This window comes from Primulina tabacum, chromosome 7 (genome assembly GCF_025594145.1).
Source record: "Primulina tabacum isolate GXHZ01 chromosome 7, ASM2559414v2, whole genome shotgun sequence".
Taxonomy (NCBI): Eukaryota; Viridiplantae; Streptophyta; class Magnoliopsida; order Lamiales; family Gesneriaceae; genus Primulina; species Primulina tabacum.
This window is the reverse complement of record NC_134556.1, coordinates 42,464,196-42,608,374: the sequence shown is the minus strand read 5'-3', so window position 1 is coordinate 42,608,374 and position 144,179 is coordinate 42,464,196. Positions and strand designations below refer to the sequence as shown.

General features: G+C 36.0%; 10 protein-coding genes and 4 long non-coding RNA genes across 36 annotated transcripts; 8 read left to right on the top strand and 6 right to left on the bottom strand.

The window, feature by feature from the left end:
• Positions 1–7,741: 7,741 nt before the first annotated feature.
• LOC142552376 (sister chromatid cohesion protein PDS5 homolog C-like) lies at positions 7,742–15,545 on the bottom strand. Of its 2 annotated transcripts, none has more exons than XM_075662153.1 (13): positions 15,293–15,545; positions 14,528–14,731; positions 14,266–14,447; positions 13,173–13,299; positions 12,903–13,100; positions 10,506–11,375; positions 10,282–10,392; positions 9,982–10,055; positions 9,846–9,897; positions 9,668–9,754; positions 9,551–9,594; positions 8,514–8,588; positions 7,742–8,430 (listed from the first exon to the last, which is right to left on the bottom strand). In XM_075662153.1, the coding sequence occupies exons 1-13, from the start codon at positions 15,395–15,397 to the stop codon at positions 7,950–7,952; spliced, it is 2,610 nt and encodes an 869-aa protein (XP_075518268.1). In that variant the 5' UTR covers positions 15,398–15,545; the 3' UTR covers positions 7,742–7,949. The 2 variants fall into 2 exon arrangements, with proteins under 2 accessions (XP_075518268.1, XP_075518269.1); XM_075662154.1 differs by having other exon boundaries at positions 8,514–8,582.
• A 14,217-nt stretch (positions 15,546–29,762) lies between these two features.
• LOC142552375 (protein PHOX1) lies at positions 29,763–33,774 on the top strand. Its single transcript, XM_075662152.1, has 4 exons — positions 29,763–30,099; positions 30,379–32,423; positions 32,497–32,731; positions 33,435–33,774. Exons 2-3 carry the CDS (start codon positions 30,461–30,463, stop codon positions 32,637–32,639), a joined length of 2,106 nt encoding a protein of 701 aa, XP_075518267.1. The 5' UTR covers positions 29,763–30,099; positions 30,379–30,460; the 3' UTR covers positions 32,640–32,731; positions 33,435–33,774.
• A 6,831-nt stretch (positions 33,775–40,605) lies between these two features.
• LOC142552374 (UDP-N-acetylglucosamine transporter UGNT1-like) lies at positions 40,606–45,139 on the top strand. Of its 3 annotated transcripts, XM_075662150.1 has the most exons (10): positions 40,608–40,910; positions 41,613–41,689; positions 42,448–42,609; positions 42,718–42,851; positions 43,139–43,269; positions 43,348–43,392; positions 43,503–43,600; positions 44,428–44,535; positions 44,737–44,793; positions 44,871–45,136. In XM_075662150.1, exons 1-10 carry the CDS (start codon positions 40,769–40,771, stop codon positions 44,943–44,945), a joined length of 1,029 nt encoding a protein of 342 aa, XP_075518265.1. In that variant the 5' UTR covers positions 40,608–40,768; the 3' UTR covers positions 44,946–45,136. The 3 variants fall into 3 exon arrangements, with proteins under 3 accessions (XP_075518264.1, XP_075518266.1, XP_075518265.1); XM_075662149.1 differs by having other exon boundaries at positions 40,606–40,910; positions 43,139–43,392; positions 44,871–45,139; XM_075662151.1 differs by lacking the exon at positions 43,139–43,269 and having other exon boundaries at positions 40,607–40,910; positions 43,358–43,392; positions 44,871–45,138.
• A 777-nt stretch (positions 45,140–45,916) lies between these two features.
• Positions 45,917–48,756, top strand: LOC142551063 (uncharacterized). Of its 4 annotated transcripts, none has more exons than XM_075660106.1 (5): positions 45,917–46,230; positions 46,351–46,450; positions 47,086–47,185; positions 47,652–47,737; positions 48,523–48,756. In XM_075660106.1, exons 1-5 carry the CDS (start codon positions 46,047–46,049, stop codon positions 48,587–48,589), a joined length of 537 nt encoding a protein of 178 aa, XP_075516221.1. In that variant the 5' UTR covers positions 45,917–46,046; the 3' UTR covers positions 48,590–48,756. The 4 variants fall into 4 exon arrangements, with proteins under 4 accessions (XP_075516221.1, XP_075516222.1, XP_075516220.1 ...); XM_075660107.1 differs by lacking the exon at positions 48,523–48,756 and adding an exon at positions 47,997–48,278 and having other exon boundaries at positions 45,920–46,230; positions 47,652–47,741; XM_075660105.1 differs by lacking the exon at positions 48,523–48,756 and adding an exon at positions 47,997–48,498 and having other exon boundaries at positions 45,922–46,230; positions 46,372–46,450.
• A 4,325-nt stretch (positions 48,757–53,081) lies between these two features.
• Positions 53,082–58,382, bottom strand: LOC142552372 (vesicle-associated membrane protein 711-like). The gene is made up of 4 exons (XM_075662148.1): positions 58,079–58,382; positions 56,790–56,980; positions 53,651–53,814; positions 53,082–53,445 (listed from the first exon to the last, which is right to left on the bottom strand). The coding sequence occupies exons 1-4, from the start codon at positions 58,293–58,295 to the stop codon at positions 53,355–53,357; spliced, it is 663 nt and encodes a 220-aa protein (XP_075518263.1). The 5' UTR covers positions 58,296–58,382; the 3' UTR covers positions 53,082–53,354.
• A 14,042-nt stretch (positions 58,383–72,424) lies between these two features.
• LOC142552370 (cysteine--tRNA ligase, chloroplastic/mitochondrial) lies at positions 72,425–77,773 on the top strand. Of its 4 annotated transcripts, none has more exons than XM_075662138.1 (9): positions 72,425–72,860; positions 73,825–73,888; positions 74,118–74,279; positions 74,465–74,635; positions 75,143–75,424; positions 75,556–75,681; positions 76,185–76,388; positions 76,654–76,755; positions 77,276–77,773. In XM_075662138.1, exons 1-9 carry the CDS (start codon positions 72,496–72,498, stop codon positions 77,507–77,509), a joined length of 1,710 nt encoding a protein of 569 aa, XP_075518253.1. In that variant the 5' UTR covers positions 72,425–72,495; the 3' UTR covers positions 77,510–77,773. The 4 variants fall into 4 exon arrangements, with proteins under 4 accessions (XP_075518253.1, XP_075518254.1, XP_075518256.1 ...); XM_075662139.1 differs by having other exon boundaries at positions 72,634–72,860; positions 73,821–73,888; XM_075662141.1 differs by having other exon boundaries at positions 72,634–72,860; positions 73,821–73,888; positions 74,086–74,279.
• A 629-nt stretch (positions 77,774–78,402) lies between these two features.
• LOC142551062 (uncharacterized) lies at positions 78,403–79,085 on the top strand. Its single transcript, XR_012821469.1, has 3 exons — positions 78,403–78,559; positions 78,651–78,735; positions 78,821–79,085. It is a non-coding gene; the product is annotated as an uncharacterized LOC142551062 (long non-coding RNA).
• A 2,420-nt stretch (positions 79,086–81,505) lies between these two features.
• Positions 81,506–86,464, top strand: LOC142552369 (guanine nucleotide-binding protein alpha-1 subunit). 4 transcript variants are annotated; one of them, XM_075662136.1, is made up of 15 exons: positions 81,506–81,700; positions 82,056–82,223; positions 82,340–82,412; positions 82,919–82,956; positions 83,063–83,152; positions 83,323–83,400; positions 83,538–83,645; positions 83,763–83,864; positions 84,477–84,532; positions 84,942–85,076; positions 85,308–85,401; positions 85,531–85,590; positions 85,666–85,745; positions 85,946–86,177; positions 86,271–86,464. In XM_075662136.1, exons 2-14 carry the CDS (start codon positions 82,131–82,133, stop codon positions 86,121–86,123), a joined length of 1,185 nt encoding a protein of 394 aa, XP_075518251.1. In that variant the 5' UTR covers positions 81,506–81,700; positions 82,056–82,130; the 3' UTR covers positions 86,124–86,177; positions 86,271–86,464. The 4 variants fall into 4 exon arrangements, with proteins under 4 accessions (XP_075518251.1, XP_075518252.1, XP_075518250.1 ...); XM_075662137.1 differs by having other exon boundaries at positions 81,521–81,700; positions 81,871–82,223; XM_075662135.1 differs by having other exon boundaries at positions 81,521–81,936.
• Positions 86,465–89,012: 2,548 nt separating this feature from the next.
• LOC142551065 (uncharacterized) lies at positions 89,013–89,562 on the bottom strand. Its single transcript, XR_012821470.1, has 4 exons — positions 89,496–89,562; positions 89,336–89,403; positions 89,163–89,231; positions 89,013–89,102 (listed from the first exon to the last, which is right to left on the bottom strand). It is a non-coding gene; the product is annotated as an uncharacterized LOC142551065 (long non-coding RNA).
• Positions 89,563–98,154: 8,592 nt separating this feature from the next.
• LOC142552371 (uncharacterized) lies at positions 98,155–102,153 on the bottom strand. Of its 11 annotated transcripts, none has more exons than XR_012821740.1 (2): positions 101,143–102,153; positions 98,155–98,442 (listed from the first exon to the last, which is right to left on the bottom strand). XR_012821740.1 is itself a non-coding variant. In XM_075662145.1 (2 exons), exons 1-2 carry the CDS (start codon positions 101,753–101,755, stop codon positions 98,416–98,418), a joined length of 525 nt encoding a protein of 174 aa, XP_075518260.1. In that variant the 5' UTR covers positions 101,756–102,047; the 3' UTR covers positions 98,401–98,415. The 11 variants fall into 11 exon arrangements, 5 of the variants coding, with proteins under 5 accessions (XP_075518260.1, XP_075518258.1, XP_075518262.1 ...); XR_012821742.1 differs by having other exon boundaries at positions 101,157–102,153; XM_075662145.1 differs by having other exon boundaries at positions 98,401–98,442; positions 101,258–102,047.
• Positions 102,154–102,512: 359 nt separating this feature from the next.
• Positions 102,513–103,904, bottom strand: LOC142551061 (protein BIG GRAIN 1-like A). The gene has a single exon (XM_075660102.1). It carries the CDS (start codon positions 103,769–103,771, stop codon positions 102,617–102,619), a length of 1,155 nt encoding a protein of 384 aa, XP_075516217.1. The 5' UTR covers positions 103,772–103,904; the 3' UTR covers positions 102,513–102,616.
• A 4,666-nt stretch (positions 103,905–108,570) lies between these two features.
• On the top strand, positions 108,571–109,360 carry LOC142551060 (uncharacterized). The gene is made up of 3 exons (XR_012821468.1): positions 108,571–108,730; positions 108,812–108,990; positions 109,074–109,360. It is a non-coding gene; the product is annotated as an uncharacterized LOC142551060 (long non-coding RNA).
• Positions 109,361–121,681: 12,321 nt separating this feature from the next.
• LOC142552368 (uncharacterized) lies at positions 121,682–123,543 on the bottom strand. Its single transcript, XM_075662133.1, has one exon. It carries the CDS (start codon positions 123,047–123,049, stop codon positions 122,006–122,008), a length of 1,044 nt encoding a protein of 347 aa, XP_075518248.1. The 5' UTR covers positions 123,050–123,543; the 3' UTR covers positions 121,682–122,005.
• A 6,021-nt stretch (positions 123,544–129,564) lies between these two features.
• LOC142552367 (uncharacterized) lies at positions 129,565–140,886 on the top strand. The gene is made up of 3 exons (XR_012821738.1): positions 129,565–129,707; positions 140,708–140,758; positions 140,837–140,886. It is a non-coding gene; the product is annotated as an uncharacterized LOC142552367 (long non-coding RNA).
• The last annotated feature ends 3,293 nt before the right edge of the window (positions 140,887–144,179 follow it).

Here is a 144,179-nt window from a genome sequence, read left to right as displayed (position 1 = left end):
CATTGTTGATTCATTCTTCAACCGTCTCGCATTTTACTCTTCAAAGGCACGCGTTGTACTTGTCTTTTCTGCATCATACACGTTTATTATGTTGGTAATCATATATGTACATGAAAAACGCGATCTAACCTTGTACATGAGAATTTTCTCGGTTTCCATGGGATTATAGTGTTTTCTTGTCCAACTCTCACGTTTTCATGATTTGTTGCAAGGGGGCTGCCGAGTTAGGTTTCTAATGGTGTGTTAAGGTCGACGATCATGCTGTTCAGAAGCTAGAGACGGGGTGGAGCTCGGGTTGATAGCTTAGATCGAAGGTTGCTTCTTGGGTGGCCGAGGGTTAAGGATGGCAGGATCGGGAGATTCGAACGAGCCAGCGGTGCGAGGACCCTTCCTAACCTTGGACCAGACCCTGGTGGGGCTGAGACATGGCTTGGGATGGTTCGGACTCAGCTGGGCGTGACTAGAAACTAGATCGTGCAAGAGGGGAGGCTTCGGGTGTTTGGTGATCTCAAGTGGTGTGTTTTCGAGGCTAGGGGCTGTATGCCCGGTGCAGCTGTCGTGGGGCTGTAGGTTCGTGTCTATGGAGTCTAGCAGGGTCCTAGGGTGGTCTATGGAAGGTCGAGCCATGGCTGGTCCTCGATGATTCGGTCTAAGAACGTTTAAACACGAAATTGGCGCAATAGGGTCAAGGTGGGAAGCTTGCTGGAATTTTCCAGCAACCATTCAGGACTTTATTCAAGTGTATAAGGGCTGAATTTGAGATCTTTAGGACCTTTTAGATGTTCACTAAGGGTGGTAAAAAGTTGGAGAAATTTTGGTTAAGTTTCGGGGTCTTGGTTTTAACCCCAATCGAATAAGTTGTAAAATGGGCTTGAGTTTACGTCTAGGAATACTTATAAATATGTTTTGGGATATTTTAAGGAGTTTGGTAAGCTTCGGGTCAATTTTACAGGTCGAGGAGTAAAACGGTAATTTTTGGATGTCCAGGGGCAAAATGATCATTTTGCACGCGGGGTGAGATTTTGGTCATGGCAACGCCCTGAGCACAAATTTATGATATTTTAAATGTTTATGCATCACGTTTATAATTTTTATTATAATTACGGTGCATCCTTGGTTTAAAGGAAAAATTATGTATATGCATCTTTTTATTCAAGTGATGAATATGATAATACGTTTTTGAAGGAAGTGATTTAGTTGTGACTAACACAATGACACGATGACATGTAAGGTCGGGACTCAGTGGGCGGGTAATGTTGTCGCTGATGATCCTCGCCGTCGGGTACCGCGGTTACACGTAGATGGATTTATCGACTAACATGATGATACGAAAGTCACAGCTAATGAACGGAATTCAAATTAAGAAAATGAACACGTATATGCAGATACGATGATACATGCTATGATTATTATCATATTTTGACTGGTCACGATTATGTGCTACGATTCTTATCATGCTTGACAGGTTTTAAGATATGCATACGCCTTTTCACGATCATGAAAATATATGTTGAATATGCTATTTTTCACTGCTGTGTGCTTTGTATATGTATTTGTTATCACGGTTCAGGTCTGTTAAGTCATCAGACTCACTAGGCGTGTGTGATGCAGGTGATCATGATTTTGAGGGGCTGAACTCTGAGCAGACAGACCTGGATGTGTGCACGACCCGAGGACCACACTTTTCTGCACATCAAGATTTTAGGAGAGTTGAGATGACAAGGATATTTTTTAAAGCTGGTTTCGATATACTTATGATTTCTAGTACTTTTACTTGTTCGTGAATCGATTGAGATGATCGATTATTTTAAACGGTATCATTTATTTTAAATGTCAAAAGTTTACGATTATTTTTAAAAGGTATTTCTTTAATAGGGTTGTATGCATGCAAATTATTTAAGTGTTTATTTCCAAAATATTAGCTTTAAAAAAAATATTTCCGCACTTTTAAAATGAGTAGACGTTACACTTATCAACTGGCTTCAGTTGTTCTTTCTTATGAGTCAGGCTGGAGAATTCAATAAACTTTTATTGATACCCTTATCCCACATCTTAAAAATGAAAGAGTTAAATTGAGTTTATAATAGTTTACAATGGACTTCTATAGCAACTTGAGTTAATCATTTTCGTAAAAGCGATGACGAATACGAAGTAGCTGCTATAGGGGCCTATTGTGCAGTCACGCAGGTGCGGACCCAGGCTCGGGGCGTGACAGAATGGTATCAGAGCCGGTCATGGGCATGGAACACCGGAAAATAAGTGCTATGCGGGGCAAAGTGCTACGTGCATGGGACCCACCTCTTGAACCTACGGGACAAAGTGCTACATCACAGGAGCCACCTCTTGAACATGTAGGAGACACCTCTAGATTCTCGGCGCTGGTGGATCGATAGGTCAAGCCGCGACGAGAACGTCGCATTCTGAAGGAGGGGTGATTGTGATACCCTTGTCCCACATCTTAAAAATGAAAGATTTAAAATGAGTTTATAATGGCTTACAATGGACTTCTATAGCAACGGACCATTCCCTAAGAGTCCAAGCACATTAGTGTGGCTGAGATATCCGAACACAAGGACAGTTAGGAATATTAAGACATCTTCGTCAATAAATAAAAGCCTCGATAAATATGAGATTTGATCAAATCTCAGATCTCATTGAGACAAGAGTCTCAACCGCCATTAAGAGTACTAGCGAAGGGCGCAGTCGTAGAATGGGGCTCCACAGTGGTGGATGAGGCAAAGAGCAGCGGAGCGTAGCATTGGGCAAAGGCGTTCGACTTTCTTACCAACCTCATAGCACTCGAACTTGAAAGATTTGGATTCTTTAACCGCTTCGGAAATCTGGTTCGACAAAATGATTGGAAATGGTGGTGATACCCTCGGAAGAGCCCGAATCGGGCAGGTGAATGCCCGAGACATCTTCACCCCGAACTACCATAAATCTGAGCTTTCAGACATGCTCCCGGGTGATTCTACCCGGGCCACCTCGAAAGCATCACCTCACTTGAGTGCACCAGTATGAGATATCTTATGATTGACAATCATTACTGTCATAATCACAAGGGTGGCGTATCAGAAAAGTTGTCAGAAGTAGGATATGGCAGCCATCTTGCCCTAATTAATAATTGGACACTGAAAACAAGGTAATCATTGATTTATTTTCTATAAAGAGCAGGTTTGAACTCTATTCAGAGGATTTTTTTCCGCGTAGTCACATATTCATGTATACTCATACACCAACACACACAGTCGTTTTCATCATCTTCATCTACTGACTTAAGCATCGAAGTGGCCATGCTGGATACTCCTCCGGCATACATAGATATATATATATATATATATATATATATCTTCGTCTCAAGATATATTTTCTTGCTCATTTTTCCTTAACAACAATCTTATCTGATTCGGTGGATTGCCCTGACCCAACTCACCAAATTCACTCGGATCACATCATTGGCGTCGTCTGTGGAAAATCTCGAGACGTTGATCATGGTTTCCGCAAGAAAAACCACAAGGAGGGATAATGCCTCTGACTCGGAGGTCCCTCGGAAAGGTCGTCTCAACCGACCTTTGTATTAAACCAGGAGCAACTTACTCAAATCATAGCGGTAGCCGTCCATAAAGTTGTAGTGGAAAAGTTACCTCCTGGTGACAACCTGGAAAAACACCAGGAGGGGACGGAAGAGAAGTCTTCCCCTCCAGGAAAAGACGAAGAGGCAGAAAGTTCGGCAGAGTGCTCTAGGGCCCCAACTATGGCCCCCCAGGAGCTAGAATATTTGAGGAAAAAGGTTAAAAAGCTTGAAGGGTAAGCTGGATCTTCATGTGTTCCCCGGGCCCAGCCAAGAGGATGCCATTTCTCTGCTCACATTATTGATAAGTCCTTGCCTGGCCATTTCAAGTCGGCAAGCATCGTGGATTATGATGGTAGTTCTAATCCAGAAGAACACTTAACTTGATTTGAAAATATGACCATGCTACATTGCTATGGTGATGAGATCAAATGTAAGACGTTTTTGACTACGTTGTTGGACTCTGCTCAACGATGGTTTGATAGATTGGAGCCCCAGAGCATACAAAATTTTGAGGATTTCAAGAGGGGTCTTTTTGCACCATTTTAGTAGCAGTAAGAGTTACAAGAAGACTGCTTTTAGCCTGTTTGAAATCAAACAAGGCCGAGATGAATCATTGTGGGGCTTACATTCACAAATTTAACAAGGCGGCTCTAGAGGTACCATCACGCAGGGATTGCAAGAAGGTGATTTCTTTCGATCACTGGTAAAAAGACTACCCCGAGACTTTGAAGATTTGTTGTCCCGGGTAGAAAAATATATGGAGGAGGTGCAGAAACAAAAGAGGGAGGCGGGGAGAAGAGAAAGAGGCATGGTACCTATTGTATATTCAAAAACTTTATCTAGAGATAAAGCAAATATCGCAATTGGATAAAAACTTAAAATATTATTAAAATAAATATTCTTTTATATAAGAGTCAATGAAGCTCAAGCCATAAGTTGGCTTACAGCGCACCTACTCTAACAATCTCTCACTTGCCTCATAGCCAACTTCCCATTGTTTCATAATGTTTTTCAAACCATGGTCCTCCTAGAAGGGTCTTCATCAGTGGATCTCAACGATATTTGCAGAGGCGGCTCTCTCTACTGATATATCTTCTCTTCCCACAATCTCAAAAATAATGTGGAACTTCCTCGGTATATGTTTTGATCGTTGATGAGACGTCGTTTCCTTTGCTTATGCAACGACACCAATATCGTCGCAATAGACCGGGACTAGATCAACTTTTTGAGGAATGACGCCCAAATCTTGAACGAAATTCCTCATCCAAAAAGTCTCCTTTTGCCGCAGCTTAGTATTCGCCGCAGCTATGTATTCGACCTCAGCGGTTGAATCCGATGTGGTGTCTTGTTTGGAACTCTTCCAATAGACAGCACCACTATTGAGCTTGAATGTAAATCTAAAGGTTGATTTCGAATCATCCACATCTGATTGGAAGCTAGATTCAGTATATCCTTCCAATTTTAATTATCCACTCCCATAAATCAATAACAATTTCTTAGCTTTTCTTAAGTACTTAAAAATGTCCTTCATGGGTTCCAATGAAATAGACTGGGATTCGATTGATATCTTTCTACAACACTCAGTGCAAATGCAATATCAGATTGAGTAGCTATTATATCATACATTATAATGTCTATAGCAAATGCATATGAGATGCGGCTCATGGTTTCTATCTCATCGTCAGTCAGGTCACATAAACTTAAATAGAGTTGGACCATGATGGATCTACTATAGACCATACTTGGTTCGAGTACATGGAGTCCATCTTGGACTACATGGATTCAAGTCATTTGGATGAATTGACATCTGATAATGGTTCTTTGAAATTCATTGGATTACATCTAGGAATAGACTCATCATAGCCCTCTTCAAGAAGTAGGCCCATCCTCTTAGGTGATCTTGAGACCCATTCAGACTTTCTAGGAGCTCGTGTTTCCTCAATTGGTAGTTGGGGTGTGAGTTCTACTATTTCAAAAGTGGGTGGTTTCGAGTACATGGAGTCCATCTTGGTGGATCTACTATAGACCATACTTGGTTCGAGTACATGGAGTCCATCTTGGACTACATGGATTCAAGTCATTTGGATGAATTGACATCTGATAATGCTTCTTTGAAGTTCATTGGATTACATCTAGGAATAGACTCATCATAGCCCTCTTCAAGAAGTAGGCACATCCTCTTAGGTGACCTTGAGACCCATTCAGACTTTCTAGGAGCTCGTGTTTCCTCAATTGGTAGTTGGGGTGTGAGTTCTACTATTTCAAAAGTGGGTGGTTTCCGATAAGGTGTCATTCCTTGAACCAATCACTTCTGTTTCTTTGGGATCATAGAAACAGTATTCAACAAAATTCTTTAGATATTCCACAAAGTAGCACAAATTGATTCTACTATCCAATTTGTCTTCTACTGCCTTCTTCACATAAGTAGGACATCCTCATATTCTTAAGAAATAATATTTATGTGACTTTCCCATTCATATCTCACATGAAGTTTTATTCATTGCATTTGTTTGGACTTGGTTCAACAACACTGCCGTAGTTTCAAGGCGCAAATCTCCAAAGAGATGATGACAATTCAGTGAATCTCATCAAAGATCGAACCAGTCCATCAATGTCCGATTACGACGTTCTAAAACACCATTCAACTGCAGTGTGACTGGTGGGGTCTGCTGTGAGATAATATCATTCTCTTTAAAGTAGTTTTGAAATTTATTATTTAAGTATTCTTCACCTCGATCAGATCAAAGTGTATTAATATTATTTCATAATTGTTTCTCTACTTCAGCTCTGAATTCTTTTAACTTTTCAAAAGCTTCAGACTTTTATTTTATTAAATACATACATACATACCTCGAGAAGTCATCGATCAAAGTAATGAAGTAGGAGTGGTTATACCTCGTGCTAACACTTAGTGGGCCACACACATATGGATGAATCAAATCTAATAGATCATGTGCACATTCTACTTTCCCTTGAAAAGAGCCTTTAGTCATGTTTCCTTTGAGATATGACTCACGTGTTTCAAGAGAGAGAGTTAATATTTGACATGTCAAACATGTCCTATCCTACTAACCTATACATTCTGTTTTGGAAAATATGTCATAGCCTAGTGTGATTGATTTAGACTATCTTGTTCTTTTTTGTCGATATCGTGTTTACTTGGACATTATTAATTGAAACATCTTTTATTTTTAAGTTATAAAGATTGTTTTGTAATTCGCATGTTCCAATTAAACATTCATTCTTGTAAAATATTGTACACACTTTTAACTAATAAACAAGAAAATCCATAATTATCAAGTATAGAAATAGAAACAATGTTTTTAACTAAGTTATGAACATTTAAAAAATTTCTGAAACGAATTTCTACAACTTACAAATATTGTTTTTAAGTATTCTTCACCTCGATCCGAGAGTTAATTGATCCATGTGAGTCATATATGGATCCATGTCCAAAACCTAGGTAAATGCAGTGTTCCAAATCCAATATTACATAAGTTTCAAACATTTTACATGTCTTCGATCTTCAAAACTCTTGAGAATTTGGGTCCACCATATTCAAATATTGATAAACCATTAAATCTAATATTTACAATAAATTTCCATGTGAGATACAAATTTATGGGTAGGAGCGGGAATCCCGGACTACAATATATTGGCTCCTACGTATTTCGAAACTACATTCAATTACGCCACCTGACGACCCTCAATGGAGTCGTTAAACAGATCAAAGTGCATGATAGTACATAGAGCTTCTACGTTGTCCCAGATCAAGGACTAATGGTGAACAACCAAAACCGCATACTATTCCACTCGATAACTGATAACCACTTGGGCAGTCCGAGGGAGGGTTGTTAACTTCATCATCATATGATTTCCATTTTTACGAATGAACATCTTCATGCTCATACCAATGAAATATGACATTTACATCACATATATACTAGTCTCAAACTCAGGCGATCTATATCATTATTTTAGGTGGCTGATTCGACTAAAAACATGTTTTTAGTACAATACATTTTCTAATGAATTTCATAATCTTACGTTGAGAGACAGTCTCACATAGAAATGCACATTATTTGGTCTGTCGTAACTAACTACTAGGAAATCATATCTGCCAAACTTCTTTTTTCTTTTTCCTCCTTGGAACTAAAAAACCAAATATTTCAAGAGGAACGGTCTGCAATATGATATATATTCCTACGTATGGTCTGAGAATAAATGACACGACTTGACGACAAGTATCAATCGCCGAACCAGCTAAAAATGGCATGTCAACTTCAGACTTACAACAATCCGTGCCTAGTTTAATATCAAAACCCACAGAAAATTGCAGGAAAAGTTCAACGTAAAGGAAAACTAATAAGGCACTTCATCTCCTTCGCTTTTTTGCAGCCTTAGTTTCACTTTCTTGAGACTTCGCACTATCTGGTGATTTCCCTCTGATGGATTCTTGTGATTTTGCCAAGTCAGTGGTTTTTCCCTTAATGTGATCAGTTTCTTTCGACTTTGACAAACTAGATTTTGCTGTCCCTGTTCCGTTGACACTACTGGATCTGCCACTTTGTGGAGTATTACCTTTAGAATTGACATTTCGGTGGCGGTCTGGTTTCGAGTGGCTCGAAGTTTTGGCGACATCATCTCCAGATCTACCAGATGTCTTGGCAGAATCATCATGAGATTTGCCCCTGTGTTTCTGAGGGTTTTTATCCTCGACAGGATCTGCTATAGATTTCCCACTGGATTTTGAGTTACTTTTGGACTTCAACTCTGCTTTGCCATCATCCTTAAATTTGCTTCCAGATTTCCCACCAGACTTTACATCTTTCAGCTTACCAGAAGATGTGGACTTGCTACAAGCCATTGATTATTAGTATAATTTGACCTTTAATTTTAAATAAAAATGTACGGAGGAACTGAGAATTACAAGAACAACCTTTTAAGTGAACCGTCTATCTTCCTCCGCTTGCTTGACAATTCAGAAATGGGAAAACCTTTCTTCTTCCTGCGCCTGGTAAAAGAAAGAAATTATCAGTATAAACATTCACAAAATGATTCCAAAAGATAATTTCTCCATAAAAACTCTCCCCACTAAGGAAATTTCCTGGTCAAATTTCACAAATTTTAGCAAGGTTTTCCAGCAAATCTAGGAATATGTTTTGGGATTGGAGAATTTGTTTAAAGATATGCCACTATATGCTTTTGATGGCTTTAAACCATTTCACCTTCTTTCAAGATTTGAAAAGTTCAAGTTAATGGAAAAAGTACTTGAACATTATCAACGGATAGTTGCTAAAGTTCAATGGATAGTTACAACTTGTGAGAAAAGCATGCGTTTTCCCGTTGAGTGAATTCATGTGCCTAAAAAGTAACACATTATCAGATTCATTTGGTTCGTGTTGCAAAGGCCAGATGATAAAATGTTTATCATAGATGGACATACAAAAGTTCATCTTAGTAAAATAATTCCCTTTGCCGAATAGATTCAACAAAAGAGGAAACAATAGGACCAAAATTACTCCCTACAAATCATATTACCATACTATGCATACAAGCAGCCGAGTCCGGCGGGATTTACATTTTAATTCTGACATCCCGTTCTATTTAGTTCCACATTGTTAACATCAATGAAGGGATAAACATAAAATAATAAGAAATAGAAGAAAAATAATAATAATCATCGTCGTCATCATCTATAGACTGACCAAGGAAACTGGTTTCAGGATGGAAACATAATTCTAACGGGGAGATGCAGATGATCAAGGGATCTTCCCATTGCTCCTGCACTAAAAATGTAAATCTCATCCCTTAATCCCAGACAATAGTTCAAGGATGGATACCCAGCTACCATAAATTGACACAGTAGATATAGCTGCAAGCCTTAAACGTTGAAGATAAATACCTTATTTTTCATGAAGGAGTACTAGGAAGTAATAAAACATGGAAGAGGTAGCAACTGAAGAATAAACTTACATGTCTGAGGATGCATCAGGACTTGAATGCTCAATAGATTTGCCCTAGTCACACAAATTGTCAAATATATCAGATATATGAGGTCTTAATAGAAACCAGCAAATTTTTAATTCTAACCATGGTAGCAAATGAATCATCTCCAACCAATTCCCATCGCTCCCTTCCTAGATTTAGTACTTCTTTGTCGCCATCATTATACAACACCTATTTCAGATGGAAGCCAGTTTACACTGAAACAAGTTTTAAATGCAAATCAAAGTAATTAATGAAAGAAAGAAAGATATTTTTTCCTCACCATATGCTTCTTCTTGACAGAATCAAAAGAAGAAATAACACCTTCATAAAACCTGACAGCGAAGAAAGCATCATAAAAAAAGTAATTTTGTTCATAAACACTTTAATGTACAGAGTGGAATGTACGGAGGACTTACATCTGATCTTTTGGCCACCAGACCTTAACTTTTGAGCCAACCAATTCCTCCCCGTACTCTTTAGTCTCGGATGTCTGACACAAAATAACAATAAACTTAACTGAACTGACTTATATTGTTGAAAGTTTGGTTGTGCACTTTCTCTAAATGCCAGTGCAACAAAGCGGTTTTACACGTGTTTCAAAATAATATTTCAAGGGCAAAAACAATACTAATGCATTCGTTTTACAGGTGCAAGAAACATCTGGTTCTATGGTAGGATATGAAAGTCACGATAAAAGAAAAAATGTCATGACGCACTTTCTGTATGCCTGGAGATCGTTTTCTCTTATTACTCATCCTTTTAGTTTCTTCCACACTGTCCTCATTTTTTGATGATTTTAAAGGAATCCTTGGTGAGGCAACCATGTCCTACAGATGAAAAAGAGAAGCATGTGTTGAAACAAAAAAAAATGTTGGTCAGGAAAAGTAACTGAAAAAAAAAATAAAAATAAAAAATAAAAATCAAGAGAAAACATGATTACTTGTCCGTGATCTTCTTTGGAAGAAAATTTCAAACTCTCGGGTTTCTTTTGTGCACCCTTTTTCCCTACTTCTTTCTGTGACAAAGAGGATCCATCATCCACCTTGTTACTAGCATCCCCCAACTTTTCAGTTGGATCCAGTGATCTTGCCTCTGAATCACTGGTACTCATATGATCATTCTTGGATAAAACTTCTTCCGCCAAAACTTTATCCTTGTCAATTGTCTTGTCAGATTTCTTTTTCAATGAGCAACGCTGCTGTTTTGCTTTTAAAATATCTGTTCCTTCAAGTGCCTTCTTAGTCTCTTTTGTACCCAAGTTCTCTTTCCTGTTTGCTCGACCAGCCTTCTTAGATCGACTATCGGCAGGCATGCCAGGGCTTTGAGTTGAAGATGCTAAATTTATATCCTCTTTCTCAAGTGCTTTTAATCGCAGAGGATGAATACTAACATCATTAACATTGTCCAAAGATATGTCAGCTTCAACAGAGAGAATCTCATCAGGTGAACCATCTTTAGCTGCAATGTCTTGGTGACATGGCACTTGCTCATTTTGTTTCTGATCATCAAGAAGATCTGAAGACACTGCTAAATTATTATCAGGTTTAAATTGTCTTCCCTTCCTCTTAGCATCGGTTTCCACTTTAAGCCCCGAGATCTTTGGTTTTCGAGCACCCAAATCATTAGATACATTTTTGGACATTGATTTGTCCTCGACATTTCGGCTAGAATCTGCCATGTTTGAATAATGTGCATCAGGAATTGTTTCTTCAGTCATGATCTCATTGATACTGCTAATTGACTTGGGTGATCTTGTCACAGGGGCATCTTTATCCAGCACAGGGGTCTCAGCTGAACCCTCTTTAGCCACCTGTTCAAAACCAATGAGATCAAACAATCACTTTTAAAGCAAATGGGAATAATGCCTTTCCCAACAGAGAGAGTGGCTGGTGAATATTCATAATCCACCCACTTGATTAGTCGAATGTGATCCTACTGTCCCTTTTGGCGAAAAGAAATTCTGACTAACAAATAAATATATATTCAAATTGAGGCTACCCATGCTCTCTCTGTGTCCAGAATTATCCATCATTCATTTGGTTTCAAGAATTAGTACATTTTTTGGCGAAAGAAAAAGTATGTGTGTAAACACTGGCTAGCAAAGCTCATCATGGTTACCATGAATAATAAGAAACTGAGAATAACATGTCAAGTTATGCTTGCAAGATTTTAACCCTTGTCAGACTTCACAATAACACTCGTGAGAACTTTATCGCAGGAATGGCCCAGGAGAAATAGACAAGGTGGTCTTGAGCAATGAACATATTTTAAATCATAATAGAAAAATAAGAAAAATGAGGGGTTGCATCAGCAAGGAAAAAAAATATATTTACAGTCACTTGCAACCTAATGAGAGTTTTTGCCCATAATAATTCTTGGCTTTCAAAGCTGGTGCAAAAAGCAAAAATATATAAATATAGTCACTAGTATCCCAAAATATATGAAAGAATCAACTTCTTCTTTTAAAATTTTAACATATTATTTGACTTGGACATTTACAAAAACAGAAGAGTAAAAGGGTGAGAACTAGATGGGGAAATTATTTCAAAGTGATGATTGCAAGACAGAATTGACAAATATAACGAACCCGTTTGGAAAGGCGTATATAATATAAAAAAGAACATTTAAGCGGGTTTACTTTTTACAACGTAAAACAATGACAAAATTATAAATGTCAAAAGTGAAGTGTGAAAATTTTTGAAGCGTATCTATGTTCTCGCTCCGCAATCAACTCAGTCTTATGTAACGCACATTGCATCGATATTCATATAACGAATGAATGAACGTGACATATCTTCCATAGAGTATCACATAGAAATGCACATTATTTGATCTGTTGTAACTAATAACTAGGAAATTATATTCTGCAAACTTGTTTTTTTTCCTTTTGAACTGTTATAACTAGGAAATGCACATTATTTTCTTTTTGGAATTAAAAACCAAATATTCCAATCAACTAGCTTATCTGCTAATAGAGGCAAAGCATGTAACTTTATAAAAAAATAGAGGCAAGACAAGCAAGTTTTTTGAAAAATAAAGGCAATACATGTATTAAAAGGAGGCTGAAAAACAGAATCTGACAAATCAATTAACTAAAATGCCTGAGCACCATTCCTCAAAAGTAAGGTATGCCAAGACTTAATAGCAAAGATCTCAAACTAAATCCTTAATAACAAAACCACAAAAATGTAACAACATGACATTTATATATAGTACTTCCCTAAATGTTTGAATTTGGAAGAAAGTAAAACTGACATCACAAGTAGACTCTGGGATTACCAAACCAGAAAGCAAGAACTCATAGGTAAGATGATTTGCGATAGAACAGAAACTGTACCTTCTGGTATTTGGAGATGTTTTCATTACTGTGCCCAACAGTACTAGCATTTGGCTCGCATGTGGAAGCTACAACTCCGCTATAATCATCAAAATTAGTATCTGAAGTTTTTAATGCTTGTGTTAAATAAGGTCTAAGCTTCTGTGCACAATTCTGAATAACTTTCTCAGCTAATTTCTTTGCGATTGGAAGAACCTCCTGTCAAACATCTATTACTTAGCAAAGAAATAAAGGAGGGTTCAAAGTTTGGATAAAAGTCTAAAAATTAACCTTATTGTTCCTTTTCAAGGTATCTAAAATGGGATTGAGTAGGTCTGAAGAGATATCTTCACTTTCTTCTATGACCAGTGTCATAATGGTCTCCATGGATGCAAAAATGATTTCTGAATGATGAACTCTGGAAGTATCACATTAACAATACTTAAGCAGTTCAGACTGAACACTGTCATAAAATAGCATAGCTTTCATGGTTAATCGTTATACAATCCAAAATCCAACAAGTATTAATTGCCATCCCTTTTCAAATATGATGCAGTATAGTGTGCAGTTGTGTAGATTTCCCACCTAAAACTCCGAACTTTGAAGGCAAACTAGATATTCCTAAAGATTCTCAAAATTCATTTTCTAGTTAATTCTTTCAATAAGTCCAACATCAAGTTCCCTTCATCAATACATTGCGTAATTATTAATCTTAGTTTCATCTCTTCAATTGAAATTTTCATCAATTTAATAGTGTATCTCATGATTAATGATGCCTGATGTCACCAGAAAAGGACTTAGGCTCGAGGTACAAACCACAAGGCATGGGCAACAAAAACTCATCAGTACGCCATTTCTAAGAAAGGCGCCTAAAAAATACTATTTAAAGTTAGGTAGGTAAAAGTCAACACGAAGTGCAAAGAAAAATGATAAATATTTCTGTGAATATCAACTAATTATCAATTTTCTGTTTTTGAATAATTGAAAAAGAAAAATTTTGCAAATTTCAAAATTGCCTAGTTTCACATGTACTTACTTCAGTACTTCACTTTATCCTTCACGTGTTGCCAAAGCTCTTACTCAAATACCTCTATTGTTTCTTTTCTAGATAGTTTCTATAGCTTTACTGAATTTTGTAAGATTTTGATCAAGTTTTTGAAATATTTATCAAAAGATTTCATATACAGTACTTCACTTCATCCTTCACGTGTTACCAAAGATTTCATATACTAACAGAACTCAAAGTTGCACGTACAAGTTACAACAACGAGGAAAAATAAGTAGAAAGTTGGTTAATATGGGCTTGAAGGAATGTTAAGCAAATAAAACCTTGTCAAAGGCTAGACATAAAACAACACTCAATCAATACACGCCCAATATGTACCTTATAGCTTTAAGAAAGTGCTGAAACATCTCAATGATCATCTGATCACATTCTAAATCCAACATGATAACACAAGACCTGACTTTTGCCACAGTTTCAAGAATAGAGGCCCTCTTATGATGAGATCTGCTAGATGTGTCCGATAAATCCTCAAAAGATGATACAATCAAGTGAAAAACATCCTGTATTATGCCCATATGAAAAGTTATGAAAACATTCCAGGGGGAAACACCCATGTAGTGAGAGATGGGGTAAGAATCACCTTCATTTTGTCATCATCATATGGAGCATCTGGGGCAGTAATTCTGGTGATGTCACCGACGCAAGAAGCCACACCTACTTTTACATCAACATCAGAATGCTTTAGAAAATATTCTGTAATCAACGCATCCATTAGCGGTGAAAGGGCAGTTAGCATGGATTTGGCAGGTGACTGCTCCACTTTTGATAGAAGTTCCTCAATTCGCTTAAATCAAATCAAAAGAACAAAAAAAAATAAGAGACTGTATACCAAGATAATTAATTAGCTGGCATAAACAAATTGAAAATGAATTTTTTTCATCTTTATGAATTTAAGGATTGTTACCCCCAATTAAAGCATTTGGTGGCTAATGAATCTTCTTTTTGTATCCCATCAGTAATAATGTAATATGTAGAAGTAGAGTTATATTCTTATCAAAAACATGCATTTCCTCTTTTTTTTAAAAAAAATAATAAGAAGGATATACTCATATAAGTGATAACAGAAACAAGGATCAATTGGCTCCAACAAAAAATATATGTATATAGTTACATGAATAAAAATAATTGATTTCTCGTACAAAATAAAGGTAATTATTAACAAGGCACCTTGTGATGTTAATAATTTTTCTATCACTCAGTTTACAGTGAATCCTTTTAGTAGGTTAAACTACTAGAAATTCCGAACAATGGCTCCAGTAACTGAGTGTCACGCCTTCCAGTAAAAAAATTGCAGATGAAACAACACAATTCAAGATATTAGTTTGGAGGGAGAGAGATAGCTTACATCGAGGAGACGGAGGAGCTCATCGAGAGAAGAGGGGGGCTGAGAAAGAGCGTTCCCAGCTGCTGTGAGCTGTTCTTCCAGCTCCATATCTGAAAGCGTCGGCATAATTTTCTATCAACAGATCGTTCAACACAAATAAACAATTTGCAGCTCGATTCAACAGCACCGAATAACGTGAACTTAGGAACCCTAAGAACGACGGGTAGGGAGAAATTTTAGTTATTTCTTTTGATCCAATATAATACAAAATAAATAATTATCAAAAAATATATAATATTCATATTTTGTATATATTTCATATTTGAAAACCCTAGAATAACCCTAGAAGTATGAAATTACTTATTAAACTATTTCTTGGTAATTGGTCGCACAGTTGAAAACGTTTCATGTTAATTATTTTTTTTCACATCAGTACCTATAATCCGTGCATTAAACCGGACACCCGAAACCCTTGCCAACTATGTTTACGTTACTTACTGGCTAGCCTAACAAGAGAAATACTAGCCAATGGAAGTACTTACTTAGCCTACCAAGCCTATCAATAAAGGAGAAGGAGAAGTAAACAGAGAGCCAGTTAAGCCATATTTATCGAGTAGAATGAATGTATGTAGATTGGACAGCAGATCTGGACGTTAAAATTTTAGGACTCCTACAACTCAATCTTGGAGAAAGGTGAGTAGCAAACTCGAATTCGGCAAGAATCTCATTTTTTGGTAGTACGAAGGGGGAATTGGCCCAAAAATGGGATAGGGGTCAAGGAGCTATTCATTCAAGGCGCGACTCACAAGCGACGAAGGGTCTCTCTCAAAAGTACGCAAAAGTTAGAACAATGTCAAAGTTTTTCGTTATTTCAATTATCAAAATGAAGGGATTACGATATAACATTGTTCTTCAATTAAATCGAAAAAATTTTGTGGGCAACTTTTGAACGCATAATATAATATCAATATATAATAGTAGAAGCGTTACTAAAATTTATTTAAATTCATGGCATATATGTTTTTCTACACAATCATATATGATCACCTTGATTTATCTTTGACTATCTGGTGTACTTGATTCTTGGTAAAATAAATTCCGGACCTAAGCCACGTTGTCCAATGAACTGGAAATTTGGTACAATGACCATTGTTCCGGCTCCATTCAGTCGTTCGTTTTCAATCATATCTATTTATTTTACCAAGAATCAAGTGCACCAGACAGTCAAAGATAAATCAAGGTGATCATATATAGTTCGATTTATTCAATATATTGCATTTTATGGAAAAATTTAATAGTTGAGAGAATTACGGTAAATTCCAAGCCAAATGCCAAACAAGTCATTTTAAATAAAACCGATAATAAACATCACCTTCATATCTTACTCGATTATTTGCTTTGACAATCCAATTGCTTCGATATTCATATATTCATCAATTTTGTGATAATTCATGTGTTAGTAAGATTCATCAATAATTGATTTGACTAAGTTCAAATCTTGATTAAATTTGAGCTTGGACACAACTTTTAAATTACAAGAAAAATCATAATAATTCGAAATTAATTTCAAAAATTCTGAAATTTTCACAATATGTGTATTTTGTAAAGTTTTATAACTTTTGTTTAGAAGGTTTTTTCAAATTCTAGACTTGTTTTATCCAGATCGTGTATTTCATGCTGGTCTACTATGGGTTTTTTCGGCCCGAAAAATGATACTTTTGCTACTATTTCCGGTCATTGACTGAACCTTGAGCATAATTGATATCATGTTCAACATTTTCCTTTCTATAATTAAGTTAAGAAACAATATGCATGATTGAAATCAAGAAGCATCAAAATTGAAGTTAACCATCCCAAAATTTTGAGGAAATTGATTTTGTTTTTCCTCCAAAAATTCATAGAAATTCCTAGACTAGTCCGAAAGTTTTGAAATTTGAAATTATAGTCTAGAAAAAATGGAGAAACCTTCGTACATGAAAATTCCGATCATCGGAGCGAATCGTGTAATGGCGTGTGACGACGATTCCGATGCCACGCACGGCCGATATTTTCCCGCAGACTCCATTCATCAATGGCCGATATTTTTTAGGAAGACTCCTTTCATCAATATCTACAACTTTTGTATACAAAGTTTTCGGAGAAAAACAACATTATTTGCCCAGAATTTGAATTTTTAAACTAGATGGCTAGCAAATTTTCTACTGGAAATAAGCGCTCCCGTTGACTTTCTGACCGATTTACTAAAATGCATGGATTCTAGTCAACACCATGAACAACATCTGCGTTATAACCGAAACCTAAATAGAGAGTTAAGCAAGAGTTTCAAATGCATGAACATGCAACTTAAAAAAAAATATTTCTGGATGTATACATTTGTAGATGCTCATGGTTTTTGATTTTTTTGAAACAATCCATGAAACCGTTTGCTATATCTCTTGCATCAACGTGTTTATGGGTGTGATAGGAAGTTTAGATTAATTTTCCATACTTTTTTGACAAGGTTTACTAATTTTCAAGGATTTTACTCAAATTTTGGCATTTTCTCACCCATTTTCTTTCTCTTTTCTATTGAATTTTTTGTACGAATTTTTATCCTTTTTCTGATGGAATAATGGTATTTATAAGCAAAATTGAGTGAAGATATGATGTCAAGTGTCTAAGATAATTGGCACCTATCATTTATAACCTTTAGGAAAAGCTATATATATTAATAGAAATTATATTATTATTTTAGTTTGGTTGTTACAAACTCCCCTCCTTAAAAAAAATCTAGTTCCCAGATTTCCTCGTTGCTCTTAAATAACTCAGGATATTGTCCTTTTAACATCTTCTTCTTTTTCCCATGAGCCTTTTTCAATATTGTGATTATGCCACAACAATTTTTCGAGTTGAACTTGTTTGTTGCGTAGCTCCTGAGTTTTTTTATCTATTATTTGCATCGATCGTTCCTCAAAGGATAGATCTCCTTCTAATTTGACTTTAGTGTGGTTAATAACTTGATCTGGCAATTTTTGCTTTGGCTTAACTCATCTAAAGATGATCCCGACTTAGCACTTGTGCTAGGGATACTTGAATCTCCTGCTCTAGGTATAAAGCCTTGTACTCGAAAACTTCTATTTAGGAAATCAGTGGCTTCTCAATAGTCTGGAGGATCGCCTTTTGCAATACAGATCATAGCTGAGTATAAGCCTATAAACAACCTGTTATTCGATAAGAGACGGTGCTTTTATCAACTTGTTGTAGTCTACCATCAACTTATGTATTTAAGGAAAGCTTATTGAACTCGATTTGAAGTATTTCAAGGTGTTCCCTCAAATCTCCTGCATTTTCATGATGGCATCGACATTAGCGCTATCCTTCTCTTGTTAACAAATTTTCAAAAATATATTCATGAGATTTAATAATAAAATATTCAAAATATAATTTTGACACAAAGTTTGTTATCTCAATAATCTAGCATTCTCGGGTTGATATTCTATTATATTGTTAAAAAAGTTTTTAACTGTGTTGTCAACTTTTAAGGTAAATTTATTTGCAAGTAAAAATAATGACCATTTTTCAAAACACTTTTTATTGTAAGTCCACTGCAATGCATACATGTTTGTTCTGCATCTAGTGTAAGCTTTATAAGAATCGCTGACCATCAATGATCACTGGTATCTGTATATAATATTAGATTATCTTCATCTTGAAGAATGACAATTTTTGGAAGATTTTGGCAAATCTCTTTTAGCTGGCTAAGTCTCTTTTATGTTCTTCTATCTATATAAATCTTACATTTTTTTTAAGTAATAGATTAAACATTTTCCTTGTTTTGTTAGGTTTTAATGAACATTCCAACAAAGTAAACAAATCCTAAGGAACTTTGAAGTTGTTTATTCTCTCTGAAAAATTCTGCATCTTTTCTGCTTTGTATTTTTGCAGAATTACTTCTGAATAATCTTGTCAGGCCCGAGGCCGAAGAGGGCGAGGGGTGATCGCCGGTGCCATGAGGTTGCACGGACAATGAGCGGCTCCTAGAAGGCTTCTAGGTGGAGGGAACATGAATGAACCGATCCCACACGGGAATGAGAGGGATTCTGAGACTGTTCAATGTAATGGACTGTACAGTTGAAGAGGGCTTAAAAGATTTGATATGTACTACTCATATCACGAAGATGCATCTTCTTTTCGGTAGCTCATCACATAAGAACTCCAAAGTTAAGCGTACTTGACTTGGGGCAATTTTGGGATGGGTGACATCCTGGGAAGTTTCCTAGGGTGCGTGTGATTGAGGCCATAAGCACGCTGGAAAGACTCGTCTTGGTACAGTGAGGACAGTCGCCGAATCTGGGGCGTTACAGTTGGTATCAGAGCCGACCTCTCTTAGTACGGTGTGGTTCGGGGATGAACCAAGCGGAAGCTGGTGGGCATGTCAGGCCCGGGGCCGAAGAGGGCGGGGGGTGATCGTCGGTGCCATGAGGTTGCACGGACAATGAGCGGCTCCTAGAAGGCTTCTAGGTGGAGGGAACATGAATGAACCGATCCCACACGGGAATGAGAGGGATTCTGAGACTGTTCAATGTAATGGACTGTACAGTTGAAGAGGGCTTAAAAGATTTGATATGTACTACTCATATCACGAAGATGCATCTTTTTTTCGGTAGCTCATCACATAAGAACTCCAAAGTTAAGCGTGCTTGACTTGTGCCAATTTTGGGATGGGTGACCTCCTGGGAAGTTTCCTAGGGTGCGTGTGAGTGAGGACATAAGCACGCTGGAAAGACTCGTCTTGGTACAGTGAGAACAGTCGTCGAATCTGGGGCGTTACAAATCTATTTTTGCTCTAAGGAATTAAATATTCCTAGTAGCAATGACTGTCTTCTTTTCGAATAGAACTAGTACTTGTTATTTTTACAAACCTTAGAGAAAATATCTAAATGTTTAATATATTCGTTCATTTTTTTCGATGCCATAAAAATAATAAATATAAACTAGCATAAAATTAATATAATCTTTTAATAGATTATCCATATTTTTTAAAATATCTGGGTGTATTAGCCAAACTCATCCATAATACTTTCCAAATATAATGACCTTGCAGTGTGAAAAAAGCGGTGAATTTCTTGTTTTCTTCCTTCATCTGAATCTGATAAAATATAGATTTACAATCAAACTTGAAGAACATTTTTGCATTACATATATAATTAATTAAATGATCTCTACTAAGTATGAAATATCAATCATATTCCATAATTTTATGAATTCTTGATAATTAATAGTTAATCTGGATTTTTTTTTAAATTTCAGAAATCATGGATTGCTATAAGGTGATATTCATGTTTTAATTAAATCAAGATTTAAATATTCCTTGATAAGAATTTGTATATCCTTTTGATCATTTATATTCATCGAGATATGCTTACATCTGGGATCTTCATTGTAATTTTGTTTGATCATTTTTTAGGGATACTTTTGTTTCGAACTTTACATCATTATGGTTTAAAGCTATTTTGAGGAATTTTATTTCATTTGATTGGAGGTTTTGATCTACTTTTAATTGAAGTGTTGTTTCTCCAAACAGTTTAGAATCATTCATTTTTTGGGTTCAGAAGTTTTTCTTCATCACCACGCTTATTGCGAAACTAACAGAATTTCTACTCATGTAGCATGGAAATTAATCGGTGGTATTTTCACCTTGTACCAAAGTGTTTGTCCAGTACTTTCGATTAATATTTCCGTCATCTTGATTCATTTACATAAAATTACTATTCGCTTGAAAAAATATAGTCCATCAATATGAGGTTTTTTCTTCCAATTATTTTGGAAACACGCCTCTTTTTTATGTACAGATTCCCGCTTCGGAATCAATATAAGGAGCACAATATTCTACTTTATATTATTAATATAACATCCCTACTGAGATGTATATTGTGAATGAGCTCATGGTCATTGAATTTTCCACATTATATCATCTGCCATGAATTCCAATCCATTCTCTAGATGTTTCCAAGGTTTGTGTTTTCGAGAAACTCTAGTCCAATCACTAATTGATCTAGTTATTTTCCTGAGATTCATTTAATATGAACTTCAAATTCACCGATATTGATAATTCTTAGGTAAGTTTATCTCATATATTGTTCCAATAGTATATAATATTACCAAAAAAATTTGATTTCGTTGTTTTGTAATATCAAATAATATTTTGACTTATCTTTATCATTCTGGACATCTAAGCTTTCACATTGTCGAACATATTTTTAATACTTTTTGGGCTTTCTGGACATGTGTTTTTCCTCACTTGTGACTTCTGATTCTATCTACTTGAAAAGATAGTCTTCTTGACTCCAAAATTTAAGACTTTGATTCTTTTGTAAAATCGGTTTTTCTTATATCTGAATATCTATTTCACGTATTAAAAGAAACTCGATTCTTTCTGGATAAATTGTCTGAGTAACTTTTTCAATATTTATGATATTTCAATAAACTCATTTCTAATAAATAATTATGAGTGATGTGTATTAAATAGAGAATATATAATTTGATATGTAATAGAATATATATTCTATTACCATCTTTTATCAGCCTCTTTTCTTCGAAGTTTTGATGTAATGTTAAGGCTCGGCTGAAATCTCGATTTCGAGGTTGTAGGAAATTCTTGGGTAAATTACTCATACAATTTTTCAGGCGCATAGATTTCTTAAAATTTTTCTCAGTATTGATCTTGAAGATTACTAATTCGTTTACCGCATATAGCAATGTCAATAGGTGATTCTTGTTTAACTTCAATGTTCCTAGAATTTCTTCTTGTTTTTCATGGATTTCCTTGATTTTATGTGGTACATAATATAGCTGATTGTCGTAGTTATGTATCGTCTTTTGAATTTTCTTAAGATCTCCGTAGAGTTTAGAGGACTCCATTCTAAGAACCTACTATTTTGAATCATATGTTTACCTTAGGATTCTGATGTGTTCTTTTTTGTTCATGCTGTCTAATATCGGTTAGCTCTTCTTTTAAATATTTCAAAGTATTGGAGTAAGTCGTGTAAATATACAATCTTGAAAACATATGTTTGGATCCATAATTTTGAGAAAAATCTCCTTCCTCAAATATTTAATTACAGAGTAATAATAACATTGTATATTTAAAATAATTTTAACTCGGCATACCATTCCTGACCAAATTATAATATTAAGGATATTTTTTATAATATGTCAAAATTGAGAAGTTCAAATTAAAATTTTAAATCCGATTATCAATTTTAGGTTGAAATTTGTATTGATATTTTATTCTTAATTTATCTTATAATTATAATATACATATAATTATATATTTAAACTCGCGTTTTTTTCCAAATTGCCGGCAATTTTAAGTTGTTTTTTCGGTGTTGCCAGCAATTTTTACATCACATATCATCGTAAAATCCTAAAGCCCGAAGTAGAAATATGTACTATTGGTCTCTCCTCCGTTGATCCACCGATTTCCAACCGCCCAATGCTTTCATACCACCTTGGAGAACAAAACTTGAATTGGGGTATATTGTAATTTGTTTTGTAGCCCCACTAACTCGGAGAGTAGCAATGCTACTTTTAACTTGCTTATCATTTAGGGTAGCACAAGGACCTTCAATTCTCATTTGGAGGTTGAAGGAAGAACCAATAAACGATAATAGCTATCTAGCTATCTTGATTAATTAACTAACTAACTATGTATAAAACTCGCCCTCGAGATGGACTACAAATGTCTTTAAGTGTCATCTTGGACAGCAAATGAAGCAATGTAGCTTTGGGTAAGGGCTTGGTGAAAATGTCCGCTAATTGCATATAAGTGCGAATGGGTAAGAGTTTGATAGAACCATCAGTGACTTTGTCTCGAATGAAGTGGAAGTCAATTTCAATGTGCTTCGTCCTTTCATGGAACATCGAATTAGTCGCAATATGGATAGCTGCTTGGATATCGTAGAACAATAATGCCGGGGTAGGGATGGTGATGGACAGTTCGTATAACAACTGGTGAATCCAGACAATTTCGCTTGTGGTTGCAGCCATTGAACGATATTCAGCTTCGACAGATGAACGAGCAATGGTTGGCTGCTTCTTGGCTTTCCATGAGATAAGGAAATCACCTAGAAAGATGTAGTAACCTGTGGTGGACTTCCTGGAGTCGATACAAGAGCCCCAATCCTCATCGGAGAAGGCGTTTATTTGTAATGAGGAAGTAGAAGAGTAAAATAAACCTTGACTGGATGTCCCTTAAGATTGTGAAGCAAATGATGGATGGCCATTAAGTGTTGGGATCTAGGGAGAGCAACAAACTGACTTAGCTTGTGGACAACATAAGAGATGTCAGGACGAGATATGGTGAGGTATATGAGCCAACGACTAAGCTGGCGATAATAAGAAATGTTAGAAAGTTCTTCCCCGTCGACGGAATTCAGGCAAACTTTGGGATGCATGGGAATATTCGCCGGTTCACAAGCGAGAAAACCATTGTCTTCTAAGAGTTGTAACGTGTAGTTACGTTGAGACAATACGATACCGCTCGCTGAACGAGCTATTTCAAGGCCAAGGAAGTACTTGAGGTGACCAAGATCTTTGAGATTGAATTTTTGGTGCATGATGTGTTTAACGTTGTCAATAGCTTGGACCGAGGGGCCAGTGATGATGATACCGTAACGTAAACAAGTAAAGCAATAAATGATGCGCCCGAGTTTTTAATGAATAGAGAGTGATCAGATTTGAATTGTCGAAAACCAAGTTGAAGGACAAATGTGGAAAACTTGGAGTACCACTATCGTGACGCTTGTTTCAAGCCATACAGGGACTTATGCAGTCAACATACCAGCTTGCCCCGATCTTACTGGTCTCCCCCTGTCGTGGAAAAACAAGTGGAAGATCCATGTAGACCTCCTCAAATATATCACCATGAAGAAAATCATTGTTCACGTCCAGTTGAATAATTTGCCAATTGTGGCTTGCGGCAAGGGCTAAGAGGATTTTGACAGTCACAAGTTTGGAAACCGGAGAGAATGTCTCAATAAAATCAATGCTTTCATGTGATTATAACATATGGCAACTAACCGAGCTTTGTATCGGTCAATGGATCCGGAAGAATTGAACTTGATTTTATATACCCATTAGGAACCAATGGCATGTTTCCTGGGAGGAAGATTTACAATGGACCATGTGTTGTTGGCCTCTAGAAGCTAGAGCTAGAAGTTCATTCTTCATGTCCTGACGGCATTCTTCATGTTGCATGGCCTGGTGATAAAATTGGGGCTCCGAGTGAGTAGAGACATTGAGAACAAAGTGCTTGAAGGCTGGACAAAGTTTCTTGTAGGATACAAAGTTGGATAGTGAATACTTATATTTGGAGGCTATGGGTGACGCACTCGGGATATTGGACAGCAAATTGCAATGGAATTCCTGGAGATATGAAGGTGCTCGAGGAACGCGCGCGGATCGTCTAAGATGCAACTTCGGAGGTGGTTGATCCTGGACATGGAGGAGAGGAGAGCTACTGGTATGCGGTGGAGAAGAACTAAATGGGAGCTCATTATTAGTTTGAGTTCGGGGTAAAACCAGCTCAGGAAATGGCTCAATGATCGATTGACTACGGATGTTGGAGTGAAATGGGAACACAACATCGCTCGAGGTGAAAACTTGATTGCTTTCAAGATCAAGCAATTAATAAGCCTTCATACCATATGGGTAGCCAATAAAGATGTATTGTCTAGCTCGAGGGGCAAACTTAGTGCGATCATGAGACAACGTGGATGCAAATGCCAAGCACCCAAAAACGCGTAGGAAATCATAGTCAACTGGCAGGTTATATAACTTTTCGAAAGGTGATTGGTTGTGTAGGATGTGAGAAGGCGTCCGATTGATCAAGAATGTGGCTGTAAGAACACATAATATCAAGAATATCAAAGGGAGGCGAGCTTGAAAAAATAAAGCTCGCGCCACATTTACAAGGTGCTGGTATTTCCGTTTCACAATAGAGTTTTGTTGCGGACGTTCAACACAAGATAATTGATGTATGATGCCCTTTTTCGTTGAAGAAGTTAGTGAGATTCAGTTCCTTAGCATTATCCGACCAGATGATCTTGATGTGTGCTTGAAATTGAGTGAGCCTCATGCTGTAGAACCGAGGAATAACCTGAATAACATCTGATTTATGCTTGAGTAAGTAGTCCCAAGTGAATCGTGTTGCGTCATCAACAATGGTGAGAAAATATCGGTATCCATTATGAGAAATTGTGGCAAGCGGACCCCAAACATTACAATGTATTAAATCAAAAGCATTTTGAGCCATGTGATTGTGGAAGACAAATGGTAACCTCTTTTGTTTTTCCAACGGACAAATGTAATATGGAGTATGATTAACAAGTTTTGGAGTGTCAATGTGTAAGATTTGTTTGAGTACATCAAGGTTTTGATCAGACAAGTGACCTAATCTGTTGTGCCAAAGATGCACAGAAACTTTACCAATTACAGCACACGTAGTGGGTTGCACAGGGGACTTCAATGAACCACAGTCGAACACATATAAACCATCAACGTAGCTACCCTTGCCAATCATCATCTTGTTGGTGACATCCTGAATTAGGAAATGATCAGGATGAAAGATGACCGTAAGCTGCAGGTTCTTGGTTAGTGCACTGACAGATATGAGATTAAACTGAAACTGTGGAACATAAAGTACATCATGTAGAACCAAATGTGTCCCAATGCAAATATCACCACTAAATGCCACAGCTAAAGATGTCTGGCCCGGGAGCGTAACCAAAGCATTATAGATTGGCCGCATATGGAGGAAAGCCTTAATGTCATAGTAGATGTGCCGTGAGGCACCTGAATCGACTATCCAAGCATGGGAATTAGAGAGAATGGAGTAGGACATAACAGACAAGCATTTACCTGTTTGAAAGCTATGCAAGGTCCCTGTGTATGATGATGATGAATCTGTGGTGGAGTTGAGATGACTAGAAAGGAAAGTCATGAGTTACTGGCACTGATTTTGGTTGAGTGCTTGGAGAAGATTGCCCAGAGTACTAGTAGGAGAGTTGAAAGGAATATCCTGGTGTTGGGGAGTAGACAATTGATTGAAAATGGCAGGGGGCGAGGTATTGCTTGAGGGGCGATAATTCTGTCGATATCCGGGAGGGTAGCCATGTATTTTATAGAATTTGTCCACCGTGTGGCCGGAAATCTGACATTTAGTGCAGAAAGGGCGTTTTTTCCTATGCCCTCATGTGGAGTAAGTCAAGGAATTTTTGGTATTCCCCTTTGTGAATCTCCCTTCCTTGACGGCAAAAGTTGTTGTCTGTGATTCATCGGAATGAATCACTGATGGATATCCAATTTTCTTTTGATGTTCATCTTGTGAGAAAAGGGAAAACACTTTGTTAATCTGAGGGAGGGGATCCATTAACAAAATCTGACTATGGATAGGAGCAAATGATTAATCGAGTCCCATGAGAAATGATAAAACATATTCACGCTGAAAGTATTCATGAAGCTCCTTGATGCCTCCATAGTAGCACTTTCCACAATTACAGCTTGGTCTATAGTTGCTTAATTCATCCCACAATGTTTTTAGTTTTGTGAAATAGACACTGATAGTATCCTGATTTTGGGCAAGATTTATGAGATCACGACGGAGCTGAAATACCCGTGGACTATTACTTTGTTGAAATCGATCACGAAGATCATTCCATATATTTGCAGCAGAGTCAGAAAAAATGATATTCGCAGAAATCTCTTTACATACGGAGTTTAAAATCCAGGAAATTACAACATTATTATTGCGAGTCCAATAAGGAAGAAGATCATGATCGGTACCTTCAGGTTTAGAAATCGATCCATCCACACAGCCGAGTTTGTTTTTGGTGAAGAGCGCGTTGACCATCGCACGGTTCCAAGCTGCGTAATTCTCACTACCGAATTGTCCGCATGATGAATGAAAAATGGATTTAGAGGATCGTCAATGAGGGATTTCTCTACTGACGCAGCGGCACGAATTGGGATGCCTTCCATGGTGAGATTTCAGCTCAGATCGAAAGAAATCAGAGTGAAACAGAATTGAATCAAAATCGGAATCGAAGTTGATGCCGGAGCGTGATTATTTTGCTCTATAACATATTGACCTGATAACAAGAGTGCTGAAGAATTCTCTTCCATTTCTGAATGAATGAATAGTCGGTTAAATCGTTCAGTACACATTTATATTTATACTACAATTAGCTAACTAACTATCTTGATTAATTAACTAACTCCGTATAAAACCCCTGCATCCTGTTTACTTTTCTTTTCTAGTTTTCCCTTGCTCTCGCTTACCTTGTATTCTTCAAATTGACTAAAATTTTATCACAATTATCTCCAACAGGTACTTATTCTTTGTTACGCTTCTCAGTATCCCAGAATCAAGCTTTTCTGTTGCATTCAAAATGTTTGATCTTGACTTCAGTGGGTAGGTACCCGTACCAATTTCGGTTGAAGTTGGATCGGTGGAAAATGGAGTATTATATTTTTGATTTAGCCATATGTACTGAGAATAGTTTGTGAACGTATTCAAGTTACTTATCTTAAATTTAATCGAATGAGTTGATTATTTTGTTCTTCAATCAGTGGTGGATTATATCAGTTGTAGCTCTCTGTTCACTGACAAAGCATGTGTACGAGTTTTTCCAAGAACCAAACTTCCAAAAACTTGATATAAATGTGGAAAATTCGCATGGTTTAATATTGACTTGAATGTTGCGCTTATCCGGCTGATGCCTGTATACTCTTACCTTTTAGTTTGTAAGACTGCTGAGAGCTACAGAAATAGAGCGAGGGGTGAGAGTGTAATTTTGACATTTATGCTGGATGAATTTTTCTCATCTGATGCATGCAAACTGTTACTCCTCAAAGAGAAATGATGATTGTTTGATTAACTAATCAAAATGAGTTACTATTTTTTCCTAATGGGGAAATAGATAGAGAAGAATTCAAGAGGATTATGAATTTGATGCGAGTCATAACAGGCAAAGAGCACTCCACGGCAATGGAATTCGAGCAGGGCACAACTTGGGTGGTTCAGTGGAAAATGGGGATTTGGTGGTATATTTTTTCGGCCCAGATGGCAGGAGAAGTCTCAAACATGATAAATTTATCCAATTCTTGAGAGATTTGCCCGAGTAAGTGTGTCCATGACTCCATATTTCCTCTATTTTCAAAATCCGCATCTAGTTTCGATGAATGTTTTACCTTAAGTTTTACTAGGATTGATGTATTTCCCATCCATTGATTTCAAGTTATACAAAATCAATAATAATAGTGGTGGATTTTAAATCACACTTCCAAATACATTCAAGATAAGTGTCATTTGAAACTAATCCAAGTCAAATCTCATCATCTAAATCAAATCCATCAATTCAAACACAACCTTAGAGTTTTGACGGGTGTTTCAACGTATAAAAGTATGCATTTTGTTCAGAAAAACTCTGAGTGCTCTATACACCTGCTACCTTAATCATTGCAGTAGCATCTTGTAGAATATCTATACAGGCTTTTGCACATGCTTTAGTGATTTGTTGTGCTTTAAATCACTTCCACTTCCAAAGAACTTGAGAACCACAATTATATTAATTTAGTACAGGCCTTGCGGATGTGAAAGTGGGGTTTTTGAACACACGCTTGATTTTTGTATGAAAACAAAGTGCACGTATTCTATAAATCTATTTTCTGATATTATCATTCATTTACTGGATTTGTCCCTTCCTTTTGAGCATGGATGATCATGCTGTATAATTGATCATTCCGATACAATCAACTATCAGATAATTTATTTATTGAGGCTATTGTCGCCAATTAAAATGTTTCATTTAACTGCAAAGTATGATATTAAGGAATTGTGAGATTGCTGAGATTGTCATGCATGTACCTTTTTGTGCTTCTCACATATTCTTCCCTGCAACATGTACCTTTCATGGCAGACATCGGATTGAAATCTTATATCTCCAAGGAAAATACTGGCATTAGAATAACTGTTTATATCTCGAATAGTTTCATCGTGTAGATAAAACATTTCAGCTTCTTTTGAAATGGTAAAACATGCCTATACCTCTGCAGATGGTAAAGTTGGAGTTTGCCCATTATGACTTCAAGTTAAGAGGAACCATCTCTGCTAAGGATTTTGCATTGTCCGTGGTTGCATCAGCTGATATGAAGAACCTGAATAAATTGCTTGATCGTGTTGATGATTAGATAATGAACCACGTCTTGATTATATTCGCATTACACTGTGGAATTTAAGAACTTTTCGGAGTTGCTAAGAAAGTTGCAGCCATTTTGTTCCGGAGTCAACAGTCCAAAGACGATTAATAATAAAACACGTATCGGTTAACCACTCTACTTGTTTTCCTACCACGACAAGTTCAAAAATAAATTGTATTTCGTAAAATTTTATAAGAATTTGTTATACGCGTAATGTGTATTCCATAAAAATAATTCAATCATGTCTTGAAATATCGAATGCGACGCGCCACAAGGGACAACGGACTTGGCGCGTCGGACCCGTTGTCTGGCTAGCCGAAAAAGCACCGGCCCCCAGCAAATATGAGAATAGAAAACCCTATTGATTTCCCCAAACAAGCACGCACGCACGCACCGCCTTATTCCGCTGTTCCCAAAAGTTCTCTCGCTTTCCACCTGCTTTACTTCTGTAGCTATTACGTTCATAATTTCCACCTCATTTTCAGAAGCAAAATTTGGAAATTCCATATTTATCCGCATTTTGTGTTCTGCGTATTGAACTGAGTTGATTGTGAATGATCGATCTTGATTGAGAAATAGCAATCTCGACGGTACGATTTTTTTATATTAAAATTGTTCTTAGCTACTAGTTTTCTTGAACACTCTAAATCAGGAAACTCTAATACTTTTTATTGGTCACTGAATGCCAAGGCGGATTTTATGAAACCCATCAAACTTTCTGATTTTGGGATTAGATTTGAGATTTATTACTTTTAAAGTGGTCTTCAGATCGGTAAATGAAGTCGGTTAAGTAGTTAGACATTGTAGCTTTTGTTTCTGATCTTGATTGATTTTTAGTCTCGTGATTGGGGGTTGAATGTTTTTTCTAGGTGGGTTCTTATTTAAAAGAGCAAACTCAAGGCTTTTTCATATAAAGATTTGGTTTTGTGCTATTTGCTGGTGTATAAAAATATGGGAAAGCCAACCGGGAAGAAGAAAATTTCCCCGGCATCAAAACCCATTGATGGCAATGGGAAGCATACCAAAACATTGGAACGTAACTCCAAGTCATTTGATGAAGACACTGCTATCTTCATCAACATGTCTCAAGAACTGAAGGACGAAGGAAACAAGCTGTTCCAGAAACGTGATCATGAAGGTGCAATGTTGAAGTATGAAAAGGCCCTCAAGTTGCTTCCAGCAAACCATATCGATGTTGCTTATCTGCGTAGTAACATGGCTGCTTGTTACATTCAAATGGGCATAGGCGAGTATCCTCGAGCTATAAATCAATGCAACTTAGCACTTAAAGTAACTCCCAAGTATGGTAAGGCTCTTTTGAAGAGGGCAAGGTGCTATGAGGTCTTGAACAGGCTTGACCTTGCTCTAAGGGATGTCAATAGCGTGTTGAGCATGGAACCCAATAATTTGACTGCATTGGACATTGCTGATACTGTGAAAAGGGCAATTGAGAAAAGGGGTCTGGTGGTTGAAGACCATGAAATAGTTCTGCCCCCAGACTATGTTGAGCCTGCTGATACACCTGTTTCTCGCAAGGTTGTGAAAGAGAAGGGGAAAAAAGGGAAGAGTGGTAAGTTTGACAGGAAGAATATCGAGGAACCCAGGGAGAATAAAATCAATGAAATTAACGAAAAGAAGGCTGATGAAGGTAAAATGGTTGTAGAAGAGAAGAGAAGTGTTAAGGAAGAAAAAGTGATTATGAAGTCTGTGAAACTGGTTCATGGAGAGGATATTAGGTGGGCTCAATTACCTGTAAATTGTAGCTTGCGTTTAGTGAGAGACGTAGTTGTCAACAGATTTCCAAGTTTGAAGGGTGCGCTCATTAAGTATAAGGATCAAGAAGGTGATTTGGTCACCATCACTATGACTGATGAGCTAAGGATTGCTGAAGAATTGGCAGATCCTCATGGATTTTTGAGACTGTACATTGCTGAAGTTAGTCCCGATAAAGAACCACTTTATGAGGGAGTGGGCATTAAAGAGGATCTGCAAAGCTATGAGAAACCAACCATCATTTCAGAGAGCAGTATTGTGGATAAAGTGCCATTTTGTGTTGAGGATTGGATTGTCCAGTTCGCAAGGCTGTTCAAGAATCATGTTGGGTTTGATTGTGATTCGTACTTGGATCTTCATGGAATTGGTATGAAATTATACTCAGAAGCAATGGAAGAAACTGTTACGAGTGAAGATGCACAGAAGCTGTTTGACATCGCTGCAGCCAAGTTCCAAGAGATGGCTGCATTAGCGTTGTTTAATTTGGGAAACGTCCACTTGTCTAAGACAAGAAAGAGGTTGCTTCTTGCTGAAGATAGTTCTACCGAATCCATATCAACCCAGGTCAAAATTGCTTATGGTTGGGCTCAAAATGAATATGTGAAAGCAGGGATCAGATACGAGGAAGCTCTAAAAGTCAAACCAGACTTTTATGAAGGGCTTCTTGCACTAGGTCAGCAGCAATTTGAACAAGCAAAGCTTTCTTGGAGTTATGTTATCGGAAGCAAAGCTGAATTAGATATAGAGGAATCTGCACAGGTATTGGAGTTCTATAATAAGGCTGAGGATAATATGGAGAAAGGTATGCAAATGTGGGAAGAAATGGAAGAAGAACGTCTTAATGGACTCTCTAAATATGAAAAGGATAATTTAGAGTTGCGAAGATATGGGTTGGATGGGCTGTTTAAAGATATATCTGCAGATGAAGCTGCCAAGCAGGCAGCAAATACGAGGTCTCAGATTTACCTCCTTTGGGGTACAATGCTATATGAGCGTTCTGTTGTGGAATATAAGTTAAGTCTGCCAACTTGGGAGGAATGTCTAGAAGTTGCAATTGAAAAGTTTCAACTAGCGGAGGCGCTAGAGACAGATATTGCAGTTATGATAAAGAACCATTGCTCAAATGAAACTGCTCTTGAAGGTAGTGCATTCCCATTTTCATTATTTATTATGGTCTATTCTCTCTTACTGTTTTCTTGCACTTTCATGAATAGGTTTCAAAGTTGATGAGATAGTACAGGCATGGAATGAAATGTATGATGCTGATAGGTGGCGAATTGGTGCTGCATCTTTCCGGTTAGAACCCTTGTTCAGGAGGCGCTCCCCGAAACTTCATTCTCTATTGGAGCATCTTTGAATTATCTACCTGTTAAGGTGGTCTGTCGGAGCAAAAAAGCTTCGGAATTATTTATAAACTGTCAATGGTTGTACACCTCCACATTGTTTCAGGTAAATTACTGTTTAGATTTATTATTGAATTCTTTTGGATTTTGATCAAGATGCTCTCGCCTTTCTCAATATTTTGCATTATGTTTGTGGTGTTTATTTTCCATTAGATATTTACTGTACTCTTTTGTGCACCATAGTAACCTTGTATACAGTAGGTACTTAGTTCTAACCTTCCAGGGTGATCTTTTTACAATGATATGAATTGTCGAGTTTTCTCTTATTTATTCATGGTTACCTTTTCCTATTTATCCTCTTGTTGATTTGGGTTGAAATTGGAAACGGATGAATTATAAATCCAATTTTTAATATTTCGAATTCTAATAAGTTATACCACTGGTTGGAGCTCTTATCAAGTGTAGAAATTTAGAGACTGATTAAGCACATGGGACAACTTATATTTTTTGGTTCCAGTTATAGAATCTTAACTCTCCAGATTATATAATGACATAGGTTTTGTTATTAATTTTAGCATATTTTACATAACATTATACAAGTTGTTTTTTATTAATAATATTATTGCAAAATAAGAAGATAAAATATTACCAAACATAAAAAATATTTAAAAGATTGCGAGACTTTGAAAAAAATAAAAAAGTGAACTCTGCCATTGTTTGCTTGTTATTGTTATATGGATTATACTTCATTTATTCTTCATGTTTATGATTTTTTTTCTGATATCATTTGCCAATGATATCTGCTGCAGGTATTGTGACCATATATTTTGTGAGTTATGCAATATTATGAAGCAACGGCAAGCCTAATTTGGTTAGCTTGTTGGCACGAAAAAGCTGCTTGATTTTCTGTTTGTTGGAAGGAGAAATCAGGTTCTTGTTTTTGTTTTTGGATTCAGATATATGGAGTCAGGGTATTGATGGGTAAAATGTGTGTGTGTGTGTTTTTATTTTTTAAAACAGTACGAGGTGTCAGATTTGCTGGTTTGTTGGTTACGATAGTGGAACCACATGGCCATTTGGTTGACTGATATTTCACACAAGGATATGGACGTCTAGATACTTTTCTTTTTATAACCCATGTTTGATTTACGTGTATTGGGATCATTTGCTGCTTCTGGAACCGTTGACGAACCCAATTCACAGATATATTAAAATTCAAATATGTCATTTTGTGTACTCGGTAGTATAAACGAGGGATGCTGCATTGTTTTGCGTGGAAGATCAGCGTTTTGTTTCATCGACTAATGAACTGATCTGCATTGGCCCGGTTTTGTTAGGTAACTAACATTCACGTGAGTGAAGTTTTAGCATATGAATTTCAGGATGTGAAGAGTTGAACAGTGTGCCACGGAGTTCCCTATTGGTTAGAATATATTTCCCATCAATACACTAATGGGCAGTTTATTTTTAGAGGCAAACCATTCTGGATGAAGATGACAGAAAGGAAGAAGATACAATTTCTGATTTTATTTCGAGGCTCAATCTTTGAATCGGCACTCTCTTTAGCAGCACACACTAATTAGGAATTTAATTTGAAAGTCATATTTCAACCCGAACGTTTTTTTGATACCGCTAATAGCCAAAAAATGGCAAGTACTTTTCCTTATGTGGATTTTGTTTAAATGGAAACTCGATGATTTTATTTAAATGGAAGCTCAACGAGTCGATCCAATTATACGTATTGTTTTTGTTGTTATATATCACTTTTGTAATTTTATCATTTTTCGGATATTTATCTTTAAATTTTATTTTTTTTCCATTTTTGGTGGACAATTTAATTCCATAATCATATCTATTTTTATTATATCATTGCTTTGGAGACTTGGAAGTTTATTGACTTTGTTTATGTTTAAAAAACATTTTTAAATAATATATAGTTTCAATTTATAACTTTAATTTAAATAAATTTTTGTATGCAATGCAATCATCATTATTTTCATTCTCATATGAATGTGTTGAGCTTTTTTGAATCAAATGAGTTAATGTACTTTGATTTCACAAAACAAGGACGAAATCATATTAATATTAATCTAATGTGTATTGCTTTGATTGATTTATGCATATTTAATGAATTACTGATTAGTCAGTTACACTTCTATATATTCTTTTATATAAGCAATTAATTCGAAAAATTAACGAAGAGAAATAAATGTTGGAGAAATTATATCATAGAATACACACACATACACACGCACACGTACACATATATATATAAATGGAAAAATATAAATTATTCGTTAATATTCCATCAATTCCTCATTACCTTGCCCCTCAATAAATTTTTAATTTTTTTTATTACGTTTTCTTCAATAATTTAGGTACACGTCTAACTTGCAAAACAAAATAATCAAAAAGTAAAAGAAGATTATGCACATAGTATTCTAAGCATGTTTGCGCATGTATATATATCACACTAATCCAATAATTCACATAGTGATAAATAAATTTGTTGTATTTCTAAAAAAATTAATTTCAATCCCTAAATTCTTGAATTTGCCTCTTATCCAATATAGTTTGATTTGTTCATACATGTAATTAAAGATAAAAGAATGTGTTGAGCTTTTTTTGAGTCAAATGATTTAATATACTTTCATTTCACAAAACAATTAAAATAGACAAAATCATATTAATGTTAATCTAATGTGTATTGTTTTGATTGATTTTTGTATAATTAATGTGTGTTCTTTAGCTTTTATTCATCTACTTTTTTGGTTGGGTACATAGATTTTTATATTAATAATGATATATTTAACGTTTTTCGTACAAAAATTGAATTAGGATGTTGCATTCATATTCATTATATTTTATTATATTTCTATAAATAATAAATTTTATTCATAATATATATGTCTTCTTGTTATTTTAATATGAGTGTTTTGTTAAAATGTTCATGAACTCGCTCTCTGAAATAGTCCTTTAGATTTGAGTCAATTAAAATATAATGTCATTTAAATTAAAACATATTCAAGGTAAATTATTTATCACGAAATTTTCAGTTACCTTAATTCTCTTATTATAATTATTTATATTACTTCATTCACAATATTTTTAATTAACACACACTTAATTAAAAGTAGATTTTTTTTTTAAAATCATATTTTAATTTTCATTCGGATATAAGATATTTTATCGACAAAAATTTGCTAGGTTTTTTATGCAACTATGATACACGTGTCTTCTTCTTATTAATTTTGTAACGTAGATATATTCGATCATGTTTTTTCTATCTTATACAAATTTCATATGATGATTCAGGTAATTTGAATTCTTAAATGTGATATTGTATTGTTTCTTCACTCCAGAGAATTAAACTTCATATAACATAAGTTCAAATTATTTTCTACCCTAGATCCGATATGTAAAATTGTTTAATTTATTTTTAGTTATCACTTGTTAAGTTGATATTATTTAAAAAAACTACATCCGACTCTTATGGTTTAACTATGTTTTATTTAAAAAATAATAATAAGAGTTTATATTTTTCATTCAAATAGAAACATATGCATAAAAAATTCAAATAAGAGTTTATCTTTTTTCATTCAAATAGAAACATATGCATAATGATTATCCTTTTTTATTATTATTATTATGCAATATACGTTGTAGTTGAATCTTGAATTGTCAATTGATATGTTTTTTAATATCATTGATTCAATGAAAATGTTGAGAAAATTTGATGTATTTCAAAAATTTTTTTATTCTTAGTTCTCTTCATTACTTTCTTTTTCATCTAATTTCATTTTGAATCATAATTGTAAATCAAAGTTCGTACCCATGAATATTTAGACTATGACGTCGAAGTGAATGTCATTTCTTAGAAATAGAAAGTATACAAGTATAAAGTTTAAATTTCTATTTTATATTTGCTATATAAATATGTGTTCATCTTTCTCGTCTTTTATTATTTGTATTTGTATTTAGACATGATAAGATGAAATTTTACCTTCTGATTTTAAATAATTGTTTTTCTGTTTCGTTTATGACAGTTTATTATTTATTAATTGAAATTTTTTATTTTGAGACATAATTATCCAACACCTTATAAATTACTATTATTTGATTTAGAGTGGTACATAACAAAAAAAAATAATAATATAGACCAGTTTTGAGGTTGTAGTATTTGTCATTTTTCTTGTGAAAGAATAATAATTTGGAAATAACAGATTTTTGGTGGAATATTGTTGGGTGCAATAATTATCCTTGCTTGATAGAGCGATCAAATCGTGGTGCTTGAGCTGCCTGTGCGGTTTAAAATATTTGAGTTGCACAATTAGCACCAGCTATAGCTTTTGGTAAAGCGGTAAACATTCGGTCCTACAATTGGTATCAGATCCAAGGTCATGGGTTCGATTCCCATTGATTGCAATGAGTGCAATTATTGAGAGGGTGATTGTTGGGTGCAATAATTGTCCTTGTTTGTTAGAGCGATCGAACCGTGGTGCTTGAGCTGTTGTGCGGTTTAAAATATTTGAGTTGCACCATTACCACAAGCTATAGCTTTTGGTAAAGCGGTAAGCACTCGGTCCTACAAATATATAAAAACGTTGGGGCATAAATCAAATGAGAGTTGCGTGAGCGTAATATTGGACTGAACTTTTTTATGATTGCAAATTGTCTATATGTGTCTATATGAGAGAGTTGAAAACTTAAGTATGAGTTTAGTTCATTTAAAGGGAAAATATACGTCTTAACATAAAGATAACAACTTCAAACAAGAAACATCATAAGTTTCATTTTAAATAGACAAGTTCTCAACGATGGTGAAAGATGCGAAGAAGCCAATTGAAACTTAGAAAATACAAGATAAAATAAAATAGAGTAAAACTCGAAGTGTGAATGAGTCAAATAAACAAAATAAGAAGGTCATAAGAAAAAAAATAAGGCATGTATCAAGGAGATAAATCAACATCAAATCCGATGATGAAAAAGAAACATGAAAATCAAATATAACAATGAGTTGCTGAATTTGATCGAAAAAGAAGAAGGAATAATTAAAAATAGTTAAAAAGATGAAAAATATATTGAATGATTCAAAAATCAAGAAAGAAAAAAATTGAAGAAATTAAACCATAATTGTTTGAAATGATAAATAAACCGTGAAATAATATTTGTTATTTAATATGTTGTGGAAAAATTTACGTGTCTACGTTGATTTGCAAATTTACAATCAATATTTATAGTACAATCTCATCCAATACACGTACTTTGCTATTAATTTTAATAAATATGGATGTTATTCATTCTATTGAGGCTTGAATAGCAAGAAGTTAAGGCAATCAGGGTAACGCACACACATGGTGCTAGAATCACATCATATGAATATCTTCAAAGATATGATAAATATTAGATGTTATTTTATTAAGATTGAGATCTATAACAGTTTTTCACTAGTATAAAGAGAGAATAATTTTTCTTTCAACATCCTATTATTATACTATGTATCATTCTTTATGTGAAAAAAATATATGCCATAAATTGATTTTCTATGACTGAAATAAAGTCATACCAAATTAGATTGATTTTAGGTTATGCTTAGATGACTAAATTTCAAATCTATTGATTTTAATTCTATTTGATTGTTTGGATAAATTTAAGATAGATGTCATTTAGACTTCTATGATTTGCTGATCCATGTTGATATAATGATAGTTATGATAGATGTCATTTCAAATCATTCCTCAAATCATATTTTTCCTTCCAAATTGAACTCTTTTGCAGAACCTTAGTTAACTTTATTACATGTTTAATGGATTTCAAAATCAAATCTAGTTGTGTGATTGTATCCATTGTCGTTGCATTGCATTACCATTTAAAAAGAGTCACACTATACGTAGGGATTATAACTAATTGGGTTTGTCAGGACATGAAAATTTGAAATCTAGAAGAATACGAAGGACCATGAAACCGATATCCATTCCGACCCATTTAAACTTAAAATCAGACATACCTTAACCCATCTTTCAAATGTTGCTTCAATTGAATATTTTCGGATCAAATTTTGTGGATTGCATTTTTCGAACCCTCTGTCTGGCTTGTTGATAAAACAATGCAAATAGTTGGAGAGGCATGTGAAAAAAGTCGGGAATTTCTTTTGTCATAGTAAACTGCCTATTTTCATTTTTGTGAAGACAAATCAATATGCTTTTTAGGTTCACAAATAGGACCAATATAGATACATATAAACATTACAAAACAACAATAATCTGTGCTAGATGATACAAAGAATGCATGTGAAATAATAGAAGAACAATTCAAAATAATAAATAAAGAAATCAAACCAGTAATAATGTAATAGTCTTTTGTTTCAAACAAGAAATACGAGAAAAAGAATTTCACATTTCACCTGAAAAGGAAAGAAAAGGAAAGAAAAGTCCTCCTTTTGTCTGTCATATGACTAATAAACAACTGATTGGTGAATTAATCAAAGATTTATTATAATAAACTATATGGTTGGTAGTAGAAATTAATTAACAATACAGATTAACTGACTGCTCTTGGGCTACTGAAACTACAAGAAATCAGCTACACACACATTGCAGCACAGACACGCATCAAAATTGGAGACTAAAATTTCTCTCGAGTGGAACCAGCTCTACAACGGCACTAAAACAATGCTAAAAGACTTCATTCCAAGTTCTTAGATTAATGGAGAAATAAGCCATTGATTGAGTGTTCGTTATTCAACTTAATTTACAACAATCTTTTACACATCGTGAATACAACTGCAAATATCATATATAGCTTCATAATCAATCATGTCACAAAATTCGTGCTTTCAATCTCCGAAATATTTACAAACAAGAAAAATCACAAAAAATACAACATTGTGAGTATGACTGACTCATTTGCAGAGGCTTAAAATTTGGTTAGAATTGATCCCTCCTCCTCAGTGGCTGTTATCTTTGGACCAACCTATGACAAAAAGGAGTTCGTCACTCTTTTTCACATACACCGACCTGGAAGCTATCAAATTGTCCCCTGGAATAAAAGTCTAAAAATGTCTCCACTCACTACAAAAACTTCATATTAAAAGATAGTCTATATTATCCTAAAAGTGAAGTCGATTCGTCGATTAGATAAACCGACAAGTCGGAAAATCGAAAAGAAAAGTTAGTGGAATGAATTGGAATTCATATTTCAATGAATTACATAGACTCACTTTCAATTTTATTTTCTTAATTGTATTATATAATATAATATATTTAACATTTTTAATATCGACATATCTGTTCGTACCACTAAAACGATAAAATTATCAGAACTCAAAACTTCGATTTTTTAGTTTTCTATTTCATCTCAAGTTTTCAACTCATTTGAACTATATATAACGAAAATATGTCATATTTTATTATTTAAATATCAGTTATTTATTTAGTAATAATACATTATTAAATCAACAAATGATTATATTTACTTCAACACAATGCAATTGCAATTCAGAAAAAAAGGGTCGTGGATAGAAAATGATTGGACATTATATTTAATAATGAAATAAAATTATTATAAGCAAAATAGTATAAATAAATATATTATATAAGTTACAAAATTTTGTGACTTAAACAAAACATAAAACTTTTAGGGGTTTGTTTATTTTATTTGAGCTAAAATATCTATGAATAAATTCTCAATATATAATTGTATTGTTACAATGTCAACTAATAATAGAATATAAACTAAAAATCAAACAATATTTTTCTATATCCAAAAAAAAAAAACACACACACAAAATTAACAAAAGCTATTACATAATTTTTTGTATTAGCATAATCCATTTAGATTTGTTTGGTTTATAATTTTATAACCAATCAAAATAATGATGATTGAAAACCGACCTAAACCATCCATGCCGTTTAACGATCGGTCCTATTTGTAAAACACAAAAACCCCTTATTTTTCTCCGGTTGGAACACCCCTAGTTGAATTGAGGAACGAGGACATCATTTTAATTCCCGGTTTGGCCCTGCCTTTCATATGTTATTACCCAGAATGGAAATCCCGTGACAAATTTGAGAGAGAACCGCGTTTCGAGGCTCAAAATTGCTGGGGTCCAACAACGATAAAAATAAAACAGCGATCAAGATCGATGGCTACGAGTGCCAAGAGCAGTTCGATTCTGCCGTTAGCGGCGGGAGATTCTCCAGTGAGGGCGGAGGAGAAGCTCTTTAAAGGATCCGCCATGACTAAGCGTGGTGCTCAAGCTGCCATCTCGTACATGACTTGTGCCGGTACTTTATTTTATTTTATTATTAAAAGACTTGAATTTGTTGGTGTCGAGAGAGGTTTAGAATTCAATTATTTGCGTTTTCGTTCTAAAGTTTTTTTTTTTTTTTGTTCAAGTTTTTTGTTTCAGTGCCTTGAGGGATGATGTCGTTTGGAGTTGTCGTTTATTTTTTTTTTAAAAAAAATTATTGATATTTAATTTGGGCATTTATCGAAATGGTTTAATGGTGATTCTACGGAATTTTGACGTGGGCATCCAACGATTATGAATTTACCGTTGCCATGTCTACACTCATTTATTTGTGATACATAATATCAGATTGAGAACTACTCCAGTTCCGAAGCCCACTAATCCAATTTCCTAGCTCAACTGCTACGGAAACCATGATTTTTTCAGTTTGGGGTGCAGAAGGATGGTAAAAATCCGAACTTTAATCTTTATTGGCGTACTTTGGGCTGATGCTATCACTATGTGCCTGAAGTTGTATATGCTGAGGGATTAACCTTGGAGCTCTCGTCAAAAAAAAAAAAAAACCTTGGAGCTAATGCGCTTGAATGATTATCATAATCATAAATATGAGATCCTTTAGTTGGAATCCACTTACAGCCTAACGAAAATTTTGTCCCACCTAGTATCTGGGCATCTACTCAACTCTTCAATCTCCTCATCAACAGTTACAAAGACATTTGTTGACTTGGTTTTGCAGTGCTCTTGGTAATGTTCAATAAAGCAGCTCTATCTTCTTATGGCTTTCCGTGTGCCAATGTCATCACCCTTTGTCAGGTATCTGAGCAAACCTGATTTTCATTTGTGCACAGCAATGGCTTGTTTAGTTGTGATCTATGTAGCACATATACTTTTTTTTTTCTGAAGTATCGGACACGGATATGAATCCGATACGCTAATACACGTGTCGGATACGACAAAATCCATGTTGTTGACTTTTTGTAAGTTTGGCCAATATGTCTTGGACACGATTAGGATATGCCATGGACACGATGAACATACACTTCTGGATTTTTTTACTTTTTCTTCTTAAATCACCCATATGTACATTGTATATATCTATATATATATCTCCAATTGTATAATTATATATATATGTAATATTTATATATATTTTCATAATTGGTATTTTAGCCGTATTGTGTCTTATATTTCTAAAATTTGTCATGTCGTTGTATCTGTATCGTATTTGATACGATACCCGTACCCATATCCATGCAACATTGGTTGTTATGGAAATCTTTCTTCATAATTTATCTTGGTGTCAGCTGTGAAAGAAGTATTTTGTAGGTTGACCCTTCCAAAGGCTTGTTTCTTTGGTGTTATGGTATAATCTATGACAATCAGCTATCCTTAACTGTTTCATGATTCTCGGCATGCATTGTGGATTCTTTTCTTGTCAATCTTTCTTTATTGTGTCTTGTATTACTCAGTATTCTGTAAATTATTGGTCATCAAATGTAAATTATTGGTCATAAAAAATTGCCTTATAAGATTTCTCACATTTAATGTGCTCAATAATTTATCTACTGCAGATGATAAGTTCTTGCTGTTTCCTTTATGCACTACGACGCTTAAAGATAATTTCCTTTTTCTCAAACGAATCAGTATCCATCAGTGATAGTTCCAAACCATTGGTACCAATGAAGACATTGTTTGACACTTCCCCTCTCGCTTTAACCTATTTGCTTTACATGGTGATAAGTTTTCTCCTTGCTGAGCTTCCATTACTCGTCTGTCGTAAATAGTAAGATTCTTCCTCATAAAAATGAATGGCTCACATGTTTTCTGGATTCCTCTGAAAGTTAGCCACCATGGAATCTGTCCGAGGTGTAAATGTACCCATGTATACAACCTTAAGGAGGACTACTGTTGTGTTTACGATGATAGTTGAGTATATTCTCGTGAAGCAGAAGTACACCATTCATATCCATGGGAGGTAATTGGCCCTTTTATCCTACTGATACTTTTCACAGGGACCTTATTCTTTCGAATTGTCAGCACCTCTGTTTTGGGTTTAGATTGAAGGCTTTTGCTATTCATTTGAATTTGTCAAATTTAATAACTTGTTTAAATGTGATACATATTTTTTTTAATTCTCTCCTTCCACTTTCTTCTTCATGATCTTTTATGGAACTCTTTGAGCGGAAACGTTAAGTAGAGTACAACAATGCTCGAATTTACTTGTTCTGCACGCCTTTGTTTAACAAATGAGTGATTTTCCAGTGTAGCATTGATCGTCCTGGGTGCTTTTATTGCGGGATCCCGGGATTTGTCATTTGACTTCTATGGCTATCTTCTTGTTTTTGTATCCAACATCACCACTGCCATATACCTGGCAACTATAGCTCGCATTGGTAGTACTTCATTTGCTGTCCACATGTCTGCTTTGCATCTTGCTTCTTTTGCCTCCTTGCTGATATTTTGTATACCAGGAAAATCCAGTGGCCTCAATAGTTTTGGTCTCATGTGGTGCAATGGTGGGTATTTTACCACAATATTTTCCCTTTCAGAAATAATTTCCCTTTCAGAAATATTTAAATGTCCACTCTTTCGTTTGAAATATCATGACACTCTTTTTCCAATATAGGAATTTTGTGTGGACCTGTTTTACTTGTGTGGACTCTTTTTCGAGGTGACTTGGAGATGACAATGAATTTTCCAAATTTGTTTTCTCCTGGTTTCCTGGTAATATTTTGCTGCTGACATGAACTTGATTATAAATCACTCTATTCTACCTTTTTTCTTTATGACTCTTTCTCATTTCATTCATAGACAAATTTATATTTTTCAGTTTTCAATCGTCTGATTAAAACTAAACATTAATAATCGTTCTCTGCTGCCAGGTTTGCAGCCAGTTATGGCTGTTACTTCTTCATAATGTTTCACTTGGCCCTTTCATCATGTATTTACCAACTCACTTTCATTTGATTAATGTCCTGAAAAATTCAGAATAAGAATTTGGTTGAACCAATAGTAGAAATCATATGGGCCAACTAATCAATCTCGCACCAATAACTTCAATCCCATTTTGGCTTCAGATTGAACTTTCCTCGAATTATATTCAAATGCATTTGAAAATTAGAGATTCTATAGAGTTGAACGGACCCCCTGAATTGTTACAAGCTAGAGAAGTTGATGTAGTCAGAGTCAGCATCTCTGATTGATTTAGTAAGGATCCTCTCTTCCATATTTTTAAATTCAAACTGTTCTTGGGAGAGAAACCGTTCCAGCTCATTGTTTTGGATAAGCCTGTAATAATCATCATGAGTATGAATAATGAGAAGTGTATATATATAATATATATATATATATATATTTTATCTTTAATAAGCATATTTATTGTGTTCTTGAAATAAAAAAGGATCATAAAGCTCACTCATTGGTAAATTGTTCACGCTGTCAACCCAATTTTAGTGAAAAGGATTATGGGAGGTTTTGCCCTATCTATGTTTGGTCGCAGTTTTATTCTTAGACTTGTTTCTTAGACATTTTAAGATTATTTCTGATGGCAGGCAGTGTTGTTCTTGTCCTGCATACTGGCTTTCTTCCTGAACTATAGTATATTCCTGAACACCACTCTGAATTCAGCCCTCACACAGACGATCTGCGGTAATTTGAAGGTTCGCTCGTAATAATCAATTAATCTATCTTCCTCTCATTTTTTTCTTTTGGGGTTCTCGGATACTGCTCTGATGAATATCTGTGGTGTAATATCTACCTCATTGCAGCAATGACCTGGAAGGGCTAAATGCATAATAGTGGCATTTAGCTTTCGCGTTTTGTACTCGATTCTAACTTTACCTACTGTACTGTTTGTTCAGGATCTTTTTACGATTTCACTTGGGTGGGTAGTTTTTGGTGGGCTGCCATTTGATTTAGTAAGTGCAGTCTCCATCTTGTCACCTTGTTTTGCCTTTAATTTATGATTTGACGATGATTTTCATTACATTTGCAGTTGAATGTTATTGGGCAACTTCTTGGCTTCATCGGCTCGGGACTGTATGCGTATTATAAGCTCATTGGGAAGTGAAATCCTTGAGCTGAGGAGAGTCGATTCTTTTGTAGTTAGGAAGGAAGCAACTACAGCCTACACTACGCTTAATCTATTGTTTTACTTGTAACAATAATAATCCTGGAAAACACAGAAAGCTTCATTCCCTTCTTTCTTGACAAATATATACTCGTTTATTTTTATTTTTATTTTTATTATTAATTAATATACTTTATTGTTGAAATGGAAAATTTAAAAATAAATCCTTTTTCTTTAATTCCCCAAGCATATGTTATATTGGTGAAGAAGGAATAACTGAGTTTGAATTTTTTACTTCATTTGCAATTCTTTTTAAATTAATCGTATGCTGGTGATCATATATCAATATTTGATTTACAGTCTCGACAGTTCCGCTTATATAGTTAGAAGGCATGTTATTGGACAGGATAAAATTGGTTTTGTACCTGATTAAATCGGCTCTGGATCGTCAAGTGATGAATTTGAATGAATCATCATGTGCGATACCACCGGATTTGACTGGTTTATGATTTATCAGAATGTGAGTATAATCTAATCCAAAATCAAAATCGAATTAAATTGGAACGAAATCGGATTTGATTGGATTAAGATTAAATTGGAATCAATTTTTAAAAAATTATTAAATAAAAAAATTAGATTTAAATATCATGTCAATTATTTATTTATTAATTATATATTTATATGTATGTTGTAGTGAATATATTAAAGACCATATCAGATTCAAACGGATGAGATTAAAATGATTTCAGATTGATGGGCCCTATTATTTATATGATATAAATACAAATTATAAAAAAATATATGGGGCTTAATTGGACGGTTGACGATACACGAGGTAAAAGCTGATAAAAATATTTGACCAAATTGGTTTGTATTTTAAAATATTTATTTTTACCAATCGATGGATTAATGTCGGGTCAATGTCGGCCCGGTTTTCTCGAACAAACTACAAAGTACTCCAACCGAATTAACTAACTGTCTTCTAGAATCTTTCCCGACACAATCAAAACTCTCTAACCCCAAATTCTTCCCAAAGAATCAAAATCAAATTCTTGTAGGAAGCTAATTTCAGGGCACAGGTGATTCCATTTTCTCCCGAAAATGCACACTTGGGGGAAAGGGGACGACTCTTACCAGCGTAGGTTTTCTAATGGATCAATGTGTTTGTTTCTTCCCGTAGTGTCATGCATCGACACCGCCCAACCAAGGAGAAGCCTTTCTTACGATAAGCTTCCTCCAGAGCCCATCAGTCTAACCGTTCTTAAATTGGATGGCTCATCTTTTGGTACATTGCGGTTCCTTTCATGTTTGATCTGTATGACATTCGTATTTTATTCCTGTCTATTTTATGTCAAACGTTTTCATTGTCCAGGATTATATTTTTTTTCTAGTTTTGTGTTTATAGGAATTAAGTTGGCAAAGACAGGGACTGTTGGCGAACTCAAACTTGCTGTGGAAGCGGCATTTGATCATTTGCCAAAGAAGGGGCCGGCTAAAGTTTCATGGTAATTTCGTTTGCATGTGCTTTTTTTTTTGTGGGGGTTCCATGGTTATTTGGTTGTTTGATTAGTATGTAGGAGTGGTGGCGAGTATTGAGAATTTTGATTGGTCCAAAGGATGTATAAAAATCTTAGGCCTTGCGTAGCTCTGAAAAATTAGAGTTAATCAGAAATTTAGAATTTTTATATCATTTGTACTTCTCGAAATATTTTTTTACCATGTAGTTATCTGATAAATGATTTTGATGCCATGTGAAAGGTATCGCACTACGATATGATGTGCATTAACTTGAATTGTAGTGCTGTGAAGATTTGAATTTCATCAGTTGTCTTAAGAAATGTATGGCACCAACTCAATATTTGGAACTTTGGGTCCAATTGTAGTACTGGTTGACTGCAGCAGCTTAAATTGCATAATCGTCTTGCATGGATTTGTTGATGATTTTCCTATTTCGATAGATAGTGTGCAATCTATATCTGGATGTTTCTATGATTACTCACTAAGTAATGTTGCCAATAGTGTAGGACTGGATGTTTTATGGTTCACTAAGTAAATTGTTGTAAAAATGGCTGGTTGCTTATACTGTGTTTATTTTATGTGGTCTATACTTTTACAAATTACATTTGAAAATAATATACAGGGCGCATGTATGGGGGCAATTTTGTCTTTGCCATGATGGCCAGAAGTTATTGATTGATAGTGATTATATAAGAATGTGTGGGATCCAGGATGGTGATCAGGTTGGTTTACTGATTGGAACCGATAGCCATTATCACTAATGCACTTACTTGTTCTTATTGAATAAAGTTTTGTGAACATGATGGATATAGTTCACTTAAACTTCTAGCTGTATGATAAATGTGCTCCAGTGGGATGGAATTCTCAGACATGATTTCATGCTGCCGTAGAATAATCGAGCACTCAAATACCCAAATGCGCTAGCCTTTTTTCCAAAAGTAATAGAAACATTATAAATCATATTAACTGATATTTCTTTCATAAACTATAGCTTTTCTGAAGCAAGTAAAGTTTTTGGCAAAAAAAGCCGCAATAGTTGAATTCCTTCTTTGCTTTGTCAATAAGTGTCTCTCCCTTCTACACTTCTGAAAATCCTTCACAGTATTTGAACTTGGTTTGGAAACTTTGGACTACAATTCACATAATTTGTTCGGTTTAAATACGTTCCTTATCTTTGTGCACTTTCAGCTTCAGTTCGCTCGTCATGCGTCCAATTATGACAATTTAGTCACTGTGTTTGATAAAGAAGACAGTGATTCAGATTATGAACTCAAGTATGTAAGTTGTCTATGCTCATATCTTCTTGGTTCTTATGTAGTCTTTGTGGGGGCTATATTACTTGGCAGCTCCATCATGAGTTATGTGCTGATCTAGTCAATTCCAGTTGGCATGTTAGAACTAGGTTTGATATACTGAAGCCTACTCTCTGGAATTGAAAATCAATTTTCTCTGTGTCTTTCTCTCATCGATAGTTTTGGCTTTTACGCCAAGATTAAATCTCTGTCTGATGTGTCTAGTTGAGTCACTTTGCAGTTCATATGGCTACAAGGGAAGACAACAAAATGGTGAAAAGAATAATGTTAATGGTGGGCAGAATGTCGATAATGTCGAGTTGGAAAATGGCGTTCATTCACAATGTGAGCACAAGATAACTCACATGTTGAGAGGGTGGTTTTCATATAGGAAGCTGCACGGTGCCCCGATGAGGATTGGAGATGGAACTATTTTTTCAAAATTTTCCAATAGAGGACTAGGAAGTTTAAGGAAGGTGATAAGATCATACAACAGCAAGTATGATTCCCAAACATAAACTTGCAAAGTTGAATAAATACCATTGTACTCCACTCGGGTGGATGGATTTAGATTTGACTTGGATTTTAAATGACAAGATATGGAAATTAATGGATCCGAAATGACAAGCTTTGGCGCGAGTTTCAAATATCTCAAACAAAGGAATGTAATATATCTGAATGATGAACTTAAAAAAAATTTAATTTCTTTTGTTTTGCCAAACATACTTGATGATTTGGATGACTGATTATAAATCCATATAACTCAGATGTATCAATCCAAATGCAACTGCGGGAGTTCTTGACCAGATTCACAAGGGAGTCAACTGTGATTGAAATTGTGCTTTTAGTAATAATGCATGGGAGGCTGGGAGTATCTCTGTAAATTCTTGACCGCATTTGAAGTAAAAGAAAGACTTGGTTACTATTAAACGTGTTAGGTGGCAGATTTGGTTACTGGAATTGGATGATCTTTAAGGCTTGCTCCTGTTTCTTAAATTCACTTGTGTGATTGATATTCTTGTGGTAATACTGATACATCATGTTGGAGCTACTTGGGCTCCTTCTTATAATGTAACTGATGTCAAGTCCTCGTTTATTATTCGGATCAGTGCACGCTGGAATCAGATTAAATTGGAAAATTATTGAAATCGTAACACACAGAGGAATATCTACAGCATGAATAGATTATTGTAGTGTGTTTAATTTTTCAAAGTTGTTAAAAATGAATATGAAACTAATAATATACAAAGGAAGGTTCCCTAATGGAAAGAAAACAAGATGAAATATGCCACTTCATATATATTTGGGTTTGGACACTTCCAAATGTTCAAAGTTCTTTACGGACAGCGGAAGTGAGCGCTGTTGGGCTTTGAACATCAAGACGGTGTAAAGTGACAAATTTTTTCAAATTGCCTTATTTTAATAATAACTAATTAATTTTAAATATTGCAGTAAACTGTAAAATTTGTTGAGATATCAGGGAAATAAACGAGGTGACATCGCAGCGGAACATCATAAGTGATATCAACAATGAATAAGATGAACACCAATATTTATAGTGGTTCACCCCAATGTTGAGCTACGTCCACTCTAAACCTCTCAAGGAGATCACTTCTTTATTAATAACAAAGAAGACAAGAGAATTGAGAATACAAAGTATTTCACTCAGAACACTCTGATTTTAACACTCACTTTCTCTGAACTAATCCTATTCCTTCCAAGGATAAACACTCCTTAAGAAATCTCACACTAAATTCTTTGTCTCACTTCTACACTTATGATTGTATATGAAAGATTTTGTGTTTTGGTGTGATTTTGAAATGAAGTATGGATGGGTATTTATAGGTGAAGTTTAGGGAAAAAAAAAACAAAATTAAAACATCATGGCTTACCTCATAATTTTTTACTAATCAACACATGTGTTTATAATTCAAAAACGGTGTTCTTTGAATTCAAATTTAGGTGGCTTTGAATTCAAAGATTGCTTGCTTGATTACATAGCGATTCTCCCCCTCAAGCCCATTTTGTGAATTCGATCAAACCTGCAACAGCTCTACAGTATTCCAACTTCCATTTCGGCAATGTCTTGGTCATCATATCAGATCCATTTTCATCCGTGTGAATCTTCTCAAGTTTCAACAACTTCTTCTCCAATACATCTCGTATCCAATGATAACGAACATCAATATGCTTTGATCTTGAATGCATTGAAGGATTCTTTCCAAGATGAATTGCACTCTGACTGTCACAGAACAACTTGTATTGATCTTGAACAAAACTTAATTCCTCCAAAAGCCCTTTCATCCATAACATTTCCTTGCATGCCTCAGTTGCTGCAATGAACTCCGCTTCAGTGGTTGATAATGCTACACACTTTTGCAACTTTGACTGCCATGACACAGCTCCCCCTGCAAATGTAATCAGGTATCCTGATGTAGATTTCGGGAGTCAACATCTCCTGCCATATCTGCATCTGTGTAGCCTATAAGTTCAAGTCTAGATCCTCCAAAACTCAATATATGTTTAGAGGTTCCCCGTAGATATCTGAATATCCATTTTACTGCAGTCCAATGTTTCTTTCCCGGTTTTGAAAGGAATCTACTCACTACACCTACTGAATGAGCTAAATTCGGCCGAGTACATACCATGGCATACATCATATTTCCAACAGCTGAAGCATATGGAACACCTTTCATTTCTTCTTCCTCATCCTCTGTAATAAGACTCTGTTTTGAGTTCAACTTGAAGTGGTTGGCAAGAGGACATCCAACTGCTTTGGCCTGGTCCATGTTGAATCTCTGAAGTACCTTCTCAATATACTTTTCCTGCGACAACCAGGTCTTCTTGGCATACCTGTCTCGATGGATTTCCATGCCAATAATTCTTTTTGCTGGCCCCAAGTCTTTCATAGAAAAAGTCTTGCTTAGTTGCTTCTTTAGGCCTTTGATTTCAAAAGCATCTTTGCCAACAATCAACATGTCATCTACATAGAGAAGAAGCACCATCAAATCATCATTAGAGGTATCTTTGACAAACACACAATGGTCTGCAGTGGTTTTCTTGAATCCCTGTTGAGTTATCACCGATTCAAACTTCTTGTACCACTGTCTTGGTGCTTGCTTGAGACCGTACAAACTCTTTTTTAATCTGCACATGAGATCCTATTTCCCCTTCTCTGCAAATCCCTCTGGTTGCTCCATGTAGATTTCTTCCTCCAAATCCCCATGAAGGAATGCGGTCTTGACATCCATTTATTCCACCTCCAGATCGAGCTCTGCTGCTAACCCTAGCACAATCCGGATGGATGTCATCTTCACCACAGGTGAAAATATTTCGTCAAAGTCGACCCCATGTTTCTGTCCGAAACCTTTGACGACAATCCTAGCTTTGAATCTTGGTTGACTACAGTGTTCTTCGTGCTTCAATCTGAACACCCACTTATTCTTCAAAGCTTTCTCGCCTTTCGGCAACTTCACTAGCTCAAACGTCTCATTATCATGCAATGATTGCATTTCTTCTTGCATAGCCTCCCCCGTCAGTTAGCATGATATATTCATATATGTCCGTTTTCTCCACAGCGATAACACTTTACGTTGGCATATCTCCCCGAGGACTTGCTTCTTCTTGGCTTCTGATTTGTGTTTTTCTTGATCTTGCTTCTACCCCTTGACTCAGCAGCCAAAACATCTGACTGTGAGGTAGAGGAACCTTGAGATCTCCGCCTCATCTCTTCATTCAAGATGCCACTCTTGATGAAGTCCATACTCACGACTCCTCCTGGTGCTGTGTTCGTGAGTGATACTTTCAGAGTCTCCCAAGACTCTGGCAATGAAGCTAGCACAATCAGAGCTATCACCTCGTCATCAAGTTTTATGCTCATACTTGATAACTGCTCCACGAATTCTTGAATCTCGTTCAGATGATCTGCAACCAAAGTTCCTTTTTTGTATCGAACCTGGACAAGCTTGCTCAAATAGAACAATTTGTTGTTGCCACTTTTGGAGGCATATAGTGTCTCCAACTTTGTCCAAAGCGTACGAGCATGTATCTCGTTAGAGATGTGATTATACACGTTGTCATCGACAAATTGTCGGATGTACCCACAGACTTGTTCGTGCTCGAAGTTCCATTCGGCATCTGATTTATCATCTGGTTTAGACTCGCTGAACACCGGTAGGTGCATCTTGGTGACGAATAGAAGATCTTTCATATTACTTTTCCAAAGTTGATAATTAGAGCCATTAAGGCTAATCATCTTGCTTGTGCGTACCTCCACCTTTTGTGACTGCTACCAACGAATTAATCGTCAAAGCCTGAACACAAAAGAACTATTTCCCTAATATTGTCTAGAAAGCCTTTTCTGATGTGGAAGTTCAGACAAGCTGCAACCACAGAGCATACGAGGACTTCCTATAGTATTTGAGAATCTAGCTCTGATACCAGTTGTTGAGATATCAGGGAAATAAACGAGGTAACATCGCAGCGGAACATCACAAGTGATATCAACTATGAATAAGATGAACGCCAATATTTATAGTGGTTCACCCCAAGATTGAGCTACGTCCACTCTAAACCTCTCAAGGAGATCACTTCTTTATTAATAACAAAGAAGACAAGAGAATTGAGAATACAAAGTATTTCACTCAGAACACTCTGATTTTAACACCCATTTTCTCTCCACTAATCTATTCCTTCCAAGGATAAACACTCCTTAAGAAATCTCACACTAAACCCTTTGTCTCACTTCTACACTTATGATTGTAGATGAGAGGATTTTGTGTTTTGGTGTGATTTTGAAATGAAGAATGGATAGGTATTTATAGGTGAAGTTTAGTGAAAAAAAAAAAACAAAATTAAAATATCATGGCTCACCTCATAATTTTTTACTAATCAACACATGTGTTTATAATTCAAAAATGGTGTTCTTTGAATTCAAATTTAGGTGGCTTTGAATTCAAAGATTGCTTGCTTGATTACATAGCAAAATTACCCTATTTTTTGCGTATTTCCTTTGTTTGGAAAATTTGTTTCATGCTTTTCAAAACCATTTTGGTAACTGGAATGGCCTCTTCTATTTGCTTCAAAGCTCAAGCCACCATGTATATTAATATCATAGTGAAATAATTAAAGCGTCACCATATATCCTGCGAATAAAGAATGTACATGTATTATTTTCTATATTAAAATTATATCACATTTTGGTCTCTATGTTAGCACGTTATTATTTTCAGTCACACAAGTTGAAATTATTTCCCAGGTCAATGGTTATTAATAAAAGGCGTTTCCAATACTTATTATAATACAAATGAGACAAACGAATCCTGGAAAATACAAAACATCTCACAATTTGAATACCCAATTTTCATGCTTTGCCGTCCTGGAATATCAAGCTGCGACGCTAGAGAGCCCCAACAAGAGCTTCACACACAATAACTTCTTTCACCACGGAATCAACAACACACGAACTTAACAAATCAAGTTTTCATCACAAAAGCAACACATCAATGCCAAGACTTCTCTATAAGATAACCCAGGAGATCTAATCAAAAGAATGCAAATATACTCAACATAAAACGAGAACATGGGTGTGCACCAAATCTCACTTCAGACAAGATGGAAGAGTGGGTCCATGGCAAACAAAACCCATAACAACATACACAATTACCAGCAGGAGTATCACCAACGCAACCCTGCAAAAAAACAGTCACATATAACTGGCTTGGAGACAGTAAAAATAACAGGTCATCTTATGACACACTCACAAAGTGAATTCTATATCAAGTGGAAACAGCAGGATATTAAATAAAAAACTTTTACTACATCTATAAGTGCATTTGTTGCAATAAATCGTGTAAATTCTTAAAAAGAGGAAAATGCAAAGTCCATTCAACTTACGTAAGCCAAACATTTCTCCACCAGACAGTCCTTCTGAAACGTCGTGTCTGCTTCCTGAATCTTAAAGTGTTTCCTTGCATAGTGGCAGTCTTATCGACCAGCAGCTCTAACCGATCACCCCTGTCTAAGACTTTATCGATATTTTCTATCATGACATTTCGCACCTGTTATAGGTCACAATTAAAAATTTGACCTTTCACTGCTTCACAGTAATCAGAGACCAAAAGAAGGAATCATAGAGTAAAGCTGTTAAGTCAAACATTTTGCTATATTAGTGTGAAGAAGATAGAGCAGGCTACATTCAAGAATGAACCAGGCCCAAACTAGAACCCGACCATGGTGAATGGTTTGGTTAACCAGGTCCACAAGTTGGCGGTTCCAACCCTCAAACGAGACACCATCCCAAAACTTGACTCCGATCAACAGACAGGTTTAACAAAGTCATTATGTAGGTGGTCCCAACATTTAATCAGCATGCCGTTAGACTGGGCGAAGGATTGGAACTTTCCCAACCCTTAAACCACAGGTTCAATCGAGCAGTTCCTGGACTGCTTGTTTACCCCATGGTTCAGCCCCTTTGTTTGTAGATGGCCACGATTTCATGATAGCTTTTGTAAAAAGCTAATATTAAGTGGTAGTTGGTTAATAGTCATAACCCCGTTGGATTGAGTTGACAAGTCTTACCCAACCGGTTCAGCCAATCTTTTTTCAATAAAGGACCATGTTCACTTGACCATTTTTTATCGATGGCCAACATCAAAAGGCCATTAAAAACCGGCCATGTTCCATTTTTGTAGAAATCTTTTTGATAATTTAACTTATGTTCATGTCTAAAATCTATAAATACCTCATTACTTAATTTTTTGTCACAAACAGCTCTCTAATTCTTTCAACTTTTAAGCCCTTGACTCTTTCAATCCTCTCAACTCAAGTGAAAATTCTCTAAAATCGTTCTGTTCTATTCTCATATCATACTTCATTAATTCGTATTAAATTCTATTATTTATTTTAAAAATCAAATAGAGAGTTCAAGTTCATCCAGCAAAGATGAGGGAAAGTTAGCAATTCATCAACTCAACACCTTCACCTTCACCTCAACCGCAATAACCATATCGATATAACCGATGTTAAGTAACATCATACCTTTCCAACTCAATAAAATATGAGTGATGTCCCAACCCAATGAAATTGAACGTACAGATTATTACAAGATTTTTTGAATATAGAGATGCATTAGGTACGTAGTTTTACACAAAATATAATAGTACAAATGTGTATTAATTTTTCCACCAACAGATATGTTTAGTAGTATTTGTAAAATTCTAAAACTTTTATTGACGTTATTGAACAATTATCTGTAGTTTATTATTCAAGTTCTCTTTTTTTTTTAATTATCCAAGTTCGAACGAATTGTTGTAACATTGCAATAGTTTTAAATGAAGACTCTAATGATGAAATTCAGTCTCATTGTGTTTTAAAAATGAAAGCTGAGTATTATTACCTTCCAGAAATAATTTACTTGATTTTGCTTTAGACCGTAGGCTTAAATTCGATGTTTTGTGAGGAATGTTAACCATATTTATGTTGCTTTAGTTCTGATTAAATATGACTATCTCCTAATCCTTCATTTCTCCTACATAATATTAGAGAACATTTACATGATATTTATAAAAAAATATTGTTTTATGCTTGTAGACGTGTTAGTCTACAAGAAACAATTAAACATACATTACTAGCAGTAGAAGTAGCTTTGCTAAACTTACAAAAACCTCAGTCTGTAAAAGAATTGGACAAAATATCTGAGAGGATTTTCATGTTCTAGTCAAGAATTTGAATATTTATTTTACCACTAACTTTGAGTTAAGTTATACAGAGTGATTTCGCAATAGCGATTGCGATTCTAGTTTGCCTTGTCTCAACAGTCGCTGTGGAACAAGTTTTTAGTTCTGGAGATAACTTATTGGATGAGAAGACATTTAATCATTTCTCTCAACCATTGCTCGATGATTGGACAATAGCCGCAAAACGAATACAAGGAAAGGCACTTCTGATTCTCTGAATGGCAAGCAAGGTGGATTCGACACGAAAGCAGCAATCACAATGGAATGAGAGTGATTGAGTCACGACATTTTTAAGGTAAGAAACTACATGGGCTTTGATTCTTCTACATCTTATGAGAATATGTGAGCAACTTAAATTTAAAGTTCAAGCAATTTTTTCCCTTTAAAATTTACAGAATTAAATTTTAGTTGGTAGTTTTTTTATGATTTAAGTTTCAATCTTTTTTTAATACTTAGGGTGAATTTTATATACATAAATTGTAGCTTAAAAAACACTTAATTGAGTCCAAGTTTTTAAAGTGCTACGGTTTTGGTTATTGGATAAATGTTGAAAATTATTTTTGTTTTTTATTTTTAAATATAAGTAGAAGCATAAACCCAGAAACCATAAATTCTAGCTTTTAAAAAGCATTTTTTAAGTGTTTTTAAAATAGTTTTTGTAACCAAACAATACTTTTAAGAAAAGCATTTTTTTTTAAAAAAAAGTGATTTTAGCCTGTTGATTTCTCCAACCAAACGGGCTCTTACGCTCGAAACTTTGAGTCCTTGAAACCTTTTTTTAGTTTTAAAATTTGAATGGTTAAATATAATTGATAATTATTGTTCCTTAGTTTTAATTTTAAATTAAGAATCAAAGGTCGAAGTGGAACGATAGTTACCCAAAACCACCATTTCAAGGGCGGTTCCTGGAGCCGGCCAATAACCACCATGACGGATTATGATTTAAGGGTTTGGAAATCCCGATCCTTCGACCTGCTAGTTCCAACCAGAAAACCCGCAGGCCAGGACCGCGGCCTAGTCTAAAAGAAGTTGCAAATTATTGGCATGGCAATATGTGTATATAATCTAGTGTCATTTGTTACTTTGCCCATTTAGAGAACTCTCAAATCAAACCATCTACGTATTTCACCACTACATTCAAGTGATTGGAGTTGGAATGATTTAAACAACGAAACTTAAAACATGATAACGTCCTGTAAAACTTTGAGGGGATGAAAACTTGACTAAAACAGAAATCTAAGAAGACATCTCAACAAGAGCATGAATCCCCTGTATATGATTCCAATATCTTTAGTTACCTGACTCATTTCACCTCTTAGCCGGTTTATCCTGTCAGCATTTGGATCATTGGAGTAAAATTCCATTTGCTGGCCGAGGACCCTTGAAAATTCATCATTCATGGCATAAGCTTGTGCCGACAATACAGCTCGGCCATATGTCCTCACAAATTTTTGATGAATGTCTTCCAGAAATTCAAAAGGAATTCTCCCTGCACAGGTGTCAAAGTATAAAAAAAAAAAAGGTTTGCTCAAGCACATAACAAAGGATGCATGACATATAAATCATGAAATTGCCAAATAACTAGAAAAATCTCGTTGTAATTATGCAAGTGTTGGGACTGCAAAGTGCCACCTAATCAGATTAGAATGCAGAACTGAATAGCCATTTGAAGTAATTACCAAAAAAGAATACCATGTAGCAACCAACGCCATCATGCTGCATCAGGCATTGTCCCAATTAATTGCGAAAATACCAAATCCTACGCAAATGCCGAACAAAATATCCAGTGGCTGGTAAAGTACCACAATGATCAGCGGACAACTGCTTTAACTATGGTATATTGCATAATTAATATCATAGGACTACATCCCTCATAAAGTTAATATGAATCTAGTAATCATCCCATCCAAACGCCAGCATTTGGCTTGTATTCGTAAGTATATTTGCATACTCTGCTTCAAGCCTTGAGCTCGTAATATTTACAAAAGATTCCCAATCATGTGTTTTAGACATCACAGTATAATTAATTTACTCACTAAGTAATATGCAAACAAAAGCTTTTACTCCATTTTAATCCATGATTTTGTTAATGTGGAAACACCAACAAGCTAGGAATAATCTTTTTCTCTGTACAATATAGTTTCTCTGACGCTGCAGGCATAACAGAATTACTGACACCTGAATTTATAAAATGAAAACTTGGTAAAACGTTTTCAAAAAAAAAAAAACACCCTCCAGCAATCAAAACAAAACCCAAAGAGAAAAATATCAACGCCCAGAAAATTAGGCATATTGAAAACCTCAACAAAACAAGACAACTTTCAAGATCCATATGTGCAGCCAGAGATGAGAATACATATACAAGGCATTCTCATAAGCATCCATGATCCATCCATACGTTAATCCAGAAACAAAGTAATGAATCGCATTTCAAATTCCACGTTCATGAAACAAAAAAGCCATGATATCCATCTCCAAATTCCGATATGAGGCCATCTTTATGAAGCTAATCTTAAGCATAATAAAATTTAATGAAAAAAATCGAGAAAAACAAAAATGAAGAAAAAGATCAAAACTTTTCTCGTACGTCCAGCTGTGTCGTCCGCCATACAAAGAACGGTAAGTCCATCTGTGCGTTTGACATGGAAAATGTAGCGATCCTGAGAATAAGAAACGTTGGTGTCGTTGTTTCCAGGGATTTTCTCTAGGATTTGGCGCGCAATGGAATTCGCCGTCGTCGACGCGGAGCTGAATTCCGCGAGTACAACGGGCCCACGTGCCACTAGCGCGTACAGAATCGCCATTCCCTCTCTTTCTGGAAGGCTCGCCCTCCTTGGATTCAATTTTGATTAAACTATTTACTGAGAGAAGGGGGCGTCGACCACTTGACTTTTCCTTATTACAGAGTGTTCTTATTTTTATGAAAATTGATTTATATATATATATATATATATATATGATAAAACAGAGAAATATTTTAAATATAACATATAATAATCACTTTAAAGGATCAGAAATCAATAAAATAAATTAGGTGAACCCGGTACACATAAATACCGAATTTTCGGTATACCGAGATTACCGTACCGAAAAAATGCCGAATTTACCGAATTTTCGGTATACTGAAGATTTCGGTACGGTTCGGTAAGAATACCGAAATTTTCGGTACGGTAACGGTAATATTTTAAAACAATAAATTCATAAAAATGTTAAAATGTAATGTTTTTTCGGTATAAAAGGTATATACTGATATCGTATCGAAATCTCGGTATACCGTACAATTTCGGTATAATCGATATGCTAGTTATATTTATCGAATTTCTCGGTATACCGATTTTCAGTACACCGAAACTTTCGGTACGATATACGGTATAGGATTTTCGATACTGTACGGTTCGATATATCGCCCCTACACATATCTATTGCAATGTGGGAGATTTAGGAGTTATGATGTCCAGTATAAATCATTAAAAAATTACAACAACATATAAAAAATTTCAAGCATTCTCGATTTACATAACTCTAATGTCTGAAAATTTTCACACTTGATTTAGACATTTCTATTAAATTTTGTGATGTTTCAACTTAATACTTTACATTAAATATAAATAAAAGGATTTATTTTATTATATTATATCAATATATTAAAATATTTTTTAGTTACTAAGTTGTAATTTTAGTAGTACATATATAGATAAAGATTAAAATATCATTTATTATATATTTATAAATATTTTGAAACTATATTATATCTGACTATATAATTTATTAATTGCTATATCTTTTTGTTAATAGGTAATTTTACCAAATACTTATTTATTATAAAATAAAATGTTTATGCACAATGTTATTAAAAAATATAATAAAAAAATAAATTATGTCTTGCATGCCGAAAAATTTGCATTTCATAGGTCAATAAGATTGTGTAATGTTTGTCTCCAAAATTATTGCAAAAGCCATGACTAATCGACTGAAGCATTTCTTCATTCATATTATTTCAGAGGAACAAAGCGCTATTCAGCTGGGTAGATATATTATTGATAATGTTTTGATAGCTTTTGAATGTTTGCATACTATCCAAAGACGTGAGAGAGGTCTTGTGAACAGAGAGAGATCATGATATGGCATTTTGACAGGAAGGATGAATACTTTCAAATCCGGTTAATTATAAGATTGCTATGAATATAGAAAAAGATGGGAGTAGCGTAGGGTCATATAATTGTGCATCATCTTATCAAAGATTTTGGAACTTGAATCTCCTCCATAATTTAAAATTCATGTGTGACGAGCCATTTTTGAAACACTATCTAACAGGGTACATTTATGTGTGCGAGGGATTGCAAGAAATTAGCGGAAGAATGTTCGCATGCCCTTTGGTTATGTAAAAATGCACAAGAAGTTTGGAAACTTTCTGCATTATGTCCAGTTTTAACTTGTTTTAGTAGTGGACATTTGTTTGATCTTTTTTTATGGGTAATGGAAAAAGGAAATGCTGAAAAATTGGTTGTATTTGTTGTTGGGATACCGTTTTTCTCATGCCCAAACGCAATGAAAGTTTTAAAATTTTATTTTGACATTCAAAATATTTGGACACTTTGTGTGGTTTAAATTGAACATAAAACATTCATAGGGAGTTGGTAATATATTAATTCACTCGACTCCAACTATTCCAGTGTTAGCAGATATAGTTCTTGTTGAAAATTCCTACGAACTTTCTTCAAATCTTCTTCTTTAATCTTCGAATCAGGTCCACGACCAGATTACTTGTTCTTCTTCTAATTTGCAGTGGACCTGATTACTTGTTCTTCTTCTAACTTTTACTAGAAAATTAGAAGATATTTTTCGCTGAGATAGAACACGAAAAATAAATCGAATCAATATTATTATTAGGACAAGCCGAATTTCTCTTGCAACAAGAAAGAAATTTCGAGAGCCGGTACACTTTGGTCTTGGGAAGAGCCGAAAGTACATGTGTAAGAAAAACTTCAGATGTCTTTTGTAAAATAAGAATAAAAAATCCTTATAATTATTTACTAATAATTTCTTTACTTAATTAATCTAATTAATTAAGTTAATTAAAAGATTTCAAAAAAAAATGCATCTCATGTCATGGTCAATCTCGAATAATGCACGTATATTTTGATAATATCATGCATCAATATTATTTTGCTTTATGTACAAATTTTTGAAATTTTGATATCATGAATATTTCCATATTACATAAATCAATATCATATTTTATAAAAACTTAATGGGCTATATTTTAACTCAGTTAAAATATAATTTGATTATTAAAGCCTATTTGAACTTTAATAAATTAGCATGATGGACTTGTACTCTTACAAGCTCATCATCCATGCTCTCATTATATTAATCTCATCATAATCTCGACATGTGATCAAATATTATCGATGTGACAATTTCAACTTATTTGTTATTATGATGTACACTTTAATTTCGAGATCACCAATGTCTAAATAAGACATGTTTACTACTTCTGACTATTTTAGCAGTCATGCTCTCAAAATTTCTATAAGCTTTTATAAAATTTATTTATAAGCTTATCGACTGATCATATCAAATTTATTTCTTATAAATTCAACTCATTGAATTTATTATCTCAACGGAAAAAAGTAAACCGGTGCTTGTTTGACCCTCAATGGTTCAGGGATACAACTAGCCGTTGGTTCACAACTCTTTGTGATTCAGGACAATTTTTTTTATTCGGGTTTACCCTAATTTTCTCACATCCCATTTATCAACATTTGATCATGATAATGTAAGAACCCATTTTCTAATTAAACACATCGAATCATGGTAAGAGCGTTCATGGTAAGAGCGTCTAGTAACATCGCCCCATGATTCCCTAAGTATCACTGATAGTGCCTGCAAGAACCGGTCGGTTATGATTAACGTACAGTACGGTCCCTTCATCTCATATATCCCGATCGAATGTGCAATCATTGGTTCATCGAGGGTTGCATATTAATTCGATAGCTATGTGATACAATCATGCAATATTCATAGTGTCATAGCATGCACAACTAAAGAACTACTTCCCTAATGTACATCCCACACTCTGGTCAGATATTTCATGCACTATTATTTCGTTAGATCACATAGAATATCCACACTCGTAGGTGAGTGGTGAATTCCCGACTACAATGCACTGGCTCCTACACATTTCGCAATTGAACCCAACATCGCCACCTTGTGACCCCCGCGGAGTCGGTAAACGAGTCAAATCACAATTTTAGTATGTAGAACCTCAGTGTTGTCCGAAGTCGTAAGGACTAATCATGTACATTCAAAACCACAGACTTTTTCTCTCGATGAATGATAACCACTTGGAAAGTCCGAGGGAGGGTTGTTCCGTACAATCATCGTATGATTACCTATTTGCATGATTGGACATCTCTATGCCCTTACCATGAAACACGGTACACAACATCACAGATGCTAGTCTCAATCTCAAGCGACATTTATCCTTGTTTTAGGCGGCTGAATCGACTAGGAACGAATTTAGAATATACAATGTTTACAAATGAGTTTCAAGATCGAATTATAATTCATTTGTATTAAAGTTTAATCAAGGACTTTATCTATGCTGATTGAATGAGTATACATATAAAGTAAAATGAAACCATAAAAGTTAAATAATATTAAAATAAAAATTGTTTATTACACTTGAGTCAATAGATTTCCTAGCCAACAGCTGGTTTATAGGACATCTACTCTAACATCTGTGATGCTATGTTGGAGTATATGGTATGGTCATAATAAATGGGATTTTGATATCTGGACAGCACCAATAGAGGCTATGGGTTGCGCGAAAAAAATGTGGGGATCCTTCTTGTTGTGTAACAACACTTTTCCTTCGGTGTGGTTTGATTCAACTCAAAATGTTTCCTGGCAAGCCCCTCGTTCGGGAACCATCAAAATGAACATTGATGCGAGTGTCAAACAAAATTTGGATTATTCCTTGTGGGAATAGTCACTAGGAACAACACTGGAATGATTCTTTTTGCGAGTGCAAGAATTCTTTCTGAACATTTTGAACCTTATCTTTCTTAAGTGTATGATGTGTTGGAAGGTTGCAAAATCGCTTTAAGAGACGCAAGCAAAGATTGACTTGTGGAAACTATTTTAATTGAACAAATACGAGTAACATGCATATCATTACAAGGAATTTCTATTTAACACCACCCATAATCTGCCAATGAAGTAACTTATGTTATGGCTACACATGATCTCACTATTAATCTTAGAGCATCTCCATCAGCCTCCTTAAAAACAAAATTTATCTTAAAATTTATATTTTGTACTAAAAATACTTCTACATCAGCTACTCAATCAGATTCCTATATTCAGATTTTATGAACAGTGAACCAGTAAATTTGGAGAATGAAATTCATTTCCTAAATAATAAAATATTATTTCACTCTCATCAATCTCATTTCTCAATTTTCCCTTTATTTTTCTTGTTTTTTCTTCCCTCTCAAGTCTCAATCCACTTTCTTTTTCTCTCTCAATTTTTTTTTTCTCTATTTTATATATCGGCAAAAAATCAATGGAAGAGCACCTGATGATATAACAGAATTATGGTTCAAGGAAAATATACCGTCAAAATTCCGGTATGAATTGGTCGATTTGGTTTTTTTCTGGTATTTTGGATGCCTATTACATTTTTGTGTGTTATTCATTATACTATTTAGTTTGTCATTTGGCATATGGTTATTGTGGAGAAGATTGAAATGTTTTTATCTTTTTTATTGTTTACAACTTTCTAAATCGTCTTTGCTGGAATCTTGATCACTTATAGTCAATTTGCTGGTAATTTTGTTCTTGCGTTTATTTTTTGTGTGGATATATTTGAATGATGGACATTATTTTAGGTTATGTTTGTATGCTTCCATGGACATTAAATTTCATTTGTCAGTACTATGGATACTCTAGATGGTGACAGATTCTTCACTCAAATTTTACAAGATGAAGATCCAAACCTTCTGAATGATTTGGCGACGGTTATTCCGACTCCTCAAACTACCCCCAAAGGTACTAGTAAATAAACTCGACGAGGTGTGAATTTCACTCGTGAGGAAAAAAAATATTAGTTAGTGGTTGTCTTACTACGAGCTTAGATGCAAATGTGGAGAACAATAAAAAATTCACAACATTTTGGAGTATGATACATCAATACTACCATGAATGCAAGGAGCCTAACTTTCAAGAACAAACTGTTCACTCACTAACAAATTTTTGGAGCTCTATCCAACGTTTAGTTAATAAGTTTTGTGTTAGCTTAGCTCAAATTGAAAACTTGCATCAAAGTGGTCATAGCGAAAATGATAAGGTACATTTTTTTTTGCTCAAATTTTTATGTTTGATATCCAAGCACTTTTGGATTCTTTTATGATAGTGATGTGTATGTACTTTTGAAAAGCATTCTTTTGATCATGATAAATTTGTATTCATTGCAGATTAAGATGGCAAATGCTAGCTATAAAGACAATGAAAAAAACGAATTTACATTTGAGCATTGTAGGGCGATATTAAGATATCAACCAAAATGGATACTACAGAAACAAGAAGTCAAGGAGAAAAAAAAAAGAAAAAAGAAAAGTCACTTGCGCTTCTCCTTCTACCCTAGAGACTATAAATTTGGGAGATGAAGACATCTTTTCAAAGTCACCTCTTTGGGAGAGACCACATGGCACGGAGGCTCAACAAAATCAAGAGAAGAAACAAAAGCACAAAAAAGAAAAAACTATACAACTAGAAGCAGTGGTTGAGAGAATAGCCAATGACAAAAAGCAACTTCATGATGAGAAGATGACCAAAATACATGTTAGAAGAAATTGAAAACGAGAAGATTAAGCTGAAAACAAAATTGAAAAAGAAAAAGAAAAAGTGAATCAAAAAGACCATTTGATCACGATGGTAGAAGAAGAAAAAGATAAAAATTAAGATGATGGATATTAGTGGATTGGTTGCAGAGAAACAAGAGTACATTATGAAACACCAGTTACAAATTCTTCAAAATATGAAGATTTGATATTTCAGATTTTGTACTTTTGGTTTTATTTTTTAAATAAACTAATGGATTCTGGTTTTTGGAACGAAATTTTAATTTTTTTTATGATTTGTAAATATGTTACTTCATTACGCAACATTACATTAAAACCAACTTAAATTCAAATGCAAGAACATTTTAAATAAAATGTAAAACTGTTGACAAATTCAAGCATGTTTTGTATTCAAAATATTTTTCAAAGTTTGGTTCAAAGTTAGACTACCAAACTTTGAAAACACATCCATCATTCACACTTCATCAATCCCAAAATTTTTCCTATAAATACCATACATTTGCATCCATTCAATCCATCCCAAGACAAGCAAAAACACAAGCAATTGAGTCTTGTATAGCCTAGTCATTTAGATAAATTTTAGTATGCTCTGTGGTTGCGGCAATGTCCGATCTTCCACATCAGAAAGAATTTTCTATTTGATTAGAGTTGTGTGAGTTCCACTTTGAAAGTGAGATTGAGTATGTCATCCAAGGATAATTATTCTTGAAGTTCTTGGTGTCCCCTAAGTTGTTCCTGGGAGAGTTGTTGTTATCTCCTATTGTTATAGGAAGGATTTGTACTCATTATTGATATAGTGGAGATTTCTTTTGTTGGACTTCGGTCTCGTGGTTTTTTCCTAATTTGGGTTTTCCACGTAAAAATCCTTGTGTCATTTTCTTCATCATTGTTGATATCGTGAAAATATTTTGATCCGACATTATCGCTAAAGGGAAAAGAATCAACGCTTCCGCTGTACGAAAAGTTATTTAACTTGGCTATCTTTCAGAACAAAAACACATATTTTAGTTTATATTGTTTCACTCTTCAACTAGTAGCATCCGCTGATGTTCAATAATATCAAACTGGAGTTGTGAATGAGATTTTTTGTTTCTAATGCCACGATGGCATTGACCGAAATCCACAAATTGGGTAGTGGGATAATGGGAAATTGGTTCCAGGTTTGTATTATCTTCTCGATCATAATCAAGCTCATACGCTCTATAGCATGAATCTTTCTCATTCCCAAGTATCATGTTATGCAATATTATGCAGGTCGTCATAATAACTTTCAGTATGCATTGAAAAAATATCGTGCCGGTCCACGAACAAATGAAAAGCGTGCTTGAACAACTCCAAAGGCTCACTCAACATCTTTCCTTGTAGATTCTTGAAGGGATGCAAACAATTGTCTTTTACGACCTTGTGGTACTGGAATACTTTTGACACATGTAGACCATGGAGGACAGATTCCATCTACAAGATAGTATCTCATAGTATAATCATGATCATTGATTGAGTAGTTAACCTTAGGAGCAAGACCTTCAGCATTTACGGTTTTCAGCATAATTATCCGAGTATTAGTCCAAATGAAATGAAACCAATTTCATTAAAAAGCTAATACATAGTACTTGAACTTTTATGCTTTGAATTTTGTCCAAATCCATTTGAAAATAGGGGCAAAATCATCCCGAAGTGAAATGAATTTTCAAATGAAAATATAGTTACAGTTGTTTCCAACTCAACATAAGAAAAAAGTAGAGACTTGTAATTATGAATAAAACGTGACATTACAGAAAATTGGTGAAACAAGTTATGTTCGTATTTGTAACGATTATGAGTCATTAGGCTAAACCAACATGGGCCTCTGCCCATACCTATGTACCACTACTGATCATGGGTCGTTAGGATGGTCCAGCATGGGCCTGGAGGGCCTGGGTTCAAGTGTTGGGGGAGGCGAAAGAAACAACATTCCAGGGGTGGGATATTCTACGAGTGACGGTGAATGGACATGGGCTTTGGCCTATGCTGGACCATTCTAACGACCCATGATCAGTAGTGGTGCATGAGTATGGGCCGAGACCCATGTTGGTTCAGCCTAATGGCCCATGATCGTTACAAAAAAGAGGCGTCTTTTTTTGTAACGATCATGAGCCATTAGGCTGAACCAACATGGGCCTCGGCCCATACCCATGCACCGCCACTACTGGTACCAACACTTTAGGGATCTAGGTAGTTATGTCTGGAGGTCCTGTGTTCAAGTGTTGGGGGAGGCGAAATAAACTACTTTCCAGGAGTTAGATATTCTATTAGTGACGGTGTATGGGCATATGCCAAGGCCCATGCTGGACCATCCTAACGACCTATGATCAGTAGTGGTGCATAGGTATGGGCCAAGACCCATGTTGGTTCAGCCTAATAGCCAATGATCGTAACAGTGTTAGCTCAATGATATGGGCAGGTGTTATGACATTTTAGTGTGGTTTTATACTAAAAAATATAGCCGTCGAAGGAAAACGGATGTTGGAGGAACATAGCCTTTGCAAAAATAAAACTATTACAAAGATAATAATAATAAAAATATGGAGAGAAAAATAATAATAATAATAATAAAATATAAATACATGATAAATTATAGGGAAGCTGATGTGCTGTGTGGTGAAAAATAGATATCTAAATTTAATAATGTAGTTGTTTATCATGAAATTTGCGGGCGTGCGAATTTGTGAAATAATCTGACTTCTAATCAGGCGTTGCGAATCTCGATTCGATCGTTTGTTCTAATTCCCTCGAAATAGCTCCAAAAATAAGAACATGAAATGAGGAATATAATGTAATTAAAGGAGAAATTCATAAGCAATATCAATATTTATTATGTCGTTATAAATTCGAACAAAGCTTTCACATGAGAATTGGATGGACATTGCTAAAATCTATAGAAAAAAATTGCTGGAAATGGAAGTAAACAACAGACAAATGAGAGAAATTCTGCAGAGAGTTTGCTATGGATTTTTTGTGAATTTGTCGAGAGCCTTTTCTGATTCTTCCTCTCAGTTTTTGTTCCAATCCACCGAACGATTTGATCATATTCCACGATCGTCCAACGTGGATCGTGGACCAACTCCTCCAAACGTGGTCTTCAACTTACCCCTTTATGGACTTGTCTATTGGGGCTCTCCACATTTTAGGGCTTCTATTATCATTGGGCTTCAAAGATTTTGGCCAAACAACTGCCCCCCTAGCCAATTTGGGCCAATGGCTAATTTGGCCCATTTTGGCTATTTGGCTGCTTTGACCAATTTGGCCCAGTGGGTAAGTTGGTCATGTCTTTAGTTTGTTCGGTCTTTTAGCTATCCAGAGACAACGTATAATCAAATGGTCGAAAGGAATGGTTCTACGGACTTGAAGAAGAATTGACAGCTGAAACACATGTTTCTTCCTCCAACAAAGTGTGCATTCCTTGAACCCCATCCTTATCTCTCTTTTCCTCATTTCCTTCCCCCAAATCTCTATCGGAGGCCACCGATCTTCCCGAAGAAACCGCAGATTACATCGCCTTTGTAATGCCATCCAAGTTTCTGAAAATTGTCATCATCAAATTTCTTTACATCAAGCCACCTCTTCTCAAGATAGGTATGTTTCACCATTTTTCCCAATCCTCTATCACAAAAACACAGTAGAATTTGCCACATTTCATGCTGCTCTCAAGGTGTTTGTGTCTATGTTTGAATGAGTTTTTTGATGAGCAACACCTTGCAACACTTGTGGCAAGGGATTCCCATAGATGTGTCTGAACTCCTTGTAGTGCTTCCTCACATATTCCTCCAATTTTGAGACATCTTGCCTTCTAAAAATATCTCAGAGAGCACCACCGTCAACGTCTTCAATATTTTCCAACATGTTTCTTGAAATCGGCATTTCGTAATTTGCACATTCTTCCTCTTGGGACTTTTCCACTATTTCAGAAGCTTCCAACAATTTCTCCGGACCATCATTAATTATGTCACTCGAGCTCACTACTTGCACCTCAACAGAGCAACTTCCTTGTTGTGCATATTCAGAGCTTGGTCTATAGTTTGTGCAACTTATATAATCTTCCATGTACTTACAAGAAATTCACCAGCACAAGGAATTGTGATGCTCCACCAAATTCACTGAGGATGAGATCCCATTTTTTGGATTTCTTAAAGATCAATGGAGATGAAAAATCCTCATGGTAGTGCCGCCGGCCAATCCAAAAGAAAATTGCCAAGCTTTGATGAATATCTTTTTTGCACTTGTTTACCATTGTTTGGCAAGTGTCTTTTATGATGTGTAGAGTTGGAAAAGTAGCTTGAAAGCCAAATTTTGTTGTTGGAAACATGTTGTTTACCTTATACATGCTGCTTGGGATTTGTTTTCATGTATTTGTATTTCTGGGATGTCACGTTTACAGGGGAAACTCTGCCCGGATTTCTGTAAAATAAATTAAGAACAACGGCTAAATAGCCTGTTTTCTTCAATATTATCACAACATGTTATCACCATTGCTCATTATCACTCATACTTTCCAAACACCATCAAAGTATCGAAATATGTAATAAACGTGCTCTATACGTCATCAATTCGGCTATCAAGACAACACATTATTCTATTAAAATCACATCAGCTGCAAAGGATTTCATGAGCAAATTTTCTTTTTATTTATTCACATATGGTCCATCACTATTTGCAAGCAAGTTCAGCGGGGAATGGCTTAAAAGCCTATTCCTCGCATATTACAGAAACTTTCTACGAGTCAATATCTCAAAATTAGCCAAAGTGGCTATCCAGCCTACTTTGTACAATACTTCTCATCTATTCAATCTTTATAAAACATCTGTCTCCGGCTGTCGATCTTTCATCTGAGCCGGAGCTAAGATTAAATCCTCCATTTGTAACTCTTCTTCCTTGCTACCTCCATATTCCTCCTCAAATATTTTCTTTTCTTTGAATGATTCCTCCACCTTAGATCTGCGCTCAACAGCTTTTTCTCTCAACAAACGTCGTTTTTGGGTTCGAGAAAGAGGTTTTGTAAACTTTGGATGTTCTACCCGCCTCCATACGCCGTCGGGAACTGCTCTAGGAGGAACAACGAAGCGGGACTTCCTCTCATATTTTTTATCAGTATCCAGAAAGGATGGCCTCTGTCTTGTCTTCTGAAATAACTGCCGGTCAGCTCTCCTCTCGCCATTCATCGACCAAGGATGTGGGCCCCTTCTGAGGTACTGGTTCCCTGGCCTTTTGGCCATGGATTCCCTGTCATACCTCATATTCCTCCCAGTATAATGCAGACCGCCTCCACTGTAATAGTGGTCTTTTTCATGAACAGCTTCTGTCTTCTTCTCCTTGACCTCAAATATCATTTTTAGAGGTACCCAACACTTCTTTATGGTAAATCTTGGTTTGATGGACTTGTCCCCGTACCCGTTCCTTCTCCTCTCATTGATCAAGAAACGCAAGTCAGTACTGCCCATGTTCACATTGGCTACCAGGGGAAAAGGATCTTCATCCACTATCATCGCTTCCTTTTTCTCGGGAAATTTCAGGACTCTCTTGTTGATTCTTTCCTGCAAGACATTCTTGAACGCCCAACAAGCATTAGTATTATGGTTGAAGGAATTGTGATACTTACAGTAATCTCTTCCTTTCAACTCCTCCTTCGTGGGTAGCTTGTGATCTGGGGGGAATGTTATGAACTTCTCCTTCACTAAGTGATCGAAGATTTCCTCCGTCTTAGATGCATCGAAAGTATAAGGAGTTTGCACTGGAGGAATGTTTTTCTTGGAAAGTTCTTCACTCTTGCGCTTCAATAAAGGGACAGTGCGTGATCCGGAATTTGCTACTTCTGCCAGTGCAACTTCCTCCACTTCCTGGAAATAAGAGCCCACTGTAGACTTTCTTTTATGACTCTCTTCTCGTAACAATTCATCATACTCTGAAACTTTGGCCGCAAGTTCATAAAAATCATGGAATTCCATCCCTTGGAACTTCTTTCTAAGTTCAAAATCGAGTCCTCGCTGTGCCATCTTCACGTATTCTGATTCAGGGAGGAAATCTCGGCATCTGCTTCTCACCTTCTTGAACTTACAAATGAAATCATTGGCAGATTCTCCCGGTTTTTGGACCACCCTTGACAATTCCGCTATACTAATCTCAGGTACTGTCCGGAAGAATTGTGTATGGAATTGACGTTCCATATCGTGCCAAGTCATAATAGAGTTTCGAGGTAGTGTTGCATACCATGTGAATGCAGTACTGATCAGGGAATTGGGGAACAAACGTAACTTGTAATTAGAAAAGTTCTCCAAATTTGCCAATTCCCCACACTGAATTGTAAACCTGGCCACATGTTCCACGCTGGATTGACCGTCTTCCCCAGAATATAACGTGAAGTCTGGAATGCGGTATCCTTTTGGATAAGGGTTGTCACGATCCACAACATCAGGATACGGTTTATGGAATTCTGGTCGGTTGATTGGCCTCACTCCTGGGCCATACAACTCTTGAATCACATCACGTACCATCTCAAAATCCAACGTTGGAGTTTGTCTTAACTGGTGAGGAGGATAGATTGCCCCCCGAGTGTTATTCCCCAAACCTGGCGCTGAATATCCACGCATTCCCCCATCAACATACATCCCTGGATGTAAGCTAGGAGACGTCACAGAGAACACGTTACCAGCCATTTGTTTATTGTTGCTGCGGTTTTGGAATTTCAACCCCAACTCCTCATCCCTTTTGTGCGGAGGAGTGTATCTCCCTTCCCTGGCAGATTCAAGAATTCGTGCTTCCCCCAAGCGGCGACTTTCACCTGCCTGAGAAACTCCTGATCCTTGGCCTTGATCTTTCAGCAGCTTGACGTCATTCTCTTGAAGTTTATCACTCTCTGGTATAACCACTTCGCCTTTTGCAGACTTTCTCCATTCCTTCATTTCTGCCACAAATTCCATCATGACAGTAGCGAAAGTTTGAGTCATTTCCTTGAGATCGTTGCGGATATTTTTCTCCATGGCCAACATGAAGTTCGGCGAAGACCCATCACCACCAGAAACAACAATTCCTTCCTTCATAGTCTCTTCCTCGAACTGGTGTACGAGCCTTTCAACCGTTCTTCCTTCTGCATCAGTTTCCTGAAACTCTTCTTGTGAGCGATGACCTTTCCCCAGTGATGGAGGAATTCCTTCACTCTTCTCAGTACGCTTTGGAGGTATTGTGTCCCACTGGGCGTGTCAACTTGTTTATCACGAAATTTGCGGGCGTGCGAATTTGTGAAATAATCTGACTTCTAATCAGGCGTTGCGAATCTCGATTCGATCGTTTGTTCTAATTCCCTCGAAATAGCTCCAAAAATAAGAACGTGAAATGAGGAATATAATGAAATTAAAGGAGGAATTCATAAGCAATATCAATATTTATTATGTCGTTATAAATTCGAACAAAGCTTTCACATGAGAATTGGATGAACATTGCTAAAATCTATAGAAAAAGATTGCTGGAAATGGAAGTAAACAACAGACAAATGAGAGAAATTCTGCAGAGAGTTTGCTATGGATTTTTTGTGAATTTGTCGAGAGCTTTTTCTGATTCTTCCTCTCAGTTTTTGTTCCAATCCACCGAACGATTTGATCATTTTCCACGATCGTCCAACGTGGATCGTGGACCAACTCCCCCAAACGTGGTCTTCAACTTACCCCTTTATGGACTTGTCTATTGGGCCTCTCCACATTTTAGGGCTTCTATTATCATTGGGCTTCAAAGATTTTGGCCAAACAGTAATTTTACCTTAAATTATACATTTTGGATAGAGAAGCAGGTGTGGATGATCTTTTAGTTTTGATTCACTCCCTTTGTATCTAATAACTGTACGTGTACACCAGGTTTCATACATTTCAAAAAAAAAAAAAAAGGTCATTTATGAAACAAAAATTAAATATTTTTTGGATCGAGTTCAATATTACCATATTAAAATGGTTCTTGATCGATTTTTAAGCAAATCCAATATTAATGTAATTCAACCGGTTTAAATGGTTCTGGATTGATCCGAATTCGACAAGCATATATTGAGCCACGAAATTGTCTCCTGAAAACCGGAGTACCGACGCCCCAAAAGGACTCTGGATAACGTCTAGCCACTCCAATGGCTTCTCTCTTGAAATACTGCAAACCTTTGCTTCCCCTCGGCCTCCGCAGAGGCTTCGCATCAAAATCCATCCACTCTAAAATCAATTTCCACTCACGCTTCCGTTTTTTTCTCCCAATTAGTTGCTGCAATGCTCGTCATTCATTGGCCACTTCGAGTGGGGAAATTAGTCGTGATTCTAAGAAAGATAATGATTTGCTAATGAAGGAACTGCGGCTGTTCAATACAATGACCAAGCGGAATGAATTGTTTAAGCCTAAAGTTGAGGGTAAAGTCGGGATGTATGTCTGTGGCATCACCGCTTATGATCTCAGTCACATTGGCCACGCGCGTGTTTACGTTGCTTTTGACGTTCTCTACCGGTACATTCTTCTGTTTGGTGTAAATTAAGATTTTTATTTGGATCAATGAAAGTAAATGACGACATGATTACTTGAGATGTTTGGTGCTCGTATTATCGAGCACAGTATGGGGCTCTTCATTATCCATTGGTTATCAGTAGCCCAAAAAATCAGAAGACCTTTTGTTTTTTAATGTCATTTCTGAATTCTAATTGGAAACCTTGTTAAATTAAGCTATGCCAAATATAACTCGTTGCCAGCTATCTACTTAGGCAGACCCAGTGGCTGCGGACCCTGGGCCTGGGCTGGGGGTGCAACAGAGGTCTCTAAGTTCTAATTTTTTATGTAATCCGAGTGTTTGTGTGTGTGAGTGTCAGTGTATATATTTACAGACACACGTGAGAAATACGATAGTTTCTTCCTCTAAAAAAAGCTGAGAGAAATTAGACTTTTGGGACATTATATTGGATAATTGTGATATATATTTGGTTTTATTTTGGGAGAATTAAAGCATTTTCTCAAACATTACCCATTTTGATAAAATTATTCCATTTTAGAGGTGACTCTCCGGTTCATCTCTGCTATCTGCTGAGAACGAATAAAATCTAACATGTACGGAGTTTCTAGAAGATGTCAAATATTTTTTTTATTTGTGACAATAGCGTGGAAATTTTCCTTTGCTTATGAGAATTGATGGGTGGTAGATCTGAGGGACAGTTAAAAAAGTGAAAAAAAAATTAGAAAACAGTTGAAGTCAATATTATTTAGTTATTGATGTTTGTCTGCGAAATGAGTTGCTTTTGTTACAAAGTTTTTTGCGTACTCCAAGCCTACGTCAAAATGGTTTAAGCTCTGCTTCATGATTATTTTTGCACTTGTTGAATTGCTGTTTTGTTGAGTCTTCCTGCTAATTGATGGGTGCATTTGTCAATATTTAGTATTTCGTTAATTTTTTACTCATGTTCTAACTTTCGAAATTAGGCAGATACCTCAAGTATTTGGGTTATGAGATCAACTATGTCCGCAATTTCACTGATGTCGATGATAAGGTATGCTCTGGCATGCTTAGCAAATTGAGCCATGGAGCTATTCATTTCTATATACCTTTTTTACATTTCATGTGCTTGCAAAAACTATTCTTAGGGTAAAATGGTGGTGAAACAATTTTAATTTTTTGTAGCAGGGGGGGAGATAACAAAAGTTGTTTGTTCAGAAATACCAACTGCTTCTTACATATTTATGACAGGATAGCTGAGCCCGCATTTTCAAATTCTGTAGATCATTATCAGAGCAAATGAATTGCGTGAGGATCCTATCAAGTTAAGTAGACGATACTGCGATGAATTTCATCTTGATATGACTTCTCTTAACTGCCTTCCTCCTTCAGTGGAACCTCGTGTCTCTGAACACATTTCGCAAATCATTGGCATGATTGAACAGGTGCTATACTGATATTTATTCGTGTTGATCTTTCTGTTTTGGTCAATGATAATAGTATATCCTAATGCAGTATGGTCACGATAATTTCTGCTTTTCTCTTTATTCTTTCTGATAAATTAAATGTGGATGGGATTTTTGTTGAGCTTTAAGTGGTGACCTAACATGCTTTCATTCTCTTCTTACAGATACTTGAGAATGGGTCTGCATATACTATCGGTGGGGATGTTTACTTTTCTGTTGACAAATTTCCCGAGTATGGACAATTATCAGGGCGTAGGTTGGAAGATAACAGGGCTGGTGAACGGGTAGCGGTAGACTCAAGGAAGAAGAACCCAGCTGACTTTGCTTTGTGGAAAGTAATTCCTTAGCTTTAGAGTTCAAATGCATTTCTACATCTGCACAAAAGCAGCTTCTTTTGACTTGAATTACAATTAAACATCTCATTTCTTTGAAAAAGAGATGTCCCTGTCCATACAAGAGCAGTTTCTAAATTACGCCCTTTAAGTTTATCAGCTTTATCAATTATTTAATGTTAGGGGTGATAATGACAAGTTTTCTGGACATTACAATTTAGGAGACACCATAAAGTTCTAAAAGGCCTTGAGCTTCATATTTTGTGCCAATTATATGTCGACAGTGAATTTACGGATTTACCTCAATGTTCTCACACATATTTGAAGGGATGTCGGTGAGGTCAAATCTGAAGGTGGAAGAGGTTATTATTTAGCGAACTGGTTTTTATTGCATATATGCCATCTAAATGCTAATAGGGAATAAGACCATTGTGTTTTGTGTAATTGGAGAAAATTTGTAGCCTTTAGATTATATTTGGTTTCAAGATGATAATTTTCCTTTTTATGCAGTCAGCAAAGGAGGGTGAACCTTTTTGGGAGAGTCCATGGGGTCCTGGAAGACCTGGATGGCATATAGAATGCAGTGCTATGAGTGCTACTTACTTAGGCTATTCTTTTGACATACATGGTGGTGGAATGGATCTCATTTTTCCCCATCATGAAAATGAGATTGCACAAAGTTGTGCTGCATGCCATCAAAGTAATGTTAGCTATTGGATACACAATGGATTTGTGACCATCGACTCTGAGAAAATGTCAAAGTCTCTTGGGAACTTTTTCACTATCAGACAGGTACAAGTATTAATATATGGTTCCAACTTACTATTGGTGTTCACTTTTGAGAAATGCTAGTTTGTGAGTGTACACAATTGAGTGTCTGCTTATGAATGTAGATAAATTGATTTTTTTGGTTTTAATTTCAGGTCATAGAGCTTTATCATCCACTGGCTTTAAGGCTTTTCTTAATGGGCACTCACTATCGTTCCCCAATCAATTATTCCGACATGCAGCTTGAAAGTGCTTCTGACCGTGTTTTTTATATTTATCAGGTGCAGTAGTCCTCAATACATCATTAGGATTGATGTAGATTCTATTTTTTTGTTCATTTGTGCAATCAACCAGCTCTCCATTTTTCCCATTATAAGCTTTTATCTCCTGCAGTGGTATGGTTTCTGATGTGTTTTCTGGTCTGGTCATTCTGATGTTTTAAGCAGTTTGGTGTGTGCATTGTGCCTTAAAATGTTGAGAAATATTATGTCTGGAAACTCTAGGTTGCCACTAGTGCGACAGAGCATGCCTAGTTCACATATGGTTGTTCTCCATGCAACTGGGGAAGTGTGTTACTTGATCCAAAGAAAATTAAAGCTATAATTTTGCAAAACACGAAGTGTTTTAGAAACTTTTACCAACGTTCACTTACCACTTGTTTTATACTTGATGCAATTACGAAGAAAGTCCACCTTTTACTCATCTCGGATATTAAATTGCTATGAAACTGTGCATTTTTTGTGTGTGTGAGAGATTTTCAACCATGAGTTTGTTCTGACTGCAGACATTGCATGATTGTGAGAATGTCCTCATCCAGCATGACCTAGCTGGTTTGAAGGACTCCATTCCAACAGAAACAATAATTTGCATCAACAAATTCCATGATGAGTATTTTACATCAATGTCAGATGATCTTCACACTCCTGTAGCGTTGGCTGCTATGTCTGAACCATTGAAAACCATCAATGATCTCCTGCATACTCGTAAGGTGCTTTATTCGAATCTGGAAGCAATTTTAATTTTTGATGCAGTTTCACAGGCTCCATGTTTTTACTCAATGCCTTTACCTCCTTGAGTTCAAATATGTCATGCACTTGATATTTGATTAAATATTGGCATCAATAGTAAGATGGTACATATAGCTTGCATTTTTAATAGCTCATTCAGTTTCCTTTTTTACTGTGGCAAAGTCATTTAATACATAATTGGAAATTTGAACCGGACAGTTGTGACCCGTGGGCTTCTTTCTGCAGGGAAAGAAACAAGAGTTAAGAATAGAGTCACTGGTAACTTTAGAAAAGACAATTAGAAGCGTACTTGCTATTTTGGGGCTCTTGCCAGATAGCTACTCTGAGGTAAAATGAGCTTTTTTTCCGCCCTATTCCCACAATCATTCTCATTTTGGCGTGCACACACACAGAGGGGGCAGGGGGAGGATGTACTTGTTTGCAGCTGATGGCGAGTCATGGTTTTCTAAAAAGTATGTACCTGTGGGGCTGTGAGTAAGTTGTACAATTTCATGTTATGCTTGCAAGTAGTCATTGCTCTCAGATCAAGAGTTCCTTGTCGTCCTTTTATATTTTGTGAATACTGGTTGTATGCAGTCTAATTAAGATTCAAGACTAATAGGAATATCTTTCTCAATGGTCTTGGAATTCTGTTTCATGACCTTTTGATATTGAACCACTTCTGCTGCATAAATGATTGGATTTGCTTTCTTAAAGTGATATCAATTCTTAGCATTTTGTTTCTTCACGTTTAGCTATCAATGTGTTTCTCAGTTTCCAGACTTCATGTCATGCTGTCAGATTCATAATTTTCTTTATTGTTGGTGTAAAGGAATGTGATTTTGGTAAGCTTTTATGCATACTCCAGGCATTGCAGCAGCTGAGGAATTATGCTCTGAAGCGATCAAAGTTGACTGAAGATGAAGTTTTGCAGAAGATGGAAGAGAGGAATGATGCCAGAAAAAATAAAGAGTATGAAAAATCAGATGCGATTAGAAAGCATTTGGCAGCTGTGGGCATCACACTGATGGACAGCCCAGAAGGCACGTCATGGAGACCGACCATTCCTCTGGCCTTGCAAGAACAATTTACTGGAAGCTGAGCACCCTTGCGAAATCAGTTTCAGAATTATACTTTGATTGTAATCCACGATGGAGGATACAAATTCACAATTTAAAATATGTACGAGTTTGTGTGGGGCTGTTTCCTAGGAAGAAGTTTACTGCCTTTTCTTCTTAAGCATTGGATTTGCGCTTGATGTGAAAAATCAGGACAAAGAGCAAACCATCAAAAGTTTTAGCTCTCTCTCCAGTTTTGCACATGTATTAATGATACAATTCTTATTAATGTTATTGTTAAATCATCATCATCATTTTTTTTATTACTTTGAATAATTCGTTGTTATTCTTCTTAATAATGTCATTATTTGGAAAATAATCTAATTAGAATCCACTGATCCAGTTGATATGTTGCTGTTATATATATATATATATATATATATATATTAAAAAACATTAGAATGCATATTTATTTTTCTAATAATGTTGCACAAAAATATAAATATAATAATATTATATTGTTTTACCTACATTGCAGTGTCTTGTGAAAATTATCAAAGATGTAATCAATTGGCCGCTTGGCAATATAATTGATTAAATATTTATAACATAAACATTAAATTAAATTATGATTTTTTGGGGGGCAAAAGAACAGTCAACTGCTGGGAGTGATTATCAGTTTGTGCTTGATTGCTCATTCATTCATTCATTCATTAATCTGAATCAACCGCACAGCTGAAGATTGCAGAGGGAAGGGATGAAATTAATGCCTGGCAAGCTTCATGTGATCAAGTTCTTTGATTGATTTTCTTTTTCTTATATATTCTTTATCGAAAAGAAATGAGACTTGGAACCAAATAAAATTGTTCCCATTCATACCCGGATGAGCCTTCATAAATTCCTCTTTTTTTTTTGTGCATGAATTGTCCTTACGTTTCATTTACACTATTGTCGCAGGTCCGCTTTTTCATTATAAGAGTCTAGTTAATCAAGGGAAGTTGCAACACGATCCTTACCAGGAAAAGTTTGCTTTCGAACTGGATAATCTGCTTGGGAGGTTGAGTCGATACGAGAAGGAAATGAAAGAATTCCATGTGGAACTTTTGCCTTGGATGATGCATTACATAAATTCTATATTCATGTACCCCATGCTTTCTTATTTTTGTGCCCTTGCATTTTTCATAGGCAAACCTTGCGAAATGGGAAGAGGACCCGGAAAATACTCAACAGAAGCTTTTGATCGAGGCAGCGAAAGGGAAACAACAGGAAGGTTCGATAATTTCATCTGTTACAAAGCATCGGAATTATTTCATCTGTTATGGACGTCACGGTGAGGCAACTTTTTTATGATGCAGTTGTGCTTGCGTGCTGCTTGCATCGGCGCATGTCGCATGCAACTCACATTCATGGGGATTATCTTTGCAGTAAACAAATATGGAACTTGTAGATTGAGAATCTCACACGTTTCCCAGCATACATATGTTGTACTAAGTCATAAATTTGCGTACCTTTTATTTTGATTTTCTTTGGACTAGTGTATGCTGAGATATGTTGTAAACAGAGGACAAGACAAACATCGTTTGAACGAAAAATTTAATCATCGTCCAGACTAATTTTGAGAATGTCTATTTCATTATCCGAGTTTGGGGTTTGTGTATGAAGATAATAATCTCCCTGATCTGTTGCTTGTGGCAAGAAATACCCGTTAGATGTTTCGGCTCTAGTTACAATCAAATTCATCATGCATCGTGGCATCGATTAAAATTTCAAATACTAGGAGATTTTTGTAGTTTAGTGGATGTTTTGATATAACCTTTTACTTAAATTTAGGAAGAATAGACTATCTTTTGGTTTTGAGTTTTCGTAGTTTTGTGGATGTTTTGATATAATCTTTTATTGAATTTAATTGTTTAGGGTGTATTTAATTTTATTATTGTGAGCTAAATACAGTGGAATATTAATAGTTATCTTTGATCTTGATGCTTGTGACGTATCTATATAATTCAAGAATAATTATTGTTGATGTTTTAAGTCGCAGTCCTATGAGAGCGATGTATTATTGATGTTGTTTGTCTCAGTAGTAGGAGAGTGATGTATTGTTGATGTTGTTTGTTGCAGTAGTAGGAAAACGACATTTGTTGATATTGTTGGCTTGTGATATCAGTCGTTGCCCATAAACAGCAAATGTATTATTCATGTTAAGAAATTTCAATTATATCTAATGTTGTTTGTTTAACTGTTATTTATTACGATGTTGTGTATGCTCAACCTTCGGGGTTATTTTTTGTTGGATATGTTACATGACTAGTGTTAGGATATGATATAGGAGAAAGACTGCAGACTAGGTGTGTCTAATCAAAGAAGTCTTATAGTTAAATAGTAGACAGAGACAATATAGTTTATTGTCGTATTTGAGTTGTGCGTTGTGTGATGATTATATTGTCTCTGATACACTAATGTAAATAGTGTGTTAATTGATTTATTTTGTCATATATGCATTATATTATTATTTAGTCGAAAGATTTTTATGCATATTATGTCACATATTGTATGATTACCTGACAAAGTTTGGGCCGCCACACTACTGCACCATACTCACCTCAATCTAATGGCCTCATAGGAACGAAAAATTGAACATTGAAAAATATGATGAATGTCATGTTGATAAAATTGAGCTTACCTCAAAACTTAAGATATCCTACAAAAAAAATGATAAGACGTCGTACGAATTGTAGAAAGATAATAAACATTCTTAACTTGAAAATGTTAGAACAAACGAAGGTTTTTCAAAGGAAGAAGAACTAGGCGAAGTAAAAAGGCTAGAACCTTGAAGTTCTTTGAACCAGATTTCTAAATACACAATGGATTTTGAATTTATAGTACTAGATAAAGTAGCAGAAGAAGCAGAAGAGCTTTATAATTTTTTTAGAGAATATTCCTTGTTAGACAAGTCCAGTGTCTGAAATAACGATATATTGTAATAGTTAGTCGATAATTACAAGGACACAAAACAATATATACAATGGTAAGTCTTGACAAATTCGTCAAGACATAATACAGTGCAATCTCAAATAGAGTTATCTCTATTGATTATGTCAAATCAAATGATAACTTGGCGAATCCGCTTACAAAAACAATAAATAGAAATCAAGTGCACATCTTGTCCAGGGGAATGAGTTTAAAACCTACAAAATAAAGTTTTCGAATTGGAAGTTCAACTTTGTCGATTGGAGATCCCAAATCTTGGTTCTATATGACAACTAAATTATGAAAACTTGAGTGAACATTCGGAAATAATTCCCTTCTCATTCTTAGGACGGTGATTTTATTTCCTATCAATGTAGTGAGGTTAAGTATCAAACTTTTAATGATTACTTAAGTGATGTCTGTATTAAGTGTAGGGCGCACCCCTACATTGCTGCTCTATTAGGGAAAAGCCGAATAAAATTGGGCAGAAAGGTGCATTTTCAGTGTGCCCACTTTCATCCAGATTTTCCTGGACAGGGCTGTGGAGTGCGGGTGTGCCTGTTGTCCTATTTCACTAACAGGTACACACAAATTCGAGTTTTCTTGACATTATTTCATCCAAATGGAATCTCTTAGATTAAAATCACTTTTATGGACCAAGAGACGCCCATTTTGATGAAAAAATGTCATTTCAGTTTGGAAAGATTGAATAGAACATCAATGATCAATGAAAGATCACTTCTGCATCAAAAATTACTGCACTCATATTGTCTTACTACTTCTTTATAAAAAGAGAGATTTACGAACACTTGCTTGCTTCAATTCATTCTCATCATGGCTGCAAAGTTCATTTGTCATTTTCGAAATTCAACATACCTACCAAATAACATCATCTTATGAGCAATAATTAGGGCTGAAAATCGATGAGTTTTGAAGTATCTATGTAGCTAGTTGAAATTTAAATTAAATCCAATAATTAAGGGTGTGAGTTCGACGTTATGTGTAATTCCAAAACTATTCTCTTATAAAGCTAAATTTCTCATTTTGGTGCAGAAATTAATTATAATATGAAAGGATTATTTATTGATTACATGATAAGATATTTTTATTAGAAGTATTCTATTGTATTCCTTTCCTGGCTGATACTGATATCGAATGACCGAAGAATTCATGACAAGTTCGTTCGTGTTCCCGAGATGAGATCCATCTACCCACCAACGCTCCTTTCTCTCAGTTGAACTCGATTTACTCGCTCTCTTGTTTTTAGGGTTGGATTTTATTTTAATTTTCTTTTGTTTTCCAATCTCGATCCCTTTAAACAATAAGAATGGAACTCAGGGAATTTAGTTTCGTACCATTTTCCTTTTCGATTGATATGATGATGATCTGAATGCTATGTAAATTTCATCTTTCTGGTCGTTGACTTATTTTTAATTAGGCGAGCTTCTGTCTACCAGTGATCTACGTTGATCTAGACTCTAGACTACATTTGATTCTGCTCCTGATCCTGTTTTTCACTTAATGATTTACTTCAATGAAGAAGCTGCATTTTGTATATTTGGTTTGAGCCGTTTCTTCTATTATCGGCCCCCACCCCTTTTTTTTTTTTTTTTTTGTTTTTAGGCAGTGAATAACACTTTGTAGAAGATTGCCAGAAGTGTCAAAATCGATCTTTCACAACAGTTTGACTGACTCTACATGATATTTATGTGGTATACTCTGATTGACACTATGGGGTTAATCTGCAGTAGACAGCAACGTAGTCAAGCTGATTCTGAAGAGCATGAGCAGGTACATCTTCTACATTTACCCAAAACTTTCTTCACGTGCTTATTGTTTTTTTTTTTATTATTATTAGTATCTTTGTTATTTAGGCATTAATACATGTATGTGACATTGATTCCCAGACTGCTGAAATAGAGAGGAGAATCGACCAAGAAACGAAGGCAGAGAAGCATATTCAGAAACTGCTACTGCTTGGTATTCATACGGGAAAACTGCTTATTGATTCTGCCATATGTTCATCGATTTAGATGATCAGACCAAATATACGGACGTACATGTTTTCTCGCTTGTTTTTTTGGGGTTTTATTACTGCCAACACGACCAGCTACAATTTCATTGGCTACTTTTAAAATGTATCTTACTTTTTGTCCAATCCTTGCATACCCTTCTAGGCACAAGCTTTGGCTTTGGATAGAAGATGCTGTGATACTTTATTTCGTGGCATATTATAAAACATCTCTTTTGGCTCGCTCATAGTTTGAGATGTCTTTTTCCGCAATCTGCCTGTATACACAAATTAGTGAAAAATCTGGTAACAGAAATTACAAGGGTGTCAGGTGTCTGCTTAAGGTCTTCCAAGTTTTGTCTAAAATTGTTCTTGTGATATAAGCACACATCGTAACAGTATCTTCTCTTGCCTTTGTATGTATTCTTCCTTTTTCCATTCTTCTTATATATTCACTGGAATGTGCTTGTTTAAGGTGCTGGAGATTCTGGGAAGTCCACTATTTTCAAGCAGGTAAGATGTCCTATTTTTTTTCTCTGTGAACATCACAAATTAGTTTATGCACACATTTCTTTTATTATCAGATGACTCAGGTAGGTGCATGTTAAATGTCGTGCAGATAAAACTTTTGTTTCAGAGTGGGTTTGACGAGGCTGAGCTTAAAGGATACATCCCTGTAATACATGCCAATGTTTATCAGACAATAAAAGTATGAAATACTTGGAAGGTTGTGTTGGTTTATTCCCTTTAGGGATCAAGTACAATTTTTTTCCAGTGTTGATGGCCTGAGAAAATGAAGTTTCCAAACAACATAATGTAGTACTTGAAGTTGTACCTGCATGATACTATCCAGTTTGAATTGATTATTGATGCTCGCAGATTTTACATGATGGATCAAAGGAACTGTCTCAAACCGTATCAGATTCCTCGAAGTTCATCATATCTGATGAAAATAAGGTCTGAATCAGTTTTTCAAGATTTAGCAAAGTTTTTTTGATAGTGATTATTTCAGATGCCCATGTATGAAATTTAAAATTTTCCAAACGTCCGGTTTTCGTGATGGAATTTACTTTCAATGGTATTTCTTGCATTAGCAAATTGGGGAGAAACTCTCAGAAATTGGTAGTAGGTTTGATTGCCCAACTCTTACAAAAGAACTTGCGACTGAGATAGAAGCTCTCTGGAAAGATAGTGCCATAAAGGTCAATTTTCCTTCATCCAAATGGCTAGGTTAATCTTTTGCTAGATTCCGATGTGTTTTTTAATTACCCGAATTCGTTAGAGTTTTATTACAACTAATGTTTGAATGTGCTCTGCAGGAAACATTTTCCCATGGCCACGAACTTCAAGTTCCAGATTGTGCAGATTATTTTATGGAAAATTTGGAAAGATTGTCAGATTCAGACTACATTCCTACAAAGGTGAGTGAAAACTCAAGTTCTCACACGCCTCTTTCTTTCCTTTTAGCTTCAGTAATTTAAGGAAACATCTTCCAGCAGTGTCAACAATAGATTTGTTGCCACAAAAAATGAAATATCCTTTTTAAGTCAAGTTGGTGAAGATATATTTTTATATTTACATATCCTCCATTCTTCCATCCCTTAGAATTTTCAGGAAACCTTCACCCCCTATTTATGAACCTTGCTGCAACCGATCAACAAGGGTAAAATTTTATGTTCTTTGGTAAATCTGGCTGCCTTGTATACCACTCATTTTGTTCTCTGTCTGACCTTCCATGACCATTGTCTTGTGTTTGACTTCTTTTGTTAGAATATAAGAGAAATTCTACGGAATCAGATTCGATATTATTGATAGCGTTGACATAATTGTGACTTAATATTTGATTCCCTACCTTATTTTCTGAAGTGAGGGAATGATAGAGTTTTAGTCCTGTGGACATTGTAGCGTGGATGTAGGTCTTTATGACTAAACCACATAATTTATGTGTTGGCTTTTATACTTTTTATGCTATATTTTCTTATTTAAAATTGAACATGTTCCAGATGTTTAATTTAATTTTTGTCTTGAAATAGGAGGATGTTCTTCATGCTAGGGTTCGGACAACTGGTGTTGTGGAAATCCAGTTCAGGTAATAAGTGGTTCTTTGCCTCGAGATTATGGATGAACCGATTTTCCATATCTATGTGTGAATAAAATGTTCTTTCATTTCCTTGGGTAAAAGCAGCATTATTGTAAAAATGTGTTGAGTTACTCTTTATCTGTAGATTGACCTTTTAAGATGATGAGATAAGTGAAATTTCTTCACATTTCACTTACGACGTACCATTATCAACTGTTTGGTTTAGCATATCAGTTAGCGCTTTGGTGATATGATATAATGCATGCTCTATTTTTAATTATGGCATACGATAGCTTTATAGTTTATTTAAAAAAATTATTTGAATGAAACTTGTGTGTTGAAGAATGAAATGAAGTAGGTAGTTTTAATGATGTAAAAAGGTTTATATCATCGGTGCTAATTGTTTAAACATTTGCAGCCCAGTTGGAGAGAACAAAAAAAGTGGTGAAGTATATCGACTCTTTGATGTCGGAGGCCAGAGAAATGAAAGAAGAAAATGGATTCATCTATTCGAGGGTGTTGCAGCTGTGATATTTTGTGCAGCTATTAGTGAGTACGTTTGATATTCCTCCTCCTCGGTTACCATTCAGAAAGAACATGTTTTTGACATCTTGATGGCTTCCTTGTTGAAGCATTGACATTATTTAGGATTGTGACCTTAATTACCATTCCTCGTTACTTCAATCTTTTACAGCTCTTACTGAGACGTTTGTATTTGTGTAGTTTTCTCATTTGATGTTACGCAAATGTTGTTACTTACACAAGGTGCAATACTTTGTTTCAGTTATGATCAGACTCTCTTTGAGGATGATAACAAGAATAGGATGATGGAGACAAAAGAACTCTTTGAGTGGGTCCTAAAGCAGCCTTGCTTCGAGGTTTTTCCATGACAAGTTACAAGATATTATGTTGTTTTGTTTGCTAAGAGAACTTGTTCCTTTAATATCAATCCAGTTAATGGTATATACTACTGGTCTGCTGGCTAACCCTTTTCCCCTTAAATGCAGAAAACTTCTTTCATGCTATTTCTTAACAAATTTGATTTATTTGAAAAGAAGATTCTGAACGTAAGTGAATGGAGGTCCACAACTTCTGTTGGCTCAGCATCCATGTGATTGTGATCATAATTTTCTTGTATACAGGTCCCATTGAATGTATGTGGGTGGTTCAAGGATTATCAGCCAGTTTCAACTGGAAAACAAGAAATCGAGAACGCATACGAGTAAGTGCATTCTGTAACCCTCTTTGAGACTCGGATGAGGTTTCCAAATGGGCTCTAATCTGAGATTGTCTTTCCCTTAAAGCTTCTTCGATGCCTTTTAAGATCATCATTTGAACTCTGATATACACCAGGATAACACATAAAATTACTCGATCTGTCATAATTTAGCATGCACTCAACTTGTGATGCTTGACATTCAGGTTTGTGAAGAAAAAATTCGAGGAGCTGTATTTCCAGAGCACAGGCCCTGACCGTGTAGATCGGGTCTTTAAGATCTATAGGACAACAGCCCTAGATCAGAAACTTGTGAAGAAGACTTTCAAGCTTGTTGATGAGACGTTGAGACGAAGAAATCTATTTGAAGCAGGTCTATTGTAATGACAAACTCAACTTCAAGATTTCATGTTTCCATACAGTAGAGAGCGATTTAAGGTTGGCCTGCTTGTTTTTGATCTTTAAGTTCTACAGTATGCAATCCAAATTAAGATTTATGTTGATGAATTTTCTTGCTTGAAAACCTTTCAGGTGCTTTTTTGAATAGGAGGATGGATAAAGTGCCACTTTAGAATTTGTAATCTTTAGCATTCATCCTTTGTGTAAATCATATATTTTCATAATTATAATTTGACCGTAGTATAGCTCTTTTTGGATGAGTGCCAGTGGTGAATGGTTTTAAATTTGTCAATGAATAATGAAAACGCGCCTCAGATATATTTTAATACAGACTTTATTTGATTCAAAAGTGTGAGGTGCGTAATATTAAATGCTATGCTAGTGGGAGAAAACAGAGGAAATTGGAGATGTTCAAGGCACTATGCAAATAGGCAATCGGTGGTTGAGATTATTCATTGTTCTATATCGAGAATGTATTTTTACTTAATCGAAAAGGCAAAGCAAGAGTATTTATTTGACTACAAGCAGCAACAAAATTTTAACTTTTAATATTTTCTGAAAAATAATTTTCGATTCACATGATACAGCAAAATCAATTATTAAATAATTGTAAATGATGCGAAGCCAAACCTCTTTTTAACTTCAATCCGATAACTTATTCGTCAAGCAACGAGTTGAATAAGTTAAAAACCAAACGAGGCATTAGAAAACAGATCAAAACCGATGCTTCGGGTTCTTCTATGGTTGGTAGTGATGTAGCTGTCACAGGATTTAAGGGGGATGGAATGCCCTTTGCTAATAATTATTACATACGAATGACTATGGGACCGGACCGTTAAGGAGTCTGTCCGGATGCTATGTATATATGAATAACTATAAATAATGCGAAGCGTTGCACGTGAATTAAAATTTGAAATAGAATTAGTTAAGTCAACAAAAGATAATGATAATAGTATTTTAAATTTTGACAATTCATGTTAATTAGCATATGTAACTAGTTTAGAAAAAAAAACATATTTTTTTTTAATTTTAAAAAAGATTTGGACTACTAAAATTTTTCTCATATCTTTTTTATCATATTGTTTTCTTTTGTTATTTGTCATATTCTCTCAATAATTCATATATTTTATTATAATATTTAATTATTACAATCGTTTTTGACAATCAATGATATGCAATTTTTTATTTACAATGTTGTTTGCTTATTATTCTCTTTCATGTAAATTGACAACAATTTCTACTGTATGCTTTTACTTTTCTAGTCACCTTCCAACAAAATCAAACTAACTAATTCAACAAATACAAAAAATAGCATTTTTTTATGTAAGTTTATTTCTTTAGTTATATTTCAATTTTTATGGGAAAATCATATCGATAGTTTAAAAATTATATTTAATAATTATTGTATGAGTTTATTGGATTTTATTTGATATTTACCATATAATCTTATCTAAATATGTATTTAATTAAATATGTTGATTTATTTATTATTTTAAAATTATATTTAACAAGAAATTAATAATCATCGATGTAGTTTATAAAAGATCGATTCTGATTTAAAATTACTTATCTATGTTATAAAATTCTAAAAATGAAAGGTAAAAAAATTATGTAGGTGTTTAAATATTATTTAAATTGAATATAATGAGTTATATTTTACTATCAATATTATTATTTATTTAGTTTTGATATTGTTTTGATGACTTAATCACGATATTTGAAATTGATAATTATTTATCGTTATTATGCTTAATTTATGTAAATTTTGATTTATGTATTGATAAAGTCCATAATTTTACTGATTTTTAGTTTATTGTGCCTTATACGTGGTGTTTGTATATATATTTTTTAAAAATTTGTTTCAGTTCATTTGGTTATATATATTGTGCTAATTATAATTTATTACATACATAAAATTAACATGTTGAATTTTAATTTGGCAAAAAATTCGAAAGTAAATCATATAAGTTCTTAATTAATTTATTCATCTAATATAACAAGAGATTAAACTCAAATAAAATAATAAAATGATTCAAATTATATTTTTAGAAAATCAAATTTTTAATTTTTATCATATAATTGATATTTACATGCATCGCACGTGCTTCATGCTAGTACCTATAAATATATGAGTTCAATGTGTGAGCTTATTATTATGACCTTTTGTGTTGCATTTTGATTTTTGACATAGTTGATAGGGTTATATTAGTTGTTGTCCATGTTAAGGTTAATAAAATTTAATTCATTTTAGTAGTTATCATTCAATTGTATTTATGTTGGTAGAAATTGATTTCTTATTTTTTGTTCATGTGTTTATTATATTCTTTTGACCTTTAATATTACTTTTTGTGTACTTCATTTAAGTACATTGTGGTTTGGGCATTGGTAAAGTCCATTAATGTATTAATTTATTTTTATTGTTTTTCTTTTATGAATGGTATTTAGATGAAAAAAAATCTTTTCTGGTTTGATAGAGTTGTTATTATGTCATAATCATGTTGATTGAAAAATTTGTCATATGAACAAGTGAACATATATGTTTATGATCATGATGATATTTTATCTATTGTGTTTTTGATCCGTTTAGATTGAAAAATACTCTTGAACATAATATTATTCAATAAACAATATCTAAATTTTGTAATTAAGTTTCGATCGTTAGTCAACCACACGTGCACTTTTCTAGTTTATTTAAATAATGCACACTGTTTCCATACAGACCTCGCTCAACGGGATGAGGCGTGTGGCAAGCAGATTTAAGCCAGTAACCACATAGACCTGGATTTCCTAGGAAGATAAAAGGGAAAGAAAGATACATTGCACAATGGACCTAAAAATGGAGACTTCATACAGATAAAATAGACTGATGAAAAATTCAACAAGATTAAGCATCTGTCGGGCGAAAATCTTGAGAAATTATTGCCTGTTGGTATATATCCAGCAAGGTGATTGTACGATACATTCCTACATAGAATTGGATTAGGCATCAAAAATGACAGAAACATAGTTTGAAGGTGAACCTACAGCACGGTAAGGCTGAGACAGTTAGCCAGCAACATCGCATCCCCTGATATGTTGTTGCACTCAAGCTTCCTGTATAACAAATAATACATGATCATCAAGAGAAAAAGAATTTGCTTCATGTGTGTGTGTGTATGCTTCATGTGTGTGTGTGTGTGGATGCGTATAGTTCTTACAGCAAAAACGAGTTTTGAAGCTGCCCAAGCTCTCGGGGTATTGAACTTGATGGTTATTTGAAAGATCTCTGGAAGGAAAATAATACAATTCCATGTCATGCAAATTCATCAAGAAAGAAAAACAAATCAAGCTTCCAGATCATGAAGTTAGTCTCCATACATCTCCATTATGCTTTTAAGGTTACCAAACTCAGCAGGAATGGCTCTAGTCAAACCATTATTGCTTAGACAAGAAAAAAATATTACAAACAAAATCTGCACATTTGATAACTTACAGTTTCAAGAGATGTTCCAAGTCACCTAGAGAGGGAGGCATATAACCCCTGAATATGTTATTCGAAAGGTCTCAGTTTCAACGGGTGAAAAAATTAATCATGTGTAACAACATGGTATAATAATATTGATCATAAACAACAGCCTCACTTAGTGTCTAAATTCCCTATGCGTGACAACTCAACTGGAATCGGACCCTTGAGATTATTCAAGGATAGATTCCTGAGGAACGGATTTGACAGAACATATACTCAGCTAAAGGCACGTGAACGGGATAATATAACGCAGACTCAGACAGACGAGTTTCTTTGTGATCAAATGGGGGAGGAGCTCACAGATAGATCATGCTTTCAAGCTTTTGAATTTCTGTAGGAATGGTTCCACTCATCCATACCTGTGCGCTGAATGACATGTGAATGATTTTGGAGTATGGTCCTCCATACCTGTGGGCCCAGGATTGACCCTGTTCCGAAGTGCTTGGGCAGTCGATGCGATGATACAGAAAGGGTCCCTGATTCACTAAGTTTCCTTATAATGCTCTGGCTAAGCTGAGAACTCCGGCTTGTTTGTGGTCAGCTTTCCTAGTTGTTGCGAATCCAGAGATGACTTATAAAAGAAAACTTATTTCCCGAGTTGGTTCTTATCCTGACTTTTTTTTTATCTTTTCGACCCATCCCGACCCAAGTTTCAGGATGATCCGATGACCCGGGCACTTTTTAGAGATAACACCAAGTAAAATCCCATTCAAGTAATGTGCGCCATTCGACAATCGGAGTATGGAAATTTTGGTTCTAACAAGCAAGAAAATCCATTCAAGTATTAAATTGATTTAACAGAGTAATTGTTGGATACTTGGCAATCAGAGTATGAAAATTTTGGCTTGGCTTTACCTTTTAATCTCACATGATGGAGCCAATATTGGCAACCTGTTGTGCTACGTTCCTACCAACATATGCAATCAAAAGTCATGAAAGGAGTTCAAGTGTCTCTCTCTTTCTCTAACTGTGACCGTTGGAAGTTTTCTTGCTAAATAACAAAGACATGACACCATGTAATGTGTATTTGCCACTTCCAAGATATTTCTACTCCATTATAAATTAATAAATAATGTTTTGATTGTCTTGTTTAAAACACATTCATTTTTAAACAAAAAACAAACAAGTTTTAGCGATGTCATACGTTATGAGCTTCTGATAGATATAAACAGAAACATTAACCTTGAAGAAAGAGTAATATAGGTTAATCACCAAATCTTTACCTACACAATCAATCTTTCAACAAAGTCCAAAACTATAATAAACATGAGCAGTAAGTAGATTGAAGTAAAGTTGATACTCAAATCCAATTGAAATCAAGCCCAAGTTACCTATCTCTGCTCAAGATAAACTCCGACGACCCCAAAAAGCCATCTTCATACTCCCTCTTTCATCACCAACTTCTAATTTCATCCAAGTTGCCCCATTTTTCAGACAAACTTCGACTTTGAAACCCAATTTCCAGTTATTGTCGGATACTTCGAGTGCTGTCTAGCAAGTCCAAAGATCCATCATTTCTGATAGTTTAAAGATGAAGTAATAAATATATGAAATATGATCTTTGCACAAAATTATGAAAAATGTAGGAAGATATGTTGGAAAAAAAAGCTGAGAACTTCATTTATATTCAACGGAAGCTTTACAATTTATAGACTAATGAATAACAAATTAACTAACAATTTGCCAATAATTTAGAAACGGCCATTTGAATTAATAAAAAATTTAAAAAGAATAACAGAGAACCTTATATAACAAACATGAGGTGGCAGCCTTGATGCAAATAACCAACACTCCTCCTTGCATTAAGGACTGCAAACTCCAAGTCTTTGTCTAAGAAACTCAAATTTGTTTGTTGGAAGAGGTTTTGTGCAAGTTGGTTTTCAGATTTGTATAAATCAGGCTCACTTCTCCTTCCCTTTGCACTTCTCTTAAAAAGAACAACTTGATCTTAAATGTTTGGTTTTTCCATTAAAAATCGGATTATGTGATAATGATGTTGCGGCTTGGTTGTCACAAATACCTCTGTAACTTTTAATTGCTTGAAGTGTAAGTCACACAACAAATTTCTCAACCACAATGCTTGGTTTACTGTTGCTGTAGCAGCAATAAATTCTGCCTCTGCAGTGGATTGCTCCACATTTTCTTGCTTCTTGGAACATCAAGAAAACACATCAGATCCTAGATTAAAACAATACCTAGATGTACTCTTCATATCATCTTTGGATCTACCCCAATCACTATCAGAAAATCCTGTCAACTTGAAGTTTTGACACTTCTTGAATTTTACACCATATTCAACAATCCCTTTGATATATCTAATGACTCTTTTTTCTGCTTGAAGGTACATTTCAGTAGCACAATGCATAAAACGAGATAGAATGCTTACAGCAAAAAGAATATATGGCCTAGTAGCATTTAGGTACATCAAACATCCAACCATACTTCTGAAATAGCTTTCTTCGACTTTGTTTGAACTATCTTCCTTTCTTAAGCTTTCTTTTTTATTCATTGGTGTAGACATTGCTTTGCATTCCTCCATATGAAACTTTTTAAGCATTTCCTTGGCATATTTATTTGACAGATGAAAACTTCTCCATCAGCTTGTTTGATTTCCGTGCCAAGAAAATATGTCATTAGCCCAAGATCTGTCATGTCAAATACCAACATCATATCTTGCTTGAATCCATCAATAAGCTTGGCATTGTTACCTGTCACCAATAAATCATCCACATACAAACACACAATAAGAAAACCATTGTTTTGTTTCTTAAAAATATAGGGTGACTTCCAATAGTGTTGGAATATTTCATGTTTGCAATCTTGATTTTGATGTTAACAAAACTTGTTTATTTGTTTCTAATGAGTTTACCTAAGTGCGCAGAAACTGAAACTGATCAATCTTCGAACTGATCAGTTACCAAGCTTAAACTGAAGCTATCGAGACACAAACTGAAAGTGGCAACTGATTGATCGAACTGAACCAGTACAACTGAAGTATCAAGAGCAGTTCAACTGATTGTCCAGTTGATAGGTGGTTCAGCAGAAGATCTTCAGAAGCCAGGCCAGCTGATGAAGTGTTCAACTAATGTATAGCCCAACTGACCAGTTCAACTAAATCAGTGAAATCAATTCAGCTGACGAGTCAACTGATTTCACCTCACCAGTTCAACTGACAAGTTCAGAACATCAGTTAGGAGCGAACCAGTTTGCATATACGACAAGCTTAATTCAGCTGTGCACAAAGGTACAAAAGCTATTGTATGATCAAGGAACAATAAGAGACGTTAGAGTAGCGCTTAAAGCGAAATGTTCCAGATATCTATTTGGGGAACAAATTCAAGCTGAAACGGATTCATTCACTGAGTCTCACTGTACGTACAACCAAACGCCTATAAATAGAAACCGAAGATAAGTGAAGACGATGATGAGAGTTGACGATTGAAAAGATAAAATACAGAGAGGACACGCATAATGCTTATTAGCTTTGAAGAAGCAATCATCCCAGATGAAACACTTCAAAGTTATATCAACTTAGTTTAGAAGCTTATTTCCCTCAGTGTATGAGAAAAATTTCGGGTTGTTTTTATATATCAGTTTTAACACACGCACACACCACCACTCAAATTCCATCTTGCACAAATATGTAAAACATGTTTATGTAGTCTTTGACACACAGACGTTAAACAAGTGTTGGTTGGAAGGTGATGCCTTCTGTCTAGACTAGGAGTTCAGTTAGACAGTGGATAAGTCCTAAGCTGGGTGGGTTATTACACTATTGTAATTAATCAAATTCTTCTAGTGGATCCTACCCGAGGTGGTAGAAGAAGTGACGTATGAGCAGTTGAAGTATCCGAACATCCATAAACATATATTGTTTTATTTATGTTTAGCTGCTTGTTTTTGTTCTTAACTGATTTGATCAGTTCAACTAATATCAGTTCAGTTTTGTCCATAACTGAACTGATATAAGCCAGAACTGATCCCATGTAACTTTCAGTTATTCAGTTGCACAAGTTATAAAATATATCAGTGTTTTTTAACGAAAGATTATTTCGAGTGTCTTCCGCTTGGTTTGAAACCAAACCCGATTTAATTATCGGTGTATACATTCTTAGAACACGAGCTATTGCAGCTCTTGGAGAATATTGTGTTTGAAGCACCTCAAGGTGCCCAGCACACGATCCTTCAAATAGACTTTTTTCAAAACCCAAGCTCAATAAATGATCAACTATAGGACTATACCAAGCTCGTGGAGCTTGTTTGAAGCCGTAGAGTTCCTTTTTTATTATGCACACTTTGTCTTCATGGCCTTCTTCAATGAACCCTTCTGGTTGATCAACAAAGATCTCCTCCTGCAGCATACCATTTAGGAAGGCTGATTTTACATCTAGCTGGAATATTTTCCACCCATTTGAGCTTCTATAGCTAGGACCAACCGTATAGTGTCTAATCTGGCAATCGGGGCAAATGTGTCGGAGTAATCGACTACAAAAATTTGAGCATATCCCTTAACAACTAGCCTAGATTTGTGCTTATTGATAGACCCGTCAGCATTGAACTTGGTCCAAAACACCCATTTTACTCCAATTATTTTTCTATCCGTTGGCCTATCAACTAGCACCCAAGTCTTGTTCTTTTTTACCATCGATAGCTCCTCCTCCATTGCTTTTTTCCACTTTTGGTCTTTAATGGCTTCTTCTTAACATCCAGGTTCACAAATTGCTACGTTGCATCTTTGATAAATATCATGGAGTGATCTTGTTCCACAGATTGGTGGATCATCTTCCGTTCCGCTTCAATTTATGAAGTTTGGATTGGCAAACTTGATTTTATCTTGCTTGTAGATGCGTCTTTTGTTTGTTCCCAGTTCCACTTATCTTCCTCAAGGAAGAACATATCTATACTAACAATTAACTTCCTTTTTTGAGGTTGATACACCTTTTAGGCTTTAGAGGCAGAACTGTAACCCATAAAGATGCTTGGTTCGGACCTTTTGTCTAGTTTATCCCGCTTGACCTGTTGAACGTTAGAGAAACAAATACAACCAAACACTCTTAGGAATTTGAGTGAAGGTTTATAACCATACCATGCCTCGAATGAAGTTTTATCCTTCAAAGCCTTGGAGGGCAATCTGTTTTGCAAAAAAACTGTTGTACATGCTGCTTCAGCCCAAAACTCTTTGGGTAACTCCTTCTCATGAAGCATACATCTGGTCATCTCCATTATATATTGGCTTCGCCTTTCACTAACTCCATTATGTTGCGGAATATATGGAGCATTTAATTGGTGTTATCTGCCAGCTTTTTCACAGAACAAATTGAATTCATGTGAAGTGTATTCTTTTCCATTATCATATCTTACTGTTTGAATCCTACAGCCAGTCTGATTCTCCACAATTTTCTTGAATTTCCAAAATACTCCAGCAACTTCTGATTTGAATTTTAAGAAGAAAAGCCAGCAAAATCTTGTAAAATCATCTATAAAACTGATGTAATATCGACTACCTGCTAAATCTTTGAGGCCCGAATACATCTGTGTGAATAAGTTGAAGCTTTTGAGTGGCTTTCCAAGTTGACTTTGGGAATGGTCTTCTTCTGTGTTTACCATATTGACAAGTATAACATTTTAACAAGTGATCTTCAAAGTTTGGTAAGCCAATTGTCAGCTTTTTTGCCTGCATGAGCTGCATTTTTTCCAAGGGACAATGACCGAGCCTCTTGTGCCATATTGCAGTGTTGCTGATTTCAGTAGAATATGCAACAACTTCTTCTTTCATGGGATCAAAAGAAAAATTATTACCCTTCATTTTAACCTTGAGAGTTTCCCAACTCATGGAATCAAGAATGCGACAAAAACCATCTTCAAAGATTACTTTAAAGCCTTTTCCCATTAATTGACCAACACTTAACAAATTCTGGTCAATTTCTGGAACATAAAGAATATAAAAGATTTTATTTGTACCAGCAGTACTTTTTATGGCAATTGTTCCTTTTCCATTGACAGAAATATAATCACCATTTCCAATTTTTACCTTAATGATATCAGTTGGCCTGAAATCTATGAAAAGTCCCTTGCCATGAGTCATGTGGTTGGTGCATCCGCTGTCAATCAACCAACTTTCAGATTAGCTAATGCTTGCAAGGCAAGATGGCATAAAAAGCTGATCCTCATCCTCTTGATCTGCAACTTGGGCTTCAATTTCTTGATGATGAGCTTTTTCTTTGCATATCACTGCTTCATGCCCAAGTTGATTACACTTGGAACATTTAGCATCAGGTCTCCTCCAGCATCTAAATGAAGGATGACTCTTCTTTCCACAATGTTGGCAAACTGGATAGGAATCTTTTTTATTTCCATTTTTTTCTTTTGGAAAAATGGATGTACTTGCTTCATTCCGTTCGAAATTTTTCTTCTTCTTTTTTTATTTGGCCAAAATTTGATGTTTGACTGCCAAGGCTCCTTCAGATGTTGTATCCTCACTCATTAGTCTTCTATGCTCTTGTGCTTGCAAAGCATTCAACAATTCAGCAAGAGAAATTTTTGTCAAGTCTTTTGCATTCTCCAAGGTAGTGACAGTCGCCTCATATCTTTCAGGTACTGCAACAAGAAGTTTTTCAACAATTCTTGTGTCGGTAAATTCAGATCCAAGAAGACTTACTCTGTTTGCACTATTGAGAAGCTTGTTTGAGTAATCTTTAATTGTCTATGAGTCTTTCATTCTTTGAAGTTCGAATTCCCTGATCAAGTTTAGAACTTGCATCCCTTTAATTCTTTCATCTCCTGCGTATTCTCCCTTTAGATAGTCCCAAATTGACTTAGTTGTTTTGAGAGACATAACTCTTGTGAAAATCGTTGACGACACCGCTGAAAATAAGCATGCTTTCACCTTTGATTTTCTTGTATTTTTCTCCTTTTGTGTCTTGATATGTGCCATAGTAACATTAGCTGGAAGAGGTTGAACTTCATAATCCTCTTCCACAGCTTCCCATAAATCCAATGAATCCAAGTACGTCTCCATATGCACTGCCCACATTTGATATTTTTCTCCATCGAAGACTGGTGGAGCCATTGATGAAAAATGAGATTCACTTTCCATTTCAAACAGTCAAATGAACTCACAGATCCCTTAAGAAGAGAGCTCTTATACTGCTTTGATAATTTAAAGATGAATGAATAAATATATGAAATATGATCTTTGCACAAAAGTACGAAAAATGTTGGAAGATATGTTGGAAAAGAAAGATGAGAACTTCATTTATATTCAACCGAAGCTTTACAATTTATAAACTAATGAATAACAAATAAACTAGCAATTTTCCTATAATTTAGAAACGGCTATTTGGGTTATTAAACTTGACTAACAAATAAAAAATTAAAAAAGAATAACATAGAACCTTATATAATAAACATGAGGTGGCGGCCTTGATGAAATTAACCAAAAATTTTGAATGTCGACAAATGCATCCACATGCTGCATCATATCAGTTCGCGATATGGGGTACTTGACACTATAATATCCCTTTATTCTCATCTTCAAAGTTCTTTTCTGGTGCTCTCCTTCTCCAATTCTACATTTTACAAAAGACGAGAAATTCCTCTATTTCGTCGTTTGTATGTTCAAAATGTTTTTTTTATTAGCATTTGGGTTTTTCTCGGAGTAGCTCAGGGCACTTTACTAGTATTGTCAAAAGCTCAAAATACAGTTTGCCAATTTTAGAGTTGGGGTGGGGCGGGGCGGGGTGTATTAATGGTTTGCTGCTGTGTAAGGAAAAAAAGATTTTTCGCTTCCTGTTTTGGTGAGCAATTGTGAAGTAAGCTTATGTGTATTTATTTTCTTTTTGTACAACTCTTGCTTCTCTATTTCATTCTTACTGGTTGTATAATTTCAGCCTCGTTAATGTAGAAAAGATTTTTATGGTGTCATCAAAAGGTGCAACATTGGGATAAGACTTGGCAGCGGAATCTCTGTCAAATCTAAAAAACATGGGATTCGTTTCTTTTTCAGCACCATTTGCGTGTAATCATTCCTCAACTTGGAGGGACTTTGGATCTTTCACCTATATTAGCATTTTCTAGTTTTGAATGCTTTCACAAGTACGGCTTCTGCTCTGCCTGCTGAACTTCAGCCCACAGAAGTATCTTCAGCAGACATTACATTGATTCAGACAACGGCATCACAGAAGATATGGATGAGAAAATTGCTGCTAACAAGTCAACAAGATCCAATGGCGAAATTTAAGTTGTTTCACGGCCGATTTTTTATTTGGATTGATGTACCATTTGTCCTACCCTAGATGTAATCTATATCATAACCTTTACATATATGCCATGTTCGTGACTTTCTTTTCGAGTCTAGTAACTTCATTCTAACCTGGGAATTTTGAAAAATTAAATTCTAAGGACTGATACAAGTACTAATAAGAAAAATAATAAAGTTGAGTTGGATTTATATTTTAGGTGCTTAAAAAATTTGATATAACATAAGAAACTCAAAAGATGGAATAAAAAACTAATTTGGAGCAATTAAAAAAATTTAAACATAATCAATTTTTTTAAGAAAATCTACAAAGTATACCCTCAAAAAAAACTCTACACAGTAGAGAAATAACGTCAAATTGTCATCTGACGAATCAACTTCACAAACCAGGAGAGGCGAATAGCATAACACTTCCGCGGGCTCTTTGTTCTCTAGTATTGGTGTCATATTCTATCTGATAATTGATAAATACACTTATGCAGAAACAGCTATGTTCTCCAGTATTGGTGTCATATTCAATCCGATAATTGATAAATACACTTCTGCAGAAACAGAAGATAGGTTGTAATCAAATCAACATCAAGCTGAAATAATTTATAATAGTTTTTGTAAAGTTTGAGACCTATTTTGTTTGACAGTAATGAGTACAAATGTATGTGACAGTAAATTTGTTTTTATCAGAATTAAGTGTTATGCGAAATGTTACGACATTTCAGACAACATGCAGCGGAGTGTAAAAGTTTATAACACAAATTTACTGTAAGTAAATAGATGAACCGGAATAAATTTTGCACAAATACTCTGGGAAAAAATAAACACTAGAAAACCAACGAATTTACACGAAAATCAGCACTAGTGATCTTATTCAAAAATCAATTTTCTCAATACGTTGAGAAATAAAATGCTTTCTAAAACAACCACCAGCATTAAAACACAATTAAGAAAGCAAAAATGTGATGACAAAAACTGGAGCAACAAAAACAAATTTTTGAATTCTCTTATTTATAGCTATATGGTTTATCAACAAGGAAACCTACACAATATGAAAAATAAGAGTTTTATTATAAACATACTCTTTTTTTTTTTATAGGAAACTTTAAGAAACAGACTCTTTTTAAACAAAGATATCATATCACAAAAATCTTAACATAATTATCACATTATCTAGAAAGGCAAAACCATATTTAAATATTCAAAATCATATCAACAAGGAAAAATTAATCTTGGGAAATAAATTTAATACGGAAATTATATTTCCCTTTAATCTCCCCTTTTTTGCATTTCTAGACAAAATGATATCAAACTCAATTTCTCAGTTAAACTCCAGTTAACTCTCCCTTAATATGAGAATTTTTCTCCTCCTGGATAAAATCAAGTTAGCACGGGTGTTGTTAGTTGTGTTAGCAACACATGAGACAACACCTGCAAAATATGATTAACAGTTCATTAAAACAGAAACACATCAGAGAAAGCAGAACCTAACAGAGCATAACATTAAAGAAGAAAGCAAGCAAAACAAGGTTCAAAACATAAAAGGTATCAGATAGATGGTATCATTTGATCCTTCCAATTCACAATCCCTTCATCGACATCTTCCCTTCATCAGCATCTTCACCATCTGCTTAGGTTTGAGTTTGAGTTGCATCTCCTCCCCCGTTTTGTCCAGAATGGACATATACCTCCATAGTCAGTCGATAGTCAGAAACTAAGTTCTCGTAGTAGACCAGATCAGCTTTGGCTCGTAATCACTTTCCAAAATTACTGAGATAAATGCGTCTAAAATCATTTCAAAATAATTTCCAGAATTGAAACCAACATCGATTTAACAACACTGAACCATCAAAAATCACAAATATTGAATTTTTAGCAAAATCTAGATTTTCGCCGAATTTTGTATGTTGAAATACTCATACCATCCTGACTCAACAATATTCACAGTAATATATGTATGCATGTCTTAATTATGCCTAATAACAAAATGTAACAGAATTAGAAACATGAAAACACGTATGAGATATGTTCACACATAAAGTGTTTTTGCAAATATTGAAAACATCTCCTGACAACACGTCCAATTCCAAAAACTTTGATTCTTATGCACACTTGGAGACTTATTAACTTTCTTACCATAGAAGTGGTACCTCCCACACTAGAAGAACAGTCTTCTTTAGGACTCATCTAGGTATCTTTTTCAATTTGTTCTATTTTGCCTTCTGTATTAAATTCAGAAGAGGTAGTTCCCACACTAAAAGTGCAGTCTTCATTGGACTCTTTTAGATAGTTTTTTCCAATTTTTCTTCTGATACAGAGCATATTCATAATTTATTTTTCCTTTTACTCAATCTTCTCAAGTCATCTTTTGTATGGGCCAATGTCATGTAGTACATGATCATCCTTCAACTACTTTGTGATTTAATCAGATTGTTAATCATATCCAAGTATTTTAAATTTAAATAAAACAAGAAATTGTAAGTGCACCAGAAGATTATGCAACGTTATTCCAACACATCATATCACAGTATGAATGAAATGCAGAATGCCTAAGTCATAAAAATAAACATGCATGTTAAGTGTTGTCCGAGATGTTGTAACATCTAAGACGACATCCATGAATGATCAGAAAGGCAGCTACTTGTATCGCAGAAATATTTAAACTTGCTGTCTCACGACCAGGTGGCTACAAGTTTACATATAAAATATACTGAAAAATATTGTAGACACAGATATCCTTGATACAACAAATTTTAATTTTAACAAGAAAAGTGTGAATGAGGACACAACGTACGAGGACATAGCCCATGAGTATAAAATCAATGATATCTTATGAAGCAAGCAAAAGCAAATAAAGCGGCTTGGTCTTGGTGATACTCACATAGTTCTCAAACCTAACTCCCAGACTTTGTAAACAGTTGTTCAATCTCTAAACATAACTCGACAGCCCAACAAAATCTTTAAAATCAACGTGTAAAACTACAGAACAATTAACAGACTTCTATTCCTACATGTCCTCGCCATGCCTGATACAGGGCCAACTAAGAACAACCAATGACATTCATTCTCAATAAGATAATGGCTTCTGAACGTTCAAATCTGCACGTAGAAAGATGGCAAAACCGAGTTATTTATAGAACCTCTATTTAATTGGGACAACAAATTTCATCAGTAGAGGGAGTTTTACAACCTAATATAAAAATGGTCACAAAATTTTATATTAAAAAAACATATAACAAATTAGCAATTACCATGTGCAGACAACCTTTTAAAATATGATCGGAAACATAATACTGTTCAGTATTGAAAGCACAGGCACAGGCACAGGCACAGGCACACGTGTAGCGAGAGGGAGAGAGGTCTCACAGAGCAAAAAATGAAATTTTGGCCGTTTATTTGGCAAATCGCGATCATATTTCTCTCTACATCCACAGCTGAAGATGATGAAGAAGGCGGCTCGCCATTAAACCCTAATTTCATATTAACGTCCACTTGACTTCCGCTGCCACCACTAGCAGTATATCTCAACCCCATATCGTTCACCCACTTAAAAAAATCCTCACCTCTCTCACCGATATCACCATCGAGATGTAACCTGTCATTATCCTCTCTTCCAGTGGCATCGGTCACCCGTAAACCTAGCCCTAACCCCTCCGCCTCATCACCATCTCCGATATTGCGTAAAGGTAGACAAAACCCTAATTCAGAGTCATCGTTCGCCATTTGCTCGTCCCAGTTCTCCTTCATCGGCACTCTCCCATTTTCAACACCAGAAGGGTATATTGCATTCGCAACAGCATCAATTTTATCATCCTCTTTGTCTTCTACTCCAAAGCATTTAAAAAGTAAACACCAAATCTTCATACACCAAAAAAAAAAAAAAAAGACAACTCAAGGTAACAATGTCACGTACGTACAAAGAATCCTAATTTTTACCCAAAAAATAAAAATAAAAAATAACCCAGAAGTCGAAAACATGTCACAAAGAACAAAAAATAGAAATATCACGCCTTCTTTACTCCCAGTCCGTTCAAAATCGTAGGAAAAAAACTAAATTTAGACAGACAGCTGTACGTATACGCGATCGGGTGACCTGGGAGCATTATTGAGCGCTTGTGCTTCGATTAAAGATTGGCGACGGAGATAGTTTGTCTTGCTTTCCTCTTTTCTTTATGGTAAACTTATCGTACGACGTCGTCTAGAGCAACAAGTGAATCGGGTCACGTAGCCTGGGCCCGTTCCTATGTTGAAAGATCGGATCAGGCCCTTTCTTGAAATGGAGAATAACCAAACCCACGCACGAACCATCGTTTTATATTTTATTATTATTTTTCCCGATTTGTATATATAGTAAGGTAGTTAGAGCATTAAAATGATGATCACTTAGATTGCCAAAGGGGTACTTATAAAATTGTCAAATGATAATTACCAAAAATAAATAAGTTTTATTTTATTTTAAAAGTAAATAGAGCAGACAAAATATTATTATGATATTAAAATTATTAAACAACGAGGTATTCACACCGAGTATTTAAGTGATTTCATAATATAATTTATTTAATTATTATTGTTTAAAGATTGCAACATGTTTTTGCTTGCATCAAGTTTCCCGTGGGGGGATGCCAATTCTCTTCTTTTTTTTTATCTGTCTGTCACACCAGTCCATCCCCTCCTTCCTCTTTCAGTCTCTCTCTCTATTCCACTTTTAATTTATACATACAATGACTAGACAAAATATTTCATCGTTTCGTACATGGGAAGTCTACTGTGTCCAAACGACGACAAGTGATCCAGCTCGAACAAATCCGAACTCGAATCACTCATTGGATCCTCATCATCTTCTTCCGATTTTTTTCTGAAACCACACGACATAGCATCGCTCTTCTTATCATTTTTAGCAACCTCTTCAACTGTCCTATTCTTCACTCTTATCCGCCTCAATTTCAAGTCATCCAATTGATTTGTTGCCGTTGAATGTCTTCCAAATCCTTTACAATCCCCGCCAATTATGCTCTTAGGCCTTGATTCTCCATTCAAAATGACGCTCACAGGATCAAATCTGACCGTTCTTTGAATACCATTCCTCGTCTTCTCCCTTGATTTTGGCGACTTCTTGCTCAAACACGACCTAGATGCCGAAGAACAATTTGACGATGATCCCACGGATTTCAAATCTCCATCTTGATTCCCTTTGCTTGAATCAGCATTTTTCAACTTCTTTTCGTTAGCATGATTGAAAACAGAGTTGATAAAACTTGTTAGCTTCCCGCCAGGCGAGATGGGCTGCTTCATTTTTCTCAAACTGGCGTAAATCTTCAGAGCTCTTGACTTGGATTTAAACATATTTTCATCACCCATTTTGTAATCATCCAACTCATCTTGTCTGTTTTTCCATCCGACTCGGACGGGTTTTGGCCTCTCGACCGATGAAAAACAAGAAACTCTCGACTTCGTCGACGAACTGAAGAAGTCAGTGTCCGGTGAAGAGGAAAGGGCACCAGAACTGTCTGAAGAAATCGAATTTGAACTGAAATACAACAAATCTTTGTCTTGGAATGACTTGTTTTCAGATTCTGCCACTAATGAACCCCTTCTCGCCAAACGATTACCATTTTCTTCTTTTAGCATCCATTTTTCAACCAAACAAGCCCTTCTGAAACTAGCCATCTCTTCATCTTCTGCACGGTGGCTGCGGCAATAATTACCATTCCCCCTGAAATTCACCTGACCTTTTACCAATTTGTTATCTCTGTAAAAAAACTTGGAGTCCTCGGTATTATCAGCATTTGCATCAATGGACCGGTAGATTTCATCAAGAAGGGTGGAGGAAAAAGATAGTTCGTTGCGGTGATTTTTTCTTGATTTTTCTCGGCTGTACATTTTATGAAACCGGATCAGGATTATTGATTTCCAAGCCAAAGGGTTCCTGAAAAACAAATAAAAAAATCAGAAGGGAGAGAAAAGATTTGCGATCAAAGAGAGCGAGAAACGAGAAAGAGCTAGCTTGGCTTGGATGAAGGGATAGGAATAGGTAGAGAGAGTATTTATAAAGGACATATCTCCTAATTTGGCATTTTTCCGTACGGTCAAACCTAATTAAATGAGTTTTTATCTCAAAATCCATTATTTAGCAAGAAATATAAAAAGTCGCTAAATGTTTTTTTTCAAAAAAATAATAAAATAAAATAAAATTTGAAGACCATGCCATGCCCATAATATGAATTTGACGACAGTATATATATTTTATAATTCTCAATTGAAATCAGCAATATTACAAAAATATTTACTTTACCTTAGTTATATCCTACTAATTTATTTTATACGTAACAAGATCAGTAAAATCAGAAATACTTGGCATTTGAGAATCTTCTTCGGACAGAGTTTATTCAAATAATTAAAAGACATCCGTCACTGTTACGGCTTGAGAACTTAAAAGGTCATTCTTTTTGTAATGGAAAATATTATATAAAATATAACAATTTCAAATATATAAATATTTATTTGACATATGATCATGGATCGATTATACCATATGTAATAAATAAATAATTTATAGTTGATGATTTCCATTGTTTTAGACAATTTCTAAATCGACCATTTTATAAAACGAAAAAGAAAAAAATCTACCGTGTTGGGACAAAATTATGTTCGGTGTCAACTTAATTTCCTCAAATATTTAAAGCCTTCCAAGAAATTTACTAGAATATTGGCAATCGATGCCAAATATATATTAATGTTTTACTGAAATTAAGGATCAAAATGAAATTTACTTCATTTAAGGAACGGTTAATATCTCATTTATTATATTTAACAAGTCTTACTCCAGCTCGACTCATTAAACAGATTCATTTTCGATCTCGTTTTCTAGCTCTTTGAACATTCTTAGCCAAAAAATTAACTAACATATAGAAATTTGAAGTGCGAGTTTCTCATTTTATAGCATTCACATGTCATCTATTTACTAAAACTTCGATGTGAGACAACAAATAAACAATATATGTTGCTAAATTCACGGCACAATAAACTAGCCGAACTTGAGCCACACAAACGAGCTGGAGCTTGCAAGCTTATGAGCCGAATACTATTAAGCTCGAGCTCAGCTCAATAAATTTAATTTTCACAACTCTATCATAGTAAATAAAATATAATTTTTTGGTATAAGATTATGTTTTCCGACTTTTAAAATAATGTTATTGTGAATTTTTGATATATTGATTGTCTGTAAATTGATATTATTAATATTAATCTTAATTAGGATTTTATTAATTGATATAAATATTTTAATATATCCTAAAAAGAATCAAAAAAAATTAATCTAATAAATGATAAAAAAATTGATTTTTTGAAAAACATTTATTTATTATTTAAATTTTGATAAACAAAATAATATATTATTTTAAATATTTTTATTATTATTTTATTAATAACAGTTACACCGAGACAAGATAAAGAAATTAAATTTAACAACATAAGATTATTATTTTTATTTGAGCAATATCTAAAATGACAAACATTTTTATAATAATATTTATTATTTTAATATATATTTTTAAATATATCAATAGTTTTAAATAATTATTCAAACAATGATACTTACTAATTTTAATTATTAATTACATAAATTAACATAATATGCATCGTACGAGTGAAATATTAATCATATACATAACAATAACAAGATATGAGTGTTTTATCTAGGGATGACAATTTTCTCCACGGGTTTGGAGTCCCACGGGAAAAACCCGAAACGGGGATGGGGATCCCCGATTTTTTCGGGTTCGGGTTCGGGTTCGGAGATTTTTTTAAATCCCCGATATAGTTCGGGACGGTTATGATATCAATAATAAAATAATAGTATTATTATTACTAAGAATATAATAAAAATATTATTTTTTAAAATAACAATAATAATATTATTATTAATATCGATATTAATATTAGTATTAATATTATCACTAATAATAATATATAATAATAAGTTTTGGTTGGAGAAAATTTTTGAATCCGACATCTTCTTGTCATATTAATATTTTTGAAACGGGGATGTGGACGGGAATGAGAAATTGATCTCCGAAGTTTCGGGTTTGGGGATTCCCGAACCCGAAAAAGTAGGGATCGGGGCGGGTACGGGGGTGGGGATAGAATTCGGGGACGGAGATAGGGATGACAAACCCGCCCCCGCCCCGTACCATTGTCATCCCTAGTTTTATCATGTTGTCACGTCTGACTAAATCTAAAATTGAAATGTATTTTTCTCCAAAGTAAATTTTTTCCATTCTACATTTGAAACCTTTCACAATATATAATGTGATGAAAAATTAATTTTTTTTAGATCGATCATCAATATATAATGTGATTTTTTTAATCAATATATATGTATACACACACACAAAGGAATGATTAGATGTTGAAATGCGAGAAGAACTACTTCAGAAGAAGGATATAGTACCAATAAGCTGCTCTAAACAGTTAGAAATCTGCTTTGCCAAACAAATAATATTATATATAATATTATTTGTATTTTTTTTATGAGATGTCTATCATGCAGTCCGGTGAGAGAAATATGGAGACACAATATATGTCTTGGACATTGATTAGTTAATTAATGTGTCAGTATGTCATTCACATAAGATAAGTATTTCTGCCCCCATAAACCTAGTCAAGTTCACATGCTCGTTGGATTATTAATTCAATTTCAGACATAAGAGGTTGATTTCCTAAGATGCATCACTTTCCGTGCGGAATTCTTGTCTGTCCAATATTTAAGATTGTTGATGTTTATGATTCACATGCATGTTCCCTTGGCTATCTATATAAACCATACATACATATTGCTAGCTGTATGTATGCTAGCTAGCTAGGATACTTAAAATAGTTCATGTAATTTGGTGCATGTGAGACAAGAACGGGTCCAATCAGCAGTGGGAATATCTGAAAAATAACTGTTATTTACTATGGAACAAGAGGAAAAAAAATACTACTAGCCAGTAATTAAGACAAGGGCCGGGGGACGTGCAGATCCAAATGACAAGTTATTGCAAATCTGCTTTAGCTTACGTATTATATGCCGACATATTTAGCCTCAGGCGCAGTAATATGCAAAATAGATATATTGTCATAGTCTGACAGCAAAGTTGTTTGCAGTTTAGCATAGGCTGTCACTTTATTCCACGTGCACTTCGAGGTCCCAATTCATGTCATCACGTGCTCATATATACCCCATTAGACCAATAGACATTGACAGAAAATGACTTTGATTAAATTCTTAATACCAAAACGTTCATCTTTATCTAGACTGCAAAAGTTGAGTCCACCAATTAAATTTATCTACGACCAACTTAAAAAACTAATCTAGTTTTTTTTATCTAGTAATAAAAAAAAATACCCAAAAATTTATAATCAATCATAACTAGTAATTCAACGATGGGTGCACAAGGATTTGTTGCCCGACATTTTTAGATTATTACTACGAATGAAGGCTTGCTAATTAAGGTGGCCTCACAAGAAGGTGCATCCTCCATTTCATCTTATGTCAATGTCAAGTATTTTTCAGACTTTTATTATTTTCGGAAAATGGAGTATCAAGAGGCAACTATCCGAGAACAGGCGTTTAAATTCAAATAATGCATGCGGAAGGACACGTGTTTTGACACAGATACACGAGCTTGAACATAGTTTTCTTGCCAATACATGTGGAGAAAATGTGGGCTGAAAGTTTTTTTTTGGGCATGTTCGATTTCTTGACCTGAATTTGCATCCATCATGATGTATATTTCAAGATAAAATATTTACAAGACAATTAGATCAAGTCTTGCTATTCGAAATTTGCACCACTTATTTCACTCATAATTTCGAAAAACGCTACAAGAGTTTAAACAAAACGCTGCAGAATTTCTCTCAAGAAGAAGCACAAGATTTCGAGAATCACCCCTTAATGCTTTACATGTTTTTGAAAAATAATTTGTAAGTGAGCTTACATATATAAAATTTTGCGCAATTGTTTTTGTAAATGAGCTTACTATTTTAAAATTATGTATATGTTTTGAAAAATCCAATCGCGCCGGGTTCCTTGTTCTTTATTTTGTGTACGAAAGAATTATGATCATGGTTATAATTTAAGTTTGACATGGGAAAAAAATTGAAATATGATATGACTCGTATGCGGTAGATATAAAATCATCATATGGCCACTAAACAGTAGGTATAAAACAATTATATGACCCCTACATGGTAGGCATGAAACCGGTGACTCGCCCTCTTAGCGCATTAAGAATTAGATACCGATCAGTAAACCATGAAAAATAAGATGAAATATTAGTGTTATACATTTCTGATTTGTTATGATATGTCTTCTCTTGATATTCGAAAATTATGTACGCATATATATTGTGCATCAATCATCCTTATTTGTTGAGTGTTTTCCTAAACAGTCACCACTTATTTTCTTTCTCCAGATAAGAACGAATAACAAGTAAAGAAAGATGGACAAAATATGTCATGGGGGGCTGACGGCAAAGAATAATTCAAGATTTCACATTTAGTTAATTTTAATATCATTATTTAATGTTCAAGCAGTAAAACGTATTCGTAATTCTATTTTGTTTTTGGAAATATTTATGGTAAAAACAAGTTATTTATGAAATAGACTGATTTGGTTTATATCGTGCTTCGAGACTGGAAATCGAAGGTGGGAATATAACTGCCTGATCTAAGGTCTAGAGACGTGAATGCGGAACCAAAGCATCCACGGTCAGGGCCATGGCCTGGTTTTCTGCTGCGGTATCTTCCGGGATCCCTCTAATTTTCTTGAACATCCAAAACGAACAAATCATCACTTCGGTGTGTATCATTTTTCTTTGTACTCTTCAAATCTTTACATTACTGTCGGCTCTAAGTTTGTTTAAATACTCTTTTTAAAAGGAGAACAATCAGGTGAAAGGCAAGGAGTTGACTCGCAGCAGACAACAAATCATCAATAGCACATTAAACATAGTGCAAGGTATTCGACTTTGGTTTCTCCCTGGTGTGTCAGAGGTTTCACTTGTACTAATCCCAGAACCTGGAGAAACCCGATTCGGAATGGACATGAGACGAACTGAGTAGGTTGATATGTCTCGACTCTTGAACCTCGTGAAATGTTCTTTATTATTTGAATGTGATTTACAAAATGTATGTATAGCAGGGATTCATCTGCGTTTCCTCTGTAGCGAATGGGACAGCAGCAGAATGAGCAGGCATACGACACTTACTCTAACAAGCAGACAACACAAATCACTTGCTCGTGATTTCAAGGCTACAAGGGAAGAGCTTGATGCCTTCAACGGTTGATTTAGAGTCTTTATACACTGTTGTGACAATGCCGAAATCAAGCCAACATTAGTTTTGGCGATGGAAAACGCTGAAAACGTTCAGCTTCATCTTATGTCGTGGCCTAATCAGACTCCAAGGGAACTTGGGGCTCCAACTCTTCGGCCTTCAATTCTAATTAGCACCGCCTGAAACTTTGAAACACTCGTGAAGTTTCTCTACATTTTTTCTTCTTATGTGGAATAAACAAGTTATTTGGATTCGATCAGTGTAGATAGACCCCTGATATCTGTCTTACATTCTCAATAAAATTTCATACAATCTCTCTTCTTCTTCTTCATTTCTAGTTGAGAAAATATTTGTTAGAATTGAGTGTCAAACTCGAGATCGCATAAATTTGTTAGAAGGACTGTAAGTCGAGAAAACTAATTTATATGATCGTATAATGTGTCGTATTTGGTGTATGAGAAAAGAGATGGCAGGGGCCCCTAGCTTAAGTTTTTTGGGCTTTAAGTCGAACTTAATAAGTTATGCATCTCAAATAGTAGGTGCATTTAATTTTGTTTAATTAATCTTAAGTTCTGAAGAACTTTTCCCACATATGGCTCAAAGATATAACGATGATTGATTGACAAAGAAAGTAAAAGTGGCGATCCTTGGGCTCTCTTCACCACTGATTCAGGACTTGAGTTGATCATCTGATGAATGCACTCTTCCGACACGAAAGAGTTGTATATATGAAGAGAGGTTATGAAACTTCTACTACTCGTTTTCTTTAAAATACACTAGAATATTTATTTTTTATATATCCTATCAATTTCGACCGAATGCAATACATATATATAAAATATCTTGACACCATTTTAAATTAAAACATCCAACCATATTTGAAAATCCAAAAAAAATAGTTCAAACACTACAACAAATTTTTAAATCAACAACACCTCTACGACAACGGTTTTAACTAAAACCGTTATTAAAAAGTTTTAACAACGGTTAAAACCGTTGTCGTAGAGCGTTTTTTTAAGAAAAAGACAACGATTTTTATACAACCGTTGTTTTTTGAAGGAAAAAGACAACGGTTTTATAAAAACCGATGTCTTTTGGGGGTCAAAGACAACGGTTTTTAGGGTCAATGACAACGGTTCTATAAAACCGTTGTCTTTGAGCATTTATGACAACGGTTCTGCGAATTGTTGTCTATTAGTGAGTTTTTTTGAAACTGTTGTCATATTTAGCGACGGTTTCAAGAAATCCGTCGCTAAATTTAGCGACAGTTTCTTCAAATTCTTCGCTTTTTCACATTTGCGACGGTTTCAAATATAGCCGTCGCTATTACATTTAGCGACAGGTTAAGTAAAACTGTCGCATGTTTTCATTTCGCGACGGTTTTTCTAAACCCGTCACTAATATTAGCGACAAATAAAGCTTTACCGTTGCTAAATATAGCGATGGTTCAATGACAAACCGTCGCATATTTAAATTTTGAAAAAGCCGCCATATTAGCGACAAATTTTTCAATAACCGTCGCTAATTAACCAATAATCGTCTCACAATTTTCTATAAATACCGCCACTTTGGATCCACTTTCTTACCCCTTCCTCACAACACTTAAAAATTTTTCTCTCTTACACAATTTTACCACTTCACAACACTTAAAATTTTTTCTCTCTTACACGATTTTAGTTTCTATTTAATGTAAATTTTATATCTTTAATTTTTGGTAAATTTTTAAATGTTAATTAAGATCATGAATTATGTTATCACAGTAATATTGTAAGTTTGTTTAGATTTATTAAATTATTAAAAGTAATTTTTTTTATTTTACCGAAAATATTAACCATAATCGTCTTGCGTAGAGGATGTTTCAAAGCAAGTGACTCATACATAATAAACGCCTGATCAGACAAACCACAGTACTGGGCTGACAGGAATGTATCCACTGCCACATACATGAGATCCCCGTTCATAATTTAATGGGCTGGTTGGTCCCCGTTCATAATTTAACGCTTTCCAACCACGATCTAACTCGTTCATAATTTAACGGGGTGGAGAGGTCCTGGGCCACGTTCACCGACTTCCACACCCATTCAATTTGGTCACAAGACATTTAGCATACCTCAAAATCTTAAAATATTTTCTTGCACGTCAACATACTTTCTTGGCGTTGAGGGATTCGTTGGACTTCGACCGGGGTCGTTGCTGCAACATACTACGTGAATTCATAAACTTAACTTGCATAACTTAGACGTAAATATCATACTTACTTACGAGAATTCCTTAGGAAGTTCTAAAATTCCCACGACTCGACTTTGTAAATCATTGTACTAAACCTTGACCTCAAACCTCAAAGCATACTATTAATTTTCCCAAAATATGAAGGACACGGACCCCGTGCCTACCTCCGTGTATGGGTCCGTGTAGGTTCGGGTGAGAAGAACTCGAAAGGAGGGGTGGACACGGACCCCGTGTCAGGGTCCGTCTGAAGGTCCGTCTAGACTCTGTAAAAAGACACCGAAGGGAAACAAAGGCACGGACCCCGTGTCAGGGTCCGGGTAGACATCCGTGTAGGCACTGGAAAAATACCCTAAGTGAAACACAAAGGCACGGACCTCGTGCCCTCATCCGTGTAGGGGTTCGTGTAGCTACTGTGAACGCGTATCTACGAGAATTCAAGTGCTTGTGGCTTCCTCTTCCTATTTTGATCACCCAACCGTGACTCGACACCTCGAGACCCGTCCTAGAGCGTCACGAAATTGTACCAAACCCAAGTAAGCCATTATAATTGTTCCCAAGTGTGACAATCCACAACTAATGACACAACTCGAAGTTCGACACCATTTTCCTCCTCGACTCTTGATTCCACTTGGTGCCTAACGACACGAAAAGAGACACCAAAAATCATCCCAACATCGAACTAAACATACATAGACGCAGCAACGATCACCCGTCGATTCCCAACGAAGCCTGCAACAATTAAACTTCAAGAACACAATTTACGTAAAAGTCGCAGTTTGAGCAGTCCCACGAAAAACGCTATAACTCACTCAATTTTTGTCCAACAATTTCGAATCATATATCAAATCGAAGGTATCGAAAAGATCTACGTTTTTCGTGTTGAAATTTTTCTCAAAATCTCGACCGAAAATTTGCAGTTTTAAGAATAACAGTAAAAACGTGATTTAGATCTAAAAATTTTCCTTCAAAATCGATCCAATCAATTATCCGCTCAAACTATGAACATCATACATGGATTTTATGCATAAAATAACGCAACGCATAATATGACATGATCGACGCAGCAAAAGAGAGATTATACGTGCCTTATGATATCAAACGTTACCGAAACGGCGTCACCGAAGCGGAGATAGAAGCGAGGTTGATCCGGGACGATTGTGGCGCTAAAATTCTTGAAGGGAACACACGAAAATTCGCTGAAAATTAATGGAGAAGGGAGCGGCTGCTTATACTCAAGGAACCCTAGTATTTTCTCTCAAAACAATTCTGAAAAATATAAAACATGTGTGTGTTGTGTGTTTTACGTGTCTAGTGTGTGTTAGTGGTGTGTGTGTGCGTGCGTTAGGTAATTAAGGGGAGATAATTATGATTAATTCAATAATTAACATGCTAATTTAAAAATGCTAATTCTCCCCTAATTAAAGTAAAATACACATTAATTTTAAATAGCTCCTTAATTAAAATAACACTCACACAATAAAAAGTTTAAAAGTTTTAAACTCTTAAAATTACTAAATAAGTGATTTAAGCTTAAAAATGCTAAAACTCAATAAATTATTTAAAACACCCCATTCCTGACTTAAAATAAAATACCGCATAAAATTTCCAAAATCGTCACCGGTCTCTTCCTCGATCCCGCCTCGAATAATCGCCTGAAATATGAAATTTGAAAAACATTCTAACGTGCATCACATAAACATGAATAATTAAAATAATACATTTAAATAAATCATGCAATACTAAGACTCGTTTTAAAATTAATTAAAATGCTTTAATGATTAAACAAATGCATGAGTTATACGTGTACTGAATTTGGGCACTACAGTTCCTCCCCCACTTATAAAAATTTCGTCCTCGAAATTTAGGTCTTACCAAACAACTCCGGGTAGCGAATTCTCATGTCCGCTTCTGACTCCCAAGTGGCCTCTTCGGCCGATTGATTTAGCCACCGGACTTTGACTAGCTTAGTCACTTTGTTCCGGAGTCTGCGCTCCTGTCTGTCCAGGATTTGAGTCGGTCGCTCCTCATAAGACAGGTCTGGAGCCAACTGCAACGGCTCGTAGCTCAGAACATGCGAAGGATTAGCTAGATACTTCCTCAACATAGAAACGTGGAACATATTGTGTACCCCAGTCAGATTCGGCGGAAGGGCTACACGGTAAGCTAATGTCCCAACTCTGTCCAAAATCTCGAACGGCCCAATAAACCTCGGGCTCAGCTTGCCTCTCTTCTCAAATCTCATTACACCCTTCTTAGGTGCTATCTTGACGAACACGTGATCACCAACGGCAAACTCGAGATTTCTCCTCCTCTTATCAGCATAGCTCTTCTGACGGCTTTGGGCAGTCTTCATTCTGTCACGAATCTTAACCACCACATCTGCAGTCTACTGAACTATCTCTGGACCAAGATCTGCTCTCTCACCAACTTCCTCCCAATGAACCGGTGATCTGCACTTTCTTCCATACAAAGCCTCGTAGGGAGCCATACCTATAGATGACTGGAAGCTGTTGTTGTAGGTAAACTTCACTAGAGGTAGCTTAGACTCCCAAGTCCCTTGAAAATCAATCATACAGGCTCTCAGCAAATCCTCTAAAATCTGAATCACTCGCTCAGACTGGCCATCTCTCTGCGGGAAAAAAACTGTACTGAACAGCAACTTTGTCCCCATGGCTGCATGTAAGCTCTTCCAGAAGGACGACGTAAACCTCGGGTTCCTGTCGGACACAATTGAAACTGGGAACCCATGTAAACGGACTATCTCCCTGATATAAAGCTCCGCATACTGCGTCATGGAGAAAGTCGTCTTCACTGACAAAAAGTGCGCTGACTTAGTGAGCCGGTCCACTATAACCCAAATGGCATTAAAGCCTCTGACTGATTTAGGCAATCCAACGACGAAGTCCATCGTGATGTTCTCCCATTTCCACTCTGGGATGGGGAGTGGCTTAACCAATCCTGCTGGCCTCTGATGCTCTGCCTTCACCTGCTGACAAGTAAGGCATTCAGACACAAATCTGCGGATGTCTCTCTTCATCCCTGGCCACCAATATAGAATCAGTAAGTCCTTATACATCTTGGTACCTCTTGGGTGGATAGAATACGGAGATGCATGTGCCTCTGTCAGAATATCCTGTCTGATCGAATCGATACTAGGCACCCATATTCTGCCTCAGTAACTCACAATTCCATCTGACACTGTGTAGAGAACACTGCCCTTGGCTTCGTCTTTCAGTCTCCATTTCTGCAATTGCTCATTTGAAGACTGACCTGCCCGTATACGGTCTAGCAGAGAAGACTGGACCGTCAAATTAGACAGCCTTGGTGCCCTGCCCTCACGGTATACTTCCAAACCAAACCTCTGAATCTCAAACTGAAGAGGTCTCTGCACGGATAGCTGAGCTATGACTGCAACTTTCCTGCTCAAGGCATCTGCCACAACATTAGCTTTTCCCGGATGGTAGCTAATCTCGCAATCATAGTCCTTCACCAGTTCCAACCACCGTCTCTGCCTCATGTTTAGTTCCTTCTGCGTGAAGAAATATTTCAGACTTTTGTGGTCAGTGAAAATCTGACACTTCTCGCCATACAAGTAGTGTCTCCAAATCTTCAACGCGAAGACGACTGCGGCTAATTCTAAATCATGCGTTGGGTAATTCTTCTCATGCACCTTCAACTGCCTGGAAGCATAAGCTATAACCCGACCTTGCTGCATCAACACTACGCCTAATCCGAGCTTAGATGCATCGGTATAAAGCACAAATTTACCCTGCCCTGTCGGCATGGCTAGCACTGGTGCCGAAATAAGAGCTTGCTTCAAAGTATCAAAGCTCTTCTGACATTCATCACTCCACACGAATTTAGCATTCTTCTTGGTCAGTGAAGTGAGTGGCACTGCTATGGATGAAAATCCCCGAATGAACTTACGGTAGTAACCGGCTAAACCCAGAAAACTACGGATCTCTAATGCATTCTTTGGCTCAACCCATTCCTTAACGGCTGCTACCTTTGCTGGATCCACTTCAATGCCACTGCTAGACACTATATGCCCCAAAAACGCTACCTTCTGCAACCAAAACTCGGACTTACTGAATTTCGCAAATAACTTGCGACTCTGCAAAACCTGCAACACTGTCCTTAAATGCTGGCTATGCTCCTCATGGCTCTTCGAGTATATGAGAATATCTTCAATAAATACTATGACGAACTGATCAAGATACGGCTGAAATACTCGGTTCATGAGGTCCATGAAAATTGCTGGAGCATTTGTCAACCCAAATGGCATTACTAAGAACTCGTAATGCCCATACCTGGTCCTGAAGGCCGTCTTGTGAACATCTGCCTCCTTCACCTTCAGCTGGTGATACCCTGATCGAAGATCTATCTTAGAGAACACTGTGGCTCCCTGTAACTGATCAAACAAGTCTTCGATTCTAGGAAGTGGGTACTTATTCTTTATCGTTACCTTGTTCAACTCACGGTAATCGATGCACAGCCTGATACTCCCATCCTTCTTCTTCACAAAAAGTACTGGCGCGCCCCACGGTGAGAAACTAGGGCGAATGAACTCCTTGTAGAGAAGCTCTTGAATCTGTTGTTTGAGCTCTAACATCTCAGCTGGAGCTAATCGGTACGGCGCCTTAGAGATTGACACTGTTCCTGGCATGAGATCAATAGCAAACTCCACCTCTCTCTGTGGTGGAAGGCCTGAAACATCGTCTGGGAATTCACTGACTACTGGCACGATGGATAAAGATGGAGTGGGCACGTCAGGCGCTGAAATAATACTGGCCAAGAAGGCCTGACACCCCTTGGAAATCAGCCTCCTCGCTTGCATGCACGAAATCATGCGAGGGAAGTTTCTCCATCTGGCTGGCTCAAAAATGAACTGTTCCATGCCCAGCGGCCTAACCAATACTGATCTTTTCTGGAAGTCAATCAGAACCCTGTTCTTTGACAACCAGTCCATTCCCAAAATAATGTTGAACTCTGGCATCGGCAGTAGAATCAAATCTGCATATACTAGATGGCCCAGCAATTCCAGATCGATATCCCTGATCACGCTAGTTGCTAACAGCTTTTCCCCGGATGGGACTGTCACCGAAAAATTTATATCTAGTCCAATGGACTTGATGTCCAGATGATTAGCAAAAGTTTTCGAGATAAAGGAGTGAGTGGCTCCTGAATCTATCAGTGCCGTCGTGGCTAATCTCTTAATGAAAATATTCCCAGTCAAAAGGGTAGTGTCTGGATTCGCCTCTTGGGCATGCATGGCGAATACTCTCCCTTGGGTTGGCTGCTTCCGGTGTGTGCACTCCTTCAACATGTGGTCCGTAGCTCCACATTTAAAACATTTCCCGGATCCCCATAAGCACTGACCGGGATGCTGGCGATTACATTTCTGACACACGGGGAAGTTACCGGGCTTCTGAGGCGCCCCCTGCTGCTGTAACGGTCCCTTGCCCTTCGGCGGTCCCTGATAAGGTTTCTTCCCTGGTGGCCCCTGGTACTGCTTCTTTAACTGGGGCCTCTGATGCTGTTGCTGCTGGTGTTGCGATGGTGCCTGATAGGGCCTCTTGTCCTGCCTGTCAGGCTCTATATCCCTCAGGTCCTGCTCTGCTGCCAAAGCTCTAGATACGGCAACAACGTAAGTAGTAGGACCAGCAACTCGGACGTCACGGCGCAAGGTCGGCCGCAATCCATCCATGAAATGTCTCAACTTTGCCTGGGCATCATTTGCAATGAGAGGCACGAAATAACATCCCCTCTCAAACCTCCTAACAAACTCTGCAACACTGCTGTCTCCTTGTCGCAGCGTCATAAATTCCCTAGTCAGCCGGGATCGTACTTCTTCAGTGAAGTACTTGGCGAAGAACACTTCTTTGAATCCATTACAGGACAACGTCGGCAAATTAACTGCCACCGACGCACTGTCCCACCAACGTCTGGCATCGCCTCCTAAAAAGAATATGGCACAGCGGACTCTGTCTGCATCCTGCAGCTCCATGTAGTCAAAGATCACTTCGATGGACTTAATCCATCCCTCTGCTACCATCGGGTCAGTAGATCCTGAAAACTCCTTAGGATTCATCCTCTGGAACCTCTCATACACCGCTTCTGGTCTAGGCCTCTCCCCTACACCTGCCGCTGTAGCCTGGTTCCCCGCAAACTGCGCGAAGAACTGCGTCATACCAGCAAGCATCTGAGCCTGCATGTCTGGAGGTGGAGGTGGAGGATTGGCCCTCTCCTCATTTCGGGCCTCTCTGTCCTCTTCCTTGGCTTCTCGGTCAACTACACGTCTAGGAGGCATTCTGTTCCAGCAATTTACCCAACACGAAAACCCAATATGCATGAACACGATATCAATGGTATATGATGCACGTACTATAACTTTAAAATATGCACGTACTGAAATCAGAACTTAATGCTCACGACATAACATAAATTTGAAACTTTAAAACTTACAGACTTGAGGTGTGACCTCGTGAGCTTCTTGCGACTGGCAGTAGGCATAACCCTTAACAAGAACACCGCTCTGATACCAACTGTGACGGACCGAACTTTTTAATACTTAAAATTTGCGAAAAAATTAAAAATTTTCTTAAATATAAACATCCATACGGTCGTCATCTCATCAATCATAAAAATATCTTTGAAATCATCTATCACCAAATAAATTTGCTAACAAAATACTTGCTCAAACCTCTCTCATCACAACATAAAATCAGAGTATTTTAAACTTGCATAAAAATATTAAAATAACGTGGGCGGTCATCGGGTCTAGCCTCCCGCTCAGTCCAAGCCTGCTCCTTGGTCCCCACCTCCTGTCTTCTCATAGACATCCTCACCTGCATCGATCAAGTCCAGTGAGTCTAAAGACTCAACACGTATAAACTGAGAATAACAAGTAATACATAATAAAATCGCAAGAAACTTTAAATTTTGAAAAAGCCGCCATTATTAGCGAAATTTTTCAATAACCGTCGCTATTAGCGACGGTTTAACCAATAATCGTCTCACAATTTTCTATAAATACCGCCACTTTGGATCCACTTTCTTACCCCTTCCTCACAACACTTAAAATTTTTCTCTCTTACACAATTTTACCACTTCACAACACTTAAAATTTTTTCTCTCTTACACGATTTTAGTTTCTATTTAATGTAAATTTTATATCTTTAATTTTTGGTAAATTTTTAAATGTTAATTAAGATAATGAATTATGTTATCATAGTAATATTGTACATTTGTTTAGATTTATTAAATTATTAAAAGTAATTTTTTTTATTTTACTGAAAATATTAGCGACGGAAGCCATGATACAACCATCGCTAAAATAGCGACGGAATGAATGAACAAATTGTCGCTACTTTTAGCGACGGTGTTTACTTCCGTCGCGATATTTGAAGACGACGGTTTTTTAATTCGTCGCTATTTAGCGACGGATTTTCATAAATCCGTCGCTAATGTTGTAGGCTTCGCAAATGGTAGCTACAACAACGGAAAAAAAACGTTGTCTTTGAGCGCACCCTTTAACAACAGTTTTAAAAGATCTATGACAACGGTTTTTAACATCTCAAAACCACTCAAAAGCATAATAAAAGTCGTAACAATCTTTAACGTAAACTTAAAATCATAAATGCAGAAAACTAGCGCTGGACCTCGGGTTATGTGCACCTTCAGTCCAGCAAGATCAACCATCAAGACCTCCACTAACATCAATATCGTGCTCACCTGTATCGATTATACCTAGTGAGTCTAAAGACTCAGCAAACTATAATCTTGATAACAAATAATACGTATACAATCAAATGCAGCAGTGAAAATACTTTTACGTAAAATAACATTTTCATAATCATGCATAAACAAAAACATTTATCATATCATCATAACATATTCATTTTCATCATATACATATACGTATTCCTTTCGTTGAATTCAGATATTTAATTGTGATTTCCGTAGTAGGGACCGATGGATCCATCTACATCTAACCACAGTACTGGACGGCGGGAACATCAGCGACACTCTCACCCGTCAACTGAGACTTGACCTTACGTATCATCGTATCAGTCACAATTACTTCACTTCCTTCAACATTTCATATTCTCATCACTTTATAAAATTTCACATGCATAAATCGTTTTTCTTTTAAACCAAGCATGCAACATATCTTTTGGCGTTAACGTTTCATCATAAAATTTCATAAACATTTAAAATAATCATATTAACATATTTTACAGGATTCCGGACACTGCCGTGACGTTTAATATTTTTCAGGTGTAAAAAATTATTGTTTTACCCCTAGACGTAAAATTTCACGATTTTGACTTTTCTTATTTCTGTTGACTCTAGACCATCCCAAATAATTATTTAAGCTTAATTTATTTCTCATATTTTTATTTAGCTTAAATCCATGACTTTTTATTTATTTTTTAAATATAAATTCATAATGTGTTTTAATCCCGAATTAAATTTGAACTCTAATATAAAATTCTCAAACTTTAAACATAGACTTTTTATATTTAATTTACCCTCGTGAACCATGATTCGGCCCCCGTTAAACCAAGTTTCAAACCTTAGCCATTTAAACCCTAAGTTCGAACCATAAACCAAACCCCGAACCATCTCCATTTTCTCTCGAGCCGCACCCAAGCCACCCCGAGCCAAGCCCTTCTTAGACCCTCTATGGACCCTATTGGACCAACTGGACCCCTAGGACTCGACCCTAGCCCGAGTCGAAGCCACCTACACCAGAAGCAAGCTGCGGTCGAGAACTCTTGTAGCACTAGGACTCTTGCAACTCGACTGGGACCCTTGCCCTCGAGCCAACCCCGAGCCCCGCCGCTCGTGAACCCTCTCAGGACCCTAGAGACCTAGCCCAGCCTAGCCCTAACCACCCTGGCCGAGCCACAAGCCCAAACGCACAGCTGCAACACGCGATAGGCCTCGTGAAGAGTCCTAGCTTGCTAGGTCTCCTTCCCAGCCACTGTGCTCGAGTCCTAGGGGTCCAGTGGGTCCAGTAGGTTCCATAGAGGGTCTGGGAAGGGCTTGGCTCGGGGTGGCTTGGGTGCAGCTCGAGAGAAAAGGGAGATGGTTCGAGGGTTTGGCTTATGGTTGCGAAGAACGACAACGAGAACATTAGGCTGAATTTTCCTCCACAAAACCGAAGCCTTGCCCTTGAAAATAATCATGTGTGCGTGTGTTTTGATGGTGCTAGGGGTCTTGTGAGGTTAGGGGTGAGGGAGGCGTGAGTTTTTAGATTAATGTGGTGGGGTTTAGGCTTATTTATTTGCTTAATTAATAAGTGTGCAAGCCTAGATCCATTAACATGGTACAATAGGCCCAATAAGCCCAATATTGCATTTACAAATTATTTCGTTTAGGAAAGTTCGTGAAATTATTAGCCGAGTTGTCAAAAGTTCATATTTTTGTTGAAAATCAAATACCGATAAAAATTACGTCTCGACGTATAAAATCACCTCAAAACTCTTTATTTTCAAAAACAACAAAAAGCATCAACCTTATTTTATATAATTAAAAACAATTATTTAATAAAAATATTTTTTTCATTTTTCAGCCATCGATCTTCGTTTCTCGATCGCAACTCGAATAACTTTTAAAAATACATTTTCAAACATTCAAGTAGAAAAATACTTTAAAATCATATCAAACATAATCAATATAGCAATTAAAATTATTTAATTAATTATTTTCAATTTTCCTTAGATTTACATGCAGTTAGATTTCGTTATCTTAATTTTTAGACCTTATCGGTTGACTCCCCGAATCACTTGCAGACATGTGACGCTGCAACTAACTCAAATATAGCCATTTATCCATCCGGTGGCCACTTGCAAAAATCTACGAATTGGCACATGCACATGTACGTAATACCAAACTATTTTATTTTATTATAAATGATTTATCTTTTAATTTTTCATACATATATCTTAAACTTTGAAATTTAAATAAGAAATTCATATTATTTTTCGGTTAGCATTGTAACCAAATCAAAATTATACAATTAATTCCCTCATCTCCTTCATATTTTCGAGGTTTCATTCTTAATTTTCATTCAATCAAACGTCAGTTCTACATTTGTATGTGTATTAAATACAAATAAAATGAAATGACTGCATGAAGCGAAAGCAAGAATGTGGTATTTTAGAAAATCTATGTTCGATCGCACATAAATTATTGGTGTGAAATGTAACAATAATTACATCATGGACTCAAAAGATATTCATGAAAAATCTTGGTAATGTATTTATCATATACGTTCCACTAACAAAAAGAGTGTCATAGAGTGGGAGTAAACCTCAAACCCTAGAAAATTAAAATTTCTTAACCACGAGAACAAATTTATTACAAATCCCGATGACAGCAGAATGTGTGTGATGATAAGAGCCATAAAGAAATTACCATGCATTTCTACATTTTTTACAGAGTTTACATTGGAGATGCTATTAGGAAGATAAAGTAACTAAAACCAGGGATCGAAAATACACAAAACATTTCCTTACCCCTTTCTTTCTCTTCCTTTCCCAAAGCTTCATCGCACACTCACTAAGCAAAGTTCTCTTGAGTTTTGGTTGAAAGCCGCTTAAGAAACTCATAGGTTGTGATCATTGTCGTGGCAGACATTGACATAGATGCCCATCTAGGTCCCAACCCTCTGTAACAAGCACCTAATCCACCTTCCCTCAGTAAGTTCTTCACGGTTTGTAAAATTGTTGGTGACCTACTACGCACACTTTCTTCGCTATCCAGAACCTGCAACCGTGTCTTGATCGTATCGAGTGGCATTGTCACCAATGCCGACACTCCACTTGCCATTGCAGCACTCAGGCCCTGAACTGCCACTACAGTTTTTCCATCCGGCCTATAACCACTTCCACCATTGCCGTTCTCATCTTTCTTACAGATATAACAACTGACACCACCCCAGATCATCCTATGTGCTATAGAGTAAGACGCCCACCACACTGCATTGGAGGGTGCATAAGTCAATATAGATATCCCAAATCCCCTATATAACCCCCGTGCTCCATCCATATGTATGATCTTACTAAACGCATCGATCCCACCACTGTATTTTTTCAAGCCCACCATGCAGGAACTTGTGTTACAACCACCTCCTTGAACCATTAGTCTCTGGCTCACAACATCAACTGGTGTCCAAACTAATTGTGCAGCCATTGCAGCTGTTAGGCCTGCAGCAGCATTAGCAATAGCCGAGGCCGAGGCATCAGAAAATCCAAATTGACCGCTTGCTATGTACCCGACATTACTCTTAGTTACTTCAAGCGCACCCATATACAGGGCTCGTGCAGGGATAGTTCCCATTATAGAAGTCCCAAAACCCCGATAAAATCCCCTGAACCCCTCGCTCCTCATGATGGAACCCGCCATTTTGAAACAAGACATCTCATTCAACATCACTTGCTGCCGTGTTTTCAACATAACGATAGGATAAAGAGTGCCCGAAACACCAGAAAATAAAGCAGCCCCAAGGAAGAAAAACTTGGATTTATCAAGCATCTCCCAATCTATATCAGCAGGAAGATGGATTTCCGTTGCAGAATCATCTTCCGCAACACTTAAACTCATCTTCGCCACTTTTAATTTCTTTATAAGAACAACTCCTTCGCTCAAACACACTCAAACTTTCCCCAAAAAGAAAAACACTAAATCTTAGCTTCTAGCATAACAAAATCCCAAATTTATCTATTTATTAACACACAAAAAACGCGAAAACAATCTAGAAACTCGCAAAAACACCAAACAAAACGAACCCTGGTCCTATTTTATAAAATATTAAAAAGGGTCGAGCTCAAATTACACTAGAACCAACTCTATCTTAGCGACAATTGTAATATTATATTGCAAAACAAACTATTTTTTGCGCTTACGCAAACAGATAAGGGACCGAAAGTGAGTGAGCACAAAAAAAATCCAGCATATCCTCACCAGGAAATCCCAGCAGATCATCTGGATTAAAACAAGATCTGATTCAAGAGAAGAAGTGGAGATCTCTTAACATGTAGCTGAAAAAGTGAAAGGGTTGGCGCAGTGAGTGTGTGCGTGTTATTAATCCCTAATGGATTTTGGGCGAGGGTTTTGCGGATCAGAGGAAGACGGACACGTGTCGGTAGATACTTCGAGAATTTCTCATCTTTTTCCTGCAATACAATACATTCCTACCGACCGGTGTTAAAAAAACGGTTCAACTTGTAAATCGGTTCAATCAGACTATAAATCAATAAATTGTTATATTGTACAAAATAATAATATAATATACTTAAATAATATATTTTAAAATTTAAAAAAATAAATAATAAAAATATATCTATCTATAAAAATTTAAATCTGAACAACATACATATAACTAAATATAATTACATCAATATTAGAAAAAACATAAATAAAAATATAGTGAGGAGATAAAATTTCAAAGTATAAAACATATTTCTTTTAATTAGTGGGAGAGATTATGATGTATTGGGTATATTTAAAAATTCTTTGAAATTGATTTATGGGACATCGATTTTGGGCTGAGATACATCCATACCTGCATAACATATATGGAAAATAATTTTAAACAATTTGTAACAAAATATTAATAAATAGTTCCACAATTTTGGATCTTGAATATGAAACATTTTCAATTGCAGGATCATATTTATGAGTTGGTTGACGTAATGGGTAGAATAACATCAACATCATATACCAATAGATATTTCTTATATTCTAGATTGCTTAGTTCAAATCTTTTTATATAATTCTTTATGTATTATTTTGTTTATTTCATTTAGTACTTAATATGATAGATCATTTTATTGAAGGTTCTTACCATTTATCTTCATACATCTTTTTCCAAACAATATGTTATTTGGCGTGAGGACTGAATTAGAAACACGACAATTTTTGCAACGTCTTTAAAAAGTTTATTTAGCTTATCGATACAACCTATGCTTATATACTATAATAATTGCCTAAACTTCATACAATTTAAAGATGAAATGAAAAGAATAGCTCATAGAGTTCAAGAAAAATATATAAGAGCTTATCAGTTCATGAGCGTCAAGAATATATTCATAAAGTTTTGAAAAATCGTAAGAAAAAAAATTTGTTGATTTTCATCCTACCACATATAAAAAAATGCGCAAACATAATTGTAATGAGTTGCTCGAAGCTTTATGATATCTAGGTATCTACCAATACATTTGTTGTCAAATGTAAAATTTATGTTAAATATAATAATATATTAAAGATTTAATTGTCATTTATCATTTGCCTTTTATTCTTTGTTTATTAGTGTGGTTAGATTTATCAACACATGAGTCGATATTGCTTCAACGACATGAGGTACATCCGATGCATATTTGTTGTTATTGTGGTGCTAAGAATTTCAATATAAGCCTCCAATTTTTTGTTGCGATAATGGCATGGCAAGATAAAACTCGCAGTCACAGATGTGTCAACTGATACGATCAATTTATTCGCTGACTATGAATCAACTGAAGCTATGCAATTTCGGAAAAATGTGTGAGCTTACAATAATATCTTCGCCTTCACTTCAGCGGGCGCTAAGATTGATGAAGAACTAGCTTCTTCGAGTTAAGGGGTTTACACTTTTAGAACCTTAAGCCAAATATTTCACAACCTTCCGTATTTACTGCCTCATGAAGACGGACATTCTCATTTCCATTTATATTTATGGGATATTCAGGGTAAACTAAATAATAGAATGAATATAATGGATAACGCCCAGATTAACGAAAATACTTTAAAAGTCTCGATGAAGTCATGAGAAATAAGTTTATCCGGAATTGTTGCGGAGGATAAATGATTTTTCTTGCGTTGACAATAAATCTACATATTCGTCAGAATGTAGATGTCGATCAACGATATTACTATTCACCAACAGCTAAGATACCACATGATACAATATTGTTTTCATTGACATAATGATGAATATCATAGGATCAAACTTTATTTCAGATTTCATGATCTGTTAAGATTGGAACTTGAACCTAACTCAACCCCAAAAGCTAGATCAAGGGAGGAGGATTGTTCAAGACCATATATACAACTTCCAGTTATTTTATCCAACCGATGTGGGACAACTAACACACCCCCTCATGCCTAGGAATGAACATTTGGAGCATAACGATTACAAATGACCCAATTACGGGCAGAACGGGTGACCAAACTATGGGCAGTCCAACACATAATGGTGGAACCTGAGCTCTGATACCATGTTACGTGAAGATGTGAAGCTCATATGAATCCATTCTCATTGATCGTAATTGAGAAGAAGAGGCCCTACTGTTTACAAGAGTCCTTATATATCTAATATGCTAACTACCAGTTAACTATCATCCAACTAGCTAACTAACTATTAACTTAATATACCTTCTCAAGATGTACAATAAATGTTTTTGATAGACATCTTAGAGAGTAAATTCGAGAGGGTAGTAGATGGTAGGGGCTTAGTGAACATGTCCGCAAGTTGTGAGTTAGAGCGAACGAGTAGCAACTTGATAGAGCCATCTAGGAGTCTTCGCAACAACCATATTGGATCGAGTGGTTGTGTTTCCTCAAGACTTAAAGCCTGGGGGATACCCATGTATTTTATAACAAGTGTACACTGTATGTCCATTGACATTACACTTAGTACAAAATGGTCTTTCTCGGTGAAATCTTGTTGGCCCTCGTACATAAGTTTGTTTTTGTGACTGATCACTCTTCAGTGCAAATGCCATGTTTCCTGGAAAATTATGGGCTGTAACTTGGGATCCAATTTCTTTTTGACGTTCTTCTTGAGCTACCAACGAGAAGACACGATTGATGGGAGGAAGTGGGTCAGGTAACAAAACTTGGCTTCGGATTTGGGCAAAAGAATCATCAAGGCCCATGAGAAAAGTCATGATATAGTCCAACTGAACATGTGAGTCTATCTTCTTAACCCCCTCACAAGTGCATCGACCACAGCTACACATTGGATGAAAATTATTCAATTTTTCCCAAAGACCTTTAAGCTTCGTGAAGTAGATGCTTACAGATTGTTGTTCTTGACGCAAGTTAATTAGATCACGTCGCAATTGAAAAATTCTGGGCCCGTTGCTTTGTTGAAATCGTTCTTTGAGATCTTCCCAAATGCTAGCCGCAGATTCAAAGAAGAGAACGCTTGCGGAAATTTCTTTGGATACATAATTCAGGATCCAAGAAATTACAATGTTGTTGTTTCGAGTTCAAAAATTAAGGAGATTTGAATCTACCTCCGATGGTTTGGCGATCGTTCCATCGACAAAACCGAATTTGTTCTTGACGGGAAGTGCAATTTTCATGGCTCTGCTCCAGGATGAATAATTGTCTCCCGTAAGTGATTGTGATACCAAGGTGAGACCTGGATTATGTGAGTGATGCAAAAATCATGGACTCATAGGATCGCCAATGGCGGACTAACCAATTGGACGAGAAGATTCAGATGAATTTCCAGGATCCATAGATCATTCATCTTAAAATGGCTGAAGAAAAAGGAATAGAGATTGACGTGAAAATATCTGAAATCAATGCGCCGATCTCGATCGACAAATTTTGTGCGGAAGCTTCTGCTTTGATACTATGTTAAGATTGGACATTGGACCTAACTCAACCCCAAAAGCTAGCTCAAGGGGGGAAGATTGTCCAAGACCATATATACAACTCATAGGTATTTTATCCAACCGATGTGGGACAACTAGCATGATCTATTACAATACCCACTTCCTTTTCCAATATGAGAAAATGGTTGTCACCAAAATATTCCAAAGTGCATGCCTGATTCAACCCACTCACAAGCGCAACTCCAGCCTTTTTCCTCAGCACAGGCGTCGCCCGGGAATCCCTCAAGTTCCAAAACACAATTTCAAGCACACAATCTCCATATCCGTAGCCCCTAAACTTCCTAACAATTGCCTCATGATCTGTCTCCCATGGCACATTTTATGCCTGATCAAATTCCTTGTCGCAGAACACAAACAGCCTCTTTACAATTTGATCCACCGTCAGCCCACCTTTCATAGCCACTTGCAGTATCAAATCAAACACTTTCTGAAGATCAATGTCCATTCCCCGTTCCATCTATAAACAAAGACACATGGTGATTACATAATAACAAGTCAAAAATTCACTTTTGACAAAAAATATTATAAACACATTTTTTCATTACTAATATTTCATATTGGTCTTTTCAAACATGTTGAACTCTGATTTTAAAAATCATAATCTCAATTATTTGTTGTTGGATACGAAAATGAAAGTTCTAAAGAAATCATCATCAGATAATTGATCAATGAACACAAAAATTTAACCGAGGTTAGAGAAAAAGTTTACAATTTTTTTCATTTTATTGCACTAATTATTTCTCTCAATTATCCAGAACACTAACTTTATTAATTTTATTTCGTATATCAAATGCATTGATCTTATGTTTTAATGAACTAGAACGCGTACTAATCTTTCAATGGGTATATACTTGAAGTTGAAAATAGATCGACTTGGTACGAAGCTTGTAACAGTTGTTCGAGGGTTGTTATTAAAACAAAAGATGCGAAAACTTGTAGCAATTCGTTCATATACTTGTCGAAGCACTGCCAATGTATAAAATCCGTCAGGAATTTTTTTTATTCATGAAAAATTAGCATAGATTTTTAATTTTTTTTATCATACTACCACATGCACGGATATCGAGTGACGATAAATGCCGAAAAAGACAATGAGAAGGCAAGAATTACAATGTTTGAAAGCGTGACTATTGCTTTTGTCAGTTGTCCTGTTAAAGATTATATTAAGTCAATCGACGAGGTTAGTTCAAACCACATTACTACCAATTACACCTATGGATTAAAACTCTAAAACTAACATGTGTTTTGATTTGTGCATAATGGAAGTACTTCACCATACTATATGGCCCTTGAAATGCCAGAAAATGAATATAAAACTTTCTTTTTAAATTTACCGAAAAGGCGCAGACCAACAATGCAACTTATTCTATTATATTTGACGGATTTCAGAAGCCCTTGAAAATCTCAACAAATCAGGTAATTCAACACAAAACGTCTCAAAAAACATCGATGAAAGTAAGAGTGCAATAAAATATGACAATGCAAATGCACAAACTAAGATTGAAGATGACAATGCAAATGCACAAACTAAGATTGAAGATGACAATGCAAATGCACAAATGCAAATGCAAACGTCTCAAACCTCGGAGCAAGAAAATAATAGAGACTCGAATGGAAATATGAAATATGACAATGCAAATGCACAAATTAAGATTGAAGATGATTTTGTTACTTTTATAAAACGAAAAAAAACATCAAACAAAGCCCTACGTCCAAGTCTCGAAGCCAACAAAACAAATTAACATCACCAAAGGAAGTACACTAATCCTGATTGAAAATGATGACAAGATTTCTTCTTTTACAAAGAGAAATAGATAAGTCAAAACTAGAAATGATACACAAAAGATGTCAACTGTGAATATCAAACAAAAAAACTTTGAACTCGTCATCAATTATTGCAATATGCTTTTTTATTGTTTTTTATTTATGTCCTAAATTACAATTTATGTATTAATAAATGTTCGTTTATATATTTTTTAAACATTTATTATTTTGATTGACTGATTATATATCAGCATCGAAATTATCTTATACATAATTTTTCATTATATGATTTAAGTTAAAGTCTACTACGCATAATTATTTTGCAATCATCGACATGCAAATTACAATGCAAGTGCTATTTCCTAGTTTATATTAAATAGACAAAAATGTCATGGTTATATGGTGCATCAGCCTGTTGTCCTGTTGAATTTCGTGTTGGATTGAATTATATGGCAACAATCGATAAGAATAACATATTAAAAATGCATGCAAGGTACTCCTTTAAAAGTTGAGGATTACTTTTGAATCTATTCTCTCATAAAGTTCACTAATGGCTTCCAGATTGTTCATTGGAGATAAATTTCCAGAAGATACCAAATTAAGTCTCTCATTTGTAGTTTACTCAGTGATGTGGAACATAGGCTTGACTAGCCCAGATAAAGGTATATTTTGCACAAGCTTAGCTTTCGGTATTCTCTTCTTTCTTAACATCACCGATTAATTTGTGTTGGTTCACAGATACTGAATGGGATAAACTCTATGATATGGAAGCTGCATTTAAGCCAGAGGTTAACGGAGAATTGGACACCCAGAATTTTATGAAGTTTGATGAAGTATGCTCAAATTTTTATTTCTATTCTTTTCATGTGTTCAAGCTACTTAAGTGATACCTGTAGATTTGCAATCGTGTTATTGTTAATTAGCTAGTTTTGTATCTTTGTTCCTCGGTATCGTGGCAGCCATGGCTTTCTTAATTTGTGGCATTGGTGTAATAAATAATAATATATTATATATGTTTAACAACATTTCTATCACGCCCCAAAACATGGGTTAGTCGACATCGGCGTTTTCGTCAATCACACAATCGAAAAACAACCAGCCTCGTAGCACAGTATAAACTGAAACCAGTTTATTCCATAAATCTAAAAAATTACCAATGTCTATACAACTGAAATAAATAATGCGGAAACGTCTACAAGAAACAGAAACTACGAAAAATTCGAAATAACAAAACATGGCTACTAATAAATCTCGTGAATCATCATTCTCAAAACTATTCGGACTCCTCATCCTCAACCTGTTCTTCGGATAATTCTGGGGAGGGGAGAGTAAAGGGTGAGTATCTTGGGAAATACTCAGCAAGTGGGGGCGTATCGAGCACAACATAAAAAATATTTACTCCATTTTCGAAAATAACACATAAATACATCATACTTTTCGCAACGTAACATCATATTCATAACATAACTGTATTGCGATTTTTCACCTTCTAATGTTTACTGATATCAGTCCCTAAGTTTTAATCCTCTAAGGGGGCGAGGCCATAAAACGGTTCTATCCCACCGTGAAGGGCCATACGTTGGAATTCCACCCAATTTCAGGGAATCATCACAGTGTCAACACGTAAACATACCAAAATTTAAAAACGTAGAGACAGAACGGCGGTGCTCGATCGAATTTTCAAAAAATAAAAACGAACACATGCATAAACCAAAAATTCAACCACTTAAAACAGCCCACTTATCTTAGATCTTGCTGGAAAAAAAACGTGAAAGAAAGGGGGGTTTCTTGCACTGGAATTTTCGAAATTCCTACTTCGGTGGCTGGACTGCAACAACGCTTCGCTACTCGGCACACTAAGAAAGCAAGCTCTCGAAAATCCTAGGGAGACTAGGGAGAAAGAAACTCGAAAATATGCTGAGTTTTGAGGTGTGATTTTTGAGTTCCAAGGCCTTCCTATCTATAGGGGTTGGCTGCTATCTTGATCGTGTATTATCCGCGCATTTGAACTTGAATCGAATATTCATCTAGAATCATGATCTATCCATGATCTTGGGTGATATCCGAAATCTAAATCTTAATCTAAAGAATATTTCAAAAATTATACACTAAAATATCAATAAATTCGAAATTTATGGGATCACATTATCCTTTGCTTGATTTTATTCCGGTATTTCAATATTATCTCAAATCTTAGACCTTTACCTGCTTACAAATCGAAAATATATACATGATAAAATTATCCACTCAACCTTTAGAAAAATCTTGCAAATTTTACATCTTAAAATGAGATAGATATCCGGCGATTGCGAAAATCCTAGTACCCTTAAGTTACAAAAATATTATCATGATAAAACCAAAATCTTGGATTTTACAATTTCGAGCATAACTTAGGTATGTTTGCTAAGTAGCAACTTGAAGCCATCCACTTTTTATAACTTTGAAGAGTTCCTTGTGTTTTGTTGTCTCTTTGAAATATCATTGTTAATTATTTGAACAGTTGGGATACTTCAACACCAGCAAGATATGTCGGCAATCATTTAAGTTGGGGGGACCAATTAAAAGAATGAAAAAAAAACGTGGGTGATGCAGAAGGAAATTTCGTTTTGTTTTCAGAAGACGCGTTTTTAACGCGTCTTCACACTGACAGAAGACTCTATAAATAGAGCTCCCCCCTTCATTCTGAAATCATCTCTTCTTCGAGTTTTTCTCTCATCTTATAAGCATTTGAGTGCTTAGTTCTATAATATTTGTGAGGTGTTTTGTTCTCCTGTATTAAGAGAGTGTGTGTTCTCTTTGGAAACACAGTGAGTGAGTTGTACACCACAATATATTATAGTGGAATTCTTTTCATCTTGCCCGTGGTTTTTTACCCTAATAATTTTTAGGGGTTTTCCACGTAAATCTCGGTGTCTAGTTTATTCTTTGTTTTCGGGTTTTATTATCTCAAATTCCGCACGTGGGACTAACAAGTGGTATCAGAGCCTTGGTTTAAAATTTCTTTAAATTCTGAGTATGCTCTGTGGTTGCAGCCTAGACTGATCTTCCACATCAGAAAATATTTTTTGAACATTTTTTATTAAGGCGGGATTATTTTGTCCAGTTTACTAAATTGTTGTAGACATAATGGCGGGAAGGTACGAGATAGCAAAGTTCAATGGAAGATATTTTATGCTGTGAAAAATAAAGATACAAGCAGTTTTAAGAAAGGAAAATTGCTTGGCGGCTATTGGAGATAGACCGGTGGAGATTACAGATGATGGAAAGTGGAATGAGATGAATGATAATGCTGTTGCCAATTTACACTTGGCTATAGCAGACGAAGTTTTGTCAAGTATCTCTGAGATAAAAACAGCCAAAGTTATCTGGGATACTCTGACAAAGATGTACGAGGTCAAGTCGCTACACAACATGATTTTCCTAAAGAGAAGGCTTTATACTCTTCGGATGGCGGAATCTTCATCGATGACCGACCATATCAACACACTAAATACTCTATTTGCCCAACTCACTTCCATGGGGCATAAAATAGGGGAAAATGAACGTGCGGAGCTTCTACTTCAAAGTCTGCCAGATTCATATGATCAACTTATCATCAACATTACCAACAACATTCTTATGGGCTTTCTAAGATTCGACGATGTCTTAATTGCGGTTCTCGGAGAAGAAAGCCGGCGCAAGAATAAGGAAGATAGATTGGTAACATCGAAGCAGGCTGTAAGGCCCGAGAATTTTATCCTATTAATCTGAAATGATTTGGGGATAATTGATATGATTAGAGACGGAAAGGATCGGACGGGAAAGACGAGATAATGCATGAAAATGTGCGAGGAACAGTAGCCCTCGCGCATATGCGCGGCATAGATGCGCGCATATACGCGATGTGGGCAGAGGACCTCGCGCATATGCGCGAAGTGAGTCGCGCATATGCGCGAGCCTGTACAAGCGGAAGATCCTTCGGGAGGACAAAACACCTCGCGCATATATATGCGCGAGAAGGGGCGCGCATATGCGCGAGGCAAGTATGTGGGGTGATTGCCGAGACAGTAAGTCTCGCGCATATGCGCGAGACATGACGCGCATATGCACGAGCCAGTGTATTCAGGAATGCCGAGTCCAGAGAGTTGGGCGCATATGCGCGGAAATTTGTCGCGCATATGCGCCAGCAGTTGGGAAGACACGCGTCGAGACTTAACGTCTCGCGCATATGTGCCGGTTGATGTCGCGCATATGCGCGAGACGTGTTGCGTGAAGGATGTGCCATTTGCCTTGCTGCATGCACGAGAGAGAGAGAGAGAGAGAGAGAGAGAGAGAGATATATATATATATATATATATATATATATATAACATTCCTCTTCAAAAATGAGGAGAAAGGAGAAAGAGGCCGAAGAAGCTCCGAAAAATCTCTACGCCGTTTGTGAGAAATCCGCCCGTCCGATTTTGAATCCGACTTCGGTATTGAGTTCTATCGACGTAGGCTACAACTGGACGTAAGTTTTGCTACGTTTTGATATGATTTGAAATTATGGTATTGTCAGAATCTGATATGATTCATATATGATGTTCTTGTCATGTTAGATATCGTATAATCGAAACCGGACTGAGGAACAGATACCATATGAAATTGTTATGATTTTTAGAGTTAAGTTGAGTAAGAATTGATATCAAGATTGAGTGATTATCGAGTATAAGATGTTAGAATTGATATCTGACTGATATGGTATGGCTGGATATATTGAGACTATGACGTTATATTGTTGAAACAGAATTTGATTGAATTCTGATTATATCCAGTATTGATTGAGTGGTGTATTGATACCGTACCCTCGATATTGTTATTGTCAGATTGAGTATTGACAGGCTTTGAGTTCGAGACTTCGACAGAGTCAGAGTATCAGAAAGAAAGGTATAAATTAATGTTGAGTTGGGATTGCACAACTCGAGTGAGGTTTGACTCGAGTCTCCCTAAATCACATACTTAGGTTATTACATTGATATTTGTAATTGATGAGATTGATGTTTGTAGTCTATTGATTTATAGCCACTGCATGTATTGACTACTGATTCGCTAGTCATCGGCTGATTCGCCTAGTTACTGTATGCATGTATTGACTGCTGATTCGCTAGTCATTGGCTGATTCGCCAAGTTACCGGATGATTCGTCTGGCTATCGGCTGATTCGCCTAGTCCCTGACTGATTCGTCTAATTATTGGCTGATTTGTCTAGTTATCGACTGATTCGTCTAAACTTTGGCTGATTCGCTTAATTACTGGCTGATTCGTCTAGTTATTGACTGATTCGCTTAATCCTTGATTGATTCGTCAATTCTGTGGCTGTTTCGCCCAGACACTGGATATATGAATTATATCGATGCCGTTTAGGGTTGATTCATTCCTATCGACTGAGATTCGATATAATTATCAATATCCAGACATTGGGATCCCTAGGTTAGAGTTGAGTCGAGTCTGAGACGACGCGTTGTTTGAGTCAAGTCTGATACGACTAGTTGATTTACAATTTTGATATCATACATGTTTGTTGATTGGCTGCATGTGAATGATATTTGTTATATGCTTTTGTATATGTTTTTATATGATTGCATGTTTACATTGTTTATATTGGGATTTATTCTCACCGGAGTTATCCGGCTGTTGTCTTGTTTTGTATGTGTGCATGACAACAGGTGGGACAGGTTCAGGGTTGAGAAGATGAAGAGAGATCGTGATTAAAGTGGAGGCTCCGGACTTGGATTATAGATAGGGTTAGACACATGATATTAGCTGTTAAACCTTAGTTGAATAAATGTACGTGGTACAGGACTTGTACTTTTATACTGAAATGTATATATGTTTTATTTCACTACGTTCCGCATTTAAAAAAAAAAATTTAGACCCTGGTTTATAATTGATTAATTAGTCCCAATGATGATTAAGAACATGATTAGCGTCCGGGTCCCCACAACAGGTGGTATCAGAGCGATAGATCCTTTAGACTGAGATAAAAGCTAGTGAGCGGGGTAGATTGAGTTTTCTTTTCTTGCTTGTGATTGCTAGCATGCTTTACTGCTTTATATAATACATGTTACTTGACTTATCTGATTTGATTATGTAATATGTATTATTGGGAACGAATTTGAACCGATTCTCGATCAGCAGTAAGATGATCGGAGGAGGGACTGAATTGAAACAGGTTGTTGGATTGGGTTATTAATCATTTGATATTCAGATATGCCTCCTAGAAGAATACCAGAACAGGGTAGCACATCGAATCCTCCAATTGATGTGACAGCAACTCCGATGAAAACGTTATTGAAAAGGTTTCAGTCATTCAAACCACCGACTCTGAAGGGTACTGAGACATCAGTTGAATGTGAGAGTTGGTTAGATAACATTGAGATGCTGTTTGATTCACTGGAGTACAGTGATGAGCGCCGAATTAAATTGATTGGGCACCAATTGCTTGATGTTGCAAAGAACTAGTGGATTACGATGAAGAGGGCCTTGGAGTATCGATGTACGACTATTACTTGGGATGTATTTAAAACCGAGTTTTTTCAAAGATTTTTCCCAGTGTCGTACAGGAAAGACAAGGGGGCGGAGTTTGCTAATTTGAAACAGGGTCAGCTGAACATTGAAGAATATGTGACCAAGTTCTCTACCTTGTTGAAGTTTGCTCCACATGTGGCTGGAAATGACGAAGCCGTTGCTGATCAGTTCATCAATGGCTTGAATCCCGATATATTTACATTGGTGAACACAGGGCGACCGAATAACTTTGCTGAGGCCACGAATAGAGCAAAGGGCGCGGAAGCGGGCCTAATAAGGCAGAGAGGAGCTGCCGATATTCCTCCCGCACCGAGACCACAGCAACCACCTCCCCGATTTGAGAGTGATAGTAGCAGTGGTGGAAAGAAAGATTTTCTGAAGGCTAGAGAAAAGCAGTTTAAGAAGTTTGGCGCCAGTTCTTCTAGCTCCAGTGGTTCCAAACAGAGTTATACTGGAACTTACTGCGGAAATTGTGGAGGGAGCCATTCCACTGAGCAATGCCAAGGAGTACTTGGTAGTTGCCACTTCTGCAAACAACAGGGATATTTTGCCAGAGTGTGTCCACAGAAGGGTTCTCAAAGATCCCAGAGAACCGAATCAATTGGATCAGCGGCACAGTGGAGTAGACGATCAGCTGTTGTTCCTTCATTTCAGCCAGCACCATCTCAGTCACAGCAGACATTGGGATCCCTAGGTTAGAGTTGAGTCGAGTCTGAGACGACGCGTTGTTTGAGTCAAGTCTGATACGACTAGTTGATTTACAGTTTTGATATCATACATGTTTGTTGATTGGATGCATGTGAATGATATTTGTTATATGCTTTTGTATATGTTTTTATATGATTGCATGTTTACATTGTTTATACTGGGATTTATTCTCACCGGAGTTATCCGGCTGTTGTCTTGTTTTGTATGTGTGCATGACAACAGGTGGGACAGGTTCAGGGTTGAGAAGATGAAGAGAGATCGTGATTAGAGTGGAGGCTCCGGACATGGATTAGAGATAGGGTTAGACACATGATATTAGCTGTTAAACCTTAGTTGAATAAATGTACGTGGTACAGGACTTGTACTTTTATACTGAGATGTATATATGTTTTATTTCACTACGTTCCGCATTTAAAAAAAAAATTTAGACCCTGGTTTATAATTGATTAATTAGTCTCAATGATGATTAAGAACATGATTAGCGTCCGGGTCCCCACACAGGCAGAGGCTTTGCAGATGATAAGAGGAAGATTTATGGACCGTGACTCCAGTGGGAGCCAAAGGCGAGGTAGATCAAAGTCGAGAAGTAAGAAGAAAAATATTTATTGCTTTAAATGTGGCGGTAAAGGGCACTTCAAGAAAGAGCGTACGAGTATCGATAAAAGTTCTCAAGGAAATGTGGCCAGTACTTCAGGCAGTGGTGAAATATTATTCAGCGAAGCAACAACTGTTGCAGAAGGCAGGCACAAATTTTGTGATACATGGATTATGGATTCAGGAGCGACTGGCACATGACGTCTCGGAGAGAATGGTTTGATCATTATGAACCAGTCTCGGGAGGATCTGTATTCATGGGAAATGATCATGCCTTGGAAATCGCTGGGGTCGGTACTATCAAAATTAAAATGTTTGATGGCACCATTCGCACCATACAGGAGGTACGACATGTGAAGGGACTGACAAAAAATCTTTTGTCCTTGGGGCAATTGGATGATATCGGGTGCAAAACTCGGATCGAGAACGGGATCATGAAAATTGTGAAGGGAGCGCTTGTGGTTATGAAGGCGGAAAGGGTTGCTGCAAATCTATTGTACTTTTGGAAGAAACACACAAAGAGGCAGAACTAGCTGTTGCATCAATTTGTTCAGGAGAAGAATTAACAGTGTTATGGCATAGAAAGCTCGGGCATATGTCAGAACGAGGATTGAAAATTCTCTCAGAACGGAAGCTGCTGCCGGGACTTACAAAAGTGTCACTACCCTTTTGTGAGCACTGTGTTACCAGTAAACAACACAGATTAAAGTTTGGCACTTCTACTGCCAGGAGCAAAAGCGGATGAACAGAACCTTGTTAGACAGAACAAGAGCTATGTTGAGGACTGCAGGTCTAGAAAAGTCATTTTGGGCAGAAGCAGTCAAAACCACTTGTTATATTATCAATCATTCTCCTTCAGTGGCGATTGATTTGAAGACTCCGATGGAGATGTGGACCGGGAAGCCGACAGATTATTCTCATTTGCATACATTTGGAAGTCCGGTGTACGTTCTGTACAATGAGCAAGAAAGATCAAAGTTGGATTCGAAATCCAGAAAATGTATCTTCTTTGGTTATGCTGATGGAGTAAAGGGGTTTCGCTTGTGGGATCCTACTGTTCACAAGCTTTTCATCAGCAGTGATGTTATCTTTGAGGAAGATAAAGTAAAGGGAGACAAAGGCACACTGAATTCAGAAACTGCTATTTTTCAGTTGAAAAATAAGACGAACGAAGGTCAAGTTTCTTGTGAAACAGTACCAGAGCACGAAGAACAAGAACATGTTGAGTCTGAGGTTTCCAATGTAAGGCACTCAACTCGAGACAGAAGACCACCAGGTTGGCTTTCAGATTATGTCACTGAAAGCAGTATTGCATATTGTCTATTATCAGAGGATGGTGAGCCATCGAGTTTCCACGAGGCTACTCAAAGCTCGGATGTATCCATGTGGATGATAGCAATGCAAGAAGAGTTGGAGGCATTAGAAATGAATAAAACTTGGGATCTTGTTACACTACCACGAGGAAGAAAAGCCATTGGAAACAGATGGGTCTATAAGATCAAGCGTGATGGCAATAACCAAGTGGAGCGGTATCGTGCTAGATTGGTGGTAAAAGGGTATGCTCAGAAAGAAGGCATTGGCTTCAATGAGATATTTTCTCCTGTGGTTCGGCTTACAACAGTCAGAGTGGTGCTTGCATTGTGTGCGGTGTTTGACCTACATCTAGAACAGTTAGATGTGAAAACGGCGTTTCTTCATGGAGATCTTGAAGAAGAAATCTATATGCTCCAGCCAGAAGGTTTTGCGGAAAAAGGAAAAGAGAACTTGGTTTGCAGGTTGAACAAATCTCTGTACGGTCTCAAACAGACGCCGAGATGTTGGTACAAGAGATTTGATTCCTATATCATGAGCATTGGATACAACAGACTGAGTGCAGATCCTTGTACATATTTCAAGAGGTCTGGTGATGATTATATTATTTTGTTGTTGTATGTGGACGACATGTTGGTGGCAGGCCCCAACAAAGATCAAGTCCAAGGATTGAAGGCATACTTGGCTAGGGAATTTGATATGAAGAACTTGGGACCAGCAAACAAGATTCTAGGGATGCAAGTTCACCGAGACAGAAGTAACAGAAAGATTTGGCTTTCCCAGAAAAATTATTTGAAGAAAGTCTTGCAATGCTTCAACATGCAAGATAGTAAGCCAATATCGACCCCTCTTCCTGTTAACTTCAAGTTATCCTCTGAGATGTGTCCTAGTAGTGAAGCATAGAGGATGGAGATGTCTCGAGTACCGTATGCATCAGCAGTGGAAAGTTTGAAGTTCGCCATGATCTGTACAAGACCAGACATTGCTCAAGCAGTGGGAGAAGTTAGTCGGTATATGGCGAATCCTAGACGAGAGCATTGGAGCACTGTTAAGAGGATCCTTAGATACATTAAGGGTACCTCGAATGCTGCATTATGTTATGGAGGATCGGATTTTACACTCAGAGGCTTTGTCGATTCAGATTATGCAGGAGATCCTGATAAGAGGAAATCTACTATTGGTTATGTGTTTACACTTGCAGGGGGAGCAGTAAGCTGGGTTTCAAAACTGCAGACAGTTGTGGCGTTATCTACAACAGAGGCAGAATACATGGCAGCTACTCAAGCTTGCAAGGAGGCAATATGGATTAAAAGGTTATTGGAGGAGATCGGGCACAAACAAGAGAATGTTCCTTTGTTTTGTGACAGTCAGAGTGCCTTGCACATCGCAAGGAATCCAGCCTTTCATTCCAGGACGAAACACATTGGAGTACAATTTCACTTTGTGCGGGAAGTAGTAGAAGAAGGAAGTATGGATATGCAGAAGATCCATACGAAGGACAACACAACTGATTTTCTGACCAAGCCAGTGAACACTGATAAGTTTGAGTGGTGTAGATCCTCAAGTGGTCTAGCGGAAACGTAAGCAGCAGGGAATGGCAAGATTGAAAGGATGTGTGGAGATGTGTTTGATTTTCAATCAAATCTCAGAGTGGGAGAAATGTCGGCAATCATTTAAGTTGGGGGGACCAATTAAAAGAATGAAAAAAAACGTGGGTGATGCAGAAGGAAATTTCGTTTTGTTTTCAGAAGACGCGTTTTTAACGCGTCTTTACACTGACAGAAGGCTCTATAAATAGAGCTCCCCCCTTCATTCTGAAACCATCTCTTCTTCGAGTTTTTCTCTCATCTTATAAGCATTTGAGTGCTTAGTTCTATAATATTTGTGAGGTGTTTTGTTCTTCTGTATTAAGAGAGTGTGTGTTCTCTTTGGAAACACAGTGAGTGAGTTGTACACCACAAAATATTATAGTGGAATTCTTTTCATCTTGCCTGTGGTTTTTTACCCTAATAATTTTTAGGGGTTTTCCACGTAAATCTCGGTGTCTAGTTTATTCTTTATTTTCGGGTTTTATTATCTCAAATTCCGCACGTGGGACCAACAAGATATGGCTTAGGACCCTCACGAAAGGTGTTTCCCTCTTCTTGCATTTTCTTTGATTTGTTACTATTGTACTTGCCGGATACTTGTTGTAGATTATGTGCTTCATATTGATTATGCAAACCGGATATGTGGCCTCCATTACCATAGTTTAGTTATTTTATGTGTAAACATGACTGTGATCTAAGTGAACATCCTTCAGCACTAATATTAAATATGCAAATTTGATGGAACATCTGGCATACCGTTGTTAGTGTCAAAGTACAGTACAATTTGATGAGTGTCTTGAGCTTTGGCCTCTGAATATTTTTATTCATTACGTATTGTAAACCGCCTGAGCTGAATACTGAACATCTAAACTCTTACTCTGGTGGGATTCTAGAGGCTTCTTACTTCCCTGTTTATCTTAAAAAGTAGGTCAGTACATCATTATCATGTTGCTTCGATAAAATATAGAAACCCGCCCGTATATTTTGGAGTTCATGTTTCTGCCAAAGGAGTTAGATTGCTAATTGTATGTGAGAGTAAACCATAACTTTTCATGGTCTCATTTAAGCTGTGAAATACTGCAGATCATACAAGGAGCACATTACCAAGTCGGCCATCGATTGATACCATTTTTGGTGAGGCATTTCTTAGAGACATTCAATTTGACTACACTTTCTTAATTTAGAATCTAATTCAATGCCTATATCTTCTAGGTGATTTTAAGGAAAGCTGAGTGAGAAAAGAAACAACCGAGGAATCTGACTGTGACAGACCGAACTTTTTAATACTTAAAATTTGCGGAAAAATTAAAAATTTTCTTAAATATAAACATCCATACGGTCGTCAGCTCATCAATTATAAAAATATCTTTGAAATCATCCATCATCAAATAAATTTGCTAACAAAATACTTGCTCAAACCTCTCTCATCACAACATAAAATCAGAGTATTTTAAACTTGCATAAAAATATTAAAATAACGTGGGCGGTCATCGGGTCTAGCCTCCCGCTCAGTCCAAGCCTGCTCCTTGGTCCCCACCTCCTGTCTCCTCATAGACATCCTCACCTGCATCGATCAAGTCTAGTGAGTCTAAAAACTCAACACGTATAAACTGAGAATAGCAAGTAATACATAATAAAATCGCATGCAACTTTAAAATAGAACATACATACTTGAAGCTTGGAATTGAAATGAGCTTGAACTTGCATACATACATAGATGTGCCATATCTTAAAAGCTTTCATAAACATGCTTGCATACTTGATCATACTTGAACATACATGACTTCGTTTTGCGTAGAGGATGTTTCAAAGCAAGTGACCCATACATAATAAACGTCTGATCAGACAAACCACAGTACTGGGCTAACAGGGACGTATCCACTGCCACATACATGAGATCCTCGTTCATAATTTAACGGGCTGGTTGGTCCTCGTTCATAATTTAACGCTTTCCAACCACGATCTAACCCGTTCATAATTTAACGGGGTGGAGAGGTCCTGGGCCACGTTCACCGACTTCCAAACCCATTCAATTTGGTCACAAGACATTTAGCATACCTCAAAATCTTAAAATATTTTCTTGCACGTCAACATACTTTCTTGGCGTTGAGGGATTCGTTGGACTTCGACCGGGGTCGTTGCTGCAACATACTACGTGAATTCATAAACTTAACTTGCATAACTTAGACGTAAATATCATACTTACTTACGAGCTCAATCAATTCCTTAGGAAGTTCTAAAATTCCCACGACTCGACTTTGTAAATCATTGTACTAAACCTTGACCTCAAACCTCAAAGCATACTATTAATTTTCCCAAAATATGAAGGACACAGACCCCGTACCTACCTCCGTGTATGGGTCCGTGTAGGTTTGGGTGAGAAGAACTCGAAAGGAGGGGTGGACACGGACCCCGTGTCAGGGTCCGTCTGAAGGTCCGTCTAGACTCTGTAAAAAGACACCGAAGGGAAACAAAGGCACGGACCCCGTGTCAGGGTCCGGGTAGACATCCGTGTAGGCACTGGAAAAATACCCTAAGTGAAACACAAAGGCACGGACCCCGTGCCCTCATCCGTGTAGGGGTCCGTGTAGCTACTGTGAACGCGTATCTACGAGAATTCAAGTGCTTGTGGCTTCCTCTTCCTATTTTGATCACCCAACCGTGACTCGACACCTCGAGACCCGTACTAGAGCGTCACGACATTGTACCAAACCCAAGTAAGCCATTATAATTGTTCCCAAGTGTGACAATCCACAACTAATGACACAACTCGAAGTTCGACACCATTTTCCTCCTCGACTCTTGATTCCACTTGGTGCCTAACGACACGAAAAGAGACACCAAAAATCATCCCAACATCGAACTAAACATTCCTAGACGCAGCAACGATCACCCGTCGATTCCCAACGAAGCCTGCAACAATTAAACTTCAAGAACACAATTTACGTAAAAGTCGCAGTTTGAGCAGTCCCACGAAAAATGCTATAACTCACTCAATTTTTGTCCAAAAATTTCGGATCATATATCAAATCGAAGGTATCAAAAAGCTCTACGTTTTTTGTGTTGAAAGTTTTCTCAAAATCTCGACCGAAAATTTGCAGTTTTAAGAAGAACAGTAAAAACGTGATTTAGATCTAAAAATTTTCCTTCAAAATTGATCCAATCAATTATCCGCTCAAACTATGAACATCATACATGAATTTTATGCATAAAATAACGCAACGCATAATATGACATGATCGACGCAGCAAAAGAGAGATTATACGTGCCTTATGATATCAAACGTTACCGAAACGACGTCACCGAAGCGGAGATAGAAGCGAGGTTGATCCGGGACGATTGTGGCGCTAAAATTCTTGAAGGGAACACACGAAAATTCGCTGAAAATTAATGGAGAAGGGGGCGGCTGCTTACATTCAAGGAACCCTAGTATTTTCTCTCAAAACAATTCTGAAAAATATAAAACATGTGTGTGTGTTGTGTGTTTTACGTGTCTAGTGTGTGTTAGTGGTGTGTGTGCGTGCGTTAGGTAATTAAGGGGAGATAATTATGCTTAATTCAATAATTAACATGCTAATTTAAAAATGCTAATTCTCCCCTAATTAAAGTAAAATACACATTAATTTTAAATAGCTCCTTAATTAAAATAACACCCACACAATAAAAAGTTTAAAAGTTTTAAACTCTCAAAATTAATAAATAAGTGATTTAAGCTTAAAAATGCTAAAACTCAATAAATTATTTAAAATACCCCATTCCTGACTTAAAATAAAATACCGCATAAAATTTCCAAAATCGTCACCGGTCTCTTCCTCAATCCCGCCTCGAATAATCGTCTGAAATATGAAACTTGAAAAACATTCTAACGTGCATAACATAAACATGAATAATTAAAATAATGTATTTAAATAAATCATGCAATACTAAGACTCGTTTTAAAATTAATTAAAATGCTTTAATGATTAAACAAATGCATGGGTTAACATGTACTGAATTTGGGCACTACACTTACAGACGGATGCTCACATCAATGGATGATGTATCCATAACAATAAACCCCATGATTAAGAAATCGGAAAAACTTCACAAACAATGGCGACGTATGCCAGTATATTTGTAGGCTTCTCGCCCCAACTTCATGTTTCAGCAGAGCTATATCATTCAAGTCTACATACAGTATCAAATGCATCAACTTGTAGGACATGAACATGCTTTTATGATTAGATAAAGTGTGCAATAGGTATTGAGAGTGGTGTGTGAGACTGGCTCTGGCTGGGCAGGTTTGCATTTGAAAATTAAAATTGTTCTTTCTTGGGGCAGAAGTTTCTGGTTCATACATTTAGCGGACTTCTAATTATCCATCCTGGAAGATTGAACGTATAAACTTGGTGACTATAACAGGTGCTTGTGTTTTACTAACTAGCCGGATTTATTTTTCTTATAATCTGGGCAATGAATTTATGTTGGGAATATCGATAAGATGTGTCTGAAGAAAACAACAAAAACTTTTGTTCAGATTAGCCAAAACATCCAACTAGAAGAACCTTTATAGTCT

Excerpts from the sequence above, each read along its gene's own strand:
- LOC142552376 (XM_075662153.1), bottom strand. The coding sequence starts at position 15,397 with ATGCCGACGCTTTCAGATATGGAGCTGGAAGAACAGCTCACAGCAGCT. Across the intron at positions 13,300-14,265 it reads CACTTTCTTAAAGCTATAAG|AGTTCATCATTCAGAAATCA; the intron begins GTACATATTGGG and ends TGATACTTCCAG. Across the intron at positions 9,898-9,981 it reads TGGTGGCCAAAAGATCAGAT|GTTTTATGAAGGTGTTATTT; the intron begins GTAAGTCCTCCG and ends CTTCGCTGTCAG.
- LOC142552375 (XM_075662152.1), top strand. The coding sequence starts at position 30,461 with ATGGGAAAGCCAACCGGGAAGAAGAAAATTTCCCCGGCATCAAAACCC. Across the intron at positions 32,424-32,496 it reads AAATGAAACTGCTCTTGAAG|GTTTCAAAGTTGATGAGATA; the intron begins GTAGTGCATTCC and ends TTTCATGAATAG.
- LOC142552374 (XM_075662149.1), top strand. The coding sequence starts at position 40,769 with ATGGCTACGAGTGCCAAGAGCAGTTCGATTCTGCCGTTAGCGGCGGGA. Across the intron at positions 40,911-41,612 it reads CTCGTACATGACTTGTGCCG|TGCTCTTGGTAATGTTCAAT; the intron begins GTACTTTATTTT and ends TTGGTTTTGCAG. Across the intron at positions 42,852-43,138 it reads ACCATTCATATCCATGGGAG|TGTAGCATTGATCGTCCTGG; the intron begins GTAATTGGCCCT and ends GTGATTTTCCAG.
- LOC142551063 (XM_075660103.1), top strand. The coding sequence starts at position 46,047 with ATGCACACTTGGGGGAAAGGGGACGACTCTTACCAGCGTAGGTTTTCT. Across the intron at positions 46,451-47,085 it reads GGGCCGGCTAAAGTTTCATG|GGCGCATGTATGGGGGCAAT; the intron begins GTAATTTCGTTT and ends AATAATATACAG. Across the intron at positions 47,186-47,651 it reads GGATCCAGGATGGTGATCAG|CTTCAGTTCGCTCGTCATGC; the intron begins GTTGGTTTACTG and ends GTGCACTTTCAG.
- LOC142552372 (XM_075662148.1), bottom strand. The coding sequence starts at position 58,295 with ATGGCGATTCTGTACGCGCTAGTGGCACGTGGGCCCGTTGTACTCGCG. Across the intron at positions 56,981-58,078 it reads GGCGGACGACACAGCTGGAC|GGAGAATTCCTTTTGAATTT; the intron begins GTACGAGAAAAG and ends ACACCTGTGCAG. Across the intron at positions 53,815-56,789 it reads TAAGAGGTGAAATGAGTCAG|GTGCGAAATGTCATGATAGA; the intron begins GTAACTAAAGAT and ends GACCTATAACAG.
- LOC142552370 (XM_075662138.1), top strand. The coding sequence starts at position 72,496 with ATGGCTTCTCTCTTGAAATACTGCAAACCTTTGCTTCCCCTCGGCCTC. Across the intron at positions 75,425-75,555 it reads ACTTTTTCACTATCAGACAG|GTCATAGAGCTTTATCATCC; the intron begins GTACAAGTATTA and ends TTTTAATTTCAG. Across the intron at positions 76,756-77,275 it reads TGCCAGATAGCTACTCTGAG|GCATTGCAGCAGCTGAGGAA; the intron begins GTAAAATGAGCT and ends TGCATACTCCAG.
- LOC142552369 (XM_075662136.1), top strand. The coding sequence starts at position 82,131 with ATGATATTTATGTGGTATACTCTGATTGACACTATGGGGTTAATCTGC. Across the intron at positions 85,077-85,307 it reads TTTTGTGCAGCTATTAGTGA|TTATGATCAGACTCTCTTTG; the intron begins GTACGTTTGATA and ends ACTTTGTTTCAG. Across the intron at positions 85,402-85,530 it reads TAAAGCAGCCTTGCTTCGAG|AAAACTTCTTTCATGCTATT; the intron begins GTTTTTCCATGA and ends CCTTAAATGCAG.
- LOC142552371 (XM_075662143.1), bottom strand. The coding sequence starts at position 101,755 with ATGAAGATTTGGTGTTTACTTTTTAAATGCTTTGGAGTAGAAGACAAA. Across the intron at positions 99,323-101,257 it reads AAAATTTCATTTTTTGCTCT|GTGTTGTCTCATGTGTTGCT; the intron begins GTGAGACCTCTC and ends CATATTTTGCAG.
- LOC142551061 (XM_075660102.1), bottom strand. The coding sequence starts at position 103,771 with ATGTACAGCCGAGAAAAATCAAGAAAAAATCACCGCAACGAACTATCT.
- LOC142552368 (XM_075662133.1), bottom strand. The coding sequence starts at position 123,049 with ATGAGTTTAAGTGTTGCGGAAGATGATTCTGCAACGGAAATCCATCTT.